The sequence below is a fragment of the Amia ocellicauda genome, unplaced genomic scaffold (assembly GCF_036373705.1).
Source record: "Amia ocellicauda isolate fAmiCal2 unplaced genomic scaffold, fAmiCal2.hap1 HAP1_SCAFFOLD_59, whole genome shotgun sequence".
NCBI lineage: Eukaryota > Metazoa > Chordata > Actinopteri > Amiiformes > Amiidae > Amia > Amia ocellicauda.
The window spans coordinates 398277-501349 of record NW_027102989.1 but is presented as its reverse complement, the minus strand read 5'-3'; the positions used below and the strand labels follow the sequence as shown (position 1 = coordinate 501349).

Below are 103073 nucleotides of genomic sequence, written 5' to 3'. Positions count from 1 at the left end.
TAAATAAAAAAACTTACCATCAACCATACGGTTTCGAAGACATTGGTTTTCATTTTTAAGTCTTGTGTTTTCCTTTTCGAGCTGCTTAACTTTTTGCTGTAGCTCAACTTCACTGGACTCTTTAAATGTCTGTAGAATATGACGGGATCTAATTCTTGAAGCTCCATCGGTTTTCTTTCTTATTTTGTGCTGTATTCAGAGAGGAAAAGAGTTTAAAATGAAAATATATATATATATGAATATGATTAAAAAAAAACAATCCTGCAATACATTTATTTAATATTTGCAGTAATTATCTCACCGGTAACTGTGGTTCATCAAGGTCACTATCATCTGAAATTTGAAGTTTTTTGTTTGGTTTAGGTACTCTCTTCATTTTAGGACAGGGCATTTTTGTTAGGTCATTAAGTTTTCTTCTTAGTTCGCCTTCTTTTCCTAAAATAAAAATAAAATAAATAAAACCCTGCATTATGTCCACAGATATTTGGGGATTATATTTATTTGTCATAAAAATACTGTGCTTTGACCATACAAATTAAGATGAACAGCCAACACTGAATCAAAACTGAAGTTAAATTATATCTGGTTTAATTTATTTTGTGATTTGGGGGATTTTATTGTAAAGCACAACACACAATAAATCGTTCTTACAAATGCCAGTCAAGTATGACGAGTTTTAGCGCCCTCACCACCACCTACCATGTTATAAGAGTATGTTAGAAGTACAACACATTAATAACTTAAACATTCATTTCAAATATACTGTGATTGTATATATCAAATAGCATGTAAAGACTTTAATGTTTTTTTTTTAAATAAACATTGTTACCAGTCATAATGATCTGCGCTTCATGGACAGGCCATCCACCTTTTGGAGGTTTGTTCGTGTCTCTCCACTCTGCTCTGAAGTTTCGAGTCGTCTCTTCGTCATCATCAGCAATGCTGAATAAATCAAAATTGCGAAAGCAAGCAGTGGGAATCATGCTGTAAGAGTCTTTGTCGACCCCGCTTTCCCACTTCACCAACGCGTGCATCACCGCCATACTACCTTCACCTTCTCGTCCGTTTTTTCTGCGCCTTTTTCCCCCGACAAGTCACGGCACAAAAAACAGTCCCGCTCTGCATTCTGGTACTTGGCGTTCTTAATAACACCAACAGGGTGTAATCGCATAGACCACTCGAGTATAAAGTACTACATATCCCATCAGTTACAGTTTTTTTTCATCTTCTGAAACTGCAATTTAGCACTTTCAACTGTTTCTTAGTGATTCCTAGAATTACTAACCGGTATTGTAGTCAATGTGTTTATAACCTTTTTTGTTTAACGATTTGTGTGTTATCCTATGGGATCCCATGGTCTTTGATTTGGTCACGGAAGTGATTTGTCTTTGATTTGTTGATCTAGAGTTGAATTTTAATTAGTTTTTCCCTTTTTGTATAATTAGTGTAGTGCTACATTTAGTCTTTGTTTTTAAATAAATTTGACAATTTATATCTTTGGAATTGGTGTCTGCGTCCAATTATTACAGAAATTGAGTTCTACAAGACTCCAGGATTCGTGATAAGGTGATACTATGAATTCACTTCTTTAATTGAAATGTATAAGTGTACCTTACGCTACATATATGTATGTATGTATGTATGTATGTCCAATTGCTTTGACAATACAAATGAATTGAATTGAGAGGGAGAGAGAGAGAGAGACAGACAGACAGACAGACTGACAAACAGAAAAACAGACAGACACAGACACACACACACACAGAGCCAGCCAGCCAGCCAGCTCAGCGATGACATCACGAGCCTCTCTCAGCTGACTGCTATGACATCACAGAGCACGTACATTCCGTTGCTTGCCGTCTGTCAACCACTCAGTCACTGCCAGCCAGACTGGCTGGCTGGCTGGATGGGGGGGCTGCTTGCTGCTGCTGCGTACCTTAGCAAGCTTATTTGCTTGACCGGCCTTCCTACTCCTCTGCCCACATGCCCACCTATGCCCGATCTGCTGTTCACCTGGATCACAGCTCCGCCCCAACAAGGCAGAGCCCCCCAAGAATGGTACAAACTCACCCACGATCCCCTCCACGGAAAGCTTTAGCAAAAGGCAAAAGCGTTATACGTAATGAAGAGGAACCCGAGTCCAAGACGCATCCGACCAGCCATACATATTTGTGTGTATTAAAGATCACATTTTCTTACATTTAGTTTTTCTGTACTTTATTACATCTTATTGTGATTTATAAAAGTATTGTTTCTTTTCCATATGTATGTATGTATGTGTGTGTGTGTGTGTGTGTGTGTGTGTCTGTCTCTGTGTGAAAGTTAGTGTGTGTGTCTGTACGTGTGTGTGCCTGTCTCTGTGTGAAAGTGTGTGTGTGTGTGTGTGTGTGTGTGTGTATATGTCTCTCTGTGAAAGTGTGTGTGTGGGTGTGACAGTGTGTGTGAGTGTCTGTCTGTCTGTCTGTCATGTAACTCGCACATCTGTGAGGGCACCATTTTTGCAGAAGAGATGTACACATTTTGGAGCAACATATGCTGCCATCCAGACATCATCTTTTCCAGTGACGTCCCTGCATTTTCAAACAGATCACATTTTATTACACTTTGTTTATCTGTACCTTATTACATCTTATTGTGATTTATACTTGTAATGTTTCTTTTCCATATATATGTATGTACAGTGGGGGAAAAAAGTAATTGATCCCCTGCTGATTTTGTACGTTTGCCCACTGACAAAGAAATGATCAGTCTATAATTTTAATGGTAGGTGTATTTTAGCAGTGAGAGACAGAATAACAACAAGAAAATCCAGAAAAATGCATTTCAAAAAAGTTATAAATTGATTTGCATGTTAATGAGGGAAATAAGTATTTGACCCATTTTCAATGCCCTGGCTTAGGGAAGGAGGTTCTCACCCATGATTTGACGGTACATGGCCCCGTCCATTGTCCCTTTGATGCGGTGCAGTTGTCCTGTCCCCTTAGCAGAAAAACAGCCCCAAAGCATAATGTTTCCACCTCCATGTTTGATGGTGGGAATGGTGTTCTTGGGGTCAATTCTCCTCCTCCAAACACGGCGAGTTGAGTTTATGGCAAAGAGCTTGATTTTGGTCTCATCTGAGACCACTTTCACCCAGTTCTCCTCTGAATCATTCAGATGTTCATTGGCAAACTTCAGACGGGCCTGTACATGTGCTTTCTTGAGCAGGGGGACCTTGCGGGCGCTGCAGGATTTCAGTCCTTCACGGCATAGTGTGTTACCAATTGTTTTCTTGGTGACTATGGTCCCAGCTACCTTGAGATCATTAACATCTTTACATCTACATTTACATTTACATCTTTTTGTGATTTTTAAATGTATTGTTTCTTTTCCTTATATATGTATGTATGTATGTATGTGTGTGTGTGTCTGTGTGAAAGTGTATGTGTTTGTGTGTCTCTGTGTGAAAGTGAGTGTGTGTGTGTCTGTCTCTGTGTTTGTGTGTCTGTCTCTGTGTGAAAGTGAGTGTGTGTGCGTGTGTCTGTCTGTGAAAGTGTGTGTTTGTGTGTGTATGGGTGTGACAGTGTGTATGAGTGTCTGTCATGTAACTCGCACATCTGTGAGGGCACCATTTTTGCAGAAAGAGATGTACACATTTTGGAGCAACATATGCTGCCATCCAGACATCGTCTTTTCCAGGGACGTACCTGCATTTTTCAGCAGGATAATGCCAAACCACATTCTGCCCAGATTTCAAGCGCATGGTTGCATAGGCAGAGAGTGCGGGTGCTAGCATGGCCTGCCTGCAGTCCTGACCTGTCTCCGAATTGAGAATGTGTGGCGCACTATGAACTGCAAATTAAGACAACGAAGGCCCTGTGCAGTTGCGCAGCTGAGGAAATGCATAATGGATGAATGGGGGAAAATCCCGCTTGCTAAACTTAACCAAGTGGTGTCTTCAGTGCCCAAGTGCTTAATAAGTGTTATTAAAAGAAAAGGTGATGTTACATAGTGGTAAACAGTCGACTGTCCCAACTTTCTTGGTTTCTTTTCACTGCTAATGAGATGCTGTAGAGTGAGTTAGTTATATTGCTTTCAGGAGCTCTAATCGTATTGATGAGTTCATGCAGCATTTGTAATTGAATTTCAAAAAGAAATCTTTGCTGTCTGGCCTGTGTGTATGAGATGTTCTCTGTCAATCTTTGGCTAACAACTGAAACATTGGTAGAACAGAAATGGCAACATAAAAAAGAAAAGTACATTTTAAAAGAGCACATTAAATAGGATGAATATACAGTTTTTTACAATCACTTTGTCACTAATTTCAGAACCTTGATGTCATTTTTCAAAACTCTAGACACAAAACTCAAAACGGTCATCACTTGTAACACATGCTGTCCAATGTTCAAAACATTGCATTGTGCATTCATATCTTTAAAGAAACCTAGCACTTGCAGACTTGTTGGTTCAAATAACTCATTTATCATGAAATACCATAGTAACATAGTAACACAGAAGATACCGATAGTTTCACTGTGTAGTTGTTCGTACAATCATTAAATATTGTAGTACAAAATATGTGATACATGTTTCATTATGGTACTACACATAAATACATCACTGTAAAAGGACTAGTAGAGAGAATACTACAGACACAGTGGAATCATTGAACAAAATCTGAAATGTATTGATGCAATACAATCAAATCACACCATAGGTTTCTTTGAATCCATGCAAAAATAATTAGCTACAAAAACGAACAAAACTACAGTAAAATGTCAACTGCAGTGTTCCTCACCTGGCTTAGTGTAAAAAGCAAAACAAAGGATTGATTACTGTACTTCTAAATTTCCATCAGCCCTGTGTTCAGGTTCAGGTTCTCACAACCATTTTTCACAAGAGGCATCTTGAAACTGAACATACCTGAACATACTCAGTCATCAGCTGCTTTACTCTGTCTGCATTTCTTTCAAAAGGCACACTATACTCTGTGCTACACATTGGTATGCAGTATACAGTCATTTGACAATTGAGAGTAGCCTAATGTTTAGTGCATGCTGAAGACTTGCCGCTTCTCAGTACGGACATTTCTGATGATTGAGGCCACAGTTGATCCTGAGTTGATTCTGAGGTTTGATTGAATCATTGTAGCTGCCTCAGTCATGGTCATGCCATGATTTACAACATGTTCTACAACTATTTCTCGGATTTCACTGGACACTATTTGCTGTTGCTGCCGCTGTCTGGTCCGTGGCCTTGTCCTCTACCACGTTCCCCCAACACCTCTCAAATGAGGCCCATGGCTGCCTCTCTGGTGAGGCCTAAGCCCTCCTCTATGACGAGGCCCACGACCACCTCTCAGAAGGGGTGCATGTCCCCTTCCATTCCTTTGACCACCACGTCTTCCTCCTCCCACTGCTTGACCTCTATTGTGACCTGGATGACTTGCCGGCTCCATGTTATCACTGTGTTGCTGGGGTGGATAGCACTCATTTCACTCGATACTCGTACCACAATGTGAAATCAATCATCAATAACCAGTTGGCAGTATTGGAAAAGCAATTACAAGGGCCTGCATACATACAGTAATGTCAAATCTGATGTGGAAGAACAATCATCTTCAACCAGGTTGGAGCGTTAGTTGCAATGCCTTTAATACACGCAGCGTGGAGAGGAACAGTGACTCAAGAAGATCCCAAAGTCGCTCTGCCTTCATTTTAACAGTCAGAGCTTTTATACACAAAAATCAAAGAGCTGGTTATAATCAGAAAGTCATTACTATGTTATCTTAAAAGTTAGCTAAGCAGAATTTATATCATTATAGGACAGAGTTCATAGATCAACACATGGATTAGGGAGCAGGCACTTCAATCATACTGTTTGACATTGTCTCCAAGATTCTCATCGTAAATAACAAGCAGAAATCAAACTACCTTCTGGCCTGACCTTCTAGCTTGACCTTATCTTTCTTAAGTATACAAGAGAGAAAAACAGGTATTAGAGAAAGAATTTCTAACTTTCCTTCCACACTGAAAACATGGTGTGGAAAAGTGCTACATGATGATGAATGATGATGAAATATTACATCCATAGATAATGTAGTCCAACTGGTTCATGCTCCTCGGTTATTGGTGTCAATGGATCTCATTATCCTGAAACTTTCATGATCGAAACATGGAATACTGTTCGTCAGTTTCCATAAAACTATGAATTAAGAGTAATGCAACAGTCACTTATCATTTTGAGCAGCTGTATCAATTGATAGTTAGATCTTTGTAATGAAATGAATAGACAGTGATCTCAGATGTAATGTGTGAATTGCATTTTGAAATGGTAATACTTTGACGTTAAGTTGTATCATTTTAGTTCAATGAACAAATGATCTGAGGTTGATGTGTATTGTGTCCAAGCAATTGAAAAATGTGCATTTTGATCATCGGGTGTGAGTTTTGTGTCTAGAGTTTTGAAAAATGACATCAAGGTTCTGAAATGAGTGCCAAAGTGATTGTAAAAAAGTGTAATATCAGGGGACAGTGGCTATTACTGATCTGGCCTTCCGTGGCCTCTGTATTAATGTAACAGGTCACATTGTATGTGTACACTGATACTTGATAGTATAATATAGTACAAGTAAAAAACATACATAGGTATCATAGAAGTATTTTGCAGAAATGATTATGGATACTTATCAAAATGGAGAGGAAATGCTAAATCCAGTCTCCCCAGGCTGAGCTTCTATTGCTACACCTGCTAAGTGGCTGCTGGCCCCACTATATGGATAGAGCCACACCAAGTACAAGAGTCTCCCCATTGCTATTTATATCTCCCTATCCAGTCTTCTATACGTGTCAGGTATACAAGTGTGTGTGTGTGTGTGTGTGTGTGTGTCTGTCTGTCTGTCTGTCTGTGAAAGTGTGTGTGTGTGTGTGTGTGTGAAAGTGTGTGTGAGTGTCTGTCTGTCTGTCTGTCATGTAACTTGCACATCTGTTAGGGCACCATTAATGCAGAGATGTACACATATTGTTTATTTTCCATATATATGTATGTATGTATGTATGCATGTCCAATTGCTTTGACAATACAAATGCACTGAATTGAGACAGAGAGAGAGAGAGAGAGAGAGAGAGAGAGGTGCTAAGGCACATTTGTAACATAAATTAGGGAACATTTGAAACATGCTTAGGGAACATTCATAAGAACATAAGAACATAAGAAAGTTTACACACGAGAGGAGGCCATTCGACCCATCATGCTCGTTTGGTGTCCATTAATATCTAAGTGATCCATGGATCCTATCCAGTCTATTTTTAAATGTTCCCAAACTTTCAGCTTCTACCACTTTCCATCTTGAATGCCTTGAAGCCCAATTTCCATTTGTTGTCCCCTGGTGCGTGTGTCCCTGCTGATCTGGAAAAGCTCCTCTGGTTTGAGGAACCTTTCATGATTTTGAAGACTTGGATCAAGTCCCCACGTAATCTCCTCTGTTCCAGGGTGAAAAGGTTCAGTTCCCTCAGTCTCTCCGAGTAGGACTTTCCCTTCAGACCTGGAATAAGTCTGGTTGCTCTCCTCTGAACTGTCTCTAAAGCAGCAATATCCTTCTTGAAGTGTGGTGCCCAGAACTGTACACAGTATTCCAGATGAGGTCTAGCGCATTGTACAGTCTTAACATTACTTAAATTCTACACTTTTGACGATATACCCTAGCATTCTGTATGCCTTTTGTATTGCTTCCCCACATTGTTTGGATGGAGAAAGTGAATCCACATAGATTCCTAGGTCTTTCTCATGCATTACTTCATCTAGATCTGTACCTCCCATAGTGTAATTATAGTGGACATTTTTGTTTTACTGCATGTATTACCTTGCACTTGTCCACATTGAATTTCATTTGCCAGGTGTCAGCCCACAACTGAATTTATCTAAGTTCCTCTGAATAGCATGTGCTGCCAAGATTGTATCTGCTAAGCCACCTATTTTAGTATCATCTGCAAATTTGACAAGGTTGCTAAGTATCCCAGAGTCCAGATCATTAATATAGATTAGAAAAAGCAAAGGCCCTAGTACTGATCCCTGTGGAACTCCACTAACAACCTCACTCCAGTTAGAAGTGACTCCTCTAATCTGTTTCCTATACATCAACCAGTTCATAATCCATCTACTTACATGACCCTGAATGCCTACAGCTTCCAATTTGAGGATCAGTCTTTGGTGTGGAACCTTATCAAAAGCTTTTTGGAAATCTAAGTATATCATATCATATGCTTTCACGTGATCTACAGCTGCAGTTGCATGTTCAAAAAAATGTATTAAGTTAGTAAGACATGATCTGCCTCGTCTAAACCCATGTTGACTATCTCCAAGAATATGGTTTTCATTGAGATGCTCCTCTATTTTCTGTCTAATCATTTTTTCCAACATTTTACAGGTGATGCAGGTGAGACTGATTGGTCTGTAATTTCCTGGCTCAGTTTTGTCCCCTTTCTTGTGGATTGGTATGAAATTTGCTGTCTTCCAGTCAGTGGGAACATCCCCTGTTCTAAGTGTCATTTGAAATAATCGAGTTAACGGCCTATACATAATTTCCCTCATTTCTTTAAGTACTGTTGGAAATATCCCATCTGGCCCAGGTGATTTGTTTGATTTTAATTCTGCTAGTCCCTTTAGTACCTCCTCCTCATTTATCCTGATCTCTCTTAGGGTTTGACTGGATTGATTGTCAACCTGTGGCATGTCATCTGTTTTTTCTTTTGTAAAAACCTCTGTGAAATACTCATTTAGAATATTTCCCACATCTTGTTCGTTTTCCAAGATACCTCCATTTTTGCCCTTTATCTGTTTCACCTCCTCCTTAATTGACCGCTTGCTGTTGTAATTTTGAAAAAAGCTCATTGCATTGGTTGTAGCTCCAAGAGCTATGTTTCTTTCTATTTCCCTCTTTGCTTTCCTGATCCCTTTCTTAAGATCTCTTTGCAGCTCAACATATTCTATGTATTTTGTTTCATCACCATCCCTTTTGTATGTGCTATACAACATTTTCTTCCTCTTTATATTTTTTTGCATGCCTCTGGTTTGTATGTATGTATGTATGTATGTATGTATGTATGTATGTGTGGAAGGAAAGTTAGAAATTCTTTTCTCACAACTGTTTTTCTCTCTTGTATACTTAAGAAAGATAAGGTCAAGCTAGAAGGTCAGGAGGCCATAAGGTAGTTTGATTTCTCTTTTTTATTTACAATGAGAACCTTGGAGACAATGTCAAACAGAATGACCTACGTGCCTGTTCCCTAATACCATGTATAGACCTATGAACTCTGTTCGATAATGATATATGTTCTGCTTAGTTAGCCTTTAAGATAACATAGTAATGACTTTCTAGCATGTATGTATGTATGTATATATATATATATATATATATATATATATATATATATATATATATGTATGAATGTATGTATGTCCAATTGCTTTTGACAATACAAATGAATTGAGAGGGAGAGAGAGAGAGAGAGAGACAGACAGACAGACTGACAAACAGAAAAACAGACACACACACAAACACACACACACACAGAGCCAGCCAGTCCGCCAGCCAGCCAGCCAGCCAGCCAGCTCAGCGATGACATCACGAGCCTCTCTCAGCTGACTGCTATGACATCACAGAGCACGTACATTCCGTTGCTTGCCGTCTGTCAACCACTCAGTCACTGCCAGCCAGACTGGCTGGCTGGCTGGATGTGGGGGCTGCTTGCTGCTGCTGCGTACCTTACCAAGCTTATTTGCTTGACCGGCCTTCCTACTCCTCTGCCCACATGCCCACCTATGCCTCTACTCCAAGATACTTATACAATAGAAAAACTATGGTAATAATAATATAGCCCAAGACAAAAAATATTAATCTTTCTAGACTGTATTAAAGTTCAGCACTTCGGAAAAATAGAATTATTTTGTATTTCAATAAAACAAAAATAATTACTGGTATCCACACACCCAACCAATGTAAATGTCACGGACGGTGTTAATTAGCTCCTTAATCACCATTACTTATTATATTTATATTTCACTTCACTTTATGCAATATGGCTTGTGTATTTTGTTTGGTTCTATATTGCCATTATTTTGTGTGTTGATTATCTTTCACTTTATTGTTTAATTTGTTATTCACTTAGTATTATTTTGATTGTTTGCACGCGTGCCTTATTATTTTTGTTTCTTCTTTCTTTCACAACTCACCTGGGTCCACCTGCACTCTTCACACGCGTCCCCACTTAATCACCCTGCCCTGGGAGAGGAGAGGATTATCTGCTGTAGTCCACTTTCCAATGTGGGAGGTCTCTGCGGCTCATATCTCATTCAATTATTTATTCATTTATCCTACATCAAGTTTATTTATTTTCCCACGTTTCATTCAATCACCATCAGAAGCTCTCTGTGCTAAAAGTGGCAGCACATTTGTCTCACACACATCAAACTCGCCTTTTCCTGCTTCCCAAGCCTTATCAACTTACTCAGACCCTCGTCAACTTACTCAAACCCTCTTCAACTTTGGTTAACATTGCTCTGCATTCTAACAGCTATTCTTTCTCCTATTCTTAATTTCTTACAAGAAATGTATTCAGGTTTTTTTATCAATATGTTTTATTTATATTTATACAGATGTCACTCCATTATTCGTTTATTGAAGTCATATATGTACCTAACAAAATATTAGCCAATAGGCCATTGATCTCAATAATGATTCCCATAATCCTAGGACACCTTCTCTTTTACTCTTCCTTTCCATTCTTACTTTTCTCCTGTAAAGCATTTTATATTACTTGAGCTTACTTATTCTATAGTTGTAATCTTATACTTCTGCGGTATCTTACCCTTTTCCTACATCACTCATCTTAAAACCATGGTCTACTTTGACTTTCATTTCAGGTATTATATGCTAGGCACCAATAACCAAACATTTTCTGAAAGACTGTAACATGTCACCAGACTGTTTACATTCTCCTGCTTTCACAGGCTGTCAGGGCTGCACCAGGCTCTCTTCTAGCCTTTCGTTTCCTTGAATTTGACTTTTGACAGAGCTTGTCCATAACATGATGTTTAACAAACAAATTCTGGTTCTTCTTGTGGAGACACCATGACTATTTATGTATTACTATTATTATCCATCTGTTTATTCAATGTATATTTTGGATTACTTTTCTTATAATAGTCTTTCTTTCTGATTTCTGATGCTTGAGGCACTCTGTATAGAGCCAAAGATCCTCATGAATATGATAAATCTGTTGTTACATTTTTAAATATAATTCTAAAATGATTGCCAAAACATAGACATTTACCTTATATCACCTTCAAACTATACATATTCATAAACACACAAAGCACATACACATTGATATCTAAAGATAATTCAGATATCCGATCTGTGGCATGTTTTATTGACCCTGCAGTGTCTCAAACAGCCCTTATAACTTATTATTTAAGCTTATGATTATTTAGAATAAAATGTCAAATAATCCCACTCGATTATTTCATTATTTCACTATCTCAGTTTTCTTGATCCATTGTGAAAAAGTTCTGTTATTTCCTCCTCATCTGTAGAGGCTACATTAGCCCACTCCCCGGTCTGATATTCTCGTAGTAACTGTATCCAAATGTTGGGCGGACATTTAGCCTTCACGATGATGTGTACATCGTGCGGGTGAAGGAGGTGAATAACCATCTTTTCATCTAGAATATCCCAAAAAGTTGTGTTACCCTGGTTTGGTTTTAATTTTGGGAGGGACGCCCATATCATTTCTTTTTCTCCTGGGGAGAAGGGGACATGGGTTTTAGTCGTATAGACTATTGATTGACCTTCCTCTTTACTCTGTCTAGTTTTGACTTGCATGGGTGCAGCTGGGACCGTTTTCAGAGCGGTCAGATCTGGATACAATGTATTATTATAACCAAAATCAGTGATTGATTTATATTCCGGATTATATGGGGGAGGAGCGCTAGCAAAACCTCCTTTTTCATATTCCCATGCTTTGCGATCTAAATCATCCCAATCGGGCCTGTCGTCCTCGGAGTGATCTGTGTCGCGACGCGCTCCTAACACGGCAGCACATCGCGCACCTACACCTTCACCTTTTCTGACCACTTTTCTTGCCCTTCTAATTTGCCTTGTAGTTCTATTAATTCTATCGTATTTTTCACAACTTCTTCTCTCAATTCACATTACTGTTTATGATGATCTTCCATTTCTGTTATTTTCTTTTCTTGATTCTCACCAACCTGACACAATATCACAATTCCTTTCTCTGTCTTATCTGGTTGTTGTTGCTTCCACCAGTCCCGGAGCTCCTTCGGAGACCAGTCTTTCTCCCAACTTCCTTCCAACATTTTCTTCTCTACATTCTGTTTTTTTATTTCTCAAAAAACCAATAATGCTGGTGTCACTCACTGTGACGATTTATCTGAAATATTACATTATTATATATTATATTATGTATATATATTATAATAAAAACAAACACTCCAGTAAGGTACGGACACCCGTACATGACACTGGCTAAGGTAAGGGAACCCATAAACAACCATAAGCACCCCCGGACCTAGGACAGACTGTAACTTGCTAACTTGCTAACTGTTTTGTTTGCTTCACATCGTTTGCTGCTAGTTGCATGCCAAACGAGTTCGTTCTGTCCAAAATATAAGCTTTTTTCTTCTAATAAACTCAATAAAAATACAGTGCACTAGCAACTATTTCCCTTTCAAAAGTTGTAGTCCCGTTTCAGTTAAAACAAAATGTGTTCTTCAAACAAAGAAAATACTTGTGTTTCTTTTCCCTCTTTACCTGCTCTTATCACAAAGCTTCTCAACACAATCTCAGGTGCAGGTGCACTCTGCGCTATCCTTTGCCCGAGCTTTGTCCAGGAAAACTCACTGTAGCCATCTTAGTTCAACACGGGCTCTCCTTACCTGCGAGTCACACGGGTCCAGTTCACTTTGCAAGTGAACAGTCTCTTCTCAGAAACAATAAGGAAACTTGGAAAGAAACACAATCCCAGGTCGGTGTTAAAAAAAAGTTCTTTGTTTTCATATTAAAAGAAAACATTTGTATTTTCTCTGCACACTTCACAGCTCCAATTAGCACACTCAACTAATCCCTGCCCCCCTCAGAACCGTCACTAAAGAAAGGTACTCACAGTCATTTTAAATATGACATCCTGTAGTGTTTGTTTTCAAAATATGATCTTATTATCACTTGAACCAAATAAATCCTTTGACCCACTAATACCAAATTACAGTTAGGGGGGCCACAGATGTGATTTGAAAATACGATCTTCCATGTCTTTCTGTTGTGTTTTGACCTGGGGATCTGTAATTGTCCAAGTGGCTACTGCACATGTACTTATTTAATATTAAATGTGTTATTTAATTAGGCTTGGTTCTGATGAGCATGTACAAGACGTCAGCTTTTTAAATAACTGTGTGTATTGGATCATACACATTTTAGAAATACTCTCTCAAACTTCCCGCATTGGTACCTCACCAGGGAGGTAGAAAACAGCAATAGCATTGAAAAAGTGTGACTGTAGTTCTGCTCTTCTGCAATATATTTCTACAATATCTTTAACATCTTCTTTAACATTGTTTTAAAGGCTGGGACCAATATGGTGGAATATCTCCAACACACGGACATTGAGAGACTCGACCCCTTTGTGCTGCTGCTCAGAGACCAACTCTCAGTTGTCTCTGAGTAGGCTATGGATCAACTTCCTTTCCTAATATGAAGGAGACCATGGATACAAAACCTATGAAAAACAGGTGATTATTGTTATTCTTCTCATTATAAACTACTTAATACATCTCTCCCATAAAGTACAACAGGATAGTGGTGACGTCATTCAGGATTGGATTGCCATTGGTCAAAAGCCCTCTGAGAGAAATTGTGTGGCGACACTCCACACTCTTAGAAGAAATTGTTCTGCACAGAACCATAAAGGGTTCCTCGAGTAATCGCTCTGGTGGATCCCTTTATGGTTCTATGTAGAACCCCTTCAAAGGGGTTACATGAAGAACCCCCAAACATAGCGTTCTACACAGAACCATTCGTTTTAAAATGTTATATATAGAACCCATTCAAAAGGGGGACACGTGCTATACCTGAATTTGTTTTCCAAATACAATCTTTAAAAAATGTATGAGTTCATATATACAAACACACATACACAACGAAAAAATCGCACTACTTGTGAAGTAACTTCATTTACATTATATGCCACAACTCCTCAATTTGGAAAGCAAAAACAAGACATCTGATGTAAAAGTGTAAACTAATTACGAACAGCACTTTTGATTTTTATCTTCAATTCAGGGGCTACTTATTCGAACAGTAAACTGTATTCTCTCTTCAGAGTGACTGGAATGTTTTTGCCTACATTCAACTTAAATATGAAAGTTTCCAAAAACGGCATAGTTTTCTTTAAGGCTATTCAATGCCAAACACAAAATTCTCTCTGCTTTCAGTGCTTGTCCTTCAGCACAATTACACAGGTTCATGATGTTCTCATTTCAATACATTGTTTTCTTATTTAAACTATTTGACTTTGAGCTTACATTGAGAATAAAATCACTTTTGCAAGTAAAACCTGGCCAAGAAAGGAAGCAGCACTACAATAAAACAATACACAGAATACAAAGCAGTTCCTTCAAAAGTGAAAGTGATAAAGAGTGATGTCTGTCAGTAAATTACGTTGAGATACATATTGGTTATTTTGAATTAGGAGTCCAACTTCAATAATTTCTATTAACAAGCCAAAATACAGATCAGAATTACGGGTAATTGAAAATAATATGTAGCGCCTAGGTAAGCTTGGATGTGTTCAGAGAAACACTAAAAACGGACCTTCCTCACACCCGTCTTGTTGAGGTGGACGTGGTCATACAGGTGATGTGGCTGGATGTCTCAGTGGTGTGCCAGGTGGACGTTGGGGAGGAGGGCACATCTTCGGGACACTTCTGCGTTGATGGCCTGGATGATGTGCAGGGGCACGTCTGTGCGGGGCAGCAGTGTGGAGATGGTGATTTTGGCAGTTTGGAATTCCTCTGTGGCTTTCTTTGCCACCTGTCTCAGGGCTGAGGCCACATCGCCCCTGCGGGCACTCAGGTCGTTAGTGCCGGTGTGGATGAGGATGTGTTTGACCTGGCACAGCCTCCTCTTGGAGAGCAGCTCCAGGGCTCTCTGTGCTGTCGGGCACCAAAGCTTTTTCACTTTTCGCCCAGGGAAGAGGCACCTCTCATCCTGGAACTTCCCATTGGAGTCGCTCAGAATGACCACCTCTGTGTTGACCTGCCACTCCGGGTTTTGCGTCGGGAGTGGTGGGGGCAGCGGGTGTGTTTTAGGGGAGTGGCGTTTCAGGGGTTTTAGTGGCAGGTCTGGTGATAGTGGGGGTGTCAGGAGTGGTGGGGAGTGTGGGTGGATCAGTGGGTGCGTCAGTGGGTGCGTCAGGGGTTGTAGGTGTTGTGGGGTCAGTGCAGTGCAGTCTCTGTGCTCCTCTGTTAGCTTCTCCAGCTGGCTCTGCAGGCTCCTCAGGAAGCTGTGCTGGGGTGTCCTGGTCAGCTCCTCCCTCGCTCTGTGCAGCTCCGTCCTCAGGGTTTGGCTCTGCTCCTCCTGGTCTCTCACTGCTGCTCTCAGCTTATGGATCTCAGCCTTGTGGTGCATCTTTAGTCCCTGAACTCCGCAAACTTCAGCTCCAGCACTGATAGGCATTCCTTTAGTGTTTTAATGTTGCTGGAGAGTTTTGGGGAGACAGGGGGGCAGTCTGTGGGAGATGGGGCACTGTCTGGCTCCGTGTGGCTGGGGGCAGACTGCAGGGTGGCCGGCTCTGGCTCGTGTTTCTCTACCTCAGTCTGCTGCTTTGAGGTGTGGAAGCCGAGAGATAATTGGTCCAGGCTGCTCTCGCTGTCCTGCACCATGATGGTCCCGTTGTGGTATACATTAAAAGTGAGCATCACACTGTCTGTGTCTTTCTCTACCAGCACTGAGATCTGCCTGCCTCTGCTAATGCCCCTCTTGTTGTTATTGGGGTATGTCTGGCACAGGGTTTTGTGAAAGGCGGTGGGGTACTGAGTGTAGAACAGTAGATTGTTCTTGACCCTGTTTTCTCCTTTACCGGTGTAGTCTAGGATGAGGGTCTCAGGAGATGCTCTCATCACAGCTTGTTTGTAGTCCTTATAGCCTGTGCAGAGCGAATGTCTTCAGGGTATCGGATTTCAAAAGGCAGCTCTGCAGTCAGACTGCTGTTCGATAGATTTGTATCAGTCTCAGTGGCAGTTGGGCTCTCTCCTACTGTCACTCTATTCAAATTGGAGCTCTGCATTTTCATTGGCTGAGTCAACTACTGAGAATGCTTATTTATTTTATTAATACATATTTTTTTGTTTAATTATTTGTCTCTATAGGTGAAAGGTCTTACCTCCAATTCTTGTCTTCAGCTTTTCTTTTCTGACTTTTCTTCCTGAACTGTCTCTCTGCTTTCTTCTTTTTGTGTTTCTCTTAAAATTATTATTTTTTGAATACTTTTTCTTCTGAATTTCTATTCCATGTCTTCTGTGTATGTTTATAGTGCTATATATTAATTTGTAAATGACAAATTAAATCCGCTTATGTATAAAAACAAATGTTTTTTAGGAGCTCATATTCCTCTCTCTCTCTCTCTCTCTCTCTCTCTCTCTCTCTCTCTCTCTCTCTCTCTCTCTTCTCTCTCTCCCTCTCAATTCAATTCATTTGTATTGTCAAAGCAATTGGACATACATACATATACATACATACATACATACATACATACATACATCTACACGGAAAATAAATAATAGAATTATGAATCACAATAAGATGTAATGAAGTACAGAAAATGAAAATGTAAAAAAATTTCCAGATTCCTTTTTTGAAATACAATGACATGCATAACAAACGAGTATTTACATTATATTTACAGCCGGTGCTCGTGTGTCACTGTGTCCCTCAGGCTGTGGTAGGCGCTGACATATTGGGCAGCCAGGGTGGCTGTGTGTCCCTCCCCCAGGAGGACTGGCGTTTTTCTTTTATCTCAGTTTTGTCACAGGTTGGGTGGGCATCCATTATGTTGTTACAGAATTTGTCCCTTATTTTGGGCTAAAGCTTTCCGTGGAGGGGAACGTGGATCAGTTTGTACCATTTTTGGGAGAATCTGCCTTGTTGGGGCGGAGCTGTGACCAGGTGAACAGCAGATCGGGCATAGGTGGGCATGTGGGCAGAGGAGTTGGAAGGCCGGTCAAGCAAATAAGCTTGCTAAGGTACGCAGCAGCAGCAAGCATCCCCCACATCCAGCCAGCCAGCCAGTCTGGCTGGCAGTGACTGAGTGGTTGTCAGACGGCAAGCAACGGAATGTACGTGCTCTGTGATGTCATAGCAGTCAGCTGAGAGAGGCTCGTGATGTCATCGCTGAGCTGGCTGGCTGGCTGGCTCTGTGTGTGTGTGTGTATGTCTGTGTGTGTGTGTGTGTGTCTGTTTGTCTGTTTTTCAGTCTGTCTGTCTCTCTCTCTCTCTCTCTCTCTCTCTCTCTCCCTCTCAATTCAATTCATTTGTATTGTCAAAGCAATTGGACATACATACATTCATACATACAAAAATATATATATATATATATATATATATATATACATACATACATGCATACATGCTAGAAAGTCATTACTATGTTATCTTAAAGGCTAACTAAGCAGAACATATATCATTATAGAACAGAGTCCATAGGTCTACACATGGTTTTAGGGAACAGGCACGTAGGTCATACCGTTTGACATTGTTTCCAAGGTTCTCATCGTAAATAACAAACAGAAATCAAACTAGCTTCTGGCCTGACCTTCTAGCTTGACTCTATCTTTCCGCCTTATATACTTGGTGAATAATTGAGGAAGTAGCACCAAGTGACCACATTAGGCTGCCTGAGGGTTTCTGGGGAGTGTAGTTGTCTAGGGTCGGTTTTCTTCCCTAGAGTGCAGACCTTGCAGCAGACCTGGCCTGACATATCTGCCATGTATGACCCTGCCCCTTGGTTTGTCCCACATCCTCCCCCCCAGCTGCGACCCCATAGGTCGAGCGACAGCCGCAAAAAAGCATGCACCCGGGACAGCCCATCAACATTCCCCATGGCCTTCCCTGGCCTGTGCTGCAGGGTGAAATGAAAATGTTGGAGACTCAAAAACCACCTCATCACACAGGCATTCCTGTCTTTCGAACGATGCATCCAAGTGAGGGGGGCATGGTCAGTGATCAGGGTGAAGTGCCTGCCCAACAAATAGTATCGAAGACTGTCCAAAGCACACTTCACTGCCAAACATTCTTTTTCAACTACCAAATAATTTATTTCATTGGATTCCAACTTTCTGCTAAGGAACAACACCGGGTGTTCGTGATCACCCATTCTTTGGGACAAAACCATTCCGATCCCCACCTCAGAGGCGTCCGTCTGGACTATAAATTCTTTCTGAAAGTCAGGTACCATTAAAACGGGGTTGCGGCAGAGCGCCTCCTGTAGGCTCCGGAAAGCCCGGTTTGCTGTATCACCCCATCTAACCATATTGGGTTCTGTAGCCTTAGTCATATCAGTCAGAGGGGCCGCTAAGGTAGCATAGTTGGGAATAAACCTCCGGTAATACCCAGTTAACCCTAAAAATGCCCTAACCTGCTTTTTATTGACAGGCCTAGGCCAAGAGTTTATGGCTTCAACCTTGGATATTTGGGGTTTCACCATACCCCTCCCTACTGTATAGCCCAAGTATTTGGCCTCTTCCAACCCCAAATTGCATTTGGTTGGATTAGCCATCAGGCCTGCTGCATGTATTGAATCCAATACCGCTTGGAGCTGAGACAAATGTGATTCCCAATCTGGACTGTGAATGACCACATCATCTAAATATGCTGCCGCATACGTCCTGTGTGGTCTAAGTATGTGGTCCATCAACCTTTGAAAGGTGGCAGGAGCACCATGCAGGCCAAAGGGCATCACTGTGTAGTGAAACAGACCATCTGGGGTTGCAAAGGCTGTTTTTTCTTTGGCACCCGGGGTCAAGGGAATCTGCCAGTAGCCCTTGGCTAAGTCAATAGTTGAAATATAGCGAGCATTCCCAATATTCTCTAACAATTCATCTACTCGGGGCATTGGGTATGCATCAAACTTTGAAATTTCATTAACCTTTCTAAAATCATTACAGAATCTCCAGGAGCCATCAGGTTTGGAAACCATGACTATAGGGCTGGACCACTCACTGTGGGATTCTTCAATAACCCCTGCCTCCAGCATTTCCTTAACCTCATTTCTAATAGTGTTCCTGCGAGCTTCTGGTACCCTGTAAGGCCTCATATTTACCTTCTTTCCTGGGAGAGACACAATGTTGTGAGAGACTAAATGGGTACGCCCCGGTATGCCTGAGAAAACTTCCCTATTACGTATTATCAAGTCGTTCACCTCCTTCAACTGGTCAGGTGACAAGGCAGCTGCAATATTCACCTTCGGTGTCCCTAGTGGCTGAGGGGGGTAAGTCAACATCAACACTTCCCTGTCCTTCCAGGCTTTTATTAAGTTGACATGATATATTTGTCCTGGGGGTCGGCGGCCGGGTTGCTGAACCTTATAGTTCACTTCCCGTATTCGCTCTATAATCTCATAAGGTCCCATCCACGTAGCCAGAAATTTACATTCTACAGTGGGAACCAACACCAACACCCTATCACCAGGCTGGAACACCCTCAGTGTAGCCTGACGATTATAGGCGAATTGTTGGTGTTCCTGTGCCTGCCTTAGGTGCTCTCTCACAATGGGAGTGACTGTGGCTATTCTCTCTTGCATAGCATTGATGTGCTCGACTACACTCCGGAAAGGAGTGGACTCGTGTTCCCACGTTTCACGGGCTATGTCTAATATCCCCCTGGGGTGCCTCCCATATAACAGTTCAAAAGGCGAAAAGCCCAGGGAAGCCTGTGGGACTTCCCTAATGGCAGACATCAAGTAGGGCAGCATGAATTCCCAATTTTTCCCATCCTTATCGATTACCTTTCTTAGCATGGACTTCAGGGTCCTATTAAATCTCTCAACCAACCCATCTGTTTGTGGGTGGTAGACTGATGTTCTCAACTGCTTAACCTGCAACAATTTACACAGATCGGTCATAACCTTAGACATAAAGGGTGTGCCCTGATCTGTTAATATCTCCCTCGGTATCCCCACCCTACTACACATCAACATTAGCTCTTTTGCAATACCTTTTGAAGCCATGGTCCGCAGTGGAATGGCTTCTGGGTACCTGGTGGCATAATCCAAAATAACCAGTATATACTGATGCCCTCTGGCTGATTTTGGGAGAGGTCCCACCACATCCATAGCTATCCTAGCAAAGGGGGTCTCTATGATGGGCAAAGGGACCAGTGGGCTTCTGAAGGCTGGTTTAGGAGCATGTAGTTGACATTCAGGACATGAGCTACAATGTTCTGTCACGTCTGCATGTACGCCTGGCCAGTAAAACCTCCTCAGGAGTCTATCCTTGGTTTTGTCCATCCCCAGATGTCCCCCCAGGATATGCCCATGTGCCAGATTGAGAACTGTTCGTCTGAATGGGGTGGGAACTAGCAATTGCTCCACAATGTCCACCCCTATCTTATTTACACGGTACAATAGGTCATTTTTTACCATAAAATAAGGATAAGCTGTTGGCGGGTCTGCAGTAGTCATAGGGGTCCCATTTACTACCTTCACATTTTCTATAGCATAGTGTAGAGTGAGATCTCGCACCTGTGCGCTGCCAAAATCAATGGGGAGTCCCTCTAACACTGACACTTCTACATTGTCAGCTTCAGGGGTCTCTATGAATGGATTCTCACCCACCCTGCTAGTGCTGGGTTCCTCACCCTCCATAGGGTCATCTACGTCACTACATTCCACCCCTATGTTTTCAGTTTAATTTTCCCCAACCAAAACCTTCACTGTCGACTCAACTGGAACCAGGTCTACTTTTAGCTCTAGTTGTGGGATCGAGGCAACTTCTGGCTTACAGTTTTCAGTGTGCATTTCCAATTTACTATGTTTTCTATCTAGTTTTCCAAAATTAGGAAAATATCGTCCCAGTATCACATCATATGGCATGTTGGGTACCACACCGACTTCGTAATCTAGTTTCCCGGCCTCTGTCTGTGTGTTTACAAGGGCTGTGGGATAGGGGCGTGTGTCACCATGTGTGCATGTGATACTGAGCTCCTGATGTCTATCCAGCTTGTTGGTCGCTACTAATTTTTCTGTGACCAGTGTAACCATACTGCCAGAGTCGAGTAGAGCAGCCACTTCTTTCTCATCGACTATCACTGTACACATGTGTTTTGGATTAGGTACTCCGCCTATGAAAACATCCGTCCCAACAGGGCAGGCATAAAATACCGGTTTCTCTTTCCCCATATCACACACATTACATTGCATTGGTTCCTCTCTACCTGGGCAGTGGGCCGCAATATGTCCTACTTTGTCACAATTGTAGCAGACAATTGGTTGTGATGGTGACCCCCTATAACCCTTAGTCTCGGCTTTAGGCCCCACCTTTGCCCCCCCCAGTCTTGCTCTTTTCTTCCAATCCAGCGCGTCATGTTTCCCAGAGTACTTTGGAACCATCTTACCCGGTCCGCTGGTTCGTCATGGCCTGGGGAACGAGTTTTTAACCTCCGGTACATGCTCTGCTGCTCCGGCTGTATAGAACCGCTCTACAATGGCCACCAAGGTGTCAGCGGACAGCACCTCATTCTGGCCAACCCAGCGTCGAACGTCCTTGGGCAAACAGCGTTGGTAGTTGTCAAGGACTATGGCCTCCACCACCTCGGCTGATGAATGGACCTCTGGCTGTAGCCATTTCCTGGCCAGATGGATCAGATCAAACATCTGCGTTCGGATTGGTTGTCCTGGTTGGTAGGCCCACTGCTGAAACCGATGTGCCCTCACTGCGGTGGTCACGCCCAATCGGGTCATTATCTCCGCTTTCAATTTATCATAGTCCTGGGCGTCCTTCAGCTCCAGATCAAAGTACGCTTTCTGTGCATCCCCTGCCAGATAAGGTGCCACAAGCCCTGCCCAGGAATCTTTTGGCCATCCCTCTCTCCGCTGTCCTCTCAAAGGTCATAAGGAAGGCCTCAACATCGTCCTGTTTTGTCATTTTCTGCAGAAAGTGATTGGTGCGGGGAGTGGAATGGGTTGCAGCCCCCTGTGGCCCAATCCTGGTTGCAAGTGCTTCAACACTCTCTTTCAGCTCTTTAGTCACCTTTTCCTGCTCTTCTCTAAACATTTTATTTGTATCATGCTGGACCTGCAGTGCTTCCTGATGCATCCGCATAGCATCCTGGTGAGCCACCTGCTGCACCCTGGTCGCTTCCTGTTGGGCTATTACAGCCTGTAGTTTTTTTTTTTTTGGATAAAAAAATTCACTCAGCCAGTCTGGGTTTCATGAGGTGCTGCCCGCATTCTACACCAAATATGACAAAACGCCTTGGCTGTACACATGTGCGGGTCTTCTCTGTGATCTTCTTAGGAGTAAAAACCAGTCATGACCCAGGGAGGAGGTTGCAAATACAGGGCTGTGCCTGTATGTTTACTTCAAACAAAACAAATCTGAAAACAAAACCTAACTCACACTGGAGTTGTAACTAATCTTACATAATCATTCTATTTTAAACAAAGTCTGGAATAAATAAGTCTTGGCTTTCTCCTTATGAGCTACCTCTGTTTTCCAGATAACTCACCCTATTGTCTCTCACTTCTCTCTCTCTCAGGCCCGCCTTATATACCTGGTGAATAATTGAGGAAGTAACACCAAGTGACCACATTAGGTGCTAGAATGGCTGCCTGAGGGTTTCTGGGGAGTGTAGTTGCCTAGGGTCGGTATTCTACCCTAGAGTACACACCTTGCAGCAGACCTGGCCTGACATATCTGCCATGTATGACCCTGCCCCTTGGTTTGTCACAATACATACATACATACATATACACGGAAAATAAATAATAGAATTATGAATCACAATAAGATGTAATGAAGTACAGAAAAAGAAAATGTAATAAAATGTGATCTTTAATACATACAAATAAAGAAAATAGGTATACCATTTCCAGATTCCTTTTTTGAAATACAATGACATGCATTACAAACGAGTATTTACATTATATTTACAGCCGGTGCTCGTGTGTCACTGTGTCCCTCAGGCTGTGGTTGGCGCTGACATATTGGGCAGAATGTGTCCCTTATTTTGGGCTAAAGCTTTCTGTGGAGGGGAACGTGGATCAGTTTGTACCATTTTTGGGAGGATCTGCCTTGTTGGGGCGGAGCTGTGATCCAGGTGAACAGCAGATCGGGCATAGGTGGGCATGTGGGCAGAGGAGTAGGAAGGCCGGTCAAGCAAATAAGCTTGCTAAGGTACACAGCAGCAGCAAGCAGCCCCCCCATCCAGCCAGCCAGCCAGTCTGGCTGGCAGTGACTGAGTGGTTGACAGACGGCAAGCAACGGAATGTTCATGCTCTGTGATGTCATAGCAGTCAGCTGAGAGAGGCTTGTGATGTCATCGCTGAGCTGGCTGGCTGGCTGGCTGGCTGGCTGTGTGTGTGTCTGTGTGTGTGTGTGTGTGTGTGTGTCTGTTTGTGTTTGTCAGTCTGTCTGTCTGTCTGTCTCTCTCTCTCTCTCTCTCTCTCTCTCTCTCTCAATTCATTTCATTTGTATTGTCAAAGCAATTGGACATACATACACATACATACATATACACTCACCTAAAGGATTATTAGGAACACCTGTTCAATTTCTCATTAATGCAATTATCTAATCAACCAATCACATGGCAGTTGCTTCAATGCATTTAGGGGTGTGGTCCTGGTCAAGACAATCTCCTGAACTCCAAACTGAATGTCTGAATGGGAATGAAAGGTGATTTAAGCAATTTTGAGCGTGGCATGGTTGTTGGTGCCAGACGGGCCGGTCTGAGTATTTCACAATCTGCTCAGTTACTGGGATTTTCACGCACAACCATTTCTAGGGTTTACAAAGAATGGTGTGAAAAGGGAAAAACATCCAGTATGCGGCAGTCCTGTGGGCGAAAATGCCTTGTTGATGCTAGAGGTCAGAGGAGAATGGGCCGACTGATTCAAGCTGATAGAAGAGCAACTTTGACTGAAATAACCACTCGTTACAAACGAGGTATGCAGCAAAGCATTTGTGAAGCCACAACACGTACAACCTTGAGGCGGATGGGCTACAACAGCAGAAGACCCCACCGGGTACCACTCATCTCCACTACAAATAGGAAAAAGAGGTGAGACATTCAGATGGTAGAGTCAGAATTTGGCGTAAACAGAATGAGAACATGGATCCATCATGTCTTGTTACCACTGTGCAGGCTGGTGGTGGTGGTGTAATGGTGTGGGGGATGTCTTCTTGGCACACTTTAGGCCCCTTAGTGCCAATTGGGCATCGTTTAAATGCTACGGCCTACCTGAGCATTGTTTCTGACCATGTCCATCCCTTTTTGACCACCATGTACCCATCCTCTGATGGCTACTTCCAGCAGGATAATGCACCATGTCACAAAGGTCGAATCATTTCAAATTGGTTTCTTGAACATGACAATGAGTTCACTGTACTAAACTGGCCCCCACAGTCACCAGATCTCAACCCAATAGAGCATCTTTGGGATGTGGTGGAACGGGAGCTTCGTGCCCTGGATGTGCATCCCACAAATCTCCATCAACTGCAAGATGCTATCCTATCAATATGGGCCAACATTTCTAAAGAATGCTTTCAGCACCTTGTTGAAGCAATGCCACATAGAATTAAAGCAGTTCTGAAGGCGAAAGGGGGTCAAACACAGTATTAGTATGGTGTTCCTAATAATCCTTCAGGTGAGTTCATCGTAGCTCTTAATACTCTCTTTCTGTCTGGAGGAGATATAATTGAAGTATTGTACACGTACCCGGCTACTTTCAACACCCATTGCTGCACTGATATTTTTCCCTCCATTTTTCTTTATCCATTTTTTTTTTGCTGGAAGTTCCGTCAATACCCACCAGCCTTTAAGAGACATCATGCAGCCAGGCTTTTTGGCTTGCAGCCACACCGTCCTGAACGCGCCCGATCTCGTCAGATCTCGGAAAATAAACGGGGCAGGGCCTGGTCAGTACTTGGATGGGTGACCTCCTGGAAATTCCAGGTGCAGCAAGCTTTTTCGTCTCCTGGGTAACTTCATCGTAGCTCTTAGTACTCTCTTTCAGTCTGGAGGAGATATTATTGAAGAATTGTACACATACCCGGCTACTTTCAACACCCTTTGCTGCACTGATATTTTTCCCTCCATTTTTTTTTTTTTTTTTTTTTTTTTTGCTGGAAGTTCCGTCAATACCCTCCAGCCTTTAAGAGACATCATGCAGCCAGGCCTCTCGGCTTGCGGACACAAAGTCCTGAACGCGCCCGATCTCGTCAGATCTCGGAAACTAAACGGGGCAGGGCCTGGTCAGTACTTCGATGGGAGATCTCCTGGAAATACCAGGTGCTGCCAGCTTTTTACGTCTCCTGGGGAACTTCATCGTAGCTCTTAATACTCTCTTTCTGTCTGGAGAAGACATAATTGAAGAATTGTACACGTACCCGGCTACTTTCAACACCCTTTCCTGCACTGATATTTTTCCCTCCATTTTTCTATTTTTTTTTTTTTTTTTTTTCTGGAAATTCCGTCAATAACCGCCAGCCTTTAAGAGACATCATGCAGCCAGACATCTCGGCTTGCGGCCACACCGTCCTGAACGCGCCCGATCTCGTCAGATCTCGGAAGCTAAACGGGGCAGGACCTGGTCAGTACTTGAATGTGAGACCTCCTGGAAATACCTGGTGCTGCAAGCTTTTACGTCTCCTGGGTAACTTCAGCGTAGCTCTTAATACTCTCATTCAGTCTGGAGGAGATATAATTGAAGTATTGTACACGTACCCAGCTACTGTCAACACCCTTTGCTGCACTGATATTTTTCCCTCCATTTTTCTATTTATTTATTTTTTATTTTTTGCTGGAAGTTCCGTCAATACCCGCCAGCCTTTAAGAGACATCATGCAGCCAGGCCTCTTGGCTTGCGGCCACACCGTCCTGAACACGCCCGATTTCGTCAGATCTCGGAAGCTAAACGGGGCAGGGCCTGGTCAGTACTTGGATGGGAGACCTCCAGGAAATACCAGGTGCTGCTAGCTTTTTCGTCTCCTGGGTAACTTCATCGTAGCTCTTAATACTCTCTTTCTGTCTGGAGGAGATATAATTGAAGTATTGTACACGTACCCAGCTACTGTCAACACCCTTTGCTGCACTGATATTATTCCATCCATTTTTCTTTTTTTTTTTTTTTTTTTTTGCTGGAAGTTCCGTCAATACCCTCCAGCCTTTAAGAGACATCATGCAGCCAGGCCTCTCGGCTTGTGGCCACACTGTCCTGAATGCGCCCGATCTCGTCTGATCTCGGAAGCTAAACGGGGAAGGGCCTGGTCAGTACTTTGATGGGAGACCTCCTAGAAATACCAGGTGCTGCAAGCTTTTACGTCTCCTGGGTAACTTTATCGTAGCTCTTAATACTCTCTATCTGTCTGGAGGAGATATAATTGAAGAATTGTACATGTACCCGGCTACTTTCAACACCCTTTGCTGCACTGATATTTTTCCATCCATTTTTCTTTTTTTTTTTTTTGCTGGAAGTTCCGTCAATACCCGCCAACCTTTAAGAGACATCATGCAGCCAGGCCTCTCGGCTTGCGGACACAAAGTCCTGAACGCGCCCGATCTCGTCAGATCTCGGAAACTAAACGGGGCAGGGCCTGGTCAGTACTTCGATGGGAGATCTCCTGGAAATACCAGGTGCTGCCAGCTTTTTACGTCTCCTGGGGAACTTCATCGTAGCTCTTAATACTCTCTTTCTGTCTGGAGAAGACATAATTGAAGAATTGTACACGTACCCGGCTACTTTCAACACCCTTTCCTGCACTGATATTTTTCCCTCCATTTTTCTATTTTTTTTTTTTTTTTTTTTTGCTGGAAATTCCGTCAATAACCGCCAGCCTTTAAGAGACATCATGCAGCCAGACATCTCGGCTTGCGGCCACACCGTCCTGAACGCGCCCGATCTCGTCAGATCTCGGAAGCTAAACGGGGCAGGACCTGGTCAGTACTTGAATGTGAGACCTCCTGGAAATACCTGGTGCTGCAAGCTTTTACGTCTCCTGGGTAACTTCAGCGTAGCTCTTAATACTCTCATTCAGTCTGGAGGAGATATAATTGAAGAATTGTACATGTACCCGGCTACTTTCAACACCCTGTCCTGCACTGATATTTTTCCCTCCATTTTTCTATTTATTTATTTTTTATTTTTTGCTGGAAGTTCCGTCAATACCCGCCAGCCTTTAAGAGACATCATGCAGCCAGGCCTCTTGGCTTGCGGCCACACCGTCCTGAACACGCCCGATCTCGTCAGATCTCGGAAGCTAAACGGGGCAGGGCCTGGTCAGTACTTGGATGGGAGACCTCCAGGAAATACCTGGTGCTGCAAGCTTTTACGTCTCCTGGGAAACTTCATCGTAGCTCTTAATACTCTCTATCTGTCTGGAGGAGATATAATTGAAGTATTGTACACGTACCCGGCTACTTTCAACAGCCTTTGCTGCACTGATATTTTTCCCTCCATTTTCCATTTTTTTTTTTTTTTTTTTTTGCTGGAAGTTCCGTCAATACCCGCCAGCCTTTAAGAGACATCATGCAGCCAGGCCTTTTGGCTTGCGGCCACATTGTCCTGAACGCGCCTGATCTCGTTAGATCTCGGAATCTAAACGGGGCAGGGCCTGATCAGTACTTGGATGGGAGACCTCCTGGAAATACCAGGTGCTGCAAGCTTTTTACGTCTCCTGGGTAACTTCATCGTAGCTCTTAATACTCTCTTTCTGTCTCCAGGAGATATAATTGAAGAATTGTACACGTACCCGGCTACTTTCACCACCCTTTCCTGCACTGATATTTTTCCCTCCATTTTTCTATTTTTTTTTTTTTTTTTTTGCTGGAAATTCCGTCAATACCCGCCAGCCTTTAAGAGACATCATGCAGCCAGGCATCTCGGCTTGCGGCCACACCATCTTGAACGCGCCCGATCTCGTCAGATCTCGGAAGCTAAACGGGGCAGGACCTGGTCAGTACATGAATGTGAGACTTCCTGGAAATACCTGGTGCTGCAAGCTTTTACGTCTCCTGGGTAACTTCATCGTAGCTCTTAATACTCTCTTTCAGTCTGCAGGAGATATAATTGAAGAATTGTACATGTACCCGGCTACTTTCAACACCCTTTGCTGCACTGATATTTTTCCATCCATTTTTCTTTTTTTTTTTTTTGCTGGAAGTTCCGTCAATACCCGCCAACCTTTAAGAGACATCATGCAGCCAGGCCTCTCGGCTTGCGGACACAAAGTCCTGAACGCGCCCGATCTCGTCAGATCTCGGAAACTAAACGGGGCAGGGCCTGGTCAGTACTTCGATGGGAGATCTCCTGGAAATACCAGGTGCTGCCAGCTTTTTACGTCTCCTGGGGAACTTCATCGTAGCTCTTAATACTCTCTTTCTGTCTGGAGAAGACATAATTGAAGAATTGTACACGTACCCGGCTACTTTCAACACCCTTTCCTGCACTGATATTTTTCCCTCCATTTTTCTATTTTTTTTTTTTTTTTTTTTTGCTGGAAATTCCGTCAATAACCGCCAGCCTTTAAGAGACATCATGCAGCCAGACATCTCGGCTTGCGGCCACACCGTCCTGAACGCGCCCGATCTCGTCAGATCTCGGAAGCTAAACGGGGCAGGACCTGGTCAGTACTTGAATGTGAGACCTCCTGGAAATACCTGGTGCTGCAAGCTTTTACGTCTCCTGGGTAACTTCAGCGTAGCTCTTAATACTCTCATTCAGTCTGGAGGAGATATAATTGAAGAATTGTACATGTACCCGGCTACTTTCAACACCCTGTCCTGCACTGATATTTTTCCCTCCATTTTTCTATTTATTTATTTTTTATTTTTTGCTGGAAGTTCCGTCAATACCCGCCAGCCTTTAAGAGACATCATGCAGCCAGGCCTCTTGGCTTGCGGCCACACCGTCCTGAACACGCCCGATCTCGTCAGATCTCGGAAGCTAAACGGGGCAGGGCCTGGTCAGTACTTGGATGGGAGACCTCCAGGAAATACCTGGTGCTGCAAGCTTTTACGTCTCCTGGGAAACTTCATCGTAGCTCTTAATACTCTCTATCTGTCTGGAGGAGATATAATTGAAGTATTGTACACGTACCCAGCTACTGTCAACACCATTTGCTGCACTGATATTTTTCCATCCATTTTTCTTTTTTTTTTTTTTTTTTTTTTGCTGGAAGTTCCGTCAATACCCGCCAACCTTTAAGAGACATCATGCAGCCAGGCCTCTCGGCTTGCGGCCACACCGTCCTGAATGCGCCCGATCTCGTCAGATCTCGGAAGCTAAACGGGGCAGGGCCTCGTCAGTACTTGGATGGGAGACCTCCTAGAAATACCAGGTGCTGCAAGCTTTTACGTCTCCTGGGTAACTTTATCGTAGCTCTTAATACTCTCTCTCTGTCTGGAGGAGATACAATTGAAGTATTGTACATATATCCAGCTACTGTCAACACCCTTTCCTGCACTGATATTTTTCCCTCCATTTTTCTTTTTTTTTTTTTTTTTCTTGCTGGAATTCCGTCAATACCCGCCAGCCTTTAAGAGACATCATGCAGCCAGGCTGCTTGGCTTGCGGCCACACCGTCCTGAACGCGGTCGATCTCATCAGATCTCGGAAGCTAAACGGTGCAGGGCCTTGTCAGTACTTGGATGGGTGACCTCCTGGAAATTCCAGGTGCTGCAAGCTTTTTCGTCTCCTGGGTAACTTCATCGTAGCTCTTAATACTCTATTTCTGTCTGGAGGAGATATAATTGAAGAATTGTACACGTACCCGGCTACTTTCAACACCCTTTGCTGCACTGATATTTTTCCATCCATTTTTCTTTTTTTTTTTTGCTGGCAGTTCCGTCAATACCCGCCAGCCTTTAAGAGACATCATGCAGCCAGGCATCTCGGCTTGCGGCCACACCGTCCTGAACGCGCCCGATCTCGTCAGATCTCGGAAGCTAAACGGGGCAGGACCTGGTCAGTACATGAATGTGAGACCTCCTGGAAATACCTCGTGCTGCAAGCTTTTACGTCTCCTGGGTAACTTTATCGTAGCTCTTAATACTCTCTATCTGTCTGGAGGAGATATAATTGAAGTATTGTACACGTACCCAGCTACTGTCAACATCCTTTGCTGCACTGATATTTTTCCATCCATTTTTCTTTTTTTTTTTTGCTGGCAGTTCCGTCAATACCCGCCAGCCTTTAAGAGACATCATGCAGCCAGGCATCTCGGCTTGCGGCCACACCGTCCTGAACGCGCCCGATCTCGTCAGATCTCGGAAGCTAAACGGGGCAGGACCTGGTCAGTACATGAATGTGAGACCTCCTGGAAATACCTCGTGCTGCAAGCTTTTACGTCTCCTGGGTAACTTTATCGTAGCTCTTAATACTCTCTATCTGTCTGGAGGAGATATAATTGAAGTATTGTACACGTACCCAGCTACTGTCAACATCCTTTGCTGCACTGATATTTTTCCATCCATTTTTCTTTTTTTTTTTTTTTTTTTTTTTTTTTTGCTGGAAGTTCCGTCAATACCCGCCAACCTTTAAGAGACATCATGCAGCCAGGCCTCTCGGCTTGCGGCCACAACGTCCTGAACGCGCCCGATCTCGTAAGATCTCGGAAGCTAAACGGGGCAGTACCTGGTCAGTACTTGGATGGGAGACCTCCTGGAAATACCTGGTGCTGCAAGCTTTTACGTCTCCTGGGTAACTTTATCGTAGCTCTTAATTCTCTCTTTCTGTCTGGAGGAGATATAATTGAAGAATTGTACATGTACCCGGCTACTTTCAACACCCTTTGCTGCACTGATATTTTTCCCTCCCTTTTTCTATTTTTTTTTTTTTTTTTTTTGGTGGAAGTTCCGTCAATACCCGCCATCCTTTAAGAGACATCATGCAGCCAGGCATCTCGGCTTGCGGCCACACCATCCTGAACGCGCCCGATCTCGTCAGATCTCGGAAGCTAAACGGGGCAGGACCTGGTTAGTACATGAATGTGAGACCTCCTGGAAATACCTAGTGCTGCAAGCTTTTACGTCTCCTGGGTAACTTTATCGTAGCTCTTAATACTCTCTATCTGTCTGGAGGAGATATAATTGAAGAATTGTACATTTACCCGGCTACTTTCAACACCCTTTGCTGCACTGATATTTTTCCCTCCCTTTTTCTATTTTTTTTTTATTTTTTTTTGCTGGAAGTTCCGTCAATACTTGCCAGCCTTTAAGAGACATCATGCAGCCAGGTCTCTTGGCTTGCGGCCACACCGTCCTGAACGCGCCTGATCTCATCATATCTCGGAAGCTAAACGGGGCAGGGTCTGGTCAGTACTTGGTTGGGTGACCTCCTGGAAATACCAGGTGCTGCAAGCTTTTTACGTCTCCTGGATAACTTCATCGTAGCTCTTAATACTCTCTTTCAGTCTGGAGGAGATATTATTGAAGAATTGTACACGTACCCGGCTACTTTCAACAGCCTTTGCTGCACTGATATTTTTCCCTCCATTTTCCTTTTTTTTTTTGTTTTTTTTTTGCTGGAAGTTCCGTCAATACCCGCCAGCCTTTAAGAGACATCATGCAGCCAGGCCTCTTGGCTTGCGGCCACACCGTCCTGAACGCGCCCGATCTCGTCAGATCTCGGAAGGTAAAAGGGGCAGGGTCTGGTCAGTACTTGGATGGGTGACCTCCTGGAAATACCTGGTGCTGCAAGCTTTTTTGTCTCCTGGGTAACTTCATCGTAGCTCTTAGTACTCTCTTTCTGTCTGGAGGAGATATAATTGAAGTATTGTACACGTACACGGCTACTTTCAACAGCCTTTGCTGCACTGATATTTTTCCCTCCATTTTTCTTTTTTTTTTTTGCTGGAAGTTCCGTCAATATCCGCCAACCTTTAAGAGACATCATGCAGCCAGGCCTCTCGGCTTGTGGCCACACCGTCCTGAATGCGCCCGATCTCGTAAGATCTCGGAAGCTAAACGGGGCAGGGCCTGGTCAGTACTTGTATGGCTGACCTCCTAGAAATACCAGGTGCTGCAAGCTTTTTACGTCTCCTGGGTAACTTCATCGTAGCTCTTAATACTCTCTTTCTGTCTGGAGGAGACATAATTCAAGTATTGTACACGTACCCGGCTACTTTCAACACCCTTTGCTGCACTGGTATTTCTCCCTCCATTTCTCTTCTTTTTTTTTTGCTGGCAGTTCCGTCAATACCTGCCAACCATTAAGACACATCATGCAGCCAGGCCTCTCGGCTTGCGGCCACACCGCCCTGAACACCCCCAATCTCGTCAGACCTCGGAAGCTGAACGGGGCAGGGCCTGTTCAGTACTTGCATGGGAGACCTGCTGGAAATAAAAGGTGCTGCAAGCATCTTACGTCTCCTGAGTAACTTCATCGTAGCTCTTAATACTCTCTTTCTGTCTGGAAGAGATATAATTGAAGAATTGTACACGTACCCGGCTACTTTCAACACCCTTTGCTGCACTGATATTTTTCCCTCCATTTTTCTTTTTTCTTTTTTTTTTGCTGGAAGTTCCGTCAATACCCGCCAGCCTTTAAGAGACATCATGCAGCCAGGCGTCTCGGCTTACGGCCACACCATCCTGAACGCGCCCGATCTCGTCAGATCTCGGAAGCTAAACGGGGCAGGACCTGGTCAGTACTTGAATGTGAGACCTCCTGGAAATACCTGGTGCTGCAAGCTTTTACGTCTCCTGGGTAACTTTATCGTAGCTCTTAATACTCTCTATCTGTCTGGAGGAGACATAATTGAAGTATTGTACACGTAGCCAGCTACTGTCAACACCCATTGCTGCACTGATATTTTTCCATCCATTTTTCTTTTTTTTTTTTTTTTGCTGGAAGTTCCGTCAATACCCGCCAACCTTTAAGAGACATCATGCAGCCAGGCCTCTCGGCTTGTGGCCACACCGTCCTGAATGCGCCCGATCTCGTAAGATCTCGGAAGCTAAACGGGGCAGGGCCTGGTCAGTACTTGGATGGCTGACCTCCTAGAAATACCAGGTGCTGCAAGCTTTTTACGTCTCCTGGGTAACTTCATCGTAGCTCTTAATACTCTCTTTCTGACTGCAGGAGATATAATTGAAGAATTGTACACGTACCCGGCTGCTTTCAACACCCATTGCTGCACTGGTATTTCTCCCTCCATTTCTCTTTTTTTTTTTTTTTTTTTTATGCTGGAAATTCCGTCAATACCCGCCAGCCTTTAAGAGACATCATGCAGCCAGGCTGCTTGGCTTGCGGCCACACCGTCCTGAATGCGGTCGATCTCATCAGATCTCGGAAGCTAAACGGTGCAGGGCCTCGTCAGTACTTGGATGGGTGACCTCCTGGAAATACCAGGTGCTGCAAGCTTTTTCGTCTCCTGGGTAACTTCATCGTAGCTCTTAATACTCTATTTCTGTCTGGAGGAGATATAATTGAAGAATTGTACACGTACCCGGCTACTTTCAACACCCTTTGCTGCACTGATATTTTTCCCGCCATTTTTCTTTTTATTTTTTATTTTTTCTGGAAGTTCCATCAATATCCGCCAGCCTTTAAGAGACATCATGCAACCAGGCATCTCGGCTTGCGGACACACAGACCTGAACGCGCCCGATCTCGTCAGATCTCGGAAACGAAACGGGGCAGGACCTGGTCAGTACTTGGATGGGAGATCTCCTGGAAATACCAGGTGCTGCCAGCTTTTTACGTCTGCTGGGTAACTTTATCGTAGCTCTTAATACTCTCTTTCAGTCTGGAGGAGATATAATTGAAGTATTGTACACGTACCCGGTTACTTTCAACACCCTTTGCTGCACTGATATTTTTCCCTCCATTTTTCTTTTTTCTTCATTATTTTGCTGGAAGTTCCGTCAATATCCTCCAGCCTTTAAGAGACATCATGCAGCCAGGCCTCTTGGCATGCGGACACATTGTCCTGAACGCGCCCGAACTCATCAGATCTCGGAAGGTAAACGGGGCAGGACCTGGTCAGTACTTGAATGTGAGACCTCCTAGAAATACCTGGTGCTGCAAGCTTTTACGTCTCCTGGGTAACTTCATCGTAGCTCTTTATACTCTCTTTCTGTCTGGAGGAGATATAATTGAAGAATTGTACATGTACCCGGCTACTTTCAACACCCTTTGCTGCACTGATATTTTTCCCTCCGTTTTTCTTTTTTTTTTTTTTTGCTGGAAGTTCCATCAATACCCTCCAGCCTTTAAGAGACATCATGCAGACAGGCCTCTCGGCTTGTGTCCACACCGTCCTGAACGCGCTCGATCTCGTCAGATCGCGTAAGCTGAACGGGGCAGGTCCTGGTCAGTACTTGGATGGGAGACCTCCTGGAAATACCTGGTGCTGCAAGCTTTTTAGTCTCCTGAGTAACTTCATTGTAGCTCTTAATACTCTCTTTCTGTCTGGAGGTGTTATAATTGAGGATTTGTACACGTACCCGGCTACTTTCAACACCATTTGCTGCACTGGTATTTTTCCCTCCATTTTTCTTTTTTTTGCTGGAAGTTCCGTCAATACCCGCCAGCCTTTAAGAGACATCATGCAGCCAGGCTTTTTGGCTTGCGGCCACACTGTCCTGAACGCGCCCGATCTTGTCAGATCTAGGAAGCAAAACGTGGCAGGACCTGGTCAGTATTTGGATTGGTGACCTCCTGGAAAAACTAGGTACTGCAAGCTTTTTACGTCTCCTGGGTAACTTCATCGTAGCTCTTAATACTCTCTTTCTGTCAGGAGAAGATACAATTGAAGAAATGTACACGTACCCGGCAACTTTCAACACCCTTTGCTGCACTGATATTTTTCCCTCCATTTTTCTCTTTTCTTTTTTTTTTTGCTGGAAGGTCCGTCAAAACCCTCCCGCCTTTAAGAGACATCATGCTGCCAGGCCTCTCAGCTTGCAGCCACGCCGTCCTGAACGTGACCGATCTCATCAGATCTCGGAAGCTAAACAGGGCAGGGTCTGGTCAGTACTTGGATGGGAGACCTCCTGGAAATACCAGGTGCTGCAAGCTTTATACGTCTCCTGGGTAACATCATCGTAGATCTTAATACTCTCTTTCTGTCTGGAGGAGATATAATTGAAGTATTGTACACTTTGTCTTAGGGACAGTCTGGCTAGCAGTGACTGAGTGGTTGACAGAGGCTCGTGATGTCATCGCTGAGCTGTCTGTCTGTCTGTCTGTCTCTCTCTCTCTCTCTTTCTCTCTCTCTCTCTCTCTCTCTCTCTTCCTCTCAATTCAATTCATTTGTATTGTCAAAGCAATTGGACATACATACATACATATATATATATATATATATATATATATACATACATACATACATCCATACATGCTAGAAAGTCATTACTATGTTATCTTAAAGGCTAACTAAGCAGAACATATATCATTATAGAACAGAGTTCATAGGTCAACACATGGTTTTAGGGAACAGGCACGTAGGTCATACCGTTTGACAATGTCTCCAAGGTTCTCATCGTAAATAACAAACAGAAATCAAACTATCTTCTGGGCTGACCTTCTAGCTTGACCGTATCTTTCTTAAGTATACAAGAGAGAAAAACAGGTGTAAGAAAATAATTTCTAATTTTCCTTCTACACATATATACATACATACATACATATGTAGCGTTATGTTGGGTGTATTTGGATAAGAGCATTTGGGCTCTGAGCTGAAGCACTGATCTAAAGAAGACCTCTCCCCCCCCAAAGTTATCAGATTTCCTTAGCTCATCAGCTTGGAACTGGTTTGCATCAAAGTGACAGTTTTGGGGAGGATGGCACCGAGAAGAGGCCAAATAGTTTGGAATTCTGCTATGAGATGTCTGGAGAAAGGGGCCTGTAGGTGATAAAAACTCTTTGAAGTGGATGAGAGCCGAAATCCCGACATAGAGCTACGAACCCAGGCCAACCGGCATTTCCAAAAGATGGCATGGATTGACATCAGTCATAAATAAAGCCTCCCTCCAATAGGACACTGGGGGCTGAAACCGAAATCCAATCTCAAGAACTCAGGGACCAATCACCTACTGATCTGACAGACTATAAGGAACAGCGGACAGTCTTTCTCTCTCTCTCTCTCTCTCTCACCTGAACCAGAAACTCGCTGCCACAGCTCAACCTGTAGCTCTGTTGCCAGAACCGGAATCAGAAACCAACCAAGTCTTTGCCGGCAACAGAAGAGTTAAACTGGGAGAAGGAGATTGAGCGAAGAATTATTTTAAAGGACTTTATTAAATAAATAACTTCACAGACCCACCTGATCAGTGGAGTTTTACAGCTGGACAATTGACTAAGTCGACTGAATACGAAAGTGTCAGTCACTTAAATAGCTATTTGAGTCTTAAGAAACTTGACCCTTGGAACAAACAGGGCCCTGCTTTCCTCAAAGACTTCGTCTTCAAGTAACTACGGTGGAACCATGCTTACAAAGAAGATTTTGTGCACAACCTTGGAGCCTTCAAACCAATGGAAAATCTGTTTGGAAAAGACTCTACATTCGCGAAACCCCAACTTCCAGGTGCATCGACTGAGTGGAAGTTCTTGGACAAAGCCGAACCGGACTGCCTTTGTTCCAAACCACACGGACCTCGTGCCGTGTGCTGTTATCTGAGCCCGAAGCCAGAGAGGCCTCTCTGCTACGAAGTTCACATAAGTTTAACAGTTTGGAGTTTGTGATTCATGACATTTGAGAAATCAATTAGAAATGTTAATCTGTGATTCATAACTCTAGAATGTGTAATATCATTTAGTTTTCTTAAATATAAATGTGAGTTGCATTAAACTGTTTTGTTGATAATTTTAGAAATAAAATCTGTCAACGCCGAGAAATATCTTCTCATTCCTGTTTAACTGTTTAGTCTGAAATTGACACAAGTTAATAGACATTAGATTATTGGTGGCCCTGCCTATCCTTAATCATTGAATAATAATCAGTTAAGGGAAATTGTGGTAACAAATAGGATCTTTCTCGGCACCTAAACGTAAATGAGACTGATATATATATAACGAGAAGTTACCTGACATAAATACTAACCTGCGTAGTTATTTAATGTCTGACTAATAATACTAACGAGAGACTCACCTTCGTCTTACTAACCGGTATTGTAGTCAATGTGTTTATAACCTTTTTTGTTTAACGATTTGTTAAACGGAATGTACGTGCTCTGTGATGTCATAGCAGTAAGCTGAGAGAGGCTCGTCATGTCATCGCTGAGCTGGCTGGCTGGCTCTCTGTGTGTGTGTGTGTGTGTGTGTGTGTGTCTCTCTGTCTGTCTGTCTGTCTGTCTCTCTCTCTCTCTCTTACTCTCTCTCTCCCTCTCAATTCAATTCATTTGTATTGTCAAAGCAATTGGACATGCATACATACATACATACATACATATATATGGAAAATAAACAATATGTGTACATCTCTTTCTGCATTAGTGGTGCCCTCACAGATGTGCAAGTTACATGACAGACAGACAGACAGACACACACACACTTTCACACACAGATAGACAGACACAGACACACACAGACACACACACACATACTTTGACAGACAGACAGACAGACACACGCATATTATGGGTCTTTGTTGGGTAGTGAAATGGGTAGCATCAGTCGCAGTGTGGGTAATGTCAGGGAGCCAATCATAGTCCCCGTTATTTGCATATCGTGGCGCAAAGCATTCTGGGAAAAGCAACTAAACACGTTTAGTCATGTATTTGTCCATAGTTTACACATGAGATGAAAGAGACAGTATGACGTGTTGAGCACCTGGGATTCCTCATGTGTATGTGAGGGGCAGAGGAACCGGATCCCAAGTGTGCGTCCCAGGTGCTATAGGTTTCAAAGCATGCAGGGGAATAGGCACCCCACCCTGACACCTATAGAAGACTGGATAGGGAGATATAAATAGCAATGGGGAGACTCTTGTACTTGGTGTGGCTCTATCCATATAGTGGGGCCAGCAGCCACTTAGCAGGTGTAGCAATAGAAGCTCAGCCTGGGGAGACTGGATTTAGCATTTCCTCTCCATTTTGATAACTATCCATAATCATTTCTGCAAAATACTTCTATGATACCTATGTATGTTTTTTACTTGTACTATATTATACTATCAAGTATCAGTGTACACATACAATGTGACCTGTTACATTAATACAGAGGCCACGGAAGGCCAGATCACTAATAGCCACTGTCCCCTGATATTACACTTTTTTACAATCACTTTGGTACTCATTTCAGAACCTTGATGTCATTTTTCAAAACTCTAGACACTAAACTCACACCCGATGATCAAAATGCACATTTTTCAAAACTCTAACACTTTTTTACAATTGCTTGGATACAATACACATCAACCTCAGATCATTTGTTCATTGAACTAAAATGACACAACTTAACATCAAAGTATTACCATTTCAAAATGCAATTCACACATTACATCTGAGATCACTGTCTATTCATTTCATTACAAAGATCTAACTATCAATTGATACAGCTGCTCAAAATGATAAGTGACTGTTGCATTACTCTTAATGCATAATTTTATGGAAACTGACAAACAATATTCCATGTTTCGATCATGAAAGTTTCAGGATAATGAGATCCATTGACATCAATAAACGAGGAGCATGAACCAGTTGGACTACATTATCTATGGATGTAATATTTCATCATCATTCATCATCATGTAGCACTTTTCCACACCATGTTTGCAGTGTGGAAGGAAAGTTAGAAATTTTTTCTCTAATACCTGTTTTTCTCTCTTGTATACTTAAGAAAGATAAGGTCAAGCTAGAAGGTCAGGCCAGAAGGTAGTTTGATTTCTGTTTGTTATTTACGATGAGAATCTTGGAGACAATGTCAAACAGTATGATTGAAGTGCCTGCTCCCTAATCCATGTGTTGATCTATGAACTCTGTCCTATAATTATATAAATTCTGCATAGCTAACTTTTAAGATAACATAGTAATGACTTTCTGATTATAACCAGCTCTTTGATTTTTGTGTATAAAAGCTCTGACTGTTAAAATGAAGGCAGAGCGACTTTGGGATCTACTTGAGTCACTGTTCCTCTCCACGCTGCGTGTATTAAAGGCATTGCAACTAACGCTCCAACCTGGTTGAAGATGATTGTTCTTCCACATCAGATTTGACATTACTGTATGTATGCAGGCCCTTGTAATTGCTTTTCCAATACTGCCAACTGGTTATTGATGATTGATTTCACATTGTGGTACGAGTATCGAGTGAAATGAGTGCTATCCACCCCAGCAACACAGTGATAACATGGAGCCGGCAAGTCATCCAGGTCACAATAGAGGTCAAGCAGTGGGAGGAGGAAGACGTGGTGGTCAAAGGAATGGAAGGGGACATGCACCCCTTCTGAGAGGTGGTCGTGGGCCTCGTCATAGAGGAGGGCTTAGGCCTCACCAGAGAGGCAGCCATGGGCCTCATTTGAGAGGTGTTGGGGGAACGTGGTAGAGGACAAGGCCACGGACCAGACAGCGGCAGCAACAGCAAATAGTGTCCAGTGAAATCCGAGAAATAGTTGTAGAGCATGTTGTAAATCATGGAATGACCATGACTGAGGCAGCTACAATGATTCAATCAAACCTCAGAATCAACTCAGGATCAACTGTGGCCTCAATCATCAGAAATTTCCGTACTGAGAAGCGGCAAGTCTTCAGCATGCACTAAACATTAGGCTACTCTCAATTGTCAAATGACTGTATACTGCATACCAATGTGTAGCACAGAGTATAGTGTGCCTTTTGAAAGAAATGCAGACAGAGTGAAGCAGCTGATGACTGAGTATGTTCAGGTATGTTCAGTTTCAAGATGCCTCTTGTGAAAAATGGTTGTGAGAACCTGAACCTGAACACAGGGCTGATGGAAATTCAGAAGTACAGTAATCAATCCTTTGTTTTACACTAAGCCAGGTGAGGAACACTGCAGTTGACATTTTACTGTAGTTTTGTTCTTTTTTGTAGCTAATTATTGTTGCATGGCTTCAAAGAAACCTATGGTGTGATTTGATTGTATTGCATCAATACATTTCAGATTTTGTTCAATGATTCCACTGTGTCTGTAGTATTCTCTCTACTAGTCCTTTTACAGTGATGTATTTATGTGTAGTACCATAATGAAACATGTATCACATATTTTGTACTACAATATTTAATGATTGTACGAACAACTACACAGTGAAACTATCGGTATCTTCTGTGTGGGTGATCTAAATAAATGTTACTATGGTATTTCATGATAAATGAATTATTTGAACCAACAAGTCTGCAAGTGCAAGGTTTCTTTAAAGATATGAATGCACAATGCAATGTTTTGAACATTGGACAGCCTGTGTTACAAGTGATGACCGTTTTGAGTTTTGTGTCTAGAGTTTTGAAAAATGACATCAAGGTTCTGAAATTAGTGACAAAGTGATTGTAAAAAACTGTATATTCATCCTATTTCATGTGCTCTTTTAAAATGTACTTTTCTTTTTTATGTTGCCATTTCTGTTCTACCAATGTTTCAGTTGTTAGCCAAAGATTGACAGAGTACATCTCATACACACAGGCCAGACAGCAAGGATTTCTTTTTGAAATTCAATTACAAATGCTGCATGAACTCATCAATACGATTAGAGCTCCTGAAAGCAATATAACTAACTCACTCTACAGCATCTCATTAGCAGTGAAAAGAAACCAAGAAAGTTGGGACAGTCGACTGTTTACCACTATGTAACATCACCTTTTCTTTTAATAACACTTATTAAGCACTTGGGCACTGAAGACACCACTTGGTTAAGTTTAGCAAGTGGGATTTCCCCCCATTCATCCATTATGCATTTCCTCAGCTGCGCAACTGCACAGGGCCTTCGTTGTCTTAATTTGCACTTCATAGTGCGCCACACATTCTCAATTCGGAGACAGGTCAGGACTGCAGGCAGGCCATGCTAGCACCCGCACTCTCTGCCTACGCAACCATGCGCTTGTAATCTGGGCAGAATGTGGTTTGGCGTTATCCTGCTGAAAAATGCAGGGATGTCCCTGGAAAAGACGATGTCTGGATGGCAGCATATGTTGCTCCAAAATGTGTACATCTCTTTCTGCAAAAATGGTGCCCTCACAGATGTGCGAGTTACATGACAGACAGACACTCATACACACTGTCACACCCACACACACACACACACTTTCACAGACAGACACACGCACACACACTCACTTTCACACAGAGACAGACACACAAACACAGAGACAGACACACACACACTCACTTTCACACAGAGACACACAAACACATACACTTTCACACAGACACACACACACATACATACATACATACATACATATATAAGGAAAAGAAACAATACATTTAAAAATCACAAAAAGATGTAATAAAGTACAGAAAATCTAAATGTAATAAAATGTGATCTTTAATACACACAAATATGTATGGCTGGTCGGATGCGTCTTGGACTCGGGTTCCTCTTCATTACGTATAATGCTTTTGCCTTTTGCTATAGCTTTCCGTGGAGGGGATCGTGGGTGAGTCTGTACCATTCTTGGGAGGCTCTGCCTTGTTGGGGCGGAGCTGTGATCCAGGTGAACAGCAGATCGGACATAGGTGGGCATGTGGGCGGAGGAGGAAGGCCGGTCAAGCAAATAAGCTTGCTAAGGTACGCAGCAGCAGCAAGCAGCCCCACCATCCAGTCAGCCAGCCAGTCTGGCTGGCAGTGACTGAGTGGTTGACAGACGGCAAGCAACGGAATGTACGTGCTCTGTGATGTCATAGGAGTCACCTGAGAGAGATGTTTGTGATGTCATCGCTGAGCTGGCTGGCTCTGTGTGTCTTGCTGGCTGTGTGTGTGTGTGTGAGAGAGAGAGAGACTTTTTGACTTTTATCAGACTTCATTGCCTGTTTGCAACACGCAATAATTCATACAAAAGAAAATAAATAAATAAATAAAAAATAGTGTTCCCCTTTGTTTGTCTCCCCCCAACAAGCATTAACTCCGCCACTGATCTGTACACTTTTAAAGAAAGCAACCCAATACACACAACAAAACAACCATCAAATACTAAACCCTATAAATGAATTACATAATAAAAACCAACTCCCCGTCATACAATTCACAAAGGGCATCATTAATACACCAGACCTGTTCAAAACTCTCCAAATCATTCATCAGCCTGTAATAGTTAAACTCTAGTCTGACTCTGCACTTGACCAGCATGGCAAACACTCTCACTGCATCCTCACTGCCCTCCCCACACACTCTGTTCTTCCTAGTCTTATAGACGGCCATTTTAGCCTGGCCCAGCAAGAAGTTTACCAGCTGGTCCACATGTTTGGTCTTTCTGGTGTATCGCGCCCCTAAAATAAAAACCTTTGTGTTAAAAATCAGGTTAAGATCAGTAAAAAGACGAGTTAAAAGACTAAAAATGGGTGACAACCGAGAGCAAGTGCTGAAACAGTGAAACACGGTCTCTCTCTGAGCACAGAATGGGCAGGCGTCGGACACAGCAGGGTTAAGAACAGTAATAAAAGAATTGACAGCAATAATGGTGTGTAACACCCTCCACTGCAGATTGCCAGCTCTCTTATTGAGGGGGGCTTGTACAGGCTTCTCCAGGCGGGCGCAGTGTCTTCCCCCAGCCCCAGCCTGTAAAGTAATTTTAGGAATCACAAAGAAACAGTTGAAAGTGCTAAATAAGTATTTTGATGCACCATATTAATTTAGGAAATTTACATGTTGTTTTTCATCAGCTTCTGTATCTGATGGCTCCACATCACTGGCTGGATTGACAGCAACGACACTCTAAAAAAAGAAGTGTTAAGTTTGAGCATTCAGGACTTGTTTTGAAGATCCTGAATATCACTGGTCCACAATTTATCTGTGAAACTATGGGTTAATCTCCATATACAAAATACTTTTCACACACACTTTAAATTTACAACTAAATTTACATGTTGATGTCTTTCGTCAGCTTCTGTATTTGATGGCTCAATATAACTGGTTGCATTAACAGCAACGGCACACTACAAGAAAATAACATTATATTTAAACATTCAGGACTGGTTTAGCATCACCTCGAATATCCCTAGCCCTTGAGGTCGATTGTTATTGTGGTCTTCAAGACCAGTGCTTCTCAACCTTAGTCCTGGAGGAGGCACACTGTCTGCTGATTTTCATTACAACAACATTGTAGGTTATATCAGTGACTGTGGTCCTAAAGTACCCCTATGCCTGCTGTTTTTTTTCCAGTTGAGCTCTTAATTACCTAATTGGCTTAACTGAAGCCATTTAACCCTTTTCCTAGGTCTTTGGTTGTTGATGAGTTACAAAGAGCTGGATTGTGGCCCGCCATGACTGGAAGTGAAGAACACTCACTCTAGGCCTTTAACTTAATGTTCATATGTAGGGGCCTATCCATCTGATTTGTTTTTGCACATTTATTAACAGAAAAATTGATGGTATGTGAAATCATCTGAGCTGAAAAATATAATGTTCCACCAATAATAAAATAAATGTATTTATTAAAATTATAGAGATAATAGAATGTTCACAGATTATTAGTTCAGAAAACAAAATATTTTTTTATATCTTAAATAGAATTAACACTCAAATCAGTTGTAGGGTAAACAAGGTCTATTTTTTGGATTGATTTTATAATTATACATGTATGGCTGCATGAAGCTTACCTGAGAATCTGATATTTTAGTAACTTTGTTGCTTCTTGTTGGGTAGTCCACGTTTGCCGCCGTTCTTTTTCTGTAAATGTAAATCAAAAGGCAATAATTACATACTGTAATTAAAATACAAAAAGTATAAACATTGTATTATTATTTTTGTATCCTGTTTCTCCATCTCGATGCTGTTCTTTTTGGAATTGCATATCTAGGTTTACTTAAATACTGTTTATAAGATTGTAAACTCATCATCCAAATTTCTTCATTTGCCAAACTTTATGTAGTGCGCTTGCAGTTTCAGAAGAAGAAAAAAAACTGTAACAGATGGGATATGTAGTACTTTATACTCGAGTGGTCTATGCGATTACACCCTGTTGGTGTTATTAAGAACGCCAAGTACCAGAATGCAGAGCGGGACTGTTTTTTGTGCCGTGACTTGTCGGGGGAAAAAGGCGCAGAAAAAACGGACGAGAAGGTGAAGGTAGTATGGCGGTGATGCACGCGTTGGTGAAGTGGGAAAGCGGGGTCGACAAAGACTCTTACAGCGTGATTCCCACTGCTTGCTTTCGCAATTTTGATTTATTCAGCATTGCTGATGATGACGAAGAGACGACTCGAAACTTCAGAGCAGAGTGGAGAGACACGAACAAACCTCCAAAAGGTGGATGGCCTGTCCATGAAGCGCAGATCATTATGACTGGTAACAATGTTTATTTAAAAAAAAAAAACATTAAAGTCTTTACATGCTATTTGATATATACAATCACAGTATATTTGAAATGAATGTTTAAGTTATTAATGTGTTGTACTTCTAACATACTCTTATAACATGGTAGGTGGTGGTGAGGGCGCTAAAAACTCGTCATACTTGACTGGCATTTGTAAGAACGATTTATTGTGTGTTGTGCTTTACAATAAAATCCCCCAAATCACAAAATAAATTAAACCAGATATAATTTAACTTCAGTTTTGATTCAGTGTTGGCTGTTCATCTTAATTTGTATGGTCAAAGCACAGTATTTTTATGACAAATAAATATAATCCCCAAATATCTGTGGACATAATGCAGGGTTTTATTTATTTTATTTTTATTTTAGGAAAAGAAGGCGAACTAAGAAGAAAACTTAATGACCTAACAAAAATGCCCTGTCCTAAAATGAAGAGAGTACCTAAACCAAACAAAAAACTTCAAATTTCAGATGATAGTGACCTTGATGAACCACAGTTACCGGTGAGATAATTACTGCAAATATTAAATAAATGTATTGCAGGATTGTTTTTTTTTAATCATATTCATATATATATATATTTTCATTTTAAACTCTTTTCCTCTCTGAATACAGCACAAAATAAGAAAGAAAACCGATGGAGCTTCAAGAATTAGATCCCGTCATATTCTACAGACATTTAAAGAGTCCAGTGAAGTTGAGCTACAGCAAAAAGTTAAGCAGCTCGAAAAGGAAAACACAAGACTTAAAAATGAAAACCAATGTCTTCGAAACCGTATGGTTGATGGTAAGTTTTTTTATTTATAGCAAATAATTCCTTACCTTGATAAATGTTATTCTTCAGTAATTTAGATTCCAGAGTAATGTATTATAGTTGATCATACTGAAGTAATCTAGAACCACAATACAGACTCTTAATGTGCACTGTCTAATAGTTTAATAATACTGATTATTAAATAAAGTTTTTCAACATAACTTCATAATCCTACATTAATGACTATATGCATTACATTAGACCTGGTAATTCTTGTATTTTATCTCTTCTATTTTTTTCGTAGCTAATGTTAATGACCCACAAAAAGGTCAGTTTGCCAATAACATAGAGCAAGTCTCTCAAGTATAATTGCAGGCATTGATGGTTTTGTTTTCACTTTGTATTAAATATATTACTATAAATGATTATCATTTAATACTAAGGTTTTTTTCTCCAGAGATTCCAGACCTTTTGGACAATCTGAAAAAAATTGTAACAAAAGCCACATTTATCAGCAATGAAGACAAAAGTGTGTCACCATCAAGTGGTTCTGACAGCCCCACAGCAAATTGTTCTGAATCTGACAAAGAATCACCAAAACAGGTATAACACTCTTGGTCTACAATATTACAAAGACAAGGTAAAAATATATATATTGAAAACAAATATTGGTTGTAAACAATCTAATGATGCTACATTATCAGTTATATTCATAGTTATAGTTGATAATAAGAATGTAATTGAATTATGGGTGTCACAGATTCACTGACTTTATTATGTCTGTAAATTAATAAACTTAGAATTGAGACATACTGTGGTCTTTAATAACACATTTCTGTAACAAAATCACAGCCTTACTGATAATGTATTCCACTTAACATAATATAAGAATAGTTTGGGGATAAACTTGTTTTTTATTTACCATTGTCTTTTAGGTGGAAATATTCCCAGGCACTGGAGTTTACATTGACAAACTGTCCTGGATCCTTGCAGAGAGGTGCAGCACGAATACGTCATATGCAAGAACCCTGACGGTTGCTGTCTTTGACTTTCCAACATTACTAAAGAGCAATCTTCGTGGTGGTGGCAGCAAGAGAGATCCAACTTCGGAGACATTAAGATCCTCATTGATGTTATTGAGGATCATATACAACTGCCTTCGGAAGGACACGACGTGTTTCAGTTGCGGGGCTTTGCAGCCCAGCGGGACCCTCTTAATGCCGGACATCAGCTGCCCGAGCCGGTGCGGATGAACGGAGGGACGTTAGACAGCGTTACCTTCCGGGCAGGAGCAGCGAGCGGCAACACCGGGGTGAAAGTGTCGTCTAACACTGTGCCATTAGCCACTAGCTGATTGAGCAGATCAGTGGTTTTTAAGAAGATAACAATGGCAGCAGACTTGATATTTTCACACCCTGCTACCTCCCCAACCGCTAACACACACTGCTCTAGGGGGCAGAACTGCACCGGAGCGATCTTGACTCCATGGCGTCGGGTCAGTTTTTCAAAAGACGCATTCAGGGGGTCCGACCCCCCGACCCGGGAAGAACTACCGGTACTCCCCCCTCCCCTCCCCTGTTCCCCCACAATAAGAAAAGCACTGAAAACAGAAGACAAAATAAACAAACTGAAAAAAGTAAAGCAACAAAACAACGCAGCCAAAGGACAGAGCTCTCAGCAGCACTCCCGCTCACTGCAGACCCCTCCCACACACTCCCAGCTGAGAGAGAGAGAGAGAGAGAGAGAGAGAGAGAGAGAGTTAGTGTCCGTCTCTCTCTCTCTCTCTGTAGATGCATCATAGGGAACATATGTAACAATCTCTCTTTTTGTTTACCAAAAATGAGAATGAACGTATTTCAAGTGGGTGTTGCCTTGGTTGGAAACGTTTTAAGATTATTTATGAAGTGTAAAGTGGATTTGTCTCAGTTCTCCGTAGTTTTCAATGTATGTGCCATTCAGTAGCGTTCATGTTACAGATGTGCCCTATGCAGTGGTAGGGTCAATAAAATGTCAGTAAAACTTTATTTTAGCAATTATGGAGGGGAAGAACTGCAAATAGCGGGTCCCCACTAATTATCTAACTTACCAACAACGTTTAAAATTAGGTCTTGCGAAGCTGCCAAATAATGCTGTATAATCGTATGTGTCTTCATACACCGGCTGCTATAGTCTGATAGCTTTGATTATATATACATATTTTCTCGTGAACCACAAATGCTATTTGCTTGATTTTTACAGAGTATGTTATAAATACCATTGTTATGAAGCCTGACAAATTGTATGCTGTAATTATGAATATTTTCAAATCATTTGTTTGTTTTTCCTAACATGTTACAAATGTTCCCTATGTGAAAGATGCATTATATCTTAATAACGTCTAAACAATTAAAGATATACAGATTATTATTTTCGGTAAAGTTATAACACATTGCTATTAACTATGTGTGTCAGTAAAAGTTTAAAAAATCCTAATAATTTTTTATTGATCCTGCAAAATAGGTGTTTAGGGAACATTTGTAACATTAGGGTTACGATTTGCCATAGACGCGGAATGAGTTTGATTGTGATGTTAAATGGGGTTTAAAGACGCAGTCGCCTCGGTGCTGATTACTATTGCTGTGTTTCTCCACTTCTACTCCATGCTTGGGAACGCCCACATCCAGTGACGTCAAAACCGGTGGAAAAGCGGGCCGGTTCAAAAAAGATCAGCTGGATCCCAGGCCGAGCAGCAGCTCCGGCTCCAGCACCGGCACCATGTCGCTGGAAAAGCGCTAAGTGAGCTCACAGTGAGCTCAGTGTAATGTCTGCTCTGGTGAGCTCACAGTGTGACCTAGTCGTGAGTTCATGTCTTCACTGGGTAGTCCATGACAACTTAATTGACTCAATTCTTGGGCTTAATTGGTCAAAATGACCATTGGTTGAAGGTACTCAGGGACTGATGTGTAGAGAGACTTATTAAACCTGCAGGATTGTGGTTTTCCCAGAACAGAATTAACCAGTGTAGCGTTATGTTGGGTGTATTCTGATAAGAGCATTTTAGCTCTGAGCTGAAGCACTGATCTAAAGAAGACCTCTCCCCCCCAAATTTATCAGATTTCCTTAACTCATCAGCATGTGAACTGGTTTACATCAAAGTGACAGTCTTGGGAGGATGGCACCAAGAATGGGCCAAATAGCTTGGAATCCCTGCTGTGAGATGTCTGGGGAAGGGGGCCTGTAGGAAATAAAAACTCTTTGAAATAGACGAGAGCCGAAATCCCGACACAGAGCTACGAACCCGTGCCAACCGGCATTTCCAAAAGATGGCATGGATTGACATCAGTCATAAATCAAGCCCCCCTCCAATAGGACACTGGGGGCTGAAGCCGAAATCCAATCTCACAAACTAAAGAACCAATCACCTATTGATCTGACAGGCGTATAAAGGGTAACGCACGGCATCTCTCTCTCTCACCTAAACCAGTAACTCGCTGCCACAGCTCAACTTGTATCTCTGTTGCCAGAACCGGAACCAGAAACCAACTAAGTCTTTACCAGCAACAGAAGGGTTAAACTGGGAGAAGGAGATTGAGCCGTACGAAGAATTCTTTTAAAGGACTTTATTAAATAAAGAACTTTACAGACTGCGCTGCCCGCCTGTGCCCAGCCATCCAGCTGGACAATTGACTAAGTCGACTGAATACGAAAGTCATTTAAATAGCTATTTGAGTCTTAAGAAACTTGACCCTTGGAACGAACAGGGCCCTGCTTTCCTCAAAGACTTTGTCTTCAAGTAACTACGGTGGAACCCTGCTTACAAAGAAGATTTTGTGCACAACCTTGGAGCCTTCAAACCAGTGGAAAATCTGTTTGGAAAAGACTCTACATTCGCGAAACCCCAACTTCCAGGTGCATCGACTGAGTGGAAGTTCTTGGACAAAGCCGAACCGGACTGCCTTTGTTCCAAACCACACGGACCTCGTGCCGTGTGCTGTTATCTGAGCCCGAAGCCAGAGAGGCCTCTCTGTGACGAAGTTCACATAAGTTTAACAGTTTGGAGTTTGTGATTCATGACATTTGAGAAATCAATTAGAAATGTTAATCTGTGATTCATAACTCTAGAATGTGTTATATCATTTAGTTTTCTTAAATATAAATGTGTGTTGCATTCAACTGTTTTGTTGATAATTTTAGAAATAAAATCTGTCAACGCCGAGAAATATCTTCTCATTCCTGTTTAACTGTTTAGTCTGAAATTGACACAAGTGAATAGACACCAGATTATAGGTGGCCCTGGCTATCCTTAATCATTGAATAATAATCAGTTAAGGGAAATTGTGGTAACAAGTAATGATAGGATCTTTCTCTCCACCTAAACGTTAATGAGACTGATATATATATAACGAGAAGTTACCTGACATAAATACTAACCTGCATAGTTATTGAATGTCTGACTAACAATACTAATGAGAGACTCACCTTCGTCTTACTAACCGGTATTGTAGTCAATGTGTTTATAACCTTTTTTGTTTAATGATTTGTGTGTTATCATATGCGATCCCATGGTCTTTGATTTGGTCACGGAAGTGATTTGTCTTTGATTTGTTGATCTAGAGTTGAATTTTAATTAGTTTTTCCCTTTTGTATAATTAATGTAGTGCTACATTTAGTCTTTGTTTTTGAATAAATTTGACAATTTATATCTTTGGAATTGGTGTCTGCGTCCAATTATTACAGAAATTGAGTTCTACAAGATTCCAGGATTCGTGATAAGGTGATACTATAAATTCACTTCTTTAATTGAATTTTATAAGTGTACCTTACGCTACACCTTTGACCACCACGTCTTCCTCCTCCCACTGCTTGACCTCTATTGTGACCTGGATCACCTGCCGGCTCCATGTTATCGCTGTGTTGTTGAGGTGGATAGCACTCATTTCACTCGATACTCGTACCACAATGTGAAATCAATCATCAATAACCAGTTGGCAGTATTGGAAAAGCAATTACAAGGGCCTGCATACATACAGTAATGTCAAATCTGATGTGGAAGAACAATTCCTTTATCCCTCTGTTCTCCACCAGGGTTGTGCTGTTCGCCTCGATTGGCAAGTTTGCAGTGTGAGGAGTGGATCCATGTCGTCGTTCCTAGGCACTTCACAGCTGTGTGGGTGGTCAGGAGCACCTGGTAGGGCCCTGTCCACCTGGGCTGTTGGGAGGACTTTCTCTTGTGTGCTTTGATATACACAGTCACCTTGCTGGAAGGGGTGGTAAACCTGCTGGGATGGTTCAGTCTGGGCGGCTTTCATCTGTGAATGGACAGCTTCGAAAGCACGTGTTAGTCCCATACAAAAAGACAACATAGCATCATCCATCAAGTGGATGTCCATTTCCCTTACAGACAATGGAGGAGTGATGGAGAGTCTCATAAGTCATCCCATAATAATCTCACACGGAGAAAGACCTGTTTTTCTCAATTTGCTGACGATTTCATTGTCATTAGGACTATAGGAAGGGGATCTGGACGTTTGAGTCCTGTTTGTTTGCATATATTAGACAGCTTATTCTTTAATATCCCATTTTGTTTCTCCACTGCTCCAGCTGACTGAGCCTGATGGGGCAGTGAAAATGTTGTTTACCTCGCAGGGCTTTGCATAGTTCCTGCACTATTGTCCCAGTGAAGTGAGTGTTCCTATCACTGGAAATTTCCCTGGAATGCGAAATCTACATATAACATCCCTTAACTGTATTTTTGCTACTTTTACTACTTCAGCCTTCCTACGGGATAGGCTTCAACCCATTTAGAACACCTATATATTATTACAAGTATATATTCATATCCACAACATTTAAGCTTTTGAACACAATCTATTTGCATATTGCAGGATTATGAGCTTGACAAATGTGGCAAGTTCTACAATATTGCTAAGCTGTTACTATAAAACCTGGGGCAAACCAATTTAAAAGACTGATGCACACATCCCCCCTTTGCCCGTGTGGCCAACACCATGCGCCACATGGGCAAACCAGGGAAAGAGTGCCTGTGAGGCAACCAATGCATTAGCAAATGTTTGAGCTCTCTTATGGAAGGTGCAGTGGCCAGTTGCAATTTCCTGGAGCTTTTACAGTGCATCTCAAATTAAATTTCATCCAGCCCCAGGTCATAAAAGTCAAACCCTAGTTACGACATACATAACACATACATTTTGTTGCTTCAAAGAGAATACAAAAGTCAGCAAAACATTCTTTTTTACAAATTCAGTTTGTAAACTGTATTGTACATATATTTGTTGCGTTTTGATTTATAAACATTATACATTGTACAAATCTTAAGTGAAGGGCAATGGACTGATTCTGACTTCATGGCTGTCATTCTATTCATTTGAATAATGTGACATCTCCACTAATAGTACATTATAAATTAAACTATCAATAGAAGAATATGTGCTACTGCGGACGTCATCTGAGCAGTTTCACAATATATTGTAGATTCCTATAATCTGGAAAACCTTTAATTATAGTATTTTAACTTATTTCTCCACTGAGTCAAGCATCACTTCAGCGTAGTGGACCTCAGCATTGGTCTGTTCAAGTTGCTGTGAGGCTGTCTTTAAAGCCGCGCCCTCGGCCTACTGTGTCTCAACAAGAACACCAGCATCTTCTCCATATGGGTCAGACATCGGTTCCTTCAGGACACGATTCATAATATGCATATCTGCCATGTGGAATAAATCAGTCTGAAGACACAATGTGTGGTTCACACAACATCAGAGATCGTCCTTATAAAAGGCATCTCTATCACATTAGTTGACATTCGCACAATCTATAAGGTTTCTAGTAAAGGGACAATTCAAAATAATAATAATCTTGATTCCAATTTATCTCATTTATCAAATTATTTCAGTACAGCACTCAGCTGTCGTCAGCAGCATCATATCTCCTGTGTTTATTGAATCAGCTTTACTTCCTAGTGTAGATACTCTTTTTGTGTGGAGTTGTCAAAGTTTCAAAACAATGTGCTTATCTTTGTCCTTTTATCTAACTTAAATACCTGAGAACATTACAATAACTATTACAGCAGCTCCTTCAACACCATAGTTAATAGTAGTTGGGTAAATGATGGCAGTTATTAATCTTTGTTTCTCAATTCATTTTTTACCAATAAACCATAATTTGAAATTATTTCCATACTCCTATTATTCCTATTTTCATTATTATTAGTTTTATGCGGTTGTCATCTAGTATGTGATGTATTCGTCTGTATCAACATCAATATTATTATCATTATTAATACAAGCAGTGTAAATTACCATTCATTACACTCTTGCTCTGTTTGTAATAAGTTATGAACCCTTACACGTACTTACAGTCTCTGCCTTGTCTCTGACTTCTCTCTCTCTCTCTCTCTCTCTCTCTCTCTCTCTCATCTCAGGCTGCTTGTCTGCTCAGGCGAACAGGGGGAGCAGAGGAGCACATACGGCCCTTGCCCCCTGCCCCCCTCTTCCTAATTGATAGGGTATTTCTGTTTGTGAAAGGACTATTTCCAAACAGTTTTATAACTTGCCATGACTATGTTTCATTAAATTAGTTATGTTACACCTTTAGTTATACCTGTAGTAACTTCATTATTTTCCCTCATATTCCAGTCAATCACCATCAGAGTCTCTCGTGGCAGTACATTTGTCTCACACAGAACAAACTCTCCTTTCTCAACCGCTTTCAATTTTGGATAACATCGCACTGCATCCCAACAGCTGTTCTTTCTCCTATTCCTAATTTCTTACAAGAAAATGCAAGTTATATTTGATCGATTTGTATTATTACTATTTATATACATTTCACTACATTATTGTAGTTAATGAATGTATTTAATCTTTGGAAAATAAGCCTTTTCATTGATCTCAATAATGATGTCCAGGTACTTCAGGAAAGCACATTTTCAAAAAATGTGTCCAGTCAATGATTTCCCCAACTAAGAACCTGCGTGGGCACTAAGACTGTCCTCCTGCGCGGCTCATGTCTTTATTGTGTCACTTCCTCCTATTGAAGTCCAATCTACACCAGTACAGGTTCAGAAGAACTGTTCCCGAATCCAGATTGAACTGATCAATAGTTAATTTCTTACCTACACATTGTATTTAGGGATCTATTTCTAGGGATTTAAAAACTCTTCATTGTGGAACTCATAGCTTCCAAATGAGCACATCGTTAATTTCCTGGAGTATCTGGTTATCTATTTATCAATATGTAAGAAACCTTCACCGAATGTTTGTGGTTGCCTCGGATTCCTATTTCTAAATTTGGCTCTAATTCCATTTCTAACATGTTACTTTTAACTTCTGTATTCGTAAGACCTATTTAAATAACTTAATTTTGTATTATTATTTCTGTTTGCAATAGCATTCTGTGTACAGTTAAATGCTGACTTTCTTGTAGGTCTGTTATTACAACATATTTAACTGGCGTTTTTTAGCTATCATTCTGTAACTATTTGTGACTTATGACTCTCTTAGTCATATTCTGGACTATACAGTACATGAAAAAGTCAAAATATGGACATTTACCTTGCGCAAACTGAAAACGTACAAACATACAAAGAGACACATATTAATTTATATCCATAGTAAATTCAGATACCATGGTTTTGGTTGGCATGTTAAATTGACCTGCAGTGTCTCAAACTACCCTTATTTATTACTTATCTAGTAATTTTCCTTCAGTATCTTGAGGACTGTCATTTATACTGAAAAACATATATATATATTTTTTTAATTTGTCTTCGGGGCATTCAGATTGAATTATGCCTGTTGTCTTTTCTTTCTTTTCTCTAACAAATGTTTTAAGATAGCTAGCTTTGGTTTCTCATTTCTTAATGCTTTGTATTCCTATTTTGCAAAACCGTTTTTAGGTGCTCAAGTCTATCTGAATCAAAAGTCCCATCTTCTGGAAACCTTAATTTTCTGTCACCTATTGTCCAGTCAAACGCACCGCTTCACTCCATAGTTATCATACATGTACCTTACATGTGTACCTTTAAGTGGCGGGTCGCCCGTCTTACTAGAGCTGTTCCCACACAGTAACACGTTTTCCCATTTTCTATGTATCGTTTTGTACACAACAACCAAGGCGTGCAAGCCCGCAAAATAACAATAAACGACAGGGGAGAAAACATAGCAAAAAACAAGAAAACACAAATAATACTAAATCCTATATAGGAATAACAACAAACATGCTTTTCAATGTTTGCATTTATAGAACTTGTATATAACTTAATGACTTTTCTTCATTTACCATAAACACTATAAACTTCTATAAACTATAAACACGTTATTTTATATTATCACCGGCGTATCAGATATTGAACAATTAATTAGCGCTCCTTTTTTTTTTTTTTTCTAATAGTAGGTCAAACCTACGCTGCAGTTTACAAACACACTTAAGCCTGCGGGAACCCAGACAGGAAAACACAGTCCTGTTCCTTCACAAACAAGAAGACACAGTCAAGTCTATGGTAACCCTAAGAAACCATGCTCCTCGGTTATTGGTGTCAATGGATCTCATTATCCTGAAACTTTCATGATCGAAACATGGAATACTGTTTGTCAGTTTCCATAAAACTATGCATTAAGAGTAATGCAACAGTCACTTATCATTTTGAGCAGCTGTATCAATTGATAGTTAGATCTTTGTAATGAAATGAATAGACAGTGATCTCAGATGTAATGTGTGAATTGCATTTTGAAATGGTAATACTTTGATGTTAAGTTGTGTCATTTTAGTTCAATGAACAAATGATCTGAGGTTGATGTGTATTGTATCCAAGCAATTGTAAAAAAGTGTTAGAGTTTTGAAAAATGTGCATTTTGATCATCGGGTGTGAGTTTAGTGTCTAGAGTTTTGAAAAATGACATCAAGGTTCTGAAATGAGTGCCAAAGTGATTGTAAAAAAGTGTAATATCAGGGGACAGTGGCTATTAGTGATCTGGCCTTCCGTGGCCTCTGTATTAATGTAACAGGTCACATTGTATGTGTACACTGATACTTGATAGTATAATATAGTACAAGTAAAAAACATACATAGGTATCATAGAAGTATTTTGCAGAAATGATTATGGATAGTTATCAAAATGGAGAGGAAATGCTAAATCCAGTCTCCCCAGGCTGAGCTTCTATTGCTACACCTGCTAAGTGGCTGCTGGCCCCACTATATGGATAGAGCCACACCAAGTACAAGAGTCTCCCCATTGCTATTTATATCTCCCTACCCAGTCTTCTATAGGTGTCAGGGTGGGGTGCCTATTCCCCTGCATGCTTTGAAACCTATAGCACCTGGGACGCACACTTGGGATCCGGTTCCTCTGCCCCTCACATACACATGAGGAATCCCAGGTGCTCAATACGTCATACTGTCTCTTTCATCTCATGTGTAAACTATGGACAAATACATGACTAAACGTGTTTAGTTGCTTTTCCCAGAATGCTTTGCGCTATGCAAATAACGGGGACTATGATTGGCTCCCTGACATTACCCACACTGCGACTGATGCTACCCATTTCACTACCCAACAAAGACCCATAATATGCATGTGTCTGTCTGTCTGTCTGTCAAAGTATGTGTGTCTGTGTCTGTTTGTGTGTGTTTGTGTGTCTGTCTCTGTGTGAAAATGTGCCTGTCTCTGTGTGAAAGTGAGTGTGTCTGTGTCTGTGTCTGTCTGTCTGTGAAAGTGAGTGTGTGAAAGTGTGTGTGAGTGTCTGTCTGTCTGTCTGTCTTTGAAAGTGTGTGTGAGTGTCTGTCTGTCATGTAACTTGCACATCTGTTAGGGCACCATATGCAGAGATGTACACATATTGTTCCTTTTCCATATACACTCACCTAAAGGATTATTAGGAACACCATACTAATACTGTGTTTGACCCCCTTTCGCCTTCAGAACTGCCTTAATTCTACGTGGCATTGATTCAACAAGGTGCTGAAAGCATTCTTTAGAAATGTTGGCCCATATTGATAGGATAGCATCTTGCAGTTGATGGAGATTTGTGGGATGCACATCCAGGGCACGAAGCTCCCGTTCCACCTGTAGCGTAAGGTACACTTATAAATTTCAATTAAAGAAGTGAATTTATAGTATCACCTTATCACGAATCCTGGAATCTTGTAGAACTCAATTTCTGTAATAATTGGACGCAGACACCAATTCCAAAGATATAAATTGTCAAATTTATTCAAAACAAAGACTAAATGTAGCACTACACTAATTATACAAAAGGGAGAAACTAATTAAAATTCAACTCTATATCAACAAATCAAAGACAAATCACTTCCGTGACCAAATCAAAGACCATGGGATCGCATATGATAACACAAATCGTTAAACAAAAGAGGTTATAAACACATTGACTACAATACCAGTTAGTAAGATGAAGGTGAGTCTCTTGTTAGTATTATTAGTCAGACATTAAATAACTACGCAGGTTAGTATTTATGTCAGGTAACTTCTCGTTATATATATATCAGTCTCATTAACGTTTAGGTGGAGAGAAAGATCCTATCATTACTTGTTACCACAATTTCCCTTAACTGATTATTATTCAATGATTAAGGATAGGCAGGGCCACCTATAATCTGGTGTCTATTAACTTGTGTCAATTTCAGACTAAACAGTTAAACAGGAATGAGAAGATATTTCTCGGCGTTGACAGATTTTATTTCTAAAATTATCAACAAAACAGTTTAATGCAACACACATTTATATTTAAGAAAACTAAATGATATTACACATTCTAGAGTTATGAATCACAGATTAACATTTCTAATTGATTTCTCAAATGTCATGAATCATGAACTCCAAACTGTTAAACTTATCTGAACTTCGTCGCAGAGAGGCCTCTCTGGCTTCGGGCTCAGATAACAGCACACGGCACGAGGTCTGTGTGGTTTGGAACAAAGGCAGTCCGGTTCGGCTTTGTCCAAGAACTTCCACTCAGTCGATGCACCTGGAAGTTGGGGTTTCGCGAAAGTAGAGTCGTTTCCAAACAGATTTTCCACTGGTTTGAAGGCTCCAAGGTTGTGCACAAAATCTTCTTTGTAAGCAGGTTTCCACCGTAGTTACTTGAAGACAAAGTCTTTGAGGAAAGCAGGGCCCTGTTTGTTCCAAGGGTCAAGTTTCTTAAAACTCAAATAGCTATTTAAATGACTGACACTTTCGTATTCAGTCGACTTAGTCATTTGTCCAGCTGTAAAACTCCACTGATCAGGTGGGCACAGGCGGGCAGCGCAGTCTGTAAAGTTCTTTATTTAATAAAGTCCTTTAAAAGAATTCTTTGTACGGCTCAATCTCCTTCTCCCAGTTTAACTCTTCTGTTGCCGGCAAAGACTTGGTTGGTTTCTGGTTCCGGTTCGGGCAACAGAGCTACAGGTTGAGCTGTGGCAGCGAGTTACTGGTTCAGGTGAGAGAGAGAGAGAAAGAAAGGCCGTGTTTGTCCTTTATAGTCTGTCAGATCAATAGGTGATTGGTTCCTGAGTTCTTGAGATTGGATTTCGGTTTCAGCCCCCAGTGTCCTATTGGAGGGGGGCTTGATTTATGACTGATGTCAATCCATGCCATCTTTTGGAAATGCCGGTTGGCCTGGGTTCGTAGCTCTATGTCGGGATTTCGGCTCTCATCCACTTCAAAGAGTTTTTATCACCCACAGGCCCCTTTCTCCAGACATCTCATAGCAGAATAACAAACTATTTGGCCTCTTCTCGGTGCCATCCTCCCCAAAACTGTCACTTTGATGCAAACCAGTTCCAAGCTGATGAGCTAAGGAAATCTGATAACTTTGGGGGGGAGAGGTCTTCTTTAGATCCGTGCTTCAGCTCAGAGCCCAAATACTCTTATCCAAATACACCCAACATAACGCTACATACCCCCTTTCTTGAATGGGACTGAGGTCGACTAGGACGTTATCCCCTTCAAGACAAAATAAGACGTTAAGCATTTATCTCAAAGTTATGTAACAGAATTCAACAGTGGACTTCACCATTCATGACCCCGAGAAATCAAAGAAAACAAACTAATAGTTCATTATTTAAGCAGAATGTATTCCAATCAAATTGACAATCCTATACTAGCACATATACAGGTTACATATTATAACACAAGTACATTAAAACAAAAAAACTATTGGTATTACTCAGTATTGAGTATGGTTACTGACGGTAACCAATAGGTGGAAGTTGATTAACAGAGGGAGGTGACTGGGAATTCAGGTGTTATTCAGGCACCTGACCTTCACTATGTCTATAATAGTTGGTAGGGACCTGGGTTCGAATGGTTGGCTTACATGGTAAGCCGGTGCCCCCTTTAGGGACATGCACAAAAAATGGTCTCATTGGGAAGTTGTACCTTGGTGGCTGTATCATATCTGTCATTCAATTCCACCGGCTTTGGTGATTCAACTTGAGCCCACAACCTGTTCAATAGATCCTGACCAATGATCAATTTCTCTGTTTCAAATTTGGAAATATAAACTGGATGAACCAACTTAATCTTCCCAAAGGTGAACTCTAACAATGCCTTTTGAGTGAGCTGTGCCTTAGTCTCTGTGTAACTTGTAATGTTCACACTACAAGCTTCCACTTTCAGTCGTTGGTCTGAGGTTTCCATAATTTGTTTCAGGTTGCCCATTGTGGTGGCAGACATTAAACAAATTTCAGCCCCAGTGTCCAACAAGGCTCCTCACTCCCACACATTCTCAATGGTCACTTCTATGTAAACTTGCTTGGCTCTGCCTCTCTGTGTCAGATCACCCAGTAACATCACCAAAGGTTCAGCTTGCCTGCAGGCAACTTCCCCCACTGGGAGGTCCCAGTGGGCTGATGTGTCAGAGAAACCCCCCTGCTGTTCCTCACATCCAATCAAAAACACAGAGGCGGGGACAGGGGGTGGTTCCAGAGCTAGTCATTCCTTAGGTGGCGAGTCCGGCCCTTTACCCTGGCTACTAACTTCCAGTTTGGGAAGAGGGGGCAAAGGGAGCAGAGCTAAGCGTAGCAGTAGCTCAGAAACTGCAACATTGCTCAGAGACTGAGTTAACCCACCTAGGCTAGGAGCAGATTTCTTTTTTTTATTGTAAGCCTGGGTGTCTTGGATTCCATCCTTGGGAGGTTCTTTCCTTCTTTGAATCTCTGTCCCCTCTAACTCCAGTGGAGAAATAGGGCTCTCAGAGCGCCTTGCCAGTACTTGGGTGCTTGAATCTTTACGATCAGAAGTGCTATTGTACTTGCTTTCCCAAGCTTTCTGTGCCATTTTTTCGAATTTCAGCTATGTTCATATACATTGCGTCTGCATGTAATATGATCATTTCCTTAATCGTTGGGAACAAATTAGCAACAAACAACCCTTTAAAGCTCACCTCTTCCTCGGCCCCGGGTTGATCTTGACCCGCAAAATAGGTTTTCCTAAGCTTTTCATAGTAATCACGGGGGGACTCATGCTTACCCTGTTTGATCTGGTGTGCGGCAGTCACTGCTGCCACTGGATCAATGAACCTGGAATAGTCCCTAACTAATGCTCTGCACAAGCGTTGAAACCTATCGCAGACCATGGACCCTTGCCTCTCCATCCAAGAATGGACTTGGCGAGAGGTAGTTTTGCGGATTAGGAGAACCTTTTCCTTCTCCGTAGCCTCAGGATAGAAACTCAAAGCATACTTAATGTCCTTAATATACGCTTCCACATTTCCTTCCTTGTCTGCTGGGTTAAAGGTTTCACAATCTTTAGCCAGTTCTCTCAACTGGCGCATGTTAACCTTTCGGTCTGGACTCTCGGGAGAGGAAGTTCGTCTGTGCGACGAGCTTCTTACCCTGGGTGGAGAAAGACTACAGGGAGGGGTACGATCAGGACGAGGCAACCCGGGGCCTAAATGTGGAGACGGTGTGCGACTCCGTGCATTGGCCGGTTCCGGCTGTTCCTTTATGCTGTCAGGTGTCAGCTTTGCAGCCCACCAAGAGGCAGCTTTCAGGGCCCCTATTTGTTGCTTGAGACGCTCATTTTCAACTTCAGTTGATTTGAGTTCTCCCCTAAGCACCTGATTTACTCTCCTCATTTCTTCACTGTCCCTTTTTAAATGTATGACCTCGCCTTCGAGTATCTCCATTTTTACAGTGCCCAAATCTTTCTCCCTGACTGTTTTGCAAAGACGCATTTCCAAAACATCCCGGTCCTTCAAAACTATCCTTTCATTTTCAACCGCTTTACATCTGTCATTTTGCAGACCTTTTACTTGGATCAGAGTTGTTTCCAATTCAACTTGACATTGTCTTAAATCATTTCCTAATTGCTCTCTCTGTTCAATTAAGTCCTCTTTTTCAGCATTCAACACAATGACTTGTTTTCCACAAGTATCTAGCTTTCCTTCAAATTCTAAAACCATTCCATGCCGTTTGGCTCTTTCTTCTTTCGCTTTAGCATACTTTTCTCCTAGCTTTTTCAGTTTTTCAAACTTGCTTATGATCCAGTTCACTACCCTTGAGCTCGCAAGCGCTAAGCTAGCCATAACTTTCATCACCTCTATCGACTCTTTTTCGAGTTGCGTCGTAGTGTCGTTTACCAACTGAGTTCAACGCGACTCTACTTCAAAGTCCAAACTGCCTAGGCGTCCAAGGAATTCAGGAATCTCTGTTCCTGGTACCTTAACAATCAATGCTTCACATGGGGACATTTGGGTAATCATTGTTTTGGCTATTCAGTAACAACCCAACAGAACAGTACTCGATTAATCACCTAATGACTCTAATGCCAACGCTTAGGATATCAACAATTTATCACAAGTAACTAAAACAGACTTAATCTTTTGTGACTTTGGATTTATGACTGATGTCAATCCATGCCATCTTTTGGAAATGCCGGTTGGCCTGGGTTCGTAGCTCTATGTCGGGATTTCGGCTCTCATCCACTTCAAAGAGTTTTTATCACCTACAGGCCCCTTTCTCCAGACATCTCATAGCAGAATTCCAAACTATTTGGCCTCTTCTCGGTGCCATCCTCCCCAAAACTGTCACTTTGATGCAAACCAGTTCCAAGCTGATGAGCTAAGGAAATCTGATAACTTTGGGGGGGGAGAGGTCTTCTTTAGATCAGTGCTTCAGCTCAGAGCCCAAATGCTCTTATCCAAATACACCCAACATAACGCTACATATGTATGTATGTATGTATATATGTGTAGAAGGAAAATTAGAAATTATTTTCTTACACCTGTTTTTCTCTCTTGTATACTTAAGAAAGATACGGTCAAGCTAGAAGGTCAGCCCAGAAGATAGTTTGATTTCTGTTTGTTATTTACGATGAGAACCTTGGAGACATTGTCAAACGGTATGACCTACGTGCCTGTTCCCTAAAACCATGTGTTGACCTATGAACTCTGTTCTATAATGATATATGTTCTGCTTAGTTAGCCTTTAAGATAACATAGTAATGACTTTCTAGCATGTATGGATGTATGTATGTATGTATATATATATATATATATATATGTATGTATGTATGTCCAATTGCTTTGACAATACAAATGAATTGAATTGAGAGGAAGAGAGAGAGAGAGAGAGAGAGAGAGAGAAAGAGAGAGAGAGAGACAGACAGACAGACAGACAGCTCAGCGATGACATCACGAGCCTCTCTCAGCTGACTGCTATGACATCACAGAGCACGTACATTCCGTTGCTTGTCGTCTGTCAACCACTCAGTCACTGCTAGCCAGACTGTCCCTAAGACAAAGTGTACAATACTTCAATTATATCTCCTCCAGACAGATAAAGAGTATTAAGAGCTACGATGAAGTTACCCAGGAGACGTAAAAAGCTTGCATCACCTGGTATTTCCTGGAGGTCACCCATCCAAGTACTAACCAGGCCCTGGCCCGTTTAGTTTCCAAGGTCTGACGAGATCGGGCACGTTCAGGACGGTGTGGCCGCAAGCCGAGATGCCTGGCTGCATGATGTCTCTTAAAGGCTGGCGGGTATTGACGGAATTTCCAGCAAAAAATAAAAAATAAAAAAATAAAAAAATGGAGGGAAAAATAACAGTGCAGGAAAGGGTGTTGAAAGTAGCCGGGAACGTGTACAATTCTTCAATTATATCTCCTCCAGACAGAAAGAGAGTATTAAGATCTACGATGATGTTACCCAGGAGACGTATAAAGCTTGCATCACCTGGTATTTCCAGGAGGTCACCCATCCAAGTACTGACCAGGCCCTGCCCTGTTTAGCTTCCGAGATCTGATGAGATCGGTCGCGTTCAGGACGGCGTGGCCGCAAGCCGAGAGGCCTGGCAGCATGATGTCTCTTAAAGGCGGGCGGGTTTTGACGGACCTTCCAGCAAAAAAAAAAAGAAAAAAGAAAACTGGAGGGAAAAATATCAGTGCAGCAAAGGGTGTTGAAAGTTGCCGGGTACGTGTACATTTCTTCAATTGTATCTTCTCCTGACAGAAAGAGAGTATTAAGAGCTACGATGAAGTTACCCAGGAGACGTAAAAAGCTTGCAGTACCTAGTTTTTCCAGGAGGTCACCAATCCAAATACTGACCAGGTCCTGCCGCGTTTTGCTTCCTAGATCTGACAAGATCGGGCGCGTTCAGGACGGTGTGGCCGCAAGCCAAAAAGCCTGGCTGCATGATGTCTCTTAAAGGCTGGCGGGTATTGACGGAACTTCCAGCAAAAAAAAGAAAAATGGAGGGAAAAATACCAGTGCAGCAAATGGTGTTGAAAGTAGCCGGGTACGTGTACAAATCCTCAATTATAACACCTCCAGACAGAAAGAGAGTATTAAGAGCTACAATGAAGTTACTCAGGAGACTAAAAAGCTTGCAGCACCAGGTATTTCCAGGAGGTCACCCATCCAAGTACTGACCAGGACCTGCCTCGTTCAGCTTACGCGATCTGACGAGATCGAGCGCGTTCAGGACGGTGTGGACACAAGCCGAGAGGCCTGGCTGCATGATGTCTCTTAATGGTTGGCGGGTATTGACGGAACTTCCGGCAAAAAAAAAAAAAAAGAAAAACGGAGGGAAAAATATCAGTGCAGCAAAGGATGTTGAAAGTAGCCAGGTACGTGTACAATACTTCAATTATATCTCCTCCAGACAGAAAGAGAGTATTAAGAGCTATGATAAAGTTACCCAGGAGACGTAAAAAGCTTGCAGAACCAGGTATTTCCAGGAGGTCCCACATTCAAGTAATGACCAGGCCCTGCCCCGTTTAGCTTCCGAGATCTGACGAGATGGGGTGCGTTCAGGACGGTGTGGTTGCAAGGCAAGAGGCCTGGCTGTATGATGTCTCTTAAAGGCTGGAGGGTATTGATGGAACTTCCAGCAAAAAAAAAAAAAAGAAAAACGGAGGGAAAAATATCAGTGCAGCAAATGGTGTTGAAAGTAGCCGGGTACGTGTACAATTCTTCAATTATATCTCCTCCAGACTGAAAGAGAGTATTAAGAGCTACGATGAAGTTACACAGGATACGTAAAAAGCTTGCATCACCTGGTATTTCCAGGAGGTCACCCATCCAAGTACTAACCAGGCCCTGGCCCGTTTAGTTTCCAAAATCTGACGAGATCGGGCGCGTTCAGGACGGTGTGGCCGCAAGCCAAGAGGCCTGGCTGCATGATGTCTCTAAATGGCTGGAGGGTATTGACAGAACTTCCAGCAAAAAAAAATGAAAAAAGAAAAATGGAGGGAAAAATATCTGTGCAGTAAAGGGTGTTGAAAGTAGCCGGGTACGTGTACAATTCTTCAATTAAATCTCCTCCAGACAGAAAGAGAGTATTAAAAGCTACGACGAAGTTCCCCAGGTGACGTAAACAGCTTGCAGCACCTGGTACTTCCAGGAGGTCTCCCATCCAAGTACTGACCAGGTCCTGCCCCGTTTAGTTTCCGAGATCTGACGAGATTGGGGGCGTTTAGGACGGTGTGGCCGCAAGCCGAGAGGCCTGGCTGCATGATGTCTCTTAAAGGCTGGCGGGTATTGACGGAACTTCTAGCAAAAAAAAAAAAAAAAAAAAAAAAAAAAAAGAAAAATGGATGGAAAAATATCAGTGCAGCAAAGGGTGTTGAAAGTAGCCGGGTACGTGTACAATTCTTCAATTATATCTCCTCCAGACTGAATGAGAGTATTAAGAGCTACAATGAAGTTACCCAGGAGACGTAAAAAGCTTGCAGCACCTGGTATTTCCAGGAGGTCACCCATCCAAGTACTGACCAGGCCTTGCCCCGTTTAGCTTCCAAGATCTGTTGAGATCGGGTGCGTTCAAGACGGTGTGGCCGCAATCCAAGAGGCCTGGCTGCATGATGTATCTTAAAGGCTGGCGGGTATTGACGGAACTGCCAGCAAAAAAAAAAAAAAAAAAAAAAAAAGAAAAATGGAGGGAAAAATATCAGTGTAGGAAAGGGTGTTGAAAGTAGCCGGGTACGTGTACAATTCTTCAATTATATCTCCTGCAGACTGAAAGAGAGTATTAAGAGCTACGATGAACTTACCCAGGAGACGTAAAGAGCTTGCAGCACCTGGTATTTCTAGGAGGTCTCCCATCCAACTACTGACCAGGCCATGCCCCGTTTAGCTTCCGAGATCTGACGAGATCGGGCGCGTTAAGGACGGTGTGGCCGCAAGCCAAGAGGCCTGGCTGCATAATGTCTCTTAAAGGCTGGCGGGTATTGACGGAACTGCCAGCAAACAAAAAAATTAAAAATGGAGGGAAAAATACCAGTGCAGCAAAGGGTGTTGAAAGTAGCCGGGTACGTGTACAATTCTTCAATTATATCTCCTCCAGACAGAAAGAGAGTATTAAGAGCTACGATGAAGTTCCCCAGGAGACGTAAAAAGCTGGCAGCACCTGGTATTTCCAGGAGGTCACCCATCCAAGTACTAACCAGGCCCTGGCCCGTTTAGTTTCCCATTTCTGACGAGATCGGGCGCGTTCAGGACTTTGTGTCCGCAAGCCGAGAGGCCTGGCTGCATGATGTTTCTTAAAGGCTGGCGGGTATTGACGGAACTTCTAAAAAAAAAAAAAAAAAAAAAAAAAAGAAAAACGGAGGCAAAAATATCAGTGCACCAAAGGGTGTTGAAAGTAGCCGGGTACGTGTACAATTCTTCAATTATATCTCCTCCAGACAGAAAGAGAGTATTAAGAGCTACGATAAAGTTACCCAGGAGACGTAAAAAGCTTGCAGCACCTGGTATTCCCAGGAGGTCACCCATCCAAGTACTGAACAGGCCCTGCCCCGTTTAGCTTCCGGGGATCTGATGTGATCGGTCGCGCTCAGGACGGTGTGGTCGCAAGCAAGAGGCCTGACTGCATGATGTCTCTTAAAGGCTTGAGGGTATTGATGGAACTTCCAGCAAAAAAAATAAGAAAAAAGAAAAATGGAGAGAAACAAATCAGTGCAGCAAAGGGTTTTGAAAGTAGCCGGATACGTGTACAATATTTCAATTATATCTCCTCCAGACAGAAAGAGAATATTAAGAGCGGCGATGAAGTTACCCAGGAGAAGTAAAAAGCTTGCATTACCTGGTATTTCCAGGAGGTCACCCATCCAAGTACTGACTAGGCCCTGCCCCGTTCAGCTTCCGAGATCTGACGAGATCGGGCGCATTCAGGACGGTGTGGCCGCAAGCCGAGAGGCCTGGCTGCATAATGTCTCTAAAAGGCTGGAGGGTATTGACGGAACTTCCAGCAAAAAAAAAAGAAATAAGAAAAATGGAGGGAAAAATTTCAGTGCAGCAAAGGGTGTTGAAAGTAGCCGGGTACGTGTACAATACTTCAATTATATCTCCTCCAGACAGAAAGAGAGTATTAAGAGCTACGATGAAGTTACCCAAGTAACGAAAAAAGCTTGCAGCACCTGGTATTTCCAGGAGGTCACCCATCCAAGTACAGACCAGGCCCTGCCCCGTTCAGCTTCCGAGATCTGACGAGATCGGGCGCGTTCAGGACGGTGTGGCCGCAAGCCAAGAGGCCTGGCTGCATGAAGTCTCTTAAAGGCTGGAGGGTATTGACGGAACTTCCAGCAAGAAATAAAAGAAAAAAGAAAAATGGAGGGAAATATATCAGTGCAGCAAAGGGTGTTGAAAGTAGCCGGGTACGTGTACAATTCTTCAATTATATCTCCTCCAGACTGTAAGAGAGTATTAAGAGCTACGATGAAGTTACCCAAGTGATGTAAAAAGCTTGCAGCACCTGGTATTTCCAGGAGGTCTCCCATGTAAGTACTGACCAGGCCCTGCCCCGTTTAGCTTCCGAGATCTGATGAGATTGGGCGCGTTCAGGACGGTGTGGCCGCAAACCAAGAGGCCTGGCTGCATGATGTCTCTTAAAGGCTGGCGGGTATTGACGGAACTGCCAGCAAAAAAAAGAAATAAGAAAAATGGAGGGAAAAATTTCAGTGCAGCAAAGGGTGTTAAAAGTAGCCGGGTACGTGTACAATAATTCAATTATATCTCCTCCAGACAGAAAGAGAGTATTAAGAGCTACGATGAAGTTACCCAAGTGACGTAATAAGCTTGCAGCACCTGGTATTTCCAGGAGGTCTCCCATCCAAGTACTGATCAGGCCCTGCCCCGTTTAGCTTCCGAGATCTGACGAGATCGGGCGCATTCAGGACGGTGTGGCCACAAGCCAAGACGCCTGGCTGCATGATGTCTCTTAAAGGTTGGCGGGTATTGACGGAACTTCCAGCAGAAAAATAAAATTAAAATTAAAATAAAAAAATGGATGGAAAAATATCAGTGTAGGAAAGGGTGTTGAAAGTAGCCAGGTACGTGTACAATTCTTCAATTATATCTCCTCCAGACAGAAAGAGAGTATTAAGAGCTACGATGAAGTTACCCAGGAGACGTAAAAAGCTTGCAGCACCTGGTATTTCTAGGAGTTCTCACATTCAAGTACTGACCAGGCCCTGCCCCGTTTAGCTTCCGAGATCTGATGAGTTCGGGCGCGTTCAGGACAATGTGTCCGCATGCCAAGAGGCCTGGCTGCATGATGTCTCTTAAAGGCTGGAGGGTATTGACGGAACTTCCAGCAAAATAAAGAAGAAAAAAGAAAAATGGAGGGAAAAATATCAGTGCAGCAAAGGCTGTTGAAAGTAGCCAGGTACATGTACAATACTTTAATTATATCTCTCCCAGACAGATAGAGAGTATTAAGAGCTACGATGAAGTTACCCAGGAGACGTAAAAAGCTTTCAGTACCTGGTTTTTCCAGGAGGACACCCATCCAAATACTGACCAGGCCCTGCCACGTTTTGCTTCCAAGATCTGACGAGATGGGGCGCGTTCAGGACGGTGTGGTTGCAAGCCAAGAGGCCTGGCTGCATGATGTCTCTTAAACGCTGGAGGGAATTGATGGAACTTCCAGCAAGAAAAAAAAAAAAAAAAATAGAAAAATGGAGGGAAAAATATCAGTGCAGCAAAGGGTGTTGAAAGTAACTGGGTACGTGTACAATACTTCAATTATATCTCCTCCAGACAGAAAGAGAGTATTAAGAGCTACGATAAAATTACCCAGGAGACGTAAAAGCTTGCAGCACCAGGTATTTCCAGGAGGTCTCACATTCAAGTACTGACCAGGTCCTGCCCCGTTTAGCTTCCGAGATCTGACGAGATCGGGCGCGTCCAGGACGGTGAGGCCGCAAGCCGAGAGGCCTGGCTGCATGATGTCTCTTAAAGGTTGGCGGGTATTGACGGAACTTCCAGCAAAAAAAAAAAAAAAAAAGAAAAGTGGATGGAAAAATATCAGTGTAGCAAAGGGTGTTGACAGTAGCTGAGTACGTGTACAATACTTCAATTATATCTCCTCCAGACAGAAAGAGAGTATTAAGAGCTACGATGAAGTTACCCAGGAGACGTAAAAAGCTTGCAGCACCTGGTATTTCTAGGAGGTCTTTCATCCAAGTACTGACCAGGCCCTGCCCCGTTTAGCTTCCGAGATCTGATGAGATCGGGCGCGTTCAGAACGGTGTGGCCGCAAGCCGAGAGTCCTGGCTGCATGATGTCTCTTAAAGGCTGGAGGGTATTGACGGAACTTTCAGCAAAGAACAAAAGAAAAAAGAAAAATGGAGGGAAAAATATCAGTGCAGCAAAGGGTGTTGAAAATAGCCGAGTACGTGTACAATTCCTCAATTATAACACCTCCAGACAGATAGAGAGTATTAAGAGCTACGATGAAGTTACCCAGGAGACGTAAAAAGCTTGCAGCACCAGGTATTTCCAGGAGGTCTCCCATACAAGTACTGACTAGGCCCTGCCCCGTTTAGTTTCCGAGATCTGACGAGATCGGGCGCATTCAGTACGGTGTGGCCACAAGCCGAGAGTCCTGGCTGCATGATGTCTCTTAAAGACTGGCGGGTATTGACGGAACTTCCAGCAAAAAAAAAAGAAAAAAATAAATAGAAAAATGGAGGGAAAAATATCAGTGCAGCAAAGGGTGTTGAAAGTAGCCGGTTACGTGAACAATTCTTCAATTATATCTCCTCCAGACAGAAAGAGAGTGTTATGAGCTACGATAAAGTTACCCAGGAGACGAAAAACGCTTGCAGCACCAGGTATTTCCAGGAGGTCCCACATTCAAGTAATGACCAGGCCCTGCCCCGTTTAGCTTCCGAGATCTGACGAGATGGGGCGCGTTCAGGACGGTGTGGTTGCAAGCCAAGAGGCCTGGCTGCATGATGTCTCTTAAAGGCTGGCGGGTATTGACGGAACAGCCAGCAAAAAAAAAAAAGAGAAATGGAGGGAAAAATATCAGTGCAGCAAAGGCTGTTGAAAGTAGCCGGGTACGTGTACAATTCTTCAATTATATCTTCTCCAGACAGAAAGAGAGTATTAAGAGCTACGATGAAGTTCCCCAGGAGACGTAAAAAGCTGGCAACACCTGGTATTTCCAGGAGGTCTCACATTTAAGTACTGACCAGGTCCTGCCCCGTTTAGCTTCCGAGATCTGACAAGATCGGGCGCGTTCAGGACGGTGTGGCCGCAAGCCGAGATGTCTGGCTGCATGATGTCTCTTAAAGGCTGGCGGGTATTGACGGAATTTCCAGCAAAAAAAAAAAAAAAAAAGAGAAAAATGGAGGGAAAAATATCAGTGCAGCAAAGGGTGTTGACAGTAGCTGGGTACGTGTACAATTCTTCAATTATATCTCCTCCAGACAGAAAGAGAGAATTAAGAGCTACGATAAAGTTACCCAGGAGACGTAAAAGCTTGCAGCACCAGGTATTTCCAGGAGGTCTCCCATCCAAGTACTGACCAGGTCCTGCCCCGTTTAGCTTCCGAGATCTTACGAGATCGGGCGTGTTCAGGACGGTGTGGCCGCAAACCGAGAGGCCTGGCTGCATGATGTCTCTTAAAGGTTGGTGGGTATTGACGGAACTTCCAGCAAAAAAAAAAAAAAAAAAGAAAAATGGATGGAAAAATATCAGTGCAGCAAAGGGTGTTGACAGTAGCCGGTTACGTGAACAATTCTTCAATTATATCTCCTCCAGACAGAAAGAGAGTGTTAAGAGCTACGATAAAGTTACCCAGGAGACGTAAAAAGCTTGCAGCACCAGGTATTTCCAGGAGGTCCCACATTCAAGTAATGACCAGGCCCTGCCCCATTTAGCTTCCGAGATCTGACGAGATGGGGAGCGTTCAGGACGGTGTGGTTGCAAGCCAAGAGGCCTGGCTGCATGATGTCTCTTAAACACTGGAGGGAATTGATGGAACTTCCAGCAAGAAAAAATAAAATAAAAAATAGAAAAATGGAGGGAAAAATATCAGTGCAGCAAAGGGTGTTGAAAGTAACTGGGTACGTGTACAATACTTCAATTATATCTCCTTCAGACAGAAAGAGAGTATTAAGAGCTACGATAAAATTACCCAGGAGACGTAAAAGCTTGCAGCACAAGGTATTTCCAGGAGGTCTCACATTCAAGTACTGACCAGGTCCTGCCCCGTTTAGCTTCCGAGATCTGACGAGATCGGGCGCGTTCAGGACGGTGAGGCCGCAAGCCGAGAGGCCTGGCTGCATGATGTCTCTTAAATGTTGGCGGGTATTGACGGAACTTCCAGCAAAAAAAAAAAAAAAAAAGAAAAGTGGATGGAAAAATATCAGTGTAGCAAAGGGTGTTGACAGTAGCTGAGTACGTGTACAATACTTCAATTATATCTCCTCCAGACAGAAAGAGAGTATTAAGAGCTACGATGAAGTTACCCAGGAGACGTAAAAAGCTTGCAGCACCTAGTATTTCTAGGAGGTCTTTCATCCAAGTACTGACCAGGCCCTGCCCCGTTTAGCTTCCGAGATCTGATGAGATCAGGCGCGTTCAGAACGGTGTGGCCGCAAGCCGAGAGTCCTGGCTGCATGATGTCTCTTAAAGGCTGGAGGGTATTGACGGAACTTTCAGCAAAGAACAAAAGAAAAAAGAAAAATGGAGGGAAAAATATCAGTGCAGCAAAGGGTGTTGAAAATAGCCGGGTACGTGTACAATTCCTCAATTATAACACCTCCAGACAGATAGAGAGTATTAAGAGCTACGATGAAGTTACCCAGGAGACGTAAAAAGCTTGCAGCACCAGGTATTTCCAGGAGGTCTCCCATACAAGTACTGACTAGGCCCTGCCCCGTTTAGTTTCCGAGATCTGACGAGATCGGGCGCGTTCAGGACGGTGTGGCCGCAAGCCGAGATGCCTGGCTGCATGATGTCTCTTAAAGACTGGCGGGTATTGACGGAACAGCCAGCAAAAAAAAAAAGAGAAATGGAGGGAAAAATATCAGTGCAGCAAAGGCTGTTGAAAGTAGCCGGGTACGTGTACAATTCTTCAATTATATCTCCTCCAGACAGAAAGAGAGTATTAAGAGCTACGATGAAGTTACCCAGGAGACGTAAAAAGCTTGCAGCACCTGGCATTTCCAGGAGGTCACCCATCCAAGTACTGACCAGGCCCTGCCCCGTTTAAATTCCGAGATCTTACGAGATCGGGCGCGTTCAGGACGGTGTGGCCGCAAGCCGAGAGGCCTGGCTGCATGATGTCTCTTAAAGGTTGGCGGGTATTGACGGAACTTCCAGCAAAAAAAAAAAAAAAAAAGAAAAATGGATGGAAAAATATCAGTGCAGCAAATGGTGTTGGCAGTAGCTGGGTACGTGTACAATACTTCAATTATATCTCCTCCAGACAGATAGAGAGTATTAAGAGCTACGATAAAGTTACCCAGGAGATGTAAAAGCTTGCAGCACCAGGTATTTCCAGGAGGTCTCACATTCATGTTCTGACCAGGTCCTGCCCCGTTTAGCTTCTGAGATCTGACGAGATTGGGCGCATTCAGGACGGTGTGGCCACAAGCCGAAAGGTCTGGCTGCATGATGTCTCTTAAAGGTTGGCGGGTATTGACGGAACTTCCAGCAAAAAAAAAAAAAAAAAAAATAGAAAAATGGAGGGAAAAATATCAGTGCAGGAAAGGGTGTTGAAAGTAGCCGGGTACGTGTACAATTCTTCAATTATATCTCCTGCAGACTGAAAGAGAGTATTAAGAGCTACGATATAGCTACCCAGGAGACGTAAAAGCTTGCAGCACCTGGTATTTCCAGGAGGTCTCACATTCAAGTACTGACCAGGTCCTGCCCCGTTTAGCTTCCGAGATCTGACGATATCATGCGCGTTCAGGACGGTGTGGCCGAAAGCCGAGAGGCCCGGCTGCATGATGTCTCTTTAAGGCTGGCGGGTATTGACGGAACTTCCAGCAAAAAATAAAAAATAAATAAATAGAAAAATGGAGGGAAAAATATCAGTGCAGGACAGGGTGTTGAAAGTAGCCGTGTACATGTACAATTCTTCAATTATATCTCCTCCAGACTGAATGAGAGTATTAAGAGCTACGCTGAAGTTACCCAGGAGATGTAAAAAGCTTTCAGCACCTGGTATTTCCAGGAGGTCACCCATCCAATTACTGACCAGGCCCTGCCCAGTTTTTCTTCCGAGATCTGACGAGATCTTGCGTCTTCAGGACGGTGTGGCCTCAAGCCAAGAGGCCTGGCTGCTTGATGTCTCTTAAAGGCTGGAGGGTATTGATGGAACTTCCAGCAAAAAAAAAAAAAAAAAAGAAAAATGGATGGAAAAATATCAGTGCAGCAAATGGTGTTGGCAGTAGCTGGGTACGTGTACAATACTTCAATTATATCTCCTCCAGACAGATAGAGAGTATTAAGAGCTACAATAAAGTTACCCAGGAGACGTAAAAGCTTGCAGCACCAGGTATTTCCAGGAGGTCTCACATTCAAGTACTGACCAGGTCCTGCCCCGTTTAGCTTCCGAGATCTGACGAGATCGGGCGCGTTCAGGACGGTGTGGCCGCAAGCCGAGATGTCTGGCTTCATGATGTCTCTTAAAGGCTGGCGGGTATTGACGGAACTGCCAGCAAAAAAAAAAAAGAAAAATAGAGGGAAATATACCAGTGCAGCAAAGGGTGTTGAAAGTAGCCGGGTACGTGTACAATTCTTCAATTATATCTCCTGGAGACAGAAAGAGAGTATTAAGAGCTACGATGAAGTTACCCAGGAGACGTAAAAAGCTTGCAGCACCTGTTATTTCTAGGAGGTCTCCCATCCAAGTACTGACCAGGCCCTGCCCCGTTTAGCTTCCGAGATCTGACGAGATCGGGCGCATTCAGGACGGTGTGGCCACAAGCCAAAAGGCCTGGCTGCATGATGTCTCTTAAAGGTTGGCGGGTATTGACGGAACTTCCAGCAAAAAAAAAAAAAAAAAAATAGAAAAATGAAGGGAAAAATATCAGTGCAGGAAAGGGTGATGAAAGTAGCCGGGTACGTGTACAATTCTTCAATTATATCTCCTGCAGACTGAAAGAGAGTATTAAGAGCTATGATGAAGTTACCCAGGAGACGTAAAAAGCTTGCAGCACCTGGTATTTCCAGGAGGTCACCCATCCAAGTACTGACCAGGCCCTGCCCCTTTAGCTTCCGAGATCTGATGAGATCGGGCGCGTTCAGGACGGTGTGGCCGCAAGCCAAGAGGCCTGGCTGCATGATGTCTCTTAAAGGCTGGCGGGTATTGACGGAACTTCCAGCAAAAAAAAAAAAAAAAAAAAATGGAAAATGGAGGGAAAAATATCAGTGCAGCAAAGGCTGTTGAAAGTAGCCGGGTACGTGTACAATACTTCAATTATATCTCCTCCAGACAGATAGAGAGTATTAAGAGCTACGATGAAGTTTCCCAGGAGACGTAAAAAGCTTGCAGCACCAGGTATTTCCAGGTGGTCTCCCATCCAAGTACTGACCAGGCCCTGCCCCGTTTAGCTACCGAGATCTGACGAGATCGGGCGTGTTCAGGACGGTGTGTCCACAAGCCAAGAGGCCTGGCTGCATGATGTCTCTTAAAGGCTGGCGGGTATTGACGGAACTTCCAGCAAAAAATAAAAAATAAATAAATAGAAAAATGGAGGGAAAAATATCAGTGCAGGACAGGGTGTTGAAAGTAGCCGGGTACATGTACAATTCTTCAATTATATCTCCTCCAGACTGAATGAGAGTATTAAGAGCTACGCTGAAGTTACCCAGGAGATGTAAAAAGCTTGCAGCACCTGGTATTTCCAGGAGGTCACCCATCCAATTACTGACCAGGCCCTGCCCAGTTTTTCTTCCGAGATCTGACGAGATCTTGCGTCTTCAGGACGGTGTGGCCTCAAGCCAAGAGGCCTGGCTGCATGATGTCTCTTAAAGGCTGGCGGGTATCAACGGAACTGCCAGCAAAAAAAAAAAGAAAAATAGAGGGAAAAATACCAGTGCAGCAAAGGGTTTTGAAAGTAGCCGGGTACGTGTACAATTCTTCAATTATATATTCTCCAGACAGAAAGAGAGTATTAAGAGCTACGATGAAGTTTCCCAGGAGACGTAAAAAGTTGGCAGCACCTAATATTTCCAGAAGATCTCCCATCCAAGTACTGACCAGGTCCTGCCCCGTTTAGCTTCCGAGATCTGACGAGATCGGGCGCGTTCAGGATGGTGTGGCCGCAAGCCGAGACGCCTGGCTGCAAGATGTCTCTTAAAGGCTGGCGGGTATTGACGGAACTGCCAGCAAAAAAAAAAAAAAAAAATAGAGGGAAAAATACCAGTGCAGCAAAGGCTGATGAAAGTAGCCGGGTACGTGTACAATTTCTCAATTATAACACCTCCAGACAGATAGAGAGTATTAAGAGCTACGATGAAGTTTCCCAGGAGACGTATAAAGCTTGCAGCACCAGGTATTTCCTGGAGGTCTCCCATCCAAGTACTGATCAGGCCCTGCCCCGTTTAGCTTCCGAGATCTAACGAGATCAGGCGCGTTCAGGACAATGTAGCCGCAAGCCGAGAGGCCTGGCTGCATGATGTCTCTTAATGGCTGGCGGGTATTGACGGAACTTCCAGCAAAAAAAAAAAAAAAAAAAAAAGAAAAAGAAAAATGGAGGGAAAAATATCAGTGCAGTAATGGGTTTTGAAAGTAGCCGGGTACGTGTACAATTCTTCAATTATATCTCCTGCAGACAGAAAGAGAGTATTAAGAGCTACGATGAAGTAACCCAGGAGACGTAAAAAGCTTGCAGCACCTGGTATTTCTAGGAGGTCAGCCATCCAAGTACTGACCAGACCCTGCCCCGTTTAGCTTCCGAGATCTGACGATATCATGCGCATTCAGGACGGTGTGGCCGAAAGCCGAGAGGCCCAGCTGCATGATGTCTCTTTAAGGCTGGCGGGTATTGACGGAACTTCCAGCAAAAAAAAAAAGAAAAAAGAAAAATGGAGGGAAAAATATCAGTGCAGCAAAAGGTTTTGAAAGTAGCCGGGTACGTGTACAATTCTTCAATAATATCTCCTACAGACTGAAAGAGAGTATTAAGAGCTATGATGAAGTTACCCAGGAGACGTAAAAAGCTTGCAGCACCTGGTATTTCTAGTAGGTCTCCCATCCAAGTACTGACCAGGCCCTGCCCCGTTTAGCTTCCGAGATCTGACGAGATCGGGCGCATTCAGGACGGTGTGGCCGCAAGCCGAGATGCCTGGCTGCATGATGTCTCTTAAAGGCTGGCGGGTATTGACGGAACTGCCAGCAAAAAAAAAAAAGAAAAATAGAGGGAAATATACCAGTGCAGCAAAGGGTGTTGAAAGTAGCCGGGTACGTGTACAATTCTTCAATTATATCTCCTGCAGACTGAAAGAGAGTATTAAGAGCTACGATAAAGTTACCCAGGAGACGTAAAAGCTTGCAGCACCTGGTATTTCCAGGAGGTCTCACATTCAAGTACTGACCAGGTCCTGCCCCGTTTAGCTTCCGAGATCTGACGATATCATGCGCATTCAGGACTGTGTGGCCGAAAGCCGAGAGGCCCAGCTGCATGATGTCTCTTTAAGGCTGGCGGGTATTGACGGAACTTCCAGCAAAAAAAAAAAGAAAAAAGAAAAATGGAGGGAAAAATATCAGTGCAGCAAAAGGTTTTGAAAGTAGCCGGGTACGTGTACAATTCTTCAATAATATCTCCTACAGACTGAAAGAGAGTATTAAGAGCTATGATGAAGTTACCCTGGAGACGTAAAAAGCTTGCAGCACCTGGTATTTCTAGGAGGTCTCCCATCCAAGTACTGACCAGGCCCTGCCCCGTTTAGCTTCCGAGATCTGACGAGATCGGACGCATTCAGGACGGTGTGGCCACAAGCCGAAAGGCCTGGCTGCATGATGTCTCTTAAAGGTTGGCGGGTATTGACGGAACTTCCAGCAAAAAAAAAAAAGAAAAAAAGAAAAAAGAAAAATGGATGGAAAAATATCAGTGCAGCAAAGGGTGTTGACAGTAGCTGGATACGTGTACAATACTTCAATTATATCTCCTCCAGACAGAGAGAGAGTATTAAGAGCTACGATGAAGTTACCCAGGAGACGTAAAAGCTAGCAGCACCAGGTACTTCCAGGAGGTCTCACGTTCATGTACTGACCAGGTCCTGCCCCGTTTAGCTTCCGAGATCTGACGAGATCGGGCGCGTTCAGGACGGTGTGGCCACAAGCCGAAAGGCCTGGCTGCATGATGTCTCTTAAAGGCTGGCGGGTATTGACGGAACTGCCAGCAAAAAAAAAAAGAAAAATAGAGGGAAATATACCAGTGCAGCAAAGGGTGTTGAAAGTAGCCGGGTACGTGTACAATTCTTCAATTATATCTCCTGGAGACAGAAAGAGAGTATTAAGAGCTACGATGAAGTTACCCAGGAGACGTAAAAAGCTTGCAGCACCTGGTATTTCTAGGAGTTCTCCCATCCAAGTACTGACCAGGCCCTGCCCCGTTTAGCTTCCGAGATCTGACGAGATCGGGCGCATTCAGGACGGTGTGGCCACAAGCCGAAAGGCCTGGCTGCATGATGTCTCTTAAAGGTTGGCGGGTATTGACGGAACTTCCAGCAAAAAAAAAAAAAAAAAAAGAAAAATGGATGGAAAAATATCAGTGCAGCAAAGGCTGTTGAAAGTAGCCGGGTACATGTACAATTCTTCAATTATATCTCCTCCAGACTGAATGAGAGTATTAAGAGCTACGCTGAAGTTACCCAGGAGATGTAAAAAGCTTTCAGCACCTGGTATTTCCAGGAGGTCACCCATCCAATTACTGACCAGGCCCTGCCCAGTTTTTCTTCCGAGATCTGACGAGATCTTGCGTCTTCAGGACGGTGTGGCCGCAAGCCGAGATGCCTGGCTGCATGATGTCTCTTAAAGGTTGGCGGGTATTGACGGAACTTCCAGCAAAAAAAAAATATAAAAAAAGAAAAAAGAAAAATGGATGGAAAAATATCAGTGCAGCAAAGGGTGTTGACAGTAGCTGGATACGTGTACAATACTTCAATTATATCTCCTCCAGACAGAGAGAGAGTATTAAGAGCTACGATGAAGTTACCCAGGAGACGTAAAAAGCTGGCAGCACCTGGTATTTCTAGGAGGTCTCCCATCGAAGTACTGACCAGGCCCTGCCCCGTTTAGTTTCCGAGATCTGACGAGATCGGGCGCGTTCAGGACTTTGTGTCCGCAAGCCGAGAGGCCTGGCTGCATGATGTCTCTTAAAGGTTGGCGGGTATTGACGGAACTTCCAGCAAAAAAAAAAAAAAGAAAAATGGATGGAAAAATATCAGTGCAGCAAAGGGTGTTGAAAGTAGCCGGGTACATGTACAATTCTTCAATTATATCTCCTGCAGACTGAAAGAGAGTATTAAGAGCTACGATGAAGTTACCCAGGAGACGTAAAAAGCTTGCAGCACCTGGTATTTCTAGGAGGTCTCCCATCAAAGTACTGACCAGGCCCTGCCCCGTTTAGCTTCCGAGATCAGACGAGATCGCGCGCATTCAGGACAGTGTGGCCACAAGCCGAGAGGCCTGTCTGCATGATGTCTCTTAAAGGTTGGCGGGTATTGACGGTACTTCCAAAAAAAAAAAAAAAAAAAAAGAAAAATGGATGGAATAATATCAGTGCAGCAAAAGGTGTTGACAGTAGCTGGGTACGTGTACAATACTTCAATTATATCTCCTCCAGACAGAAAGAGAGTATTAAGAGCTACGATGAAGTTACCCAGGAGACGAAAAAGCTAGCAGCACCTGGTATTTCCAGGAGGTCACCCATCCAAGTACTGACCAGGACCTGCCCCGTTTTGCTTCCGAGATCTGATGAGATCGGGCGCGTTCAGGACGGTGTGGCCTCAAGCCAAGAGGCCTGGCTGCATGATGTCTCTTAAAGGCTGGAGGGTATTGACGGAACTTCCAGCAAAATAAAAAAGAAAAAAGAAAAATGGAGGGAAAAATATCAGTGCAGCAAAGGGTGTTGAAAGTAGCCGGGTACGTGTACAATACTTCAATTATATCTCCTCCAGACAGAAAGAGAGTATTAAGAGCTACGATGAACTCACCTAAAGGATTATTAGGAACACCATACTAATACTGTGTTTGACCCCCTTTCGCCTTCAGAACTGCTTTAATTCTACGTGGCATTGATTCAACAAGGTGCTGAAAGCATTCTTTAGAAATGTTGGCCCATATTGATAGGATAGCATCTTGCAGTTGATGGAGATTTGTGGGATGCACATCCAGGGCACGAAGCTCCCGTTCCACCACATCCCAAAGATGCTCTATTGGGTTGAGATCTGGTGACTGTGGGGGCCAGTTTAGTACAGTGAACTCATTGTCATGTTCAAGAAACCAATTTGAAATGATTCGACCTTTGTGACATGGTGCATTATCCTGCTGGAAGTAGCCATCAGAGGATTGGTACATGGTGGTCAAAAAGGGATGGACATGGTCAGAAACAATGCTCAGGTAGGCCGTAGCATTTAAACGATGCCCAATTGGCACTAAGGGGCCTAAAGTGTGCCAAGAAGACATCCCCCACACCATTACACCACCACCACCAGCCTGCACAGTGGTAACAAGACATGATGGATCCATGTTCTCATTCTGTTTACGCCAAATTCTGACTCTACCATCTGAATGTCTCACCTCTTTTTCCTATTTGTAGTGGAGATGAGTGGTACCCAGTGGGGTCTTCTGCTGTTGTAGCCCATCCGCCTCAAGGTTGTACGTGTTGTGGCATCACAAATGCTTTGCTGCATACCTCGGTTGTAGCGAGTGGTTATTTCAGTCAAAGTTGCTCTTCTATCAGCTTGAATCGAGTCGGCCCATTCTCCTCTGAGCTCTAGCATCAACAAGGCATTTTCGCCCACAGGACTGCCGCATACTGGATGTTTTTCCCTTTTCACACCATTCTTTGTAAACCCTAGAAATGGTTGTGCGTGAAAATCCCAGTAACTGAGCAGATTGTGAAATACTCAGACCGGCCCGTCTGGCACCAACAACCATGCCACGCTCAAAATTGCTTAAATCACCTTTCATTCCCATTCAGACATTCAGTTTGGAGTTCAGGAGATTGTCTTGACCAGGACCACACCCCTAAATGCATTGCAGCAACTGCCATGTGATTGGTTGATTAGATAATTGCATTAATGAGAAATTGAACAGGTGTTCCTAATAATCCTTTAGGTGAGTGTATATGTATGTATGTGTATGTATGTCCAATTGCTTTGACAATACAAATGAAATTAATTGAGAGAGAGAGAGAGAGAGAGAGAGAGAGAGAGAGAGAGAGAGAGGGAGGAATATGAGCTCCTAAAAAACATTTGTTTTTATACATAAGCGGATTTAATTTGTGATTTACAAATGAATATATAGCACTATAAACATACACAGAAGACATGGAATAGAAATTCAGAAGAAAAAGTATTCAAAAAATAATAATTTTAAGAGAAACACAAAAAGAAGAAAGCAGAGAGACAGTTCAGGAAGAAAAGTCAGAAAAGAAAAGCTGAAGACAAGAATTGGAGGTAAGAGACAAATAATTAAAAAAAAAATATGTATTAATAAAATAAATAAGCATTCTCAGTAGTTGACTCAGCCAATGAAAATGCAGAGCTCCGATTTGAATAGAGTGACAGTAGGAGAGAGCCCAACTGCCACTGAGACTGATAGAAATCTATCGAACAGCAGTCTGACTGCAGAGCTGCCTTTTGAAATCCGATACCCTGAAGACATTCGCTCTGCACAGGCTAAGAAGGACTACAAACAAGCTGTGATGAGAGCATCTCCTGAGACCCTCATCCTAGACTACACCGGTAAAGGAGAAAACAGGGTCAAGAACAATCTACTGTTCTACACTCAGTACCCCACCGCCTTTCACAAAACCCTGTGCCAGACATACCCCAATAACAACAAGAGGGGCATTAGCAGAGGCAGGCAGATCTCAGTGCTGGTAGAGAAAGACACAGACAGTGTGATGCTCACTTTTAATGTATACCACAACGGGACCATCATGGTGCAGGGCAGCGAGAGCAGCCTGGACCAATTAGCTCTCGGCTTCCACACCTCAAAGCAGCAGACTGAGGTAGAGAAACAAGAGCCAGAGCCGGCCACCCTGCAGTCTGCCCCCAGCCACACGGAGCCAGACAGTGCCCCATCTCCCACAGACTGCCCCCCTGTCTCCCCAAAACTCTCCAGCAACATTAAAACACTAAAGGAATGCCTATCAGTGCTGGAGCTGGAGTTTGCGGAGTTCAGGGAGCAGACCTTGAGCACCCTGGCCCAGACCTCCTTGTGCGATCAGCTCCGGGATGAGATGCACAGACTAAAGATGCAGCACAAGGCTGAGATCCATGAGCTGAGAGCAGCAGTGAGAGACCTGGAGGAGCAGAGCCAAACCCTGAGGACGGAGCTGCGCAGAGCGAGGGAGGAGCTGACCAGGACACCCCAGCACAGCTAGCTGAGGAGCCTGCAGAGCCAGCTGGAGGAGCTAAGAGAGGAGCTACACATCACTGGAGCACAGAGACTGCACTGCACTGACCCCACAACACCTCCAACCCCTGACGCACCCACTGATCCACCCACACTCCCCACTACTCCTGACACACCCACTATCACCAGACCTGCCACTAATACACAACCCCCTGAAACGCCACTCCCCCAAAACACACCCGCTGCCCCCACCACTCCCGACGCAAACCCGGAGTGGCAGGTCAACGCAGAGGTGGTCATTCTGAGCGAATCCAATGGGAAGTTCCTGGTTGAGAGGCGCCTCTTCCCTGGGCGAAAAGTGAAAAAGCTTTGGTGCTCCACAGCACAGAGAGCCCTGGAGCTGCTCTCCAAGAGGAGGCTTTGCCAAGTCAAACACATCCTCATCCACACCGGCACTAACGACCTGAGTGCCCGCAGGGGCGATGTGGCCTCAGCCCTGAGACAGGTAGCAACGAAAGCCACAGAGGAATTCCCAACTGCCAAAATTTCCATCTCCACACTGCTGCCCCGCACAGACGTGCCCCTGCACATCATCCAGGCCATCAACGCAGAAGTGTCCCGAAGATGTGCCCTCCTCCCCAACGTCCACCTGGCACACCACTGAGACATCCAGCCACATCACCTGTATGACCACGTCCACCTCAACAAGACGGGTGTGAGGATCATCTCAAAGGTCCTCAAGGACACAACCCTGGGCCGAAACCCCACACACCCCCACCTCGAGACCAGGAGCAAACCCCCCAGCCCCCGGCCACATCCCCAGCCACCGGCTCCACCCCAGCCCCAGCCCCTGAGACCCCGCGGCCCCATTCCCCACCCCCCCATCCCCAGAGGGCCCGTCCAGCACAGCAGAGCGGACAGCCGGGGACCAGCACAGCCACACAGCCACGCAGCAGCGGCTTCCAGAGCCTGGAGGCCCGATGCTGCCCAGCTGGCCCAGATAAGGCAACTCCTCAGTGTCATCTGTACCACACTGCTGAGTTAACTGAGCCTCAACACACATATATATGGTTGTGGAGATGGAGAGTAAGAAAAAATGTGATTTAATTATTCTGATATTTTGATGCAAAGATAAAATCTTTGAGTGATTATTATGTATATCCATATATAATTATTAATAGTAATATAATATCAGTTGTAGACCACAAATTAAACTTTCTTATGTAGAAGAGACAAGTATAATAAAATATATTAACATGTCCTTTAAAATAAGCAGTTGGAATATGCAGGGTTTACGCTCCTCAACTTTTGGAATGAAGAGCACAGGCCCTGAACTGATCAACACTGTAAATAGTTCAGATGTTTTCATTCTTGTAGAGACTTGGTGCTGTGCAGATATGTCTATACACTGGATGGATACAATGGATACAGGGAGCTGATTGTGCCCTCCTATAAAAAACCCAAAGTCAGGTGTGGCAGGGCCTCGTGGGGGATTATCGTGTGGTACAGGGAGGAGCTCCGAGCAGCCCTATGCCCAGTACAGAGAGGAGACACACACCTGTGGATGAAAATCAGAAAAGACACCCTACAAAATAACACAGATATATACCTATGTGCAATTTATATGCCACCCGCAGACTCCCCCTACTATAATGAGGAAGGCTTTCATGAGCTTCAAAACGAAATCTGCCACTTCCAGACCCTGGGCTCTGTACTGCTGTGTGGCGATCTCAATGCCAGGACTGGCAGAGAGATGGACTACATCAATACAGAGGGGAACACACACCTGTTCGGAGACTCCCCGCTGTGCCACACACACACCTCCACACTGACACAGCCACGACAGCGTGGTAAACAAGAGCAGGAAGCAGGTAGTGCGCCTATGTAAAAGCCTGGGTCTATATATCATCAATGGCAGGACCAGGGGGTACTCTCTGGGGAGATTCACATACTGCTCGGCTCTGGGCAGCAGTGTGGTGGACTACGCCATAACTGACCTGGACCCACAAGCCAACAATGCGTTTATAGTCAGACAACAATCTCCACTATCAGACCACAGCCAAATAACACTTTACCTAAAAAGATCAGCGCAGCCACAAGTCAGAGCCAAACTTCCCACAAAACTGGTCTCCCTGCCACCCAGTTAGAGATGGTCAGAGCCCAGCACAGAGAACTACACAAGAGCCCTGAATAGTGATGAGATTGAAAACATGTTAGACAGATATCAATCCTCACACTATCAAATAAACCAAAACGGAATAAACTCAGCCACCAAAACACTGAATGAAATATTTGAGAGACTGGCTTTAAAATCAAACATTAAAACAATTAAAAACCAAAATATGAAATCGTCTAAAAGAAAAAAAGAACAGTGGTGTGACCAGGAGTGTGAAACTTCTAGGAAACACCTGAGACATCTCTCCAACACTAAACACAGAGAGCCCGACAACCAGGAGGCTCGCCTCAGCTACTGCCAGGCCCTGCGGCACTACAAGCAACTCCTCAGTAAGAAAAAAGACCACTATATGGGCAGAATAAATACCCCAAAAACAAAAAATGAAATACCAATTCAAAATGGAGAAATCTGGAAAACACACTTTGAAAAACTTTACCAAAATGTTGAAAACAATCCAAAGCCAGAACAGGTTAAAATATTAAAAAACCTAAATAAATTGGAAGAAATCATTAAGAATAACCAAAATCCCTTAGATAACCCATTTACAATACAGGAACTAAAACATCAACTCAAAATCCTCAAACCCAGGAAAGCCAGCGGCCCCGACAGCATCAGCCCTGAGATGCTGAAGCACAGCAGCCCGCAGCTGCAGGAGGCTCTGCTCAAACTCTTTAACCTGGTGCTGAGAGCCGGGTGTTTCCCTGAGGTCGGGAATCAAGGATTGATCACCCCGATTTTTAAAAGTGGAGACAAATTAGACCCCAATAACTACTGGGGCAGCTGTGTGAGCAGTAACCTGGGGAAGGTGTTCTGCAGTATCATCAACGCCCAGATACTGGCCTTCCTTACCAAGCACAGTGTCCTGAATAAGAGTCAGATTGGCTTCCTACCAAAACACCGCACAACCGATCATATTTACACTCTACACACCCTCATAAATAAATATACCCAAAACAATAAAGGAAAAATATTTGCCTGTTTTGTAGACTTTAGAAAGGCATTTGACTCAATCTGGCACAAGGGATTATTTTATAAACTTCTACAGAGTGGTGTAGGGGGTAAAGTTTATGACATCATTAAATCAATGTATTCTGAAAACAAATGCGGAATTCAAATTGGCAACTCAAGAACAGAGTTCTTCACTCAGGGGCGGGGAGTGAGACAGGGCTGCAGTCTGAGTCTAACACTGTTCAACATCTACATCATCGAGTTGGCCACAGTGTTGGAGCAGTCTGACGCCCGCAGCCTAACTCTCCATGACACAGAGATCAAGTTCCTGCTCTATGCAGACGACCTGGTGCTGCTGTCGCCCACAGAGCAGGGGCTTCAGCAGAACCTGGCGCTGCTAGAGCAGTACTGTCAGAAATGGGCCCTGGCAGTCAATCTGGACAAGACCAGAGTTATGGTTTTCCAGAAAAAAGCCCCATCTCAGGGAAACAGGTACCGCTTCACTCTGGGCAGCACTGGATTAGAGCACTGCACCAGATACAACTACCTTGGCCTGACCATCAGTGCGTCAGGGAGCTTCAGCCTGGCTATAAACGCATTAAAAGACAAGGCACGCCGGGCATTTTATGCCATAAAGACACAATTTGGGAAAACAACAATACCAATAACTATTTGGATTAAAATATTAAACTCCATCATCCAACCAATCCTGCTATATGGGAGCGAAGTGTGGGGTCCCCTCATGAACCTCAATAACAACAATTGGGACAAAAGCCCCATGGAAATATTCCACCTAGAATTTAATAAAAACATCTTACACGTACACAGAAACGCCCCCACGGCTCTGAGGCTCACAGAGCCCGAACACACAATGACCAAAACAACAACAATTGGGAAAATTGACATGTACCTGAAAAGCAAATACACAAAAGATTAGAGACACGAATTAGAATTACAAAACAAATTGGAATGCTACCGGGCCCTGAATAGAAACATTACATTGGCTGAATACTTAAAAATCCAAAATATAAAAGAGAGACAAAATCTAACTAAATACAGGCTCAGTGACCACAGCCTCGCCATTGAAAATGGCCGCTACAGAAAATTCTGGGTTGCCAGAGAAGAGCGGCTGTGCAGCCAGTGTGACCTAGGGGAGGTCGAAACACAGGCGCATTTCCTGCTGTCCTGCCCTAAATACACAAAAATCAGGGAGACATACTTTAAAATATTAAAAATGCATATCCCTGAGTTCAGCATGATCCCCGATTGCTGCAAACTCCCCGTCCTGCTGGGAGAGGAGGAGCGCACTGCCTTCTTAGCAGCGCAATATGTATCCACCTGCCACAGCCTGCGAGACAGTGTGTAGACACCAGCCTGTGGCACTCCATTTGCAAAACAAAATAAAAACAGTGATTTTTCTGATGTCATGACACAAATTTTGATACAAACAACAAATATGGTTTATATCCTACTTAATTTTATTTCAATGTGTACTATATTTGTTCCACTGAATCTTGTATTGCAATGTTTTGTCTTGATTGATAGAACATTTGTATCTGCTTTGGCAATATTGTGATAGATCATGCCAATAAAGCACCTTTGAATTGAATTGAAATGAATTGACAGACAGACAGACACACGCACACACACACACACACACACACACACACACACACAGAGCCAGCCAGCCAGACAGCCAGCCAGCTCAGCCATGACATCACGAGCCTCTCTCAGCTGACTGCTATGACATCACAGAGCACGTACATTCCGTTGCTTGCCGTCTGTCAACCACTCAGTCACTGCCAGCCAGACTGGCTGGCTGGCTGGATGGGGGGGCTGCTTGCTGCTGCTGCGTACCTTAGCAAGCTTATTTGCTTGACCGGCCTTCCTACTCCTCTGCCCACATGCCCACCTATGCCCGATCTGCTGTTCACCTGGATCACAGCTCCGCCCCAACAAGGCAGAGCCCCCCAAGAATGGTACAAACTCACCCACGTTCCCCTCCACAGAAAGCTTTAGCCCAAAATAAGGGACACATTCTGCCCAATATGTCAGCGCCAACCACTGCCTGAGGGACACAGTGACACACGAGCACCGGCTGTAAATATAATGTAAATACTCGTTTGTAATGCATGTCATTGTATTTCAAAAAAGGAATCTGGAAATGGTATACCTATTTTCTTTATTTGTATGTATTAAAGATCACATTTTATTACATTTTCTTTTTCTGTACTTCATTACATCTTATTGTGATTCATAATTCTATTATTTATTTTCCGTGTATATGTATGTATGTATGTATTGTGACAAACCAAGGGGCAGGGTCATACATGGCAGATATGTCAGGCCAGGTCTGCTGCAAGGTGTGTACTCTAGGGTAGAATACCGACCCTAGGCAACTACACTCCCCAGAAACCCTCAGGCAGCCATTCTAGCACCTAATGTGGTCACTTGGTGTTACTTCCTCAATTATTCACCAGGTATATAAGGCGGGCCTGAGAGAGAGAGAAGTGAGAGACAATAGGGTGAGTTATCTGGAAAACAGAGGTAGCTCATAAGGAGAAAGCCAAGACTTATTTATTCCAGACTTTGTTTAAAATAGAATGATTATGTAAGATTAGTTACAACTCCAGTGTGAGTTAGGTTTTGTTTTCAGATTTGTTTTGTTTGAAGTAAACATACAGGCACAGCCCTGTATTTGCAACCTCCTCCCTGGGTCATGACTGGTTTTTACTCCTAAGAAGATCACAGAGAAGACCCGCACATGTGTACAGCCAAGGCGTTTTGTCACATTTGGTGTAGAATGCGGGCAGCACCTCATGAAACCCAGACTGGCTGAGTGAATTTTTTTATCCAAAAAAAAAAAAACTACAGGCTGTAATAGCCCAACAGGAAGCGACCAGGGTGCAGCAGGTGGCTCACCAGGATGCTATGCGGATGCATCAGGAAGCACTGCAGGTCCAGCATGATACAAATAAAATGTTTAGAGAAGAGCAGGAAAAGGTGACTAAAGAGCTGAAAGAGAGTGTTGAAGCACTTGCAACCAGGATTGGGCCACAGGGGGCTGCAACCCATTCCACTCCCCGCACCAATCACTTTCTGCAGAAAATGACAAAACAGGACGATGTTGAGGCCTTCCTTATGACCTTTGAGAGGACAGCGGAGAGAGGGATGGCCAAAAGATTCCTGGGCAGGGCTTGTGGCACCTTATCTGGCAGGGGATGCACAGAAAGCGTACTTTGATCTGGAGCTGAAGGACGCCCAGGACTATGATAAATTGAAAGCGGAGATAATGACCCGATTGGGCGTGACCACCGCAGTGAGGGCACATCGGTTTCAGCAGTGGGCCTACCAACCAGGACAACCAATCCGAACGCAGATGTTTGATCTGATCCATCTGGCCAGGAAATGGCTACAGCCAGAGGTCCATTCATCAGCCGAGGTGGTGGAGGCCATAGTCCTTGACAACTACCAACGCTGTTTGCCCAAGGACGTTCGACGCTGGGTTGGCCAGAATGAGGTGCTGTCCGCTGACACCTTGGTGGCCATTGTAGAGCGGTTCTATACAGCCGGAGCAGCAGAGCATGTACCGGAGGTTAAAAACTCGTTCCCCAGGCCATGACGAACCAGCGGACCGGGTAAGATGGTTCCAAAGTACTCTGGGAAACATGACGCGCTGGGTTGGAAGAAAAGAGCAAGACTGGGGGGGGCAAAGGTGGGGCCTAAAGCCGAGACTAAGGGTTATAGGGGGTCACCATCACAACCAATTGTCTGCTACAATTGTGACAAAGTAGGACATATTGCGGCCCACTGCCCAGGTAGAGAGGAACCAATGCAATGTAATGTGTGTGATATGGGGAAAGAGAAACCGGTATTTTATGCCTGCCCTGTTGGGACGGATGTTTTCATAGGCGGAGTACCTAATCCAAAACACATGTGTACAGTGATAGTCGATGAGAAAGAAGTGGCTGCTCTACTCGACTCTGGCAGTATGGTTACACTGGTCACAGAAAAATTAGTAGCGACCAACAAGCTGGATAGACATCAGGAGCTCAGTATCACATGCACACATGGTGACACACGCCCCTATCCCACAGCCCTTGTAAACATACAGACAGAGGCCGGGAAACTAGATTACGAAGTCGGTGTGGTACCCAACATGCCATATGATGTGATACTGTGACGATATTTTCCTAATTTTGGAAAACTAGATAGAAAACATAGTAAATTGGAAATGCACACTGAAAACTGTAAGCCAGAAGTTGCCTCGATCCCACAACTAGAGCTAAAAGTAGACCTGGTTCCAGTTGAGTCGACAGTGAAGGTTTTGGTTGGGGAAAATTAAACTGAAAACATAGGGGTGGAATGTAGTGACGTAGATGACCCTATGGAGGGTGAGGAACCCAGCACTAGCAGGGTGGGTGAGAATCCATTCATAGAGACCCCTGAAGCTGACAATGTAGAAGTGTCAGTGTTAGAGGGACTCCCCACTGATTTTGGCAGCGCACAGGTGCGAGATCTCACTCTACACTATGCTAAAGAAAATGTGAAGGTAGTAAATGGGACCCCTATGACTACTGCAGACCCGCCAACAGCTTATCCTTATTTTATGGTAAAAAATGACCTATTGTACCGTGTAAATAAGATAGGGGTGGACATTGTGGAGCAATTGCTAGTTCCCACCCCATTCAGACGAACAGTTCTCAATCTGGCACATGGGCATATCCTGGGGGGACATCTGGGGATGGACAAAACCAAGGATAGACTCCTGAGGAGGTTTTACTGGCCAGGCGTACATGCAGACGTGACAGAACATTGTAGCTCATGTCCTGAATGTCAACTACATGCTCCTAAACCAGCCTTCAGAAGCCCACTGGTCCCTTTGCCCATCATAGAGACCCCCTTTGCTAGGATAGCTATGGATGTGGTGGGACCTCTCCCGAAATCAGCCAGAGGGCATCAGTATATACTGGTTATTTTGGATTATGCCACCAGGTACCCAGAAGCCATTCCACTGCGGACCATGGCTTCAAAAGGTATTGCAAAAGAGCTAATGTTGATGTGTAGTAGGGTGGGGATACCGAGGGAGATATTAACAGATCAGGGCACACCCTTTATGTCTAAGGTTATGACCGATCTGTGTAAATTGTTGCAGGTTAAGCAGTTGAGAACATCAGTCTACCACCCACAAACAGATGGGTTGGTTGAGAGATTTAATAGGACCCTGAAGTCCATGCTAAGAAAGGTAATCGATAAGGATGGGAAAAATTGGGAATTCATGCTGCCCTACTTGATGTCTGCCATTAGGGAAGTCCCACAGGCTTCCCTGGGCTTTTCGCCTTTTGAACTGTTATATGGGAGGCACCCCAGGGGGATATTAGACATAGCCCGTGAAACGTGGGAACACGAGTCCACTCCTTTCCGGAGTGTAGTCGAGCACATCAATGCTATGCAAGAGAGAATAGCCACAGTCACTCCCATTGTGAGAGAGCACCTAAGGCAGGCACAGGAACACCAACAATTCGCCTATAATCGTCAGGCTACACTGAGGGTGTTCCAGCCTGGTGATAGGGTGTTGGTGTTGGTTCCCACTGTAGAATGTAAATTTCTGGCTACGTGGATGGGACCTTATGAGATTATAGAGCGAATACGGGAAGTGAACTATAAGGTTCAGCAACCCGGCCGCCGACCCCCAGAACAAATATATCATGTCAACTTAATAAAAGCCTGGAAGGACAGGGAAGTGTTGATGTTGACTTACCCCCCTCAGCCACTAGGGACACCGAAGGTGAATATTGCAGCTGCCTTGTCACCTGACCAGTTGAAGGAGGTGAACGACTTGATAATACGTAATAGGGAAGTTTTCTCAGGCATACCGGGGCGTACCCATTTAGTCTCTCACAACATTGTGTCTCTCCCAGGAAAGAAGGTAAATATGAGGCCTTACAGGGTACCAGAAGCTCGCAGGAACACTATTAGAAATGAGGTTAAGGAAATGCTGGAGGCAGGGGTTATTGAAGAATCCCACAGTGAGTGGTCCAGCCCTATAGTCATGGTTTCCAAACCTGATGGCTCCTGGAGATTCTGTAATGATTTTAGAAAGGTTAATGAAATTTCAAAGTTTGATGCATACCCAATGCCCCGAGTAGATGAATTGTTAGAGAATATTGGGAATGCTCGCTATATTTCAACTATTGACTTAGCCAAGGGCTACTGGCAGATTCCCTTGACCCCGAGTGCCAAAGAAAAAACAGCCTTTGCAACCCCAGATGGTCTGTTTCACTACACAGTGATGCCCTTTGGCCTGCATGGTGCTCCTGCCACCTTTCAAAGGTTGATGGACCACATACTTAGACCACACAGGACGTATGCGGCAGCATATTTAGATGATGTGGTCATTCACAGTCCAGATTGGGAATCACATTTGTCTCAGCTCCAAGCGGTATTGGATTCAATACATGCAGCAGGCCTGATGGCTAATCCAACCAAATGCAATTTGGGGTTGGAAGAGGCCAAATACTTGGGCTATACAGTAGGGAGGGGTATGGTGAAACCCCAAATATCCAAGGTTGAAGCCATAAACTCTTGGCCTAGGCCTGTCAATAAAAAGCAGGTTAGGGCATTTTTAGGGTTAACTGGGTATTACCGGAGGTTTATTCCCAACTATGCTACCTTAGCGGCCCCTCTGACTGATATGACTAAGGCTACAGAACCCAATATGGTTAGATGGGGTGATACAGCAAACCGGGCTTTCCGGAGCCTACAGGAGGCGCTCTGCCGCAACCCCGTTTTAATGGTACCTGACTTTCAGAAAGAATTTATAGTCCAGACGGACGCCTCTGAGGTGGGGATCGGAGTGGTTTTGTCCCAAAGAATGGGTGATCACGAACACCCGGTGTTGTTCCTTAGCAGAAAGTTGGAATCCAATGAAATAAATTATTTGGTAGTTGAAAAAGAATGTTTGGCAGTGAAGTGGGCTTTGGACAGTCTTCGATACTATTTGTTGGGCAGGCACTTCACCCTGATCACTGACCATGCCCCCCTCACTTGGATGCATCGTTCGAAAGACAGGAATGCCCGTGTGATGAGGTGGTTTTTGAGTCTCCAACATTTTCATTTCACCCTGCAGCACAGGCCAGGGAAGGCCATGGGGAATGTTGATGGGCTGTCCCGGGTGCATGCTTTTTTGCGGCTGTCGCTCGACCTATGGGGTCGCAGCTGGGGGGGAGGATGTGGGACAAACCAAGGGGCAGGGTCATACATGGCAGATATGTCAGGCCAGGTCTGCTGCAAGGTCTGCACTCTAGGGAAGAAAACCGACCCTAGACAACTACACTCCCCAGAAACCCTCAGGCAGCCTAATGTGGTCACTTGGTGCTACTTCCTCAATTATTCACCAAGTATATAAGGCGGAAAGATAGAGTCAAGCTAGAAGGTCAGGCCAGAAGCTAGTTTGATTTCTGTTTGTTATTTACAATGAGAACCTTGGAAACAATGTCAAACGGTATGACCTACGTGCCTGTTACCTAAAACCATGTGTAGATCTATGAACTCTGTTCTATAATGATATATGTTCTGCTTAGTTAGCCTTTAAGATAACATAGTAATGACTTTCTAGCATGTATGCATGTATGTATGTATATATATATATATATATATATATATATATATATATATTTGTATGTATGAATGTATGTATGTCCAATTGCTTTGACAATACAAATGAATTGAATTGAGAGGGAGAGAGAGAGAGAGAGAGAGAGAGAGAGAGAGACAGACAGACTGAAAAACAGACAAACAGACACACACACACACACACAGACATACACACACACACACAGAGCCAGCCAGCCAGCCAGCTCAGCGATGACATCACGAGCCTCTCTCAGCTGACTGCTATGACATCACAGAGCACGTACATTCCGTTGCTTGCCGTCTGACAACCACTCAGTCACTGCCAGCCAGACTGGCTGGCTGGCTGGATGTGGGGGATGCTTGCTGCTGCTGCGTACCTTAGCAAGCTTATTTGCTTGACCGGCCTTCCAACTCCTCTGCCCACATGCCCACCTATGCCCGATCTGCTGTTCACCTGGTCACAGCTCCGCCCCAACAAGGCAGATTCTCCCAAAAATGGTACAAACTGATCCACGTTCCCCTCCACGGAGAGCTTTAGCCCAAAATAATGGACAAATTCTGTAACAACATAATGGATGCCCACCCAACCTGTGACAAAACTGAGAAAAAAGAAAAACGCCAGTCCTCCTGGGGGAGGGACACACAGCCACCCTGGCTGCCCAATATGTCAGCGCCTACCACAGCCTGAGGGACACAGTGACACACGAGCACCGGCTGTAAATATAATGTAAATACTCGTTTGCTATGCATGTCATTGTATTTCAAAAAAGGAATCTGGAAATTTTTTTACATTTTCATTTTCTGTACTTCATTACATCTTATTGTGATTCATAATTCTATTATTTATTTTCCGTGTAGATGTATGTATGTATGTATGTATGTATGTATGTATATGTATGTATGTCCAATTGCTTTGACAATACAAATGAATTGAATTGAGAGGGAGAGAGAGAAAGAGAGAGAGAGAGAGAGAGAGAGAGAGAGAGAGAGAGAGAGAGAGAGAGAGAGAGGAATATGAGCTCCTAAAAAACATTTGTTTTTATACATAAGCGGATTTAATTTGTCATTTACAAATGAATATATAGCACTATAAACATACACAGAAGACATGGAATAGAAATTCAGAAGAAAAAGTATTCAAAAAATAATAATTTTAAGAGAAACACAAAAAGAAGAAAGCAGAGAGACAGTTCAGGAAGAAAAGTCAGAAAAGAAAAGCTGAAGACAAGAATTGGAGGTAAGAGACAAATAATTAAACAAAAAAATATGTATTAATAAAATAAATAAGCATTCTCAGTAGTTGACTCAGCCAATGAAAATGCAGAGCTCCGATTTGAATAGAGTGACAGTAGGAGAGAGCCCAACTGCCACTGAGACTGATAGAAATCTATCGAACAGCAGTCTGACTGCAGAGCTGCCTTTTGAAATCCGATACCCTGAAGACATTCGCCCTGCACAGGCTAAGAAGGACTACAAACAAGCTGTGATGAGAGCATCTCCTGAGACCCTCATCCTAGACTACACCGGTAAAGGAGAAAACAGGGTCAAGAACAATCTACTGTTCTACACCGCCTTTCACAAAACCCTGTGCCAGACATACCCCAATAACAACAAGAGGGGCATTAGCAGAGGCAGGCAGATCTCAGTGCTGGTAGAGAAAGACACAGACAGTGTGATGCTCACTTTTAATGTATACCACAACGGGACCATCATGGTGCAGGGCAGCGAGAGCAGCCTGGACCAATTAGCTCTCGGCTTCCACACCTCAAAGCAGCAGACTGAGGTAGAGAAACAAGAGCCAGAGCCGGCCACCCTGCAGTCTGCCCCCAGCCACACGGAGCCAGACAGTGCCCCATCTCCCACAGACTGCCCCCCTGTCTCCCCAAAACTCTCCAGCAACATTAAAACACTAAAGGAATGCCTATCAGTGCTGGAGCTGGAGTTTGCGGAGTTCAGGGAGCAGACCTTGAGCACCCTGGCCCAGACCTCCTTGTGCGATCAGCTCCGGGATGAGATGCACAGACTAAAGATGCAGCACAAGGCTGAGATCCATGAGCTGAGAGCAGCAGTGAGAGACCTGGAGGAGCAGAGCCAAACCCTGAGGACGGAGCTGCGCAGAGCGAGGGAGGAGCTGACCTGGACACCCCAGCACAGCTAGCTGAGGAGCCTGCAGAGCCAGCTGGAGGAGCTAAGAGAGGAGCTACACATCACTGGAGCACAGAGACTGCACTGCACTGACCCCACAACACCTCCAACCCCTGACGCACCCACTGATCCACCCACACTCCCCACCACTCCTGACACACCCACTATCACCAGACCTGCCACTAATACACAACCCCCTGAAACGCCACTCCCCCAAAACACACCCGCTGCCCCCACCACTCCCGACGCAAACCCGGAGTGGCAGGTCAACGCAGAGGTGGTCATTCTGAGCGAATCCAATGGGAAGTTCCTGGTTGAGAGGCGCCTCTTCCCTGGGCGAAAAGTGAAAAAGCTTTGGTGCTCCACAGCACAGAGAGCCCTGGAGCTGCTCTCCAAGAGGAGGCTTTGCCAAGTCAAACACATCCTCATCCACACCGGCACTAACGACCTGAGTGCCCGCAGGGGCGATGTGGCCTCAGCCCTGAGACAGGTAGCAACGAAAGCCACAGAGGAATTCCCAACTGCCAAAATTTCCATCTCCACACTGCTGCCCCGCACAGACGTGCCCCTGCACATCATCCAGGCCATCAACGCAGAAGTGTCCCGAAGATGTGCCCTCCTCCCCAACGTCCACCTGGCACACCACTGAGACATCCAGCCACATCACCTGTATGACCACGGTGACCAAAGGTCCTCAAGGACACAACCCTGGGCCGAAACCCCACACACCCCCACCTCGAGACCAGGAGCAAACCCCCCAGCCCCCGGCCACATCCCCAGCCACCGGCTCCACCCCAGCCCCAGCCCCTGAGACCCCGCGGCCCCATTCCCCACCCCCCCATCCCCAGAGGGCCCGTCCAGCACAGCAGAGCGGACAGCCGGGGACCAGCACAGCCACACAGCCACGCAGCAGCGGCTTCCAGAGCCTGGAGGCCCGATGCTGCCCAGCTGGCCCAGATAAGGCAACTCCTCAGTGTCATCTGTACCACACTGCTGAGTTAACTGAGCCTCAACACACATATATATGGTTGTGGAGATGGAGAGTAAGAAAAAATGTGATTTAATTATTCTGATATTTTGATGCAAAGATAAAATCTTTGAGTGATTATTATGTATATCCATATATAATTATTAATAGTAATATAATATCAGTTGTAGACCACAAATTAAACTTTCTTATGTAGAAGAGACAAGTATAATAAAATATATGAACATGTCCTTTAAAATAAGCAGTTGGAATATGCAGGGTTTACGCTCCTCAACTTTTGGAATGAAGAGCACAGGCCCTGAACTGATCAACACTGTAAATAGTTCAGATGTTTTCATTCTTGTAGAGACTTGGTGCTGTGCAGATATGTCTATACACTGGATGGATACAATGGATACAGGGAGCTGATTGTGCCCTCCTATAAAAAACCCAAAGTCAGGTGTGGCAGGGCCTCGTGGGGGATTATCGTGTGGTACAGGGAGGAGCTCCGAGCAGCCCTATGCCCAGTACAGAGAGGAGACACACACCTGTGGATGAAAATCAGAAAAGACACCCTACAAAATAACACAGATATATACCTATGTGCAATTTATATGCCACCCGCAGACTCCCCCTACTATAATGAGGAAGGCTTTCATGAGCTTCAAAACGAAATCTGCCACTTCCAGACCCTGGGCTCTGTACTGCTGTGTGGCGATCTCAATGCCAGGACTGGCAGAGAGATGGACTACATCAATACAGAGGGGAACACACACCTGTTCGGAGACTCCCCGCTGTGCCACACACACACCTCCACACTGACACAGCCACGACAGCGTGGTAAACAAGAGCAGGAAGCAGGTAGTGCGCCTATGTAAAAGCCTGGGTCTATATATCATCAATGGCAGGACCAGGGGGTACTCTCTGGGGAGATTCACATACTGCTCGGCTCTGGGCAGCAGTGTGGTGGACTACGCCATAACTGACCTGGACCCACAAGCCAACAATGCGTTTATAGTCAGACAACAATCTCCACTATCAGACCACAGCCAAATAACACTTTACCTAAAAAGATCAGCGCAGCCACAAGTCAGAGCCAAACTTCCCACAAAACTGGTCTCCCTGCCACCCAGTTAGAGATGGTCAGAGCCCAGCACAGAGAACTACACAAGAGCCCTGAATAGTGATGAGATTGAAAACATGTTAGACAGATATCAATCCTCACACTATCAAATAAACCAAAACGGAATAAACTCAGCCACCAAAACACTGAATGAAATATTTGAGAGACTGGCTTTAAAATCAAACATTAAAACAATTAAAAACCAAAATATGAAATCGTCTAAAAGAAAAAAAGAACAGTGGTGTGACCAGGAGTGTGAAACTTCTAGGAAACACCTGAGACATCTCTCCAACACTAAACACAGAGAGCCCGACAACCAGGAGGCTCGCCTCAGCTACTGCCAGGCCCTGCGGCACTACAAGCAACTCCTCAGTAAGAAAAAAGACCACTATATGGGCAGAATAAATACCCCAAAAACAAAAAATGAAATACCAATTCAAAATGGAGAAATCTGGAAAACACACTTTGAAAAACTTTACCAAAATGTTGAAAACAATCCAAAGCCAGAACAGGTTAAAATATTAAAAAACCTAAATAAATTGGAAGAAATCATTAAGAATAACCAAAATCCCTTAGATAACCCATTTACAATACAGGAACTAAAACATCAACTCAAAATCCTCAAACCCAGGAAAGCCAGCGGCCCCGACAGCATCAGCCCTGAGATGCTGAAGCACAGCAGCCCGCAGCTGCAGGAGGCTCTGCTCAAACTCTTTAACCTGGTGCTGAGAGCCGGGTGTTTCCCTGAGGTCGGGAATCAAGGATTGATCACCCCGATTTTTAAAAGTGGAGACAAATTAGACCCCAATAACTACTGGGGCAGCTGTGTGAGCAGTAACCTGGGGAAGGTGTTCTGCAGTATCATCAACGCCCAGATACTGGCCTTCCTTACCAAGCACAGTGTCCTGAATAAGAGTCAGATTGGCTTCCTACCAAAACACAGCACAACCGATCATATTTACACTCTACACACCCTCATAAATAAATATACCCAAAACAATAAAGGAAAAATATTTGCCTGTTTTGTAGACTTTAGAAAGGCATTTGACTCAATCTGGCACAAGGGATTATTTTATAAACTTCTACAGAGTGGTGTAGGGGGTAAAGTTTATGACATCATTAAACCAATGTATTCTGAAAACAAATGCGGAGTTCAAATTGGCAACTCAAGAACAGAGTTCTTCACTCAGGGGCGGGGAGTGAGACAGGGCTGCAGTCTGAGTCCAACACTGTTCAACATCTACATCATCGAGTTGGCCACAGTGTTGGAGCAGTCTGACGCCCGCAGCCTAACTCTCCATGACACAGAGATCAAGTTCCTGCTCTACGCAGACGACCTGGTGCTGCTGTCGCCCACAGAGCAGGGGCTTCAGCAGAACCTGGCGCTGCTAGAGCAGTACTGTCAGAAATGGGCCCTGGCAGTCAATCTGGACAAGACCAGAGTTATGGTTTTCCAGAAAAAAGCCCCATCTCAGGGAAACAGGTACCGCTTCACTCTGGGCAGCACTGGATTAGAGCACTGCACCAGATACAACTACCTTGGCCTGACCATCAGTGCGTCAGGGAGCTTCAGCCTGGCTATAAACGCATTAAAAGACAAGGCACGCCGGGCATTTTATGCCATAAAGACACAATTTGGGAAAACAACAATACCAATAACTATTTGGATTAAAATATTAAACTCCATCATCCAACCAATCCTGCTATATGGGAGCGAAGTGTGGGGTCCCCTCATGAACCTCAATAACAACAATTGGGACAAAAGCCCCATGGAAATATTCCACCTAGAATTTAATAAAAACATCTTACACGTACACAGAAACGCCCCCACGGCTCTGAGGCTCACAGAGCCCGAACACACAATGACCAAAACAACAACAATTGGGAAAATTGACATGTACCTGAAAAGCAAATACACAAAAGATTAGAGACACGAATTAGAATTACAAAACAAATTGGAATGCTACCGGGCCCTGAATAGAAACATTACATTGGCTGAATACTTAAAAATCCAAAATATAAAAGAGAGACAAAATCTAACTAAATACAGGCTCAGTGACCACAGCCTCGCCATTGAAAAAGGCCGCTACAGAAAATTCTGGGTTGCCAGAGAAGAGCGGCTGTGCAGCCAGTGTGACCTAGGGGAGGTCGAAACACAGGCGCATTTCCTGCTGTCCTGCCCTAAATACACAAAAATCAGGGAGACATACTTTAAAATATTAAAAATGCATATCCCTGAGTTCAGCATGATCCCCGATTGCTGCAAACTCCCCGTCCTGCTGGGAGAGGAGGAGCGCACTGCCTTCTTAGCAGCGCAATATGTATCCACCTGCCACAGCCTGCGAGACAGTGTGTAGACACCAGCCTGTGGCACTCCATTTGCAAAACAAAATAAAAACAGTGATTTTTCTGATGTCATGACACACATTTTGATACAAACAACAAATATGGTTTATATCCTACTTAATTTTATTTCAATGTGTACTATATTTGTTCCACTGAATCTTGTATTGCAATGTTTTGTCTTGATTGATAGAACATTTGTATCTGCTTTGGCAATATTGTTATAGATCATGCCAATAAAGCACCTTTGAATTGAATTGAAATGAATTGACAGACAGACAGACACACGCACACACACACACACACACACACACACACACACACAGAGCCAGCCAGCCAGACAGCCAGCCAGCTCAGCCATGACATCACGAGCCTCTCTCAGCTGACTACTATGACATCACAGAGCACGTACATTCCGTTGCTTGCCGTCTGTCAACCACTCAGTCACTGCCAGCCAGACTGGCTGGCTGGCTGGATGGGGGGGCTGCTTGCTGCTGCTGCGTATCTTAGCAAGCTAATTTGCCTGACCGGCCTTCCTACTCCTATGCCCAAATGCCCACCTAAGCCCGATCTGCTGTTCACCTGGATCACAGCTCCGCCCCAACAAGGCAGATCCTCCCAAAAACGGTACAAACTGATCCACGTTCCCCTCCACGGAAAGCTTTAGCCCAAAATAAGGGACACATTCTGTAACAACATAACGAATGCCCACCCAACCTGTGACAAAACTGAGAAAAAAGAAAAACGCTCAGTCCTCCTGGTGGAGGGACACACAGCCACCCTGGCTGCCCAATATGTCAGCGCCTACCACAGCCTGAGGGACACAGTGACACACGAGCACCGGCTGTAAATATAATGTAAATACTCGTTTGTAATGCATGTCATTGTATTTCAAAAAGGAATCTGGAAATAGTAAAACTATTTTCTTTATTTGAATGTATTAAAGATCACATTTTATTACATTTTCTTTTTCTGTACTTCATTACATTATATTGAGATTCATAATTCTATTATTTATTTTCCGTATGTATGTATGTATGTATTATTGTATGGAAGGAAAGTTAGAAATGATTTTCTCAAACCTGTTTTTCTCTCTTGTATACTTAAGAAAGATAAGGTCAAGCTAGAAGGTCAGGAGGCCATAAGGTAGTTTGATTTCTGTTTGTTATTTACGATGAGAACCTTGGAGACAATGTCAAACGGTATGACCTACGTGCCTGTTCCTTAAAACCATGTGAAGATCTATGAACTCTGTTCTATAATGAAATATGTTCTGCTTAGTTAGCCTTTAAGATAACATAGTAATGATTTTCTAGCATGTATGTATGTATGTATGTATGTCCAATTGCTTTGACAATACAAATGAATTGAATTGAGAGGGAGAGAGAGAGAGAGAGAGAGAGAGAGAGAGAGACAGACAGACAGACAGACTGACAAACACAAACAGACACACACACACACACACACACACACACACACAGACATACACACAGCCAGCCAGCCAGCCAGCCAGCCAGCTCAGCGATGACATCACAAGCCTCTCTCAGCTGACTGCTATGACATCACAGAGCATGAACATTCCGTTGCTTGCCGTCTGTCAACCACTCAGTCACTGCTAGCCAGACTGGCTGGCTGGCTGGATGGGGGGGCTGCTTGCTGCTGCTGTGTACCTTAGCAAGCTTATTTGCTTGACCTGCCTTCCTACTCCTCTGCCCACATGCCCACCTATGCCCGATCTGCTGTTCACCTGGATCACAGCTCCGCCCCAACAAGGCAGATCCTCCCAAAAATGGTACAAACTGATCCACGTTCCCCTCCACAGAAAGCTTTAGCCCAAAATAAGGGACACATTCTGCCCAATATGTCAGCGCCAACCACAGCCTGAGGGACACAGTGACACACGAGCACCGGCTGTAAATATAATGTAAATACTCGTTTGTAATGCATGTCATTGTATTTCAAAAAAGGAATCTGGAAATGGTATACCTATTTTCTTTATTTGTATGTATTAAAGATCACATTTTATTACATTTTCTTTTTCTGTACTTCATTACATCTTATTGTGATTCATAATTCTATTATTTATTTTCCGTGTATATGTATGTATGTATGTAATGTGACAAACCAAGGGGCAGGGTCATACATGGCAGATATGTCAGGCCAGGTCTGCTGCAAGGTGTGTACTCTAGGGTAGAATACCGACCCTAGGCAACTACACTCCCCAGAAACCCTCAGGCAGCCATTCTAGCACCTAATGTGGTCACTTGGTGTTACTTCCTCAATTATTCACCAGGTATATAAGGCGGGCCTGAGAGAGAGAGAAGTGAGAGACAATAGGGTGAGTTATCTGGAAAACAGAGGTAGCTCATAAGGAGAAAGCCAAGACTTATTTATTCCAGACTTTGTTTAAAATAGAATGATTATGTAAGATTAGTTACAACTCCAGTGTGAGTTAGGTTTTGTTTTCAGATTTGTTTTGTTTGAAGTAAACATACAGGCACAGCCCTGTATTTGCAACCTCCTCCCTGGGTCATGACTGGTTTTTACTCCTAAGAAGATCACAGAGAAGACCCGCACATGTGTACAGCCAAGGTGTTTTGTCACATTTGGTGTAGAATGCGGGCAGCACCTCATGAAACCCAGACTGGCTGAGTGAATTTTTTTATCCAAAAAAAAAAAAACTACAGGCTGTAATAGCCCAACAGGAAGCGACCAGGGTGCAGCAGGTGGCTCACCAGGATGCTATGCGGATGCATCAGGAAGCACTGCAGGTCCAGCATGATACAAATAAAATGTTTAGAGAAGAGCAGGAAAAGGTGACTAAAGAGCTGAAAGAGAGTGTTGAAGCACTTGCAACCAGGATTGGGCCACAGGGGGCTGCAACCCATTCCACTCCCCGCACCAATCACTTTCTGCAGAAAATGACAAAACAGGACGATGTTGAGGCCTTCCTTATGACCTTTGAGAGGACAGCGGAGAGAGGGATGGCCAAAAGATTCCTGTGCAGGGCTTGTGGCACCTTATCTGGCAGGGGATGCACAGAAAGCGTACTTTGATCTGGAGCTGAAGGACGCCCAGGACTATGATAAATTGAAAGCGGAGATAATGACCCGATTGGGCGTGACCACCGCAGTGAGGGCACATCGGTTTCAGCAGTGGGCCTACCAACCAGGACAACCAATCCGAACGCAGATGTTTGATCTGATCCATCTGGCCAGGAAATGGCTACAGCCAGAGGTCCATTCATCAGCCGAGGTGGTGGAGGCCATAGTCCTTGACAACTACCAACGCTGTTTGCCCAAGGATGTTCGACGCTGGGTTGGCCAGAATGAGGTGCTGTCCGCTGACACCTTGGTGGCCATTGTAGAGCGGTTCTATACAGCCGGAGCAGCAGAGCATGTACCGGAGGTTAAAAACTCGTTCCCCAGGCCATGACGAACCAGCGGACCGGGTAAGATGGTTCCAAAGTACTCTGGGAAACATGACGCGCTGGGTTGGAAGAAAAGAGCAAGACTGGGGGGGGCAAAGGTGGGGCCTAAAGCCGAGACTAAGGGTTATAGGGGGTCACCATCACAACCAATTGTCTGCTACAATTGTGACAAAGTAGGACATATTGCGGCCCACTGCCCAGGTAGAGAGGAACCAATGCAATGTAATGTGTGTGATATGGGGAAAGAGAAACCGGTATTTTATGCCTGCCCTGTTGGGACGGATGTTTTCATAGGCGGAGTACCTAATCCAAAACACATGTGTACAGTGATAGTCGATGAGAAAGAAGTGGCTGCTCTACTCGACTCTGGCAGTATGGTTACACTGGTCACAGAAAAACTAGTAGCGACCAACAAGCTGGATAGACATCAGGAGCTCAGTATCACATGCACACATGGTGACACACGCCCCTATCCCACAGCCCTTGTAAACATACAGACAGAGGCCGGGAAACTAGATTACGAAGTCGGTGTGGTACCCAACATGCCATATGATGTGATACTGGGACGATATTTTCCTAATTTTGGAAAACTAGATAGAAAACATAGTAAATTGGAAATGCACACTGAAAACTGTAAGCCAGAAGTTGCCTCGATCCCACAACTAGAGCTAAAAGTAGACCTGGTTCCAGTTGAGTCGACAGTGAAGGTTTTGGTTGGGGAAAATTAAACTGAAAACATAGGGGTGGAATGTAGTGACGTAGATGACCCTATGGAGGGTGAGGAACCCAGCACTAGCAGGGTGGGTGAGAATCCATTCATAGAGACCCCTGAAGCTGACAATGTAGAAGTGTCAGTGTTAGAGGGACTCCCCACTGATTTTGGCAGCGCACAGGTGCGAGATCTCACTCTACACTATGCTAAAGAAAATGTGAAGGTAGTAAATGGGACCCCTATGACTACTGCAGACCCGCCAACAGCTTATCCTTATTTTATGGTAAAAAATGACCTATTGTACCGTGTAAATAAGATAGGGGTGGACATTGTGGAGCAATTGCTAGTTCCCACCCCATTCAGACGAACAGTTCTCAATCTGGCACATGGGCATATCCTGGGGGGACATCTGGGGATGGACAAAACCAAGGATAGACTCCTGAGGAGGTTTTACTGGCCAGGCGTACATGCAGACGTGACAGAACATTGTAGCTCATGTCCTGAATGTCAACTACATGCTCCTAAACCAGCCTTCAGAAGCCCACTGGTCCCTTTGCCCATCATAGAGACCCCCTTTGCTAGGATAGCTATGGATGTGGTGGGACCTCTCCCGAAATCAGCCAGAGGGCATCAGTATATACTGGTTATTTTGGATTATGCCACCAGGTACCCAGAAGCCATTCCACTGCGGACCATGGCTTCAAAAGGTATTGCAAAAGAGCTAATGTTGATGTGTAGTAGGGTGGGGATACCGAGGGAGATATTAACAGATCAGGGCACACCCTTTATGTCTAAGGTTATGACCGATCTGTGTAAATTGTTGCAGGTTAAGCAGTTGAGAACATCAGTCTACCACCCACAAACAGATGGGTTGGTTGAGA

The 103073-nt window shown here is 43.7% G+C and overlaps 15 non-coding genes and 64 pseudogenes across 15 annotated transcripts; 32 read left to right on the top strand and 47 right to left on the bottom strand.

The window, feature by feature from the left end:
- Positions 1-2027: 2027 nt before the first annotated feature.
- Positions 2028-2142, bottom strand: LOC136739042 (U5 spliceosomal RNA). Its single transcript, XR_010812768.1, has one exon. It is a non-coding gene; the product is annotated as a U5 spliceosomal RNA (small nuclear RNA).
- A 22970-nt stretch (positions 2143-25112) lies between these two features.
- LOC136738892 (uncharacterized) lies at positions 25113-25231 on the top strand (annotated as a pseudogene).
- Positions 25232-25448: 217 nt separating this feature from the next.
- LOC136739004 (uncharacterized) lies at positions 25449-25567 on the top strand (annotated as a pseudogene).
- A 219-nt stretch (positions 25568-25786) lies between these two features.
- Positions 25787-25905, top strand: LOC136738890 (uncharacterized; annotated as a pseudogene).
- Positions 25906-26125: 220 nt separating this feature from the next.
- On the top strand, positions 26126-26244 carry LOC136738874 (uncharacterized; annotated as a pseudogene).
- Positions 26245-26462: 218 nt separating this feature from the next.
- LOC136738862 (5S ribosomal RNA) lies at positions 26463-26581 on the top strand. The gene has a single exon (XR_010812739.1). It is a non-coding gene; the product is annotated as a 5S ribosomal RNA (ribosomal RNA).
- Positions 26582-26792: 211 nt separating this feature from the next.
- On the top strand, positions 26793-26911 carry LOC136739002 (uncharacterized; annotated as a pseudogene).
- Positions 26912-27132: 221 nt separating this feature from the next.
- On the top strand, positions 27133-27251 carry LOC136738889 (uncharacterized; annotated as a pseudogene).
- A 220-nt stretch (positions 27252-27471) lies between these two features.
- LOC136738910 (5S ribosomal RNA) lies at positions 27472-27590 on the top strand. Its single transcript, XR_010812746.1, has one exon. It is a non-coding gene; the product is annotated as a 5S ribosomal RNA (ribosomal RNA).
- Positions 27591-27809: 219 nt separating this feature from the next.
- On the top strand, positions 27810-27928 carry LOC136738926 (uncharacterized; annotated as a pseudogene).
- A 219-nt stretch (positions 27929-28147) lies between these two features.
- Positions 28148-28266, top strand: LOC136738951 (uncharacterized; annotated as a pseudogene).
- Positions 28267-28477: 211 nt separating this feature from the next.
- Positions 28478-28596, top strand: LOC136739000 (uncharacterized; annotated as a pseudogene).
- Positions 28597-28817: 221 nt separating this feature from the next.
- LOC136738888 (uncharacterized) lies at positions 28818-28936 on the top strand (annotated as a pseudogene).
- A 220-nt stretch (positions 28937-29156) lies between these two features.
- On the top strand, positions 29157-29275 carry LOC136738898 (5S ribosomal RNA). Its single transcript, XR_010812745.1, has one exon. It is a non-coding gene; the product is annotated as a 5S ribosomal RNA (ribosomal RNA).
- A 219-nt stretch (positions 29276-29494) lies between these two features.
- On the top strand, positions 29495-29613 carry LOC136738868 (uncharacterized; annotated as a pseudogene).
- Positions 29614-29829: 216 nt separating this feature from the next.
- Positions 29830-29948, top strand: LOC136738923 (uncharacterized; annotated as a pseudogene).
- Positions 29949-30157: 209 nt separating this feature from the next.
- LOC136738962 (uncharacterized) lies at positions 30158-30276 on the top strand (annotated as a pseudogene).
- Positions 30277-30485: 209 nt separating this feature from the next.
- Positions 30486-30604, top strand: LOC136738961 (uncharacterized; annotated as a pseudogene).
- Positions 30605-30829: 225 nt separating this feature from the next.
- LOC136739062 (5S ribosomal RNA) lies at positions 30830-30948 on the top strand. Its single transcript, XR_010812787.1, has one exon. It is a non-coding gene; the product is annotated as a 5S ribosomal RNA (ribosomal RNA).
- Positions 30949-31167: 219 nt separating this feature from the next.
- LOC136738939 (uncharacterized) lies at positions 31168-31286 on the top strand (annotated as a pseudogene).
- A 219-nt stretch (positions 31287-31505) lies between these two features.
- Positions 31506-31624, top strand: LOC136738913 (uncharacterized; annotated as a pseudogene).
- Positions 31625-31844: 220 nt separating this feature from the next.
- Positions 31845-31963, top strand: LOC136738879 (uncharacterized; annotated as a pseudogene).
- Positions 31964-32172: 209 nt separating this feature from the next.
- LOC136738901 (uncharacterized) lies at positions 32173-32291 on the top strand (annotated as a pseudogene).
- Positions 32292-32502: 211 nt separating this feature from the next.
- Positions 32503-32621, top strand: LOC136738987 (uncharacterized; annotated as a pseudogene).
- Positions 32622-32836: 215 nt separating this feature from the next.
- LOC136738925 (uncharacterized) lies at positions 32837-32955 on the top strand (annotated as a pseudogene).
- Positions 32956-33168: 213 nt separating this feature from the next.
- LOC136738869 (uncharacterized) lies at positions 33169-33287 on the top strand (annotated as a pseudogene).
- A 220-nt stretch (positions 33288-33507) lies between these two features.
- On the top strand, positions 33508-33626 carry LOC136738930 (uncharacterized; annotated as a pseudogene).
- A 215-nt stretch (positions 33627-33841) lies between these two features.
- On the top strand, positions 33842-33960 carry LOC136738999 (uncharacterized; annotated as a pseudogene).
- A 216-nt stretch (positions 33961-34176) lies between these two features.
- On the top strand, positions 34177-34295 carry LOC136739027 (uncharacterized; annotated as a pseudogene).
- A 212-nt stretch (positions 34296-34507) lies between these two features.
- On the top strand, positions 34508-34626 carry LOC136738988 (uncharacterized; annotated as a pseudogene).
- A 205-nt stretch (positions 34627-34831) lies between these two features.
- LOC136739030 (uncharacterized) lies at positions 34832-34950 on the top strand (annotated as a pseudogene).
- Positions 34951-35166: 216 nt separating this feature from the next.
- LOC136738885 (uncharacterized) lies at positions 35167-35285 on the top strand (annotated as a pseudogene).
- A 6461-nt stretch (positions 35286-41746) lies between these two features.
- Positions 41747-41861, top strand: LOC136739048 (U5 spliceosomal RNA). Its single transcript, XR_010812774.1, has one exon. It is a non-coding gene; the product is annotated as a U5 spliceosomal RNA (small nuclear RNA).
- Positions 41862-62261: 20400 nt separating this feature from the next.
- On the bottom strand, positions 62262-62380 carry LOC136738906 (uncharacterized; annotated as a pseudogene).
- A 221-nt stretch (positions 62381-62601) lies between these two features.
- LOC136739082 (5S ribosomal RNA) lies at positions 62602-62720 on the bottom strand. The gene has a single exon (XR_010812805.1). It is a non-coding gene; the product is annotated as a 5S ribosomal RNA (ribosomal RNA).
- A 216-nt stretch (positions 62721-62936) lies between these two features.
- LOC136739013 (uncharacterized) lies at positions 62937-63055 on the bottom strand (annotated as a pseudogene).
- A 205-nt stretch (positions 63056-63260) lies between these two features.
- Positions 63261-63379, bottom strand: LOC136738997 (uncharacterized; annotated as a pseudogene).
- Positions 63380-63592: 213 nt separating this feature from the next.
- LOC136739031 (uncharacterized) lies at positions 63593-63711 on the bottom strand (annotated as a pseudogene).
- Positions 63712-63923: 212 nt separating this feature from the next.
- Positions 63924-64042, bottom strand: LOC136738927 (uncharacterized; annotated as a pseudogene).
- A 215-nt stretch (positions 64043-64257) lies between these two features.
- On the bottom strand, positions 64258-64376 carry LOC136738952 (uncharacterized; annotated as a pseudogene).
- Positions 64377-64604: 228 nt separating this feature from the next.
- On the bottom strand, positions 64605-64723 carry LOC136738908 (uncharacterized; annotated as a pseudogene).
- A 223-nt stretch (positions 64724-64946) lies between these two features.
- LOC136738900 (uncharacterized) lies at positions 64947-65065 on the bottom strand (annotated as a pseudogene).
- A 550-nt stretch (positions 65066-65615) lies between these two features.
- On the bottom strand, positions 65616-65735 carry LOC136738957 (uncharacterized; annotated as a pseudogene).
- Positions 65736-65950: 215 nt separating this feature from the next.
- Positions 65951-66069, bottom strand: LOC136738924 (uncharacterized; annotated as a pseudogene).
- Positions 66070-66284: 215 nt separating this feature from the next.
- Positions 66285-66403, bottom strand: LOC136739069 (5S ribosomal RNA). Its single transcript, XR_010812793.1, has one exon. It is a non-coding gene; the product is annotated as a 5S ribosomal RNA (ribosomal RNA).
- A 216-nt stretch (positions 66404-66619) lies between these two features.
- Positions 66620-66738, bottom strand: LOC136738881 (uncharacterized; annotated as a pseudogene).
- Positions 66739-66951: 213 nt separating this feature from the next.
- LOC136739067 (5S ribosomal RNA) lies at positions 66952-67070 on the bottom strand. The gene has a single exon (XR_010812791.1). It is a non-coding gene; the product is annotated as a 5S ribosomal RNA (ribosomal RNA).
- A 224-nt stretch (positions 67071-67294) lies between these two features.
- On the bottom strand, positions 67295-67413 carry LOC136738978 (uncharacterized; annotated as a pseudogene).
- Positions 67414-67629: 216 nt separating this feature from the next.
- LOC136738994 (uncharacterized) lies at positions 67630-67748 on the bottom strand (annotated as a pseudogene).
- Positions 67749-67967: 219 nt separating this feature from the next.
- On the bottom strand, positions 67968-68086 carry LOC136738918 (uncharacterized; annotated as a pseudogene).
- A 216-nt stretch (positions 68087-68302) lies between these two features.
- Positions 68303-68421, bottom strand: LOC136738897 (uncharacterized; annotated as a pseudogene).
- A 216-nt stretch (positions 68422-68637) lies between these two features.
- LOC136738941 (uncharacterized) lies at positions 68638-68756 on the bottom strand (annotated as a pseudogene).
- A 222-nt stretch (positions 68757-68978) lies between these two features.
- On the bottom strand, positions 68979-69097 carry LOC136738993 (uncharacterized; annotated as a pseudogene).
- Positions 69098-69307: 210 nt separating this feature from the next.
- On the bottom strand, positions 69308-69426 carry LOC136738970 (uncharacterized; annotated as a pseudogene).
- A 217-nt stretch (positions 69427-69643) lies between these two features.
- LOC136739071 (5S ribosomal RNA) lies at positions 69644-69762 on the bottom strand. The gene has a single exon (XR_010812795.1). It is a non-coding gene; the product is annotated as a 5S ribosomal RNA (ribosomal RNA).
- A 216-nt stretch (positions 69763-69978) lies between these two features.
- Positions 69979-70097, bottom strand: LOC136738996 (uncharacterized; annotated as a pseudogene).
- Positions 70098-70317: 220 nt separating this feature from the next.
- On the bottom strand, positions 70318-70436 carry LOC136738946 (uncharacterized; annotated as a pseudogene).
- Positions 70437-70652: 216 nt separating this feature from the next.
- On the bottom strand, positions 70653-70771 carry LOC136738942 (uncharacterized; annotated as a pseudogene).
- Positions 70772-70987: 216 nt separating this feature from the next.
- Positions 70988-71106, bottom strand: LOC136738899 (uncharacterized; annotated as a pseudogene).
- Positions 71107-71315: 209 nt separating this feature from the next.
- On the bottom strand, positions 71316-71434 carry LOC136739073 (5S ribosomal RNA). Its single transcript, XR_010812797.1, has one exon. It is a non-coding gene; the product is annotated as a 5S ribosomal RNA (ribosomal RNA).
- A 215-nt stretch (positions 71435-71649) lies between these two features.
- LOC136739036 (uncharacterized) lies at positions 71650-71768 on the bottom strand (annotated as a pseudogene).
- A 219-nt stretch (positions 71769-71987) lies between these two features.
- On the bottom strand, positions 71988-72106 carry LOC136739025 (uncharacterized; annotated as a pseudogene).
- Positions 72107-72327: 221 nt separating this feature from the next.
- LOC136739008 (uncharacterized) lies at positions 72328-72446 on the bottom strand (annotated as a pseudogene).
- A 215-nt stretch (positions 72447-72661) lies between these two features.
- On the bottom strand, positions 72662-72780 carry LOC136738886 (uncharacterized; annotated as a pseudogene).
- A 210-nt stretch (positions 72781-72990) lies between these two features.
- Positions 72991-73109, bottom strand: LOC136739066 (5S ribosomal RNA). Its single transcript, XR_010812790.1, has one exon. It is a non-coding gene; the product is annotated as a 5S ribosomal RNA (ribosomal RNA).
- A 219-nt stretch (positions 73110-73328) lies between these two features.
- LOC136739074 (5S ribosomal RNA) lies at positions 73329-73446 on the bottom strand. Its single transcript, XR_010812798.1, has one exon. It is a non-coding gene; the product is annotated as a 5S ribosomal RNA (ribosomal RNA).
- A 220-nt stretch (positions 73447-73666) lies between these two features.
- LOC136738877 (uncharacterized) lies at positions 73667-73785 on the bottom strand (annotated as a pseudogene).
- A 221-nt stretch (positions 73786-74006) lies between these two features.
- Positions 74007-74125, bottom strand: LOC136738980 (uncharacterized; annotated as a pseudogene).
- A 209-nt stretch (positions 74126-74334) lies between these two features.
- LOC136738945 (uncharacterized) lies at positions 74335-74453 on the bottom strand (annotated as a pseudogene).
- A 210-nt stretch (positions 74454-74663) lies between these two features.
- Positions 74664-74782, bottom strand: LOC136738922 (uncharacterized; annotated as a pseudogene).
- Positions 74783-75008: 226 nt separating this feature from the next.
- LOC136739007 (uncharacterized) lies at positions 75009-75127 on the bottom strand (annotated as a pseudogene).
- Positions 75128-75343: 216 nt separating this feature from the next.
- On the bottom strand, positions 75344-75462 carry LOC136739053 (5S ribosomal RNA). The gene has a single exon (XR_010812778.1). It is a non-coding gene; the product is annotated as a 5S ribosomal RNA (ribosomal RNA).
- A 544-nt stretch (positions 75463-76006) lies between these two features.
- LOC136739072 (5S ribosomal RNA) lies at positions 76007-76125 on the bottom strand. Its single transcript, XR_010812796.1, has one exon. It is a non-coding gene; the product is annotated as a 5S ribosomal RNA (ribosomal RNA).
- Positions 76126-76349: 224 nt separating this feature from the next.
- On the bottom strand, positions 76350-76468 carry LOC136738986 (uncharacterized; annotated as a pseudogene).
- Positions 76469-76677: 209 nt separating this feature from the next.
- On the bottom strand, positions 76678-76796 carry LOC136738883 (uncharacterized; annotated as a pseudogene).
- A 217-nt stretch (positions 76797-77013) lies between these two features.
- LOC136738982 (uncharacterized) lies at positions 77014-77132 on the bottom strand (annotated as a pseudogene).
- Positions 77133-77357: 225 nt separating this feature from the next.
- LOC136738998 (uncharacterized) lies at positions 77358-77476 on the bottom strand (annotated as a pseudogene).
- A 212-nt stretch (positions 77477-77688) lies between these two features.
- LOC136738896 (uncharacterized) lies at positions 77689-77807 on the bottom strand (annotated as a pseudogene).
- A 215-nt stretch (positions 77808-78022) lies between these two features.
- On the bottom strand, positions 78023-78141 carry LOC136738914 (uncharacterized; annotated as a pseudogene).
- Positions 78142-103073: the final 24932 nt, after the last annotated feature.